The sequence below is a fragment of the Sus scrofa genome, chromosome 3 (genome assembly GCF_000003025.6).
Source record: "Sus scrofa isolate TJ Tabasco breed Duroc chromosome 3, Sscrofa11.1, whole genome shotgun sequence".
Classification (NCBI taxonomy): domain Eukaryota; kingdom Metazoa; phylum Chordata; class Mammalia; order Artiodactyla; family Suidae; genus Sus; species Sus scrofa.
Window position 1 is genome coordinate 102068265 of NC_010445.4, and position 115643 is coordinate 102183907.

The window sequence follows — 115643 nt, forward strand, 5'->3', positions numbered from 1 at the left end:
TGTTGCCGGCTGGCCTCAGAGGGGCCCCGGTTCGTTAAAGACCATGGTTCGCTGGTTTCTTGTGTGTCTTCCGAGGGCCAAGAGGCTGCTCGTCATCACGATGAGGTCTGGCAAACAAAAGCCGGGGGCCCAGGAGCCTGTGCGGAAGGATGGTGTGACCTTTGACCTCCACCAGCAAGGCCCGGAGGGAAAGAGGCAAAGTCAGGCTCCAGTAACGTTTAATGACAGATCTTGTTAGGGTTAAGAAAACAGCTCTGGCATCCAGCTGGGATTTCATATGGGGAGGTGCTCTGAGGCCCCTCAGCCACGACCACGGGGCCGCGTGCACAGCTGCGCCAGGTGCCCGCTAAGCAGCCTTTCTGAGCCGCTCCGGACGAGGACGCCCCCCCACCCCCCACCAAGCCAGTCTGAGTCAGTAGGAGGAGTCTTTCATTTTTCCCTGTTGCCACCAGCACGTTCCAGCCCTCTGGATGCTGTGGTGAGGTTCTAGCAAGGCATTGATCCTGGTTTTTCTTTCATAAAAAATCATCATTAAGAAAGCCTTGGAGGAGTTCCCGTCGTGGAGCAGTGGTTAACGAATCCGACCAGGAACCACGAGGTTGCAGATTCGGTCCCTGGCCTTGCTCAGTTAGGGATCCGGCGTTGCCTTGAGCTATGGTATAGGTTGCAGACGCTGCTCGGATCCTGTGTTGCTGTGGCTGTTTCATAGGCTGGTGGCTACAGCTGGGATTCAACTCCTAGCCTGGGAACCTCCATATGCCACGGGAGTGGCCCAAGAAATGGCAAAAAGACAAAAAAAAAAAAAAAAAAAAAGAAAAAAAGAAAAAAAGAAAGACTTGGAGATTAATGCCCTTAGGAAAGAGATCCCAGAGAGCCCTCTGGCCCTTTCTACCACCATGATGTTTGAATGAGAGGACTGCTGTTTATGACCCAAGAAATGGGCTCTCACCAGAACCAAGTCGTGCAGGCACCATAATCTTGGAATTCCAGTTTCTAGAACTGTGAGAAATAAATTTCTCTTGTGGCTAAGCCACCCAGTCTATGGTATTTTTGTTCTAGCAGCTGGAGCTAAGACAACACCTTATATAAATATAAGGTGCTTTCACTGGGGTGTGATTAGTGTTTAACTTACAGGTTGAATGGAGTGCAATGAAGGCTGAGGATGCAGCTCTACACCGAAATACTCACACTGCAGATTGAGAGCATCATGCCAGGAACATAAGGCCTTAATTACCTGCACTTTTGAATAATTCCTACCTGGCCTCATATGTGTTTTTGGCACATCTGAATAGATATCAATGACCCCCCTCCTTTTTTTTTTTTTTTGGCTGTGCCTGAAGCATGTGAAACTTCCTGGGCTGGGAATTGAACCCATGTCACAGCAGTGACTCAAGCCACTGCAGTGACAACGTGGATCCTTAATGTCTAGGCCATCAGGGAACCCCTCAATGACCCTTTTTATTCATGAAAAAAAAAAAAAGAATGAAAGAAAAAAGAAAGCAACATAGCATGCCTAGACATCTTTGGATTGGGCACCATGATTCTCACTAATGTTTGCAGCAATTTGGCAAATTATTGCCAAGATTTGAGCAGCCCAGGACCTGGCATCTGCTGCCCCCGAAGCAGCTCTGTGGCTCTTGATTTGTCCTTGGGTGCAGTGATTCTGCAGAAATAAGAATGGCTCTGTGGAAATGAACATAAAGAGAGAGGTCAAACTCCAGCAAAAGGGAGTCCCTGTCGTGGCGCAGTGGTTAACGAATCCAACTAGGAACCATGAGGTTGCGGGTTCAGTCCCTCCCCTTGCTCAGTGGGTTAATGATCTGGCGTTGCCGTGAGCTGTGGTGTAGGTTGCAGACGCGGCTCGGATCCCATGTTGCTGTGGCTCTGGCGTAGGCTGGTGGTTACAGCTCCGATTGGACCCCTAGCATGGGAACCTCCATATGCCGCTGGAGCGGCCCAAGAAATAGCAAAAAAAGACAAAAAAAAACAAAAACAAACAAACAAACAAAAAAACTCCAGCAAAAGTTAAAAATGCAGTGGGGTACACTGAGACTGTTCCAGTGTGACTCCAGATAGAGTGATGTGGGAGAAAGCCTGTAGGAGCACATCCTTTTTCTGATATTTGGGGATTCCTGAAGGTTTGAACATATTAATCTCAATATCAAGGATTTATTACAAAAAGGAGTATGACATAAAAAACACTCATTTTTAAATCTTTTTTTTTATGTCCGCACCCATGGCATATGGAGGTTCCCAGGGTAGGGAATGAATTTGAGCCACAGCTGCAACCTATGCCATAGCTACAGCAATGCCAGATCCTTTAACTCATTATGGTGCAGCCATGGATTGAACCTGCACTTCCTCAGTGACCCAAGCCGCTGCAATGGGGTTCTTAACCCACTTAGCCGCAGCAGGAAGTCCGAAACACTTTTAAGATAATTATTGAGGGGTTCCCGTCATGGCTCAGCAGTTAATGAATCCGACTAGGAACCATGAGGTTTCGGGTTCGATCCCTGGCCTCGTTCATTGGGTTAAGGATCTGGCGTTGCCGTGAGCTGTAGTGTAGGCTGCAGATGCGGCTCAGATCCAGCGTTGCTGTGGTGTAGGCCAGTGGCTACAGCTCTGATTAGACCCCTAGCCCGGGAACCTCCATATGCCTTGGGTGTGGCCCTACAAAAAAAAAAAAAAAAAAGACGAAAAACCCCCCAAAAAACAAAAATTATTGATTCACAGGCACTTGTAAGAAATAATACAGAGAGAGCCCATGTGCCCTTTCCTTGGTTTCTCCCAAAGGTAACATCTGAAAACTATAATACAATCCTATTACCAAGACATTGATACAGTCAAGATACAGAACATTTCTATCACCACGAGGATTCCTCATGTTGCCCCTTTAAAGCCACTCACTTCCTTCTCACTTTCACTCCCTCCTTAATCCCAGGCAACCACTAATTTGTTCACCATTCCTATGATTTTGTCATTTCAGAATGGTATACAAATGGAATCACACAGCATGTAACTTTTGGGGATTGGCTTTTTCTGGTCAGCATAATTTTCTGGAGATTCGTCCAGGTTGTTGTGGGTATCAACAGTTTATTCTTTTTTTAATTACTGAGTATTATTCTATCATATGGATATACCACAGGTTTTGTTTTAATTGATAATGATTGGCTTTATTGTATTATTGCTTTTGTTCTTTTTTAATGTTTTCAAAATTCAAGACTGTGTTCCAGAAACTAACACAACATTGTAAGCCAAATGTATTTCCATAAATTTACGATTTTAAAAAATGGCAAAAAAAATATTTAAGCGTGTGGTTGACTTACAGCCTTGTATTAGTTTCAGGTGTACAGCAAAACGATTCACAGGTGTTTTTTTTTAAGCAGTCATCCATTGAAGGATATCTGAGTTGTTTCCAGTTTTGGACTGTTATAAATAAAGCTACTATAAACATTTGTATACAGGCCTTTGTATGAACATAAGTCTTCATTTCTTTGGGATAAATGCCCAAGAGTGCAAATGCTGCATTTTATGATAGATTAATTTTCTAAGAAAACTAAGTGTTTAGATTCTTAAAGGTTGTCCAATTGTTTTCCAGAGTGGCTGTACATTTTTATGTTCCCACCACAACGTCTGAGTGATTTTGTTTCCCCACGTGCTTGCCAGCATTTGGCATCACTGCATCTTTTTATTTTAGCCGTTCTGGTAGATGTGAGGTGACATTCATCTGTGGTTTATTTTCAACCTGCCTGAATGATGTATGAATTGAGTTTCTGGTAGACAGAATATAGTTGGGTCATGATTTTTAAACTACTCTGCCAAACTCTTTTAGTTGGTATGTTTAAACCATTTACATTTCACGTAATTATTGATGTTTTACAGCTTAAATGTGCCATTTTGTTTTTTGTTTGTTCTGTTTTTCATTTGTTTTCATTTTCCTATCTTATTGTGAGTTACTTGAATATTTTAAAGAATGCCATATTGATTTATCTATAGTGTTTATAAGTCTATCTCTTTGTAGACCTTCTTAAATGGCTTACTCTAAGCATCACATTGTGTATACATAGCTTATCACAGGCTACTGGCATCATCTTACCAGTTTGAGTGAAATATTGAAATTTGACTTATGTCCTTTTTTCTGCTTATAATTGTCTTAAATATTTTATATATGCACATTTAGAACTGCGTCAGACAGTGTTATAATTTTTCTTCAAATATTGAATAACTTAGAAAACTTTAAAGAAGGAAAACCTATTATATTTACTGACATTTTTGCTTAATGAGTTCTTTCTGCACCTGATGGCTCAAGTTTCCTTTCTTTCTATTTCCCTTCTGTTTAGAAAACTTCCTTTATCTCTTCATTAAGATAGATCTTCCAGGAGTTCCTGTTGTGGCTCGGTGGGTTAAGAACCCAACTAGTATCCATGAGGACATCTCGGTCAGTGGGTTAAGGATCCAGCATTGCTGTGAGCTGTGGTGTAGGTCACACACATGGCTTGGACCTGGTGTTGCTGTGGCTGTGGCGTAGGCCAGCAGTGGCAGCTCTGACTGGAAACTTCCGAGTGTCCCAGGTATGACCCTAAAAAGAAAAAAAGTAAGAAAAAAAAAAAAAGATCTTCCAGCAATAAATTCTGTTTCCCTTCCTCTGAGGATGTCTTTTTTCCATTCATTCCTGAAAGACATCTTCAGTGGGTATGATTCTGGGCTGACAATTCTTTTGCACTGAAACATATTGTAACACTTTCTTCTGGCCTCCACAGTTTCTGAAGAGAGAAAAGTGCTGTCATTCTAATTATTTTCTCCCTACAGGTTTTTTTTCCCTAAAGAGAGCCATTTCTCTGGCTGCTTTTAAGCATTTTTTTTTTTTTTTTTGGTCTTTATTTTTCAGAGGTAGATTTGTGTCCTTTACCGAATCATATGCATTTCACCCCGTAAGCTGCCAATTTATGGCCCATTGGAAAGGAAACTTTTTATTTATTTATTTTTATTTATTTATTTATTTATTTTAGGGCCTCACTCACAGCATAGGAAGTTCCCAGGCTAGGGGTCAAAGTAGAGCTGCAGCTGTCAGCCTAGGCCACAGCCATAGCAACAAGGATCTGAAAGCTGAGCTGTATCTGTGGCCTACACCACAGCTCAGGGCAATGCCGGATCCTTAACCCACTGAGCAAGGCCAGGGATCGAATTTTATCCTCATGGATACTTGTCAATTGTTACCACTGAGTCACAACGGGAACTCCAGGAAGGCTTCTTAGTCTGAGAAACAGGAACTCCTTCCAGGCATCATTTCTATGGGATAGTTATGGCTGCTTTCAAACTTCTCAGACAAATGAGAAAACTAATGATTCTTTCTGGGCCACGTGCCTGAAGGTCTCTGTCTAATGGGGATCCTGGCCAGCCTGTAGCCTCCACCCTCCTGGCTGGAGTGTGAGGGAATTAATTCTCGGGAATTAGAGAGGTTGACGGCATTGTCACGCTAGAAAGCTGGAGGATCCGCTTGTGGCCTTTTGGACACTGGTTGCTCATCATCAGTTCATTCTTTTTGTATCTACTTTCTCACTATACTTTGGAATCTGGCTTCAGCCCTCTCCCCCTATTATTTTCCCAACATCTCAAATCCTAACTACTAAATCCAGCAGCCTTTCCCTACCCTTTTCTCATCCTCCTGGAGCTCTCTAGGTCACTGTGTATTAGCCACTGTTCAGATCAGTTAATCTAATAAGGTAATGTCCATTCGTGGTCTTACTTTATAGATGAGGAAATGGAGGATTTGAACCCAGAAACTCTGACTTCAAAGTCCATGATCTTAACCGTTGTGCTGCATTTGTAGCTGCTGATCAGCTGCCCCTCTCTTCCCTATGAAGCATTCTAGGGTTGGCTTCTTGATCATTTTCTATCTCTTTGTTTTCTTCTTCCAACACCTATGGGTAAACATTCCCCAAGATTTTTTCTTTAGATTTCTCCCTCCTTTCTCTTTATCATTATCTATGACTATTGTAATGAATGACAAATATATTTATTTCCAGTAACTGTTGAGAACTAACAAAGACCCACATTTCCTGCTTGTTTAACATCTGTATTTTCATAAAAATCATCATTTCTAATCAAACCCCCAAATTTGCTTTTTTTTTAGGAATATATTTTTTATCAATATATAACAGAAATGTGTTCACATTCAAGGAACTTTCACAAAGGAAATACACTCTTGTAACCAGCACCCCAAATAGAATATTACCAGCACCTCCAAATGCACCCTCCCACCCTCTTTTAGTCATTACCTCAAATAACTACCCCCAAATAATCATTATCCTGATTTTTAACACAATAGATTCGTTTTTTTCTGTTTCTGAATTTAAATGGAATCATGTTTATGTATTTTGTGACTGTCTTTTTTTTTCCTTCAGAATCATGTTTATAATATCATTCCAAGTTGTTACATGTAGAGAGAGTGTGTTCATTCTCATTAATAAATAATATTCCATTATGCAAATACACCGTATTTCTTACAATCCGTTCTGTGGTTAATAAACATTTGGGTAGTTTCCAGTTTCAGGCTGTTATTAATAATGTTGCTTTAAACATTCTAAGTTTTTTGGTGGACATATGCTTTTCTCTTGTGTTCATGCTTAGGAATGGAATTGCTAGGGCTGTGGATATGTGCTCATTTTTAGTGGATATTGCTGAACAGTTTCCCATAGTGGCCATATCACCTGACCTTTCTACCAGCAAGGTATGAAAATCCAGTTGCTCCACATTTTCCCCCAATATTCAGTATTGCTTTTTAAAATTTTTTTAGTTATTTCTAGTGGATGTGCAGTGTTATCTCAGTGTGGTTTTAATTTACATTTCCCCCGTGCTGATGAAGTTGTATAACTTTTCATATGTTTATCATCCATTTGCAAATTATCCTGTGCTCATGACTTTCTGTGCATTTTTCTCTTGGGTTGTTTGTTTTTTCCTATTAATGTGTCGTAGTTCTTCACATATATACTGGAGATGAGCGCTTTGTTAGATATTTTCAACCACTCTGTAGTTTGCTTTCCCTTCTCTTAACAGTGTTTTTTTTTTATGAAGAGAGCTGTTAATTTTAATGTAATTCAAATATTTATTTTTCTCCCTTCATTGTTAGCACTCCTTTTATCCTGCTCAAATATGTTTTTATTATTTTTTATATAAATTTTTTACTTCCCCAATAAAAATAAGGAATGCTTCACGAATTTGCATGTCATCCTTGTGCAGAGGCCATAATAATCTTCTCTGTATTGTTCCAATTTTAGTATATTTGCTGCTGAAGTGAGCACTGTTTTTATTCTTGACCTCTGTATTTTTTTTTTTTTTTTTTGCTTTTTGCTTTTTTTTTAGGGCTGCACCTGTGGCATATGGAAGTTCCCAGGCTAGAGGTCCAATCAGAGCTGCAACTGCTGGCCTACACCACAGCTCACAGCAATGCTGGATCCTTAACCCACTGAGCCAGGCCAGGAATCGAACCTACGTCCCCAGGGATATTAGTCAGGTTCGTTACTGTTGAGCCATGATGGGAACTTCTTGCCTTCTGTATTTCTCATAATGGTTTTCCCATCTTTTCAGTCAAGAAAGTTTGACGCTTTGGAGTCCCTTTGACTTGTTTCTCTCCTCTGGATCAATTTAATTAATCACTATATCCATTTGGTGCTACCTTAGAATCCATTCCTACATACCTTTCATTTTTTCAGCCACCATCCCTGTTCAGGCTCCACTTCGCTCATCACAAAAGCTTCTAATTCACTCTTCCCACCTCTCATCTCTCCTTTGGCCATATCCTTGCTGTAGTAATCCTGCTAAAACGTAACACGATATCACTTCTTGGCTCAAAACATCAAAAACTACCCCAATGTGTTCAGAATGAAGCCCAAACTCCTCATCTCCTATCCGAAACCTTCCAGGATCTGACCCCCCCCCACTGCTCACACGTGCTTTCACACAAACTGTGCTTCATAAAAGCTGCACAGTTTGCTGTTGTTCTCAGGGCTGCTGCTTTCTTTCTCCTCCCTGGTATGTCTAGAGTTTCTCTGTCCCCAGCAGCTTTTCCTGGTGAGATGCCACTGTCCTCCTAGGCTCTGCTTAAGCATTGTTTTCTCCATGAGATTTTTCTAGGATCCTCTCTCATAACAACATATTTGCTTCTCTTTAAGTCTGTCTCGTGCCTTAGTTATCCATGTTCTGTTTTGTTTGTTTGTTTGTTTTTTGGTCCTTTTAGGGCCACACCCGCAGCATATGGAGGTTCCCAGGCTAGGGGTTGAATTGGAGCTGTTGCTGCCGGCCTATACCAGAGCCACAGCAACGCCAGATCTGAGCCGCGTCTGCCACCTCATGGCAATGCTGGATCCTTAACCCACTGAGCAAGGCCAGGATCAAACCCACAACCTCATGGTTCCTATTCAGATATGTTTCTGCTGCGCCACAATGGGAACTCCCCATGTTCTGTTTTGTTTCCAATTCTAGATTGTAAGATTCTGGACCATAGGGACTCCATCTTATTCATCTTTGTATCTCTCTACAGGGCAGTCCACTGGGCCTTCCATATAATTGGATCTCAACATATAGTGAGTCTTTTATTTGTTATGAATAAGAAATCTGTAAGGAAGAAATAACCATATCTACAATTTATTGAGTATAATGGTAAGTGCTCAACATACATTATCTCAAATATAATGGAATTTTGAGGATTAAATAGGATATTGAAAGTAAAGACCCTGAGACATAGCAAGGACAAAGTAAGTGGTAGCAATTATTATTGTTACTATTATTCCTATTGAACAAGTGAGAAAACTAAAGCACTTATTCTATATTGTATACATAGGTGGAGTTTGGACTTGAGCCCAGGTGTCTATTTTTGCCTCCTTTCTTTTGTTTTGCATAGTGATTTTGAGATGCAGCCCTATTCTTGTATATATTGACAATTCATTCCTTTAATTGATTAGTACTCCACTGTATGGAGAGATTATAATTTATTAATCCATTCATCTCTTGATAGATATTTGGATATTTTTAATTTTTGGCTTTTCTAAATAAAGCTGTATACACAGTCTTTGTGTGAATACACTCCTTTATTTTGGTTCAATACTTAGGAGTGAAATAGCTATGTTGCATGATAGAAACTTCTAAGAAACTGCCCAGTTGTTTTGGCAGTGTTTCTACCATTTTATATACCAATCACCAGGGTATAAGAGTTTCAATCCCTCCACATATTCACAAACATTTAGTGTGTTCAGTCTTTTTCGGCTGTGCCCAGGGCATGTGGAAGTTTTGGGGTTAGAGATCAAACCCACACCACAGCAGTGACCTGACCCATAGTGGTAGCAACACCAGGTCCTTAACCTGATGAGCTACCTGGGACTCCTATTTAGTCTTTTTAATTTCAGTCTAACTAATGGGTGTGTAGTGGTATCTTACTGTGGTTTGAACTTACATTGTTATATATATGTCACAACTGATGACTAATGATGTTGAACATCTTTTCATATATTTATTGGCCATTTAGAGCAATTCTTTAGTGAGGTGTCTATTCATGTTATTTTGAGTTTCTTAAGAGTTCTTTATATTTTGGATGCAAGTCTTTCATCAGATAAATGTGCTGTGAATATTTTGTACAGTATTTTATTTGCCTTTTTGTTTTCTTATTGGCACCTTTCAAAGAGCAAAAGTTTTAAATTTTGATAAAGTTCAATTATTAATATCTTTTCTTTTGTGGATAGTGCTTGTGGAGTCCTATCTAGGAAATCTTTGCCTGCCCTAAGGTCTCAGATATTTTTCCTTTCTTTTTCCTACAAGTTTCATAGTTTCAGGTTTCATGTTAAGCTATGGGATACATTTTTTTTGTATGTGTTTTTGTTTGTATTTTGCTTTTATGTATTTTGTTTTTATGTATTGTATTTTTGTTTGTATGTATTTTGTTTGTATTTTCTATTTGTATTTTTGTATTTTTTTGGTATGATTTTTGTATATGATAGTAAGGATTGAAGTTTATTTTTTTATATGGATAATTAGTGGAATGAACAACATTGATTAAAGACTTTCATCTCCCCATTGAATTACCTTAGCATCTTTGTCAAATATCACTTGGACTATTTCTTGACTCCGTTCTGTTCCATTGATCTATATGTCCATCCCTAAACAATACTACAGTCTGAATTACTACAGCTTTACAGTAAGTATTGAAATTGAGTAGGATAAGTCCTTCAACTCTGTTCTTTGTTCTTTGATCTGGCTATTCTAGGTTCTTTGAATTTCCATGTAAATCTTAGAACTGGTTTGTCAGTTTCTGCAGACATTTCTGTAGGGATTTTGACAGGGATTGTGTTGAATCTTAGGGAGAATTTGGACAGTGTTGCTGTTTTAGCACTATATGGTTTTCTAATCTATGAACATGCTATATTTCTCCATTTATTTAAGTCAGAGAAATTGGAGTAAGAGAAAAAAAACATTTTGCCATTAATGTTAAACCATCATGAGTCTCACAATTATTGTTTAGTTATTGGTGTCAAAAGTTGGAAAAATTCTCCTCTTCTTTCTTTCTCCTCCTCCTTCCTTTTCTTCTACATCTTTTCCACCGAAAGCAAAGTTATCACATGCTCAGGTTTTTAATGCATATGCTATCTTTGTCTTGTACAATTGTTCAAATTTTTTACTTTGTTTTGGTTTGAAAGTATCTATTACCTTTAAAAGATGTGTTGACAAATGAAGCAGGATAACACATTTTCCAATAAAGGATCATAAAACTGTAACTAGCATAGCAGACAATAGCCATTTGGGGGGTTTGATATAACATCTTTTTCATTGGCTTGACATGAGAACCAAATGAGCTAAATAAAATAATGAGAAGCCATTCTAAAACTGCAAAGTGCATTATGAATATTTTTATTTAAGAGATGCTTTTGTTTAATGCTGCAAACCCTTCTTTCAGGTGAAAAGCAAATGAAAAATCAAACAAACTGTGGCAGAGACATCCAGCTGATAACAATTCATGCATCTTTTCCACAGACTACTGACAGGATGTAGCTGCCTAGACAGAAATGACATTTATCAGTCCCCATGCATCCAGGTGAGGCTGTGCAAATAGATTTGGTCACTAGAATGTGGGCTTCCGGGCTGAGGTGGCTGAGTATCTCGCATGCCTTCCCCATGCTTTGTTACTCTTTTTTTTTTTTTTTTTTTTGTCTTTTTGTCTTTTTGTTGTTGTTGTTGTTGCTATTTCTTGGGCCGCTCCCGCGGCATATGGAGGTTCCCAGGCTAGGGATTGAATCGCAGCTGTAGCCACCGGCATACGCCAGAGCCACAGCAAAGTGGGATCCAAGCCGCGTCTGCAACCTACACCACAGCCCACGGCAACGCCAGATCGTTAACCCACTGAGCAAGGGCAGGGACCGAACCCGCAACCTCATGGTTCCTAGTCAGATTCGTTAACCACTGCGCCACGACGGGAACTCCTGCTTTGTTACTCTTCATGGTGACCTTGAGAGTCTCATGTCAAAGAGGTGGAAAGAGCTTGGATCTCCAAGTCAACACTTGGAGAAGAGCTGAGCTTCTAGACCAGGGAAAATCACACTGAACTTTATGTGAGGCAGAATCAAAGTTTAATATGTAAATCACTGAGATTTTGGAGCTGTTATAGCAAGTAGTATATTTTCAAAAGTAATCATTTTTGTTTCTTAGGATAAGGCCTTAGAGCCAAAGAAATAGTACTAGCTTAGGGTTGTTTACCTCATAAGAGAAGAGAGATAGACTAAAATTAAATGCTTGGCCTCTAACCTTGAAAGTGACTCAATCCAGGGAGCCATACCAACTTTCTTGGATGTTATTCCAAAGAGTGAAAAAATGTACACTTTGGTATTTAATAGACCTGGGCTCGGATTTTGGCTCTTCAGAATTCTTGCTGGATCTTAATCTCTTTTTTGCATTTACCAGTGACTTTATTTTAGTCCTTCTGCTATCTTCCCTCCAAGCATATAATTAGTTCCATTCTCAGCCCATCAGCTGAGCTAGTCCTGGGTCCATACTGATACCTTCTTTTTTTTTCATTTTTAAAAGTATTATTGAGCTATAGTTGATGTATAAGGTCATGATAATTTCTGCTGTACAAACAAAATGATTCAGTTATACATATACACATATCCGTGCTCTTTCAGATTCTTTTCCCACATAGACTATCACAGAATATTGGGTAGAGTTCCCTGTGCCATATGGCAGGTCCCCAGTGGCCTATCATTCCATATACGGCAGTTGCGTATGCCAATCCCAAACCTTCAGTCCATCCCTGCCTATCTCCCTTTGGTAACCACAAGTTTTTCAAAGTCTGGGAGTCTGTTTCTGTTCTGCAAATAAGTTCATTTGTATCTTTTTATTTTAGATTCCACATATAAGTGATATCATATGATGTTTTTCACTCATATATTGACACCTTCTTATTGGACTTCTCTACCTTTTCATTTACAAGTACCTCAAGCCTACATGACCAATACTAATCTTATTACCTTACCCAGATGTGCCTTTTTCTTAACTTCCTGATTTCCATTCATTGTGCTGAGAACATTCGATTACTATTACATGACTAGTTAGATAATCTTGACTTCAAATATTTTCAATGAACGGAGAGACTAATATGTGTTAATGGTTGCTTGGACCCAGGTTTTAGCTCTGTGTGATATATACGGATCAATTAAATGAACAATTTTGATAGTGTTTAAACTGTTACTCGTATATAAATAGCTCTTGCTTTACTACTTTTAATTAGAGTGTATACAATAGACTGTAGACTCTTGCTATGTGTGAATTTAACATTTGTGACTTTGATTCTTCGAATATGATCCTGAGGACACACAACATAGAGTAATCTTCCAGGAATTTGAGTTTGAGTCCTATAAAGTTATGGGTGAGCCCAGCTGACCACCTAGAATTCATCTATTAAATCTGCCTTAGCATGCATTTAGTAACTCTTATGAGGTAATGAAAATTCTATGTTTTTTTGATGAAAAATAGCCTACAAAAGAAAACCAACTTCTAGTTTTGATGACAGAAGTGAAATGAAACAAAAATGGTCTGAGAAAATTTTAGTTCTTACTCGGAATATAGAAATTAAATATAAATGAAAGAATGGAACATCTAATTTTGTGATAATACCAGACTAGGTTAAGGAGTCTACCACATATTTTACAGAGAATTAAGAAAAGTTGATTCATTAAACTGGCTCATCAAGTGTTTAAATAAAGATTTCTTTTATGAAATAAAATATCAATAAATTTTATAAATGATCTTAGTTCTAATATCTATAGAACATATATAAACCTCGGCCACATTCATATTTACAGGGACTCAATTTTCCTAAATAGGTTTATTGAGTTCATTTCTCTAAAGAGGTGGCTCTCTCTGGAGTTCCCATCATGGCTCAGCAGTTAATGAATCCAACTAGGAACATGAGGTTGCGGTTCGATCCCTGGCCTCACTCAGTGGGTTAAGGATCCGGTGTTGCCGTGAGCTGTGGTGTAGGTCACAGATGCAGCTCGGATCTGGTGTTGCTGTGGCTGTGGTATAGACTGGCGGCTACAGCTCCGATTACACCCCTAGCTTGGGAACCTCCATATGCCGCAGGAGCCGCCCTAAAATGACAAAAAGCCAAAAAAAAAAGAGGTGGTTTTCTCTCTAAAATGAATTCTAGAATTAGCCAATTTAGATTTTCTCCACCTTGTTACTCTCGAATTCTCCATACCCAGCTCATTTGTGAATGATTATAGACTAATCCATAGGTATGTATCGCAAAAGGGCAAATCTGAAATATTCTAGATGCCCTAGGTCAGAAATCCTGCTCTCAAGTCAAAAGATAATACATCGTTTGACAAAACAGCTTAAAAAAAAAAAAAAACTGCCAAGATCAACTTCTCTTGAATAATCTCTTTTTCCTTTTCTTTCTTTCTTTTTTTTGGGGGGTGGGCGGGGGGGAGTGTGCCCACAGCACGTGGAAGATCCTGGGCCAGGGATCGGAACATGCACCACATCTGTGACCCAAGCTGCTGCAGTGATGATGCCAGAGCCTTAACCCACTTTTTTTGCAAGGAGAGAACTCCCTTGAACAATGCCTTAATTCATCTCTTCATTTTGGCCTTACAGGTAGAATATAGATTTGTTAGTATAAGAAGAGAAATTTTTAGTCAAACGGAGTATGTTTTCTTCAGAAAATTTACTGTGGTAGAGTTCTCAGTTTTTGTCTCTTTTATAGAATTCTGGTTGACTGGATCAATGACCATATTCTTCCTATCTTTTAAGCAGGCTGGTATACTTTGAATATTTTAAAAATCGAGGCAAGATGGTAGCCAGAGATTCTTGCCCCTTGATAGTCTGACCCACAAATAGTCCCCTTCCACGTTGGACAGGGCTGACCTGTGTAACCACTAGGATATTATGGATTTGATGGTGCATGACTTCTGAGGCTAAGTCATGAAGGAAGTGTGGCTTCCCTCTTTCTCCCTCTTGGATTGCTGCTCTGGGGGAAGCTAGCTACAGTCCTAGGGACACTCAATCAGCGCTATGGAGAGGCTGAGTGGCAAGGAACTGAGGCCTCTGTAGTACAGCTAGCACTAACTTGCCAGACATGTGAGTGAGCCAGCGTGGAAGTGAATCCTCAGCCCCGGACAAGCTTTCACATGACGTGGCAGCTCTGGGCATCATCTTGATTGCACCTTTATGATGCTGCCCAGAGAAACTATGTGAGATAAGAAAAGTTAATTGTTGTTTGAGCCACTACGTTTTGTGATAATTTGCTATGAACAATCGATAATTAGTGCAGCTAGTTAGGAAAGCTGTAGAACATTTGTCCTAAATCGTATTATAAAACCCTCGTATAATCTTATTTAATACAGCGATAAACTCTTTTTATGAGGTGATGTGACTAGTTTTGCAAGACCTGAGTGTTCATTTTAAATGAGGTGGCAAATGGGCAGATATCACTTCCAGTTTTGCTGGAGAAGGAGTTTCGAGGAACAGTAGGAGATGCGTTCTCATCCTCATCTCTAACACGAGAGAGGGGCAGGACTACATAAAGGTGATCTCTTTCTAAGCCCCAGGCATTAAATGAAGATCCAGAGAGTTTCAGGGTTTCTTTTGTGAAATGTCTCTGTCTCAGCAAAGGTTGGATAAAGAAAACAAAAACCTGGTTCCATTTCTCCATTGTTTCTTGGCTGCATTTTGATGTGGCAAAAATCCGGCCTTTGTGCCACATATCGGCCTCGAGAATGATTAAGGTGTAGACTCTTGTGAGACTTTCATTTAATTACACACGAAGCTCCATAGAATTTCGCCCGCAGAACAGGGGGGTTGTTTTGTCGAGTGTTCAAGACCTAAATTTGCCGTTGGCTCACCCCCAGCGCAGTCATGCGATTAGTCACGCAAGGAGTCACAAGCCCCCTTTGCCATAAAGAAATCATAGCTGACGGGCCCGACCAGTGCTCTTTTCCCAAAACACGTCTCTGGAAACTAAATTCAAACATGCATGTCAGTTTGGACTTATTTTTCATGTTTGTTTTGCCCAAAGCATGGACCATGTCAGAGAAGATGGAGACACCTTCACGGCCTGTTAGTCACATCTCACCAAAGCTTCTCAATGGGCTGTCAGACAAGAAAGGAGCCTCCTGTAGCCACCTTAATCAGCATCCCCCATCTGTGAGGTCATTGGGATGTTTCAAACAATTTTCAGCTCTCATTAGTTGAGCGCGTTCCACAGGCAAGTCCTTATCTTTTGTAACTTTTGCTGCCACATCCTGAGAAAGCCTCTCTGCTGAATGACACTTTCCCTATGGGTCAACCCCCAGTAATGAGTCACCAATTGATGTGCCCTTTGCACTCACTAGCAGTATATGTTGATATTAACCTTTCGTGTTGTGAGATGTCGCTTTTACCCTTGGCTTCTGCCATGTACGTCTCATTATTTCTAATAGGCTGTGGCAATTAGGGTCTTGGGGCTGTTGATCGCAGCCATTCGGAGCGGGGAAGGGGCACTCGGGGAGAACAGTCGCTTTTTCTTTACATGAACAATGCGATCGTAGCTCAGCCCGAATTTGCAAACAGCGAGGCAGTGGTGGACCTCCGGCCATGGATGGGAAACTCCTCCTAGGGTCCTTTCACATGTTCTTCCCTTGAACTAGCTCCTGGCTGTTTTCAAACTCCTTTTGTGCAGAATGACATGCTTGGCAGATATTTCAGCACATTGGATTTGGCCTAATAGGGAATTCATTAAACAGAATTATTTGGGGGAAAAATGGGTATGTTCCAAGAGGTTTTTTTTGTTTTTGTTTTTGTTTTTCCTTTCAAACGTAGTTGGCTGGAAATGGAAAAGGGTGACACTGACAACCAGCCACCTTGGTGGTTCGTGGGACCTTTGAGGAGGCTGCATTGAACCCAAAGGACCCAGGAAGACCCCTGGGACTGGTGACTGGGAAATCCTAACTCTTGATGGAACTCCATGGTTGTGGGAGTCTGGTGAGCCTCTCACGGCTGGAGGTAGGTTAAGAAGCTGTCCCTTCAAGGTTAGAACAATCCCTGGGGGCAAAGAGGATGAATCGGGAAAAAGTCCACAGTAGAGTGAGAATGGAAAAAAATAAAAAATAACTGAAAGCATAATATAGAGTCAGCCTTCCCATTCTCTCTGGTTCTTTGACATTAAGTACTTTCTATAATTCAAGGAAAACAGAACAAAATGAAGGCTGCTTTTTGTGTTTCAGACAGGATGAGCTTGAAGTCTCAGGGACAATGACTCAGAAGAAAGATTTTAGCTTATTTGTAGGCAGTGGGGCTTGAATATTCCACATCAGGACAAGATTTTTCCAAATGGATGCAAGAAAAAGCCCCTATATTAATCTGACTGTTTGTGAACATAACACTTGGGAAAGCCCCTCCAATAAATTAAGGACACGCAGTGTCAAAGACCCTGGTGTCTGCCGCTGAGGTAATCACTCATGGTGATGTAGCAGCATGGTCTGTTTCTGAGAGCCCCTTGCCGATTCATTCTTTGCTCTGAAAAACGACACGTTTAAAATGTAAGTTCATTTCAATTGGATTGATCCACAGTATAATACGTATGGCAGTTGTGAGGTGAAGAGTTCAAAACATATGACCAACAATCACTGAGACTTAATTCTTCCTTGCATCAGTAAGACATCTCCAGAAGAAAGCCAGAAGGAGCTTTCCTCTTCTTTTTTTCTTTCCTTCCCTCTTTCCTTCCACATTTAACCTGCTTGTACTGTGAGTAGGTGTTGGGCTGGGAGCTATTGACAATCTGCTAAGTGACTGAAGCATAACCTTATTCCCAGGGGACTTCAAATGGGGAAGAGATACAGAGGGCAGCAGCCTAAGGCTACACGAAAAGAATGATACAAAGAATGGACCATTAAAGTCCAAAAAGAGGTAAGAGAATGAATCATTGCCAGGTTCTGAGGTCCTATATCTTTTAAAAAAAATTATTATTAAAGTATAGTTGATTTAAAATGTTTTCGTCAAGTTCTGTTGTACAACAAAGTGACCCAATCACACACATTTCCCTGTGCTGTGCAGTAGGATCTCACTGCCCATCCTATATCTTACTATCAAGCTCCCTACCAGAGCTAGAATGTGAACTCCAACAGAAGGAGCACATAGAACAGTACTGGGCAGAGAGGCTCCCAATATTTGTTAATAAAAAAGCATTGACATCTTGGTACAGAAGCTGATGATTTGTTTGGGTGCTTTTTCCAGGCTACCACCTTTGTTCCCCATCCCCCACCCCAACTCCATTGTTGGGAAAGTGGACTGTGACCCACATCCAGGGAGAGGATACTCTGGGGGAGGCTTGGAGGGAGTTTAAAGGCGGTTACATATTTACGGTGTTGATGCTTTGGTTTTCCTTTCTTGGATGGATTTCCTCCCATTTGGATTCCTACTCCCCAGGCCTCTGGAGCAGTGCAAAGGGCATGGGCCTGCCTCACACGGGGAACATCTGATTCTGGGGCAGCCAGGCAGGAACAGGTCAGGGCACAGGGCCCGATGACTTGGAGCAGCTGTTGTCAGCCTCAGGGAAAAGAGCTCTTGCTCCTCCGGTTTCCTGAGTTCATCCTTCCTTCCTTTTCCAAGTTGTTAAGACCTTGCCCCCCGCCCCCAGGTGAGAGTGTGGGTCATACCGAAGAGGCCAAATTGGCTCCTCTATTGCTCTTGGTCGGTTGTTCAAGTCTTCTGGGCAACAGAAGTTTATATGGCTAGCCCACATCAGCAGGCCTAGGGCTCAGACCCAAGGTCCAGGTGGCAATAAGGAATTTACGTCATTGGGAGCCTCTTGTTTTCTTAATTCCCTCCTGAACCTTTGAAAACAGTGGATGGCTTGAAAAAATGGGGATTGGGAGTTCTCATTGGACTGTCTAGCCCTTTACATTTTGAAAATGCAACCCAAATCTTTGTAATATATGACATATCCTCACAGAGACTCTTAACTCTGCCAGGACAGCATTACAAAAAGGTACATAGTATTCTTTTTTGTTTGTTTTGTTTTTTGTTTTTTGGCCGTACCTGCGGCATGTGGAAATTGCCAGGCCAGGAATGGAACTTGTGCCACAGCTGCAGCCAGAGGCACAGCAGTGACAACACTGGATCCTTAATTGGCTGAGCCACGAGGGAACTCCACATTACAAAAAGGGATGCTCCTTCCTTGGGTTTGCCTACTTTGAACATTGGAATCTATGGAAATAATAGATAGATTGATAGCTCTGTCTAACTATCTATCTATCTATCTATCTATCTATCTATCTATCTATCACCATCATCAATCTATTATTTATCCTAGTTAGCTAGGGCTTCCATAGCAAATCACCATACACTGAGTGGCTTAAACAACAGAAATTTATTTTCTCACAGTGATGGAGGCCAGAAGTCTATGATCAAGGTTAATTTCTTCTTAGGACTCTTTCCTTGGCTTGGAAATGGCCACTTTCTCTCTGTGTGGATCTGCATCCAACGTCTTATGAGGACACTAGTCATTTTAGATTAAGGCCCATTCAAGTGACCTCACTGAAGCCTAATTACCTCTTTAAGACCACATTCAGTCACCTTTTAAGACTTCATGAATTTTTGAGGGGACACAATTCAGCACATAATGCTTTCTATCCCTCTGTCTACCTGCCCATCTCTTCTTTCTATCTATCTATCCATCTCTCTATCACAGTACCTAAAGGAGACTTTAGAAGATAATAAAAATTATTGCAGATGACTGAACCCACTGAACAATTTACAGATGAGAAGACTGAAGCTCAAAGAAGGCAGGCAACTTTCCTGGGGAGACACACCCTGTATCTTGTGGAAGCTAAATTTTCAGTCTTTAAATCCAACATTTGTTTCTTACAATGTTGTCAGTCCTGGAAAAGCTATTAAATTGTTTCCCTCTTACATCTCCAATTAGGATCCCATAAGTGACACTTAATGAGGAAAGTTTTCTAAGCTCGAGAAGAGAGGATGCGTGAGGGAGAAGGTGAATTATGGAGCTGGAGCTGGAAAGAATTCAGTGGCGTGACTGTGCTGTTCATGCTGTTGTCAGCTCTAATTCAGCAAGAGCTCTTACAGAGAGATCTGTTAATTTATGAGAAAGAGAATTTAAAGCCCCCCACCCCAGGTACTGTGCCCATAAATGGCCAGATTATAAGGGACTTTTTTCTTTGGTATGTTCATCATTAGCTTCTGTCAATATACAGGGTTGAAGCACTTTTTTCAGAAAATAAAATTACGTATGTGATGATAAACTGCTGTTTGGAGGTAAACTCGGTGGTGAAAGAGCATGTCTCAGCCACGAGGGGACCATGTAGGGCAGCAAAGAGGTGTTGGCCCTCTGCCCTTGGACTAACTCTAAGAACACTGGCACCTTCTAGGAGGATGGCCTTTGCCCCATAGCTCTTCCCACAATTAACATCTGTTCCTTAGAGACCACGAGATGTTTTTCAGTTTTATTTCAAACTACTTCTGACAACTGAGAGAATTTCACAGATTTACAAGCTGATCAGTGGTCTGGGCTTCCAATTCTTTGATGACTAGAGTGATGCATGAAGAAGCATTTTAATTTTATTTTTGTCTTTGTAGGGCCGCACCCAGGCATATGGAAGTTCCCAAGCTAGGGGAAGAATTGGAGCTACAGCTGCCAGCCAATGCCACAGCCATAGCAATGCCAGATCCGAGCTGCATCTGCAACCTACACCATTCATTGCTTACATCATGGCAATGCCAGATCCTTAACCCACTGAGTGAGGCCAGGGGTCAAACCCATGTCCTCACGGATACTAGTTGGATTCGTCACTGCTGAGCCATGATGGGAAGTCTGTGAAGAAATATTTTTAGACAGAAGGTTCATATCCACTTCAATGGGATGGTTGCATAGCAAAATTCAGTGGTGCAACATACCACAGTGAATGGGTCAATGTGATGGTGGGTAAAATTTTACTCCCTGGGTATCAGGTCTTAAAATTTCAAAGTGAAAAATAAGCCTTGTGTTGAAATGACTGATTATGGAATCTAAAGGAACTGAGCATACAAAGTTAGAGAAATGAGGGTGTTTGGGCAAGGAGGGAGGGTATTTGGAGGTAAAGAAGCTAACTTCTAAGGGTGGGCGAGGGAATGCAGGACACTAAGTGGCCACATTTCATCCCCGGTTGGCCCCTGTTGGCTTCATCTGAGTTCAAGGGATAAGGGTGCAGTTCATAGACCTGAAATCGTGGTTCTGCAAAATCTCTGAGCCTTTGGGAGACCTTGACTGATGTATTTGCTAAAGTCAAGGCTGTGCTGCTGATTAGCAAGAATTCAGCTGAAATTATTGGAATATTATTGGAGCCCAGTGGAATTATCCCAGCGATTTCACAATTCTCTTCCTTCATAAAATGTGCTCTTCAGAGATTAGGAGTGCAGGAGAGCAGCTGACTCTCAGTATGCAAACTCTCTTTGGTTTCTTTTGGAATTCTCTGATGGACGAGACATGCACTTGGAACAGCAGGAAGGCAAGGGGATTTCTTTAGTGGAAAGTGTCAGGATACTTGGGTTCCAAATACCAGTTTTAGCAGTATCCAGCTATGTCTTTTGGGTAGGTCTCTTGACCTCTCTAGGCTTTAGTTTACTCATCTGTTAGGGGTAGTTGGACCAGATTATCCCTGGGGAGGGAGAGAGTGGGGCTCTTCCAACTCAAGCTCCCTGTGCTTCAGGCAGGGCCTCAGGACCTGCTGAGTTAATTAACACACTCAGGCCAAGGCCAAGGTTCTTAGTGCAGAGTTGTTAGTAAAACCAACCTCACGAGGGTACGGCGAATATACCTTCACTTACACTGTTGACCTCTGATGTGGGGCCCAATTTCAGAGAGTGGACTTACAAAGTCTTTACTCTCTATACCCCCCCCACCTCAGGTAGGAATCTGCTCTGTCCCATTGGTTTTTCACACCTACCTTCTATAAGGCCCTCTGAAATAGGGAAGGAAAACCAGGCTTTGCAGTCAGAAGACCAGCGCTTTTTGAATGAGAAAATTGTTCACAGCTGTGTGTTTACTAGCTTAGCTCAGCTTCTTCCAGCTTTGCATGTAATTATCTTGGCTGTTTGTGCTGGAGAATTTGTACTGCAGTCTGAATTAAATTCACATGAATATTGCCTTCCATGTAAATCCTAAACATATTTTGATTTCATCCTTCAAGATTCTACTGAGCAGAGTTCAAAGCATCTCCTTCTCGCTCTGTGCAGAAGTGATCTTCTCGCTCTGTGCAGAAGTGATGAGCTCCTTTGTCCACTGGTGAGGAAAAGACCGTCTCATCCTGCTTGGCCCTGGACTGTCCTGGTTTGAAAACTGGAAGTCCTGGTTTGAGAACTGAAGCCCTTTCAGTTCTGAGCAGACCAGGCAGTTGGCACCCAACAGTGGTGCGCCAGGGCTGCTTGGAGTAAAAGAAGAACTTGGAGGAATAAGGAAGCAAATTGAAGATGAAGCATGAATCCTGATGGAAAGAAATGCAGCTCTGGGAAGAAACCAGTGTCCAGGCAGTGCTATCAAGGCAGCTGTGAGCCCTTCGGCTTCCTCTCCTGGGACAAAGCTGTATAACTCCGTCCTAAGGGGCCAGTGTTTCCTGGGCCCTCCGCCTCAGTGCCCGGCTGGAAAACTACCTACCTTTAGACTTTCTAGGAATACTCTATTTTTCTAGAACAAGGAATAGCGATATAATACATTATATAAGGAAAATCAGTAGGAATTCCTACCCTAAAAACATCTTTTTTGGCTCTGTCACAAAATAGGCCCCAAGTGGCAGTGGCCAAAGGCCTAGCCTTTCTCCTTGCAATGCACACACGAGAAGATTAGATTGTCATTTCTAACACTATTCTTTTCTCAAAGCAGTAAGAGTGTCCTGGAAGTTAGTTGATTCCAGTCTTGGGATGGAAAAAGTGGTCGGGCTGGCTTCAAACATCTCTCTGCTGTGGCCGAAAAACAAGGATCTTTGAAGATTATCAAAGCAATGCTTGAAGGAGTTTCTATTAGCCCAGATGTGAAAATGTGAACACCAAATAATAAAAATAGTTATGGTGAGGGAGTTCCTGCTATGGCTCAGCAGTTAGCAAACCTGACTAGCATCCATGAGGATGTGGGTTAGATCCCTGGCTTTGCTCAGTGGGTTAAGGATCTGACATTGCCATGAGCTGTGGTATAGGTCACAGACGCTGCTTGGATTCAGCATTGCTGTGGCTCTGGCCTAGACTGGTGGCTACAGTTCTGATCGGACCCCTAGCCTGGGAACCTCCATATGCTGTGGGTGCGGCTCTAAAAGACAAAAAGACCAAAAAACAAAAAACCAGAACAGTTATGGTGAGTCAGTGCAAGGTGAGTCTGTGAAAGGCTATGTTTGTAATGATACTCTAAAGCAATAAATGCATAAAAATATAGTTATAAGAGACAGCTGAATATGAGTATATTTGAATATTAAGTATTACTTAAAAACATTAAATATATATCTGTTTTAATGTATTGACTTATATTTCTTACTCTCTGCCCAAGCAGGAGAGAATAAACACAGGGACTTGGGAGTCAGCAATGGTGTCCCTGAAAAAGTAGAACCTGTTCCAAGAACAGAATAGATTCATCAGCCTCTGTGATCTTGTTTAATGATGATGTAGGAAGGTGTTAGTAAACAGAAGGAAGGCTCCAGGGTGTATGTGTTCCACACTGATGAATTATCCAATATCCTAGAGAGGGGAGGTAATCTGTCATTTCCTCAGAGATGGAATCTCAAGATGGCCCCACCAATGAGACTAAACTACTAACAAAGAAGACCTTCATCTTTTAATAAAGCTAACAGACCAGGCGGATATATCAAAGTCATAGAGCAACACACTAATGCATCTAGTCAGGCACATTTAATGACCACCTTAGTCCCGGGAAACAAATCACACAAAAATGAAAATCTATCTGAAAGTCAGTGATGTAACAGTACCACATTGTGATAAGGAGTGTATCAGTTATCTATAAGTACCCTGTTTTATCGCACTTTGCTGTGCACTTGCAGATAGTGCCTTTTTTTTTTTATTTTTAAACAAATTGAAGATCTGTGGCAACCTGGTGTTGAGCAAGTCTATGGGTACCATTTTCCCAACAGCATTTCCTCATTTTGTGTCTCCGTGTCACATTGTAGTAATTCTCACACAATTCACATCCTTCACTAGCTAAAAGCTTATGACTCATTGAAGACTCAGAGGTGGTTAGCATTTTTTTAGCAATAAATTAAGGCAGGTACATTGTTGTTTTAGATATAAAGCTGTTGCACATTTAATAGACTACAGTATAGTGTGAACATAACTTTTATACACACTGGGAAACCAAAAACCTTGTGAGAGTCATTTCATGGTAATTGTATGGAACCGACCCAGCAATGTCTCTAAGGTATGCTTTTATTGCTGTGTAACAAATTTCCCCAAAACTGAGTGGAAGAAGAAGCCAGATGTCTGGTCTGGAGGCAGTGCTGATGCCAGGAATATTACCCAAGATCAAAACAAGAAATAAGGACGTCGAACACTCAGGATATTTAAAAGTGGGAGCAGACAGTGGCTCCCAGACACAGCACATTTTTTTTTTCTTTTTACAACTGCGCCTGTGGCATATGGAAATTACTTAGCCAGGGGTCGAATCCAAGATGCATCTGTGACCTATGTCTCAGCAACACCAGATCCTTAACCCACTGAGCGAGGTCAAGGATCGAACCCCTATCCTTGCAGAGACAATATCCTTAAACCACTGAGCCACAAAGGGTACTCCAGACACACGTACTTTTAAAGTTCCCCAGTTAATTGTGTTGTGCACCAGAGGTTGAGAAGCACCAGGGTAGACAGTGACTTGCCAATCTGAATCTAGTCACAGTAAACTTAGTTGGTGGCGGGAGGGGTGTCAGTAACATTCATTGAGCCCTAGTTACAACTCCGTTTCAGAGTGAGGAATTTCACATATAATTTCTCTTATGCCTCACAACAGCTCCAGGAAGCAGACAGTGAATCAGTATCATCACCATTTCACAGGGGAGGAAACAGAGACCAGAAAGATTTGGTAAATCAGACTGTCATAAACAAGGCTCATTTCTTACACTGCCTCACACAGTGTTCATGGAGCCCCCAAAGAGAACAGGATCTTAAAGCAGCGAAAAGATAAAAGAGCTAGTCTGGTAGCTTTAAACTTGAACTGGAAGTGGAATAAAGAAGACAAAGCGCTACTGCTGATATTTCTAAACCTCCTGCGGTCTGTGTTGTGAATCTTGGCCAGACAGAGAAACAGCACGTGCTGGGCTGCAGAGAGCAGGGTGTGTGAAGGGGTTCAGCCGGAGCCGGCAAGGTTGCTGTGAGGTAGGGGAAGCGGGACCATGTGGTTTCCGAGGCTGGAGATGTCAGCGTGGAGCCGTTCCCCCTCCTTGGCCCTGTGCTGGCGTGGCACGCACAGGGACCTAGGCCACAAAGGCCATGGCAAGGTGGGAGCCGTGGGAACATGGTGGCAACAGTTCCTCCTGGGCCCTGAGTACCTTTATGTGACAGGAGCAGAGAGGCTGGGAAGCCAGGCCAGGGAGGACAGGCGTGATCCTATGTAACACCTCAACTGCTGCTCCAAACTGGCAAACAGGCCCTTTCCCGGAGGGGCGGAGGGAGGGGCGGGGGGAAACTGGGGAATGGGTTCTTGGGGTTGCTTCCGTAAGCAGTTACTAGAAAATATTTTGATTTAATATTAATAATTTATTTTAATTTAAAATAATTTGATATTGCTAATTTAAATATTTAGTATGTTAAAATATGTTAAAGCAAATAACAATCTTATGGTTACCGAAGTAGGGGGAGGGAGAAATTCAGAGTTTGTGATTAGCAAATATAAACTACTATATATAAAATAGATGAACAACAAGGTCCTACTAAACAGCACAGGGAACTACAGTCAATATCCCATAATAAACCACAATGGAAAAGAATAAGGAAAATAATATATATATGAAAGAATATATATATACATGCACATATATATGTGTGTGTATACATGTATAACTGAGTCACTTTGAGTGTGTGTGTATAAATAAACATATATAAATAACTGAATCACTTTGCTTGTATACCAGATGCTAACACAATATTAAAAATCAACTACTGTTCAATAAAAAGTAAAGCAAATATGCACATGCCCACACATGCATGCACGCATGTTCATTCCTAATTACACCTTGGACTTTTTTCCTGCAAGGGCGAAATACCTACAGAAGGGTCTCTGGACTTTTGTTCACTTTGAGAGTAACGTGTTAACGTTCCATGATCACCTTGGAATACAAGGCAGTTAGTCATGCTAGACCCATGTGAGATTTCCCTTTTCGGAACCTATGGCCTTCTTCAAGCTTCCCTTGCAGGGAACCATGTGGCTGTGTCTCTCCTCATGTGGCTTCAAGACCAAGACCTTTGGGGCCATTTCTTTGCAGTTTGAACCAACAGATGACATGAGAAAGACTCCAGAAACCAGCTTGTGCCCCAAGAATGGTTGGAATCAGGAGCCAAGACAAACTTGGAATGATGGCCATGGTGCCAGGTACCAGATCAAAATAAAGGAAAGCAAATCAACCACAATATCAACCTCCCATTCCTGAATGGTACCTCAGAGGCCATGGAATAGTGGCTCTAACTTCCTGAAACAGAAACCCACCACCCAGCAAGAACTGCCTGTATCAGAGTCTGCAAGATCTTCCCAACCACAAAACAAGAAACTGATGGGTCATTAGTCGAAGTCTGAGCCTGGGGCCAGAGCACTTCCTGTCTCTATGATATTGGGCTTGGAACCAACCATGCCCCAAGCCCTGAAGAGCTCTGCTTGGCTAGACCTTGTGCCCTCCTACCACTGAAGCTCTTCCCAAGCACCATATGCCCTTTGGGGAAATTAGTGGAGGTTAGAGAGGAACCTAGCTCTGCAGTCAAGCTGGGGATGTTCTAGGAGCCAAAGGTGAGGAAACATCGGAGGGTGTGAATTAAAAAGACAGAAGATTCGTTTGGTTTCTGGTGTCTGGAGTGGTATTTGGCCCCAGATCTAAACTCTGTGGAACTCTATTACCTGTACTAATGGAGAATTCTTATCCAATCTCAAAGCTTTAACAATTAGTACTAAATGTTGTTCTGAATCAGCCTTCTGGTGCTTCTCTCCTGTGTATATGGTTATAGTACCCATTTGGGAGAGAGAGCCCAAAGGAGTGCCCTACAGGTCAGTCTCTCCTTCCATAAAACAGGTAATGATACTCTTGTTTAAGATGACCATTAATGAAAAGCCCTTCCTAAGTACCTGCCTTTGCCCGTGATGGGCCTGGGCTGTACTGGGAACAACCACCTATTCACTGACTTCATCTAGCTCAGGATGAACTATTCCCACTCTCCCTCAGTCTGTGGCCTCTCCACTGGGGAGCAGATGGCCAAACAAGCAGCTGGTAGATTGAACCATAGGAAAGTGCCATTTTATAGGCTAAAAGTTATAAAAAGCCATTGAAAATGGCTGCTCTTCTGACCATTTGGGAACCTGTAAAATGACTCTTCCAGGTGGTTCTAATATTTTCCAGTATCGAGTGCCTATGCATGCTAGGTGCTGAAAAGGTACCAGAAACATCAGAAACACCCTTATCTGCAGGGTGGTTTGCCTTATACCAGGAGTGAACTGACCATGACCCAGGGACCAAATCCAGCCCACCACTTGCTTTTGTAAAGATCTATTGGAACAGGCCATGTCTATTTGTTTACTTACTGTCTAGGACTGCTTTCATGCTCCCAGAGTCAAGCAGTTGAACGAAGACTTTACCACCCACAGAGCTGAAATATTTACTAAATGGTCCTTTACAGAAAAGTTTGCTGAGCCCTGTGTCACATGGTGCATCACCCAACAATCCCTCATTAGCTCTGCCATTTTTCTTGCTGCTGTCTAACCTCTCCTTTTTCTGCCTTACCTTTCCTTACTACTCTTTTTCTTCCTCTACTTGTTTGAATTCCAAAGCCTCTCCTTTTTTCAGTCTCCACTCTTCTTGCTTGTTCCTGGTCTGCTATTACATGTCCTCACTCCCCTCTCTTCTCCTCTGTTCATTTTTCTTTCCTCTCTTCACCTGCATCTGCCCTTCCATCCTTGCCCATCTGCTCCAACCTCTCACTTGTTCTTCTTCCCTGTCTCTCCTTTCTTCTTGTCATCTGTGCCTCCTCCTTGGGACTGGTGGTCTCTGTCAACTTAGGATGGGTTGGCTGACTTCCCTTCTCACCATTCACAGCAGCCTTTCTCTGGCTCCAACACTGTCTTATGCTTATGCTGATTTCCCTCCTCAGATGCAGTCCATGTGGCAGGGCTGATATTTCACTGGTAAGGAAAGGTAGCATAAGGATCACTGTATACTTGGGTTGGCTGGCCAGCTGCCCTGATTGGTCAGTGTCCAATATTTTGAGAATCTTTCCTACCATGAGATCATCTGCCTCATCAACCAGACAGCTCAAAATTTAGAAATGCTGTCCAGACACCTCTCTCTTAGGAACCCCATTAGTCCCTGTTTGTGGGCTTAGCCTTGAGAGTTTTAACAAGGCTCTTACTATTTTAGAAAGCATTATGAGACACTGTCTAGAATTCAGAAATTAAGTCCATTCAAAATTAGGATGGTTATGTGTACTGGGTGGTGCCTTTCTTCCCACATAGTAATATGTTTTGAATCTAAGGCACTTGCGGTCAAATGTTTCTCAGAAGCATGTACCAGCAGTTGCTAAAGACTTCCTCAGGCAATGATGTGGAGAAAAAAAGAAACAACTGGATAGTTTAGAGTCATTTTAAAGTAATTATGAAAAACATACCAAACCTTGTCACAGCACTCATCATTTATGTCAGAGTGACAAGAAGTTTCACAGTGTAGGGTTACCAATTACCAAATCAGTCCACAGCTGAAGTGAGGGGAAAAGGCCCGGCATACAGTAGCCTACTTCAGGGGAAAAGACTTGTTTGCATTTGCCTAGAATTTGAACCTATTCATTCTAATTACTTTTCTTTCCCTTTAAAACATTTTTGTTAAACCCCTGTTCCCCTTTCTCAATACTATGGTCAAAACAGACATTCTGCTTTCTGCATAACATATTTTTGAAACTTTTGCACAAACAATTTAATCACTGTATCTAACACAAAAACTGTAAACTTGATATGGAAAAAAAAAGAGAAAGGAATTTAGCCAAACAATGTGTAATAGACATTTTTGGTTGGTCCTATCGCTTCTATTGTTTTCTTCCTAAACCCTCATTTCAATTTGGGATTCATTTGACTCTATGAAATCTGATTGCAGGGGTGAAGTAGGTGACCCAGATCAGCATATTTGACTCCCTGGTCTTTGTGATTGGTTCTGACTGGACATGGCAGTAAGCAGATTCAATCAGAGTAAATCTTAAGACTTTTGTTTGAAATTCCAGGACAAATACCCTCTCTCCCTCCTGATAGATATGAATGAGTAAGCACACAACCCCAGGACCTGTTTGCACCCATCTTGAAACCACCAAGGATGTTGAGCAGACACTAGACAAAAAGAAACTAGGTACTCAGTGACATTGTTGAGCTGCTGGACCAAGCCTCACCTGAAGCCTTTGGACTTTAAGGCTATATGACCCAATGGATTTCTCTATTTGTTCAAGTCAAATTGAGCTGCGTTTTCCATCACTTGCAACCAAAAAATGTTTAGCTTTTGCACAGGACAATTGAACAACAATCACAGGACAGAGCAAACCAAGAGACCAAAGAGTGGGTGGGTACTAGTGGGTGTGCTTCATGCTACCTAGCTGTGAGACCTTCAATGAGTCTTTATGCCCTATGCTCTGGGCCTCAGATTTGTCTCTGAAATACATAGAGGAAGTAGAGAGTTGAGCTTGGTGTCTTCTTTAAGATCTGTTCCAGCTTAAAATGCCTTGAGTTAAACCCTCTGATTCATTGCAAATTGGCTCCTAGTCCTGGTTTGCTATTTCTGTCAATGGCCCCATCACAATCGCAGCTCTCAGTGTAGAAATCTTGATGTCATTCCTGCATCCCATCCACCTCTCTTCCTTATCATCTATATCTGCTCTGTTATTAGGGCTTGTCAATTCTTCTAAGTATCCCTTCTCCCTTGATCTGCTCCTTACATCTCTCCAGGGTGCCTACTCCCTTGAATCCATCTTCCTACTATTGCTGGGTTAATATCCTCAAATAGACTTTTAAAACTTTACTGGATGCCCCCTTAATGGAAAAATAAAGTCTATATTGTTCACCATGGCTTTCTGTGTGGCCCATTAACTGAAGCCATTCTGGCTTTTTAACTTGGATTACCTACAGGTTCAACGGAAACACAGGAACAGTATGTCTTTTTGAGGGTGAAAACTTCATGCATGAACTGTGTCAATAGTCCCTTCCAAGGACTTTTTCAATAAGTGTTGAAATTGGAGAGTAAATCTGTGGCTGGACCCTAAGCTGTGGGGCATATATGCTGGCAAATATCAGACCTATCAGCCTTAGAGCTAACAACCCAGGTCCTTTATAAACTCACTCAGAATGCTGTGTCCTAGGAAAGTGTGAATCCCTTTCAGATGTTAAATGTGTTTATTAGAGAGATATGTATCTTGCATGGGATCAGCCCTGAAATGGTGGCTGTTTTAAACACTGGTGACTTCAGCATAACCCAAACAGATATTGGTAAATGTCTAACTGCTCTGCTCTTTAAAACACACATTAATATACTGAGTAAATACTTTATTGGGACATTCTGTCATAGGACGCAATGGGAAAATTGACTGTTGACTTATTGGAACCTTGGAATTCATGTGAGATTGAGAGGAGAGAGTCCCTATTTGCCTTTTTTTTTTTTTTTTTTTAAGTAACAGAAACCCTAGCCCACGAAGGCCCATGTACTCTGAGGGAATGTGCTGAGGCGGCCTTGTTTTTCTCCTGTTCCCCGTGACAGAGCACTCCTCCCCACAAGTCCTTGCCAAGGCCTTATGCATGTTGAGTAAAAACATTTTGAATATGAGCTCATCACATGTGAAAAGGGTTTAAACAACAGCTCAACATGTAAATGTGCTATGGGCTTTTTCAGTCCATTTCAGTTCAAATATCCTGAAGCTTGGAAAACTGCATGTAGTTCATACAATATCTCAGCCTCTCCCTCTAGACTGAAGTGAGGCCCTTGGCTTTCTGCTATAGACTAAACAAATGAAGAAAGATTCATTTGAAGGAGTCATGTAGACAGCGTATCTACAGCTCTAGGCGTTGTCTATTTAACAGACTGACTTGTGTGTGTGTGGGGGGGCATATATATACTGTGGCCCCTGTGCTGATTTGAAGGTCAAAATAAGAATTAACCTTTCAGGAGTTTCCGTCATGGCTCAGTGGTTAACGAACCCGAGTGTCCATGAGGACGTGGGTTCAATCCCTGGGCCTTGCTCAGTGGGTTGCCATGAATTGTGGCCATGAGTTGTGGCATAGGTCACAGACACTGTTTGGATCCTGAGTTGCTGTGGCTGTGACATAGGCCGGCAGCTGTAGCTCCAATTGGACCTCTAGCTGGGAGACGTCATATGCTGCGGGTGCGACCCTAAAAAGATAAAAGACAAAAAGAAAAAAGAAAAAAGAAAAAGAAAAGAATTAACCTTTCATTAAAACCACCTCATCTGACCAATTTTATTTTTTTTATTTTTTGTCTTTTTGTCTTTTTAGGGCTGCACCTGTGGCATATGGAGGTTGCCAGGCTAGGGGTCAAACCAATTTTAATCTCAGTAATCAAGTCAATTTGAACACCTAGAGGAATAACTAGATACAGTTATTGTCTTTATTTTTATTGTCTTTAAGGGGAATGTGGGAGTGAATTAGGCTTCTTTTAGGAAAATCAGGCGAGAATGTATGAAGAAGTCAGGAATGGCTTGGAAGGGAGAAAGGGGACGGAATTTTGAGTGGGTGAAAATGGAACTCAACTGCTTTACCATGTCATGGACTGGACATCAGCCCCTACTTGACCTTCTCTTTGATTATCCTCTCCGAGGGGTGTTTGGCCCAGAACCTAATGACCACCCCAGTCAGAAGGTCATCTTGTACTTATGTATTTGGTGCTCACATAACTGAATTTGATTTTTCTGAGCTGCCCTAACTGCAGTCCCTGAGCTTTTTATGGTGAGATCGTGGAGAAGTAACCCTGGAGGTGATCTTTACTCCAGGAGTATCAGAAAGGAAAGGAAGAGGTTGGAGCTGGTGATTCAATGACCAAGGACTATGAACCACATTAATTTTTTTTCTACTAAATTCAATTTAATTTGGTGACGGTTTATGCAACATATATCTGCGATAAAGCATCTCAATCACTTAGCACATTTGCTGGCACATAGTACATACACAGGAAATATTTGTTATCATTAGCTTCCTAGCATAGACAATTAAAAGAGAGAAAGGAATGTGAGATTTAGAGAGAGGAAAAAAAAAATTCAGGCCTTAGAAAAACTTTTAAAATATTGGGGGAAAATGAGAGCATACGTAATGAAATGAAGGTTATTATGTGATCTAGGATTAAAGGGGGCATTATAGTAATTAGTGATACCAAGAAAGAGAAAAGGGAGAGAAACTTGTGGGCTTTAAATGAGAAACAGGGTGGAAATTCCAGGCCAAGAAATGAGCATGAGCAAAGGCGCAGGGATAAGAAGGAGCATAAATTAGTAGAGTAAGTTCACTCTTGAATCCTCTCCACCTCCCAAGAGCCAAGAACAGGCTGACACACTCAACACAGCCTGGAGTCTATGGCATGTCTTATTCAATCACATGGATTTTAATAGTAGACAGTACACAGAGGAAAATGTGCTCCTTGGAACCATGCATGCTTATCAGTTTTATGGAGAGATTGATTGCCTTTGCTGTATTTAAATGTTATGCTTTTATAAAAATGACTTTTCTTAAAAATGTCTCTTGGTCAAAGTTGAACAAGTTACTGAGTTGAATTTGGGACAAAGGGTGATGAGCCTTTCAGAAGGCAGGCATGACCTCAGTGGAATGTAGGTTCACAGGTGAAGAGGCTCTGAAAAATGTGAGACTTTTGGAATATACTATATGCTTTTCTCTTCATCTTTGCCTTCTATTTCACTTGTCCAAGTATCAAAGAGGAAAAAAAAAAATGTATCCTTTTTTTTTTTTTTGTGCTTTTCGGGCATTTGGAAGTTCCCAGGCTAGAGGTCGAATGGGAGCTACAGCGGCCAGCCTATGCTATAGCCACAGCAACACCAGATCCAAGCCTCGTCTGTGACCTACACCACAGCTCATGGCAAGGCTGGATCCTTAACCCACTGAGCAAGGTCAGGGATCGAACCCACAACCTCGTGGATCCTAGTCGGGTTTGTGAACCGCTGAGCCACGAAGGGAACACCTTAAAGAGTATCTTCTTTTGATGGCTCTGAAACAATGCTTACCACCAAGGGTAGAGGCAAGAGGTCTATCTTTCCTTGATAACTTGGGGGTTCTCCCCCCCCGGAAACTGATATGGCTGGTGCCTTTCCAAATGCATGCTGATAGGTGGAATTTCTGCCCAGGGCATGGGGAATGCTTGGCCCAAAAGGGACTTTAAGTTCCCTGATGATTATGCCCAACTTGGTATGACAGAATTGGAATCCATGTTCTACTATGACACTTTCTCCACTGAGCTGGGCTCTTTGACTTCTTGGATGGCTTCTCTTTTTCCAAATCACATTTGCAATCCTCACGAGATGTCAGAGACACTTGTATTTTCATCCAGCTCTAGTCATCTTGCTGGACAGAACTTTGCTTTTTATTTTTCTTCTTTTCATTTTTTTAATTTTTATTTATTTATTTATTTATTTATTTTTAAATTTTTTTTTATTTTCCCACTGTACAGCAAGGGGGTCAGGTTATCCTTACATGTATACATTGCAATTACAGTTTTTCCCCCACCCTTTCTTCTGTTGCAACATTAAACAAGGTGAAAGAAATAGTTAATACTAGATGAACACACTTCTTGTCTTGTGATGTAGTTTTGTAAATCCTAGTAAAAATCTTACTTAGACCTTTTTTTCATTTTTTAAAAATATAGTTGACTTACAAAATTGTGCCAATTTCTGCTGTACAGAAATCTCACTCATTCAGTCTTAAAAGGATTGCAGGGAAGACTAGGTTAGCGAGAGAGCTGAAATATTGAAAATTATGAAATTCTGAAAATTAGGAATTGTTATAACTAATATGTATATATAATGACATGAATTAGTGGCTGAGAAAGTGTCCTCAGGAGTCCCAGGTTTAGGCCTTTGCTGATTTGCTTTAATGTATTGAGAAATTCCATTTGAATTTAGTGTGTTTCCTGTTGGCATCAAATGTTTACCGCTAACCTATCTGAAAACAGCTTTCCCTCCTAAGGAATTTAGAATTCCTCTTATTTACATCATTGCTGACACTAAAGAACATGTCATAAAATCTTTTGGTGGATTAAACTCTAGACCCTTTTATATCTAGCTAATGATTATCACATTACTAAGGACAGGATTAATTAGACCTCAGCATGGATTTTGTGTTGGGAAGTTGCTAAGACTCTGCTGAGGAATATTTAAGAGAAGGAACAGGAGTTCCTGTAGTGGCTCAGTGGTTAATGAATCTGACTAGGAACCATGAGGTTTCGGTTCGATCCCTGGCCTTGTTCAGTGGGTTAAGGATCTGGCATTGCCGTGAGCTGTGGTGTAAGTTGCATATGGGGCTTGGATCTCGCGTTGCTGTGGCTCTGGTGTAGGCCAGCAGCTACAGCTCTGATTAGACCCCTAGCCTGGGAACCTCCATATGCCGCGGGGACGGCCTTAGCAATGGCAAAAAGACAAAAAGACAAAAAGACAAAAAAAAAAAAAAAAAAAAAGAGTGAAGGAACAAAGCAGAATCAAGGCATTCACAAAAGTTTGTTGAGTCTTTCTCTTTCCTGCCCAAACAGGACTTGATGTGGTAAATTGGGGTAATATGAGTATAGTAGCTAAAAACAAAAATAAACAACACCCACACATTCTACAAACCACAGTTTAGCCACAAGCACCTCTTCGACCCTCATATCTTTTAGTCAAAAGGCCAACAAAGGGTAAAATACAGTTATTTGAATTTTACTTCCTCTCCCTTATTCAGCCCCAATTCTGGGAATCAGGAGTACACAGTAGGAGGTAGAAAGAACAGAAACAAAATCTGAATAACCACAAAAGCAAGTGGCTTTGGGGTGAATTCTAAAGTAGACCACAGGAAAAGGAAATCATTAAAATATTTTTTTGTGTTTTATCTGCATGTGTGTGTGTGTGTGTGTGTGTGTGTGTGTGTGTGTGTGTGTGTATTTGTGTTCCAAATACCATCTAGTTTCTTTTTGCAAGTATTTCTCTCCTCATAATTCCTCCACATCTTGAATGGGCCCGTGTTCATCTCTAAACATTATTTTCTCTTGAAGTTCAGTGCTTTTCCCTCAAGTTAGCTAAAATAGTGGCCACTTAGGAATTTCTTTACATTCTCTACTCCAGCTTCAATTTTTTTTGGCCAGTTTTGAGATGTCCAGTCATGATAAAAATTCTGAACTGCATCTCCCCCTACCTCCTCAACTTCTCTTTCTTATAGTTCCAATTTTGGTTTACTGCTCTGACCCATTCTCTCTGTGTACACAGAGGCTTTATTTTTGATTATTCCTTTCTAATAAGTCCTATGACCCAAAGGCTAGGCTACACTCATCTCAAACCATTGAAGAGAGCAGGCAGAGGGCAAAGCACTGTTCAACAAGGTGACATTTTTGGGTGAGGACAAGATCCTGACTCATGCACAGAACGTAAACATTATACCTGTGGATGACAATTCTTCGCTCGCCATCTGCCTCTACAAGGATGAAGTCACTGGTCACTGCAGTCGCTGACCTTCAACACACCCTAAAAGAAGTTCAGGATGAAGATCAGGAGTGAGGCACTCTGTGCTCTGGGAAAAACTGGCAGAACGGGCCTTCAGAGAGTTGGATATTTTCAGGAGAAGATTTTATGAGCCCCATTTCTCGCATATTCTCATATCTAGAAAAGCACTAAAATCATTAACAGAGACATCTACCTCTTGTGATTAGGAGTAACATTCTGCCAAAATGTGTGCTTGACTGCACGTATCCCCCTTCACCAAACCACATAAGTACTGACCTCTCTTTGAAGCAGTTCCTCAAAGCTGTTTGAGAGGCTGTCTCTCGGGCTATTACCCTCATTTGGCCCCAAATGAAACCTAACACACCACTCTCACGCTGTGCATTTTTTTTTTAGTCTACATACCTAACCCAAATTCAGAGAATGTGGCTGGCACACACAGCTTTCAGCATAAAGGACTCGTGAATAGGGAACATCAAAGAGGGGAGATCTTCCCGTCATGCCTCCCTGGACCTCCTCATGCCTCCCCTTCCCACTTTTCAGGGTCTCTAAGGACTCTGAGGGGTATATCTGTCATTTCTGTTGAGAATGCAACACAAGCAGCAGATTCCCTTGGATCAAGAATATTGCATTGGGTTCCTGTTTTCCTAAGAAGTATCTCTCTGAAACGGAGTTGTGGTGGTGTCAGTGGATGACTTGGTGGGGTGGGTGCTGGGGCCACAATCTTTAACAGCTTTTTCAAAACCCCTCACAACAACCATGGAGCAAAGCATGTGGTCAAAATTATCATATGAACAAATACATAAAATAGTTGGCAAAGCATGCAAATGAAATGCATTGCACCATAATTTGTAGAAGAGAGACACTAAGAAAGTGCTGTATTTAGCTGCTGGAAAAATGGATGGTTTGTTTAAAAGGGGGAACTATCCTAGATGTTGATTCTATTTAGTCCATTTAAGAAACACTTTAGGTGGATTTGCAGCTGGTGGTACTGGCTGGCTGGTGGGCCAGCTAGTGATTGTATCCATCAGGTATACTCAGCTGAATTTTGATTCTCCTAGCAGTTGATTACCTCTGCACCCCCATCTCATTGCCTTCCCAAGTGTCAACCAAAAAAATAATGCAGGAGGCTACACAAAGTATGAAAATAATTTATATGGGCTCCTTAAGAGTTGCAATTTGGGTGACACAGATTTGAGTAACCCCGATTGGGTGTTCCAGGGAAGAGAAAGAGTGAGGGACTTAAAAAAAGATAAAAACCCACAAGGTTTTTAAACCTTGCCTAGTGAGGATTGTGATCGACTCTGACGCAAGTCAGAAAATATTTGTCCATAAGGAATCACAAGTTTTTTTAGGGTAAGGGTCCAATAAAGAGATAGGCTGTTGTGAGTTATTTTAGGCTAAGGTCTGCTAAGTAGATAGGCTGCCATGAGTTTCTGGCAGATATTCTGGATAACTTCATCAGGTCCAAAGGTCAGATTCCACCCAGGCTGAGACGTGCATAAGTCACATTTCCTAAATGGCCTCCCAGTTCTACTGTAGAATGCTCTCTTAGCAATACTACTCCATTTTGCTTTTCCTGTCACACAAGCTCCTCTTAGTCAACAATCCTAGAGCCTCCACTAGCTGTGGGTGAGGAACACAGGTGTGTGGACCGGGACTGTGGGACACTGTGATGGGTGGAGTTTGAGAACTTGGGAGCCAGCTTTCATTTCTCCTCCTGCTGCTGCTACTACTGACTGACATTTGTTTGATGTTTCCTATGTGCCAGGAACTTCATATACTTCATCTGTAGTCCTTACAACAACCTTGAACAGGAGATCTTTTTTTCCCCTCCATTTTCTTGAGCTAAACTCATGGGACAGACAAGTTAAAGCACATTTAATATTGCACAGCCAGTAAGAGGCTAAAGATCCCACGAAGACATCTGATCACAAACCTGACCCGTTTACCCTGTACTCATGTCTCTCTGAGGATCATGGATTGACTAGCAGAATATAGAGACCCTTGCAATCTATGGCTTATGTCAAAATCTTGTCAGATGGCTTATGACAAAATTTAGCCTGATTTTATGTACAATTCCATCTGATTATTCAGAGGTAAACCCTCATTTCCTTTTGCAGGCACAAAAGGCCATCTGTGCAGCCCAAAACAACATTGTAAGCTCCTATCCAATTTCCTGTCCATATATCTTTTGGAGTAATTATGGCTCATTTCTCTAGGTTTTCTATCAATATCTATGTTTTGTTGATTTTTCTCCAGATGCATTGGGGGAACATGTCCAAATTAAATATCATTTATTTCCTGCCTCTTATTTTTACGTTCCCTTTATCCTTTACTCTCTATGGGTTTTATGTTATATTCCAATTAGTATCTTACACATCTGGGCTGCAGGCTCTTAACTACACATCCATATTACTAGAGAATAAAATGAAAGGATTCAATTCTACCTGTTATTTAATCTTGGACTCCTCAAGATTAGACTCTGACCAAAGGTAATGTTTGGACTCAACCATCAAAGACCACATCTGACCTTTAACTTGAACACCCAGTTCATCCCCCTCATCCTCACCAGCACACCGCCCTCCAGCCACTAGGCAGGGCATAATTGTCTCTAGCTCATAAATAAAAGTCAAGGCCAGCAAGTTTGCAAGGCTTGTCCAGGCTCATGCAATGATATAACCATGAGTAGGACTAAAAGCTTTTGTGTCATGACTATAAAAGATCAAAACCATTCATCTTCACATGCATTTTGTATAAAAATGATTGACAATTATTTATTGACCTGCACTTTGTTGGCATTAAAAATAGCTTTCAGGTTTTGATTCTTAAGTGAGTTATGCCCAACTTGGAGTGACTCCAAGTAGGCAAAGTTCTGACATCGGTGAAACATGTTTTCAACTTCTGCAGAATCTGTGTTTAGTTCCTTATCTCATGTTCGGTTCTCACCACCTCATTCATCCAGTGGGTTTATCCTCCCACTGCCAACTCCACTTTCTGGGTCCCAACTTTGAAGCTCTGGTCTCTTGATGCTTCTCAAATCACTGATTATGGGTGTTCTTTGCCTCTCAAGTCAGAGGTCCAGCTTTTGGTAGATTCTCAGTCTGGGACTTTTAAGCTCTAAGTTCTTTTAACAGAGAACAAAGCTTTTCATTGCTAAATCCTAGCTGGGATGCAGGCATGTGCTTGAGGTGAGTGACTGATGTCATATCTGCTCCTTTGTCAGTTTTAATGAGCATGGAGAAGGGAGGGCAAGGTCAGGAGTATCTGAGAGGTCGGCGTCAAAGCTATGTCCCTGGGAGAGTGGAGCCTGGGAATGTCTGTTTCAGAACGAGTGGCAATGAGTGAGTTTAAAAATGTTGCTGACTTCACCTTGGCTCTGAGAGTGGGTCCTATGGTGAGCCATCACTTTTCACATTGATCACGCTTCCTAAGAATTCTTGATGTTGACCAAAAAAAAAAAAAATCAAGTTAATTATTTATCTCTGGAGAGGGTAGGAAAATTATAGAAATTAGTGCATCCCTTTGGGGAAAAAAATACCTGTACTTTTGGCCAAGGGTCATAAAAATGTTCATGCCCTTGAATCAGTAATTCCTTTCCTGGGAATCTAGCCTAAGAAAGGATCCCAGATCTGACCTGTAAATCTGCTCCATAGTGTGGGGGTACAACTATGCAGTTCTTATTGTTGCTTGAACTTCTGATGCTCTGTTGGCAATAAGTTGAGTGTTGCCTTTTTGAGGCTTCTTCTACCCCTGTCTTTATTGGTCAAGAACACTAGTCCATAGCTGGATCCTCCAAGGTCAGCTGCTGTAGCTTCCATCACTAACCATCTGCTTCACATTGGAAACAGACTAGGGCATCCTTGTCCAGGGTTGTACTGGGGTCCCTGTTAGCCCCAGCACAGACTTGGGAGTTCTTTGAAGCAGACAATCCCATGCCTCAGGGTTGAGCTTATTAACAGTCTCTACAGTTTGGCTCCCAAGGTTCCAGCTCAGAAGCCCACGTTGCCAAATTCAGTCATCCTTCCCAGAACAAGACATTGCGCCAGGGTGATTGGGTCCAGAGGGGCTTCCAGCCTCAAGCTGAATCCAAGCATCCACATGTGCCAGCTGAATGTCTAGCCTGATTCTCCCTTTCCTTATGAGCGTTTGCCTCTGGGGCTCCATTACCTTTCCAGACACAGGAACTTGGGGGATCACAGGAGTTCACCTGTCTGGGCTTCTCTAATTTTAATTATAGGTAGTAGGTTTTAGGTTAGTTTCCTATCTGTTATAGGCCCTTCTCCTTTTGACAAATTAACCCCCTCCTCTTCAATGATCAGCTTTGTTTTATTTTTTTAATTTTTTTTATAGAATGATTTTTATTTTTTTCCCCATTATAGTTGGTTTACAGTGTTCTGTCAATTTTCTACTATACAGCATGGTAACCCAGTTACATACACATGTATACATTCTTTTTTCTCACATTATCATGCTTCATCATAAGTGACCAGATGTAGTTCCCAGTGTTACACAGCAGGATCTCATTGCTAATCCATTCCAAAGGCAATAGTCTGCATCTGTTAACCCCAAGCACCCCACCCATCCCACTCCCTCCCCCTCCCCCTTGGTAACCACAAGTCTATTCTCCAAGTCCATGATTTTCTTTTCTGTGGAAAGGTTCATTTGTGCCTTATATTAGATTCCAGATCTAAGTGATATCATATGGTATTTGTCTTTCTCTTTCTGACTTACTGCACTCAGTATGAGAGTCTCCAGTACCATCCATGTTGCTGCAAATGGCATTATTTTGTTCTTTTTTTATGGCTGAGTAGTACTCCATTGTGTATATATACCACATCTTCCGAATCCAATCATCTGTTGATGGACATTTGAGTTGTTTCCATGTCTTGGCTATTGTGAATAGTGCTGCAATAAACATGCGGATGCATGTATCTTTTTCAAGGAAAGTTTTGCCCAGTAGTGGGATTGCTGGATCATATGGTAGCTCTGTGTATAGTTTTCTAAGGTACCTCCACACTATTCTCCATAGTGGTTGTAGCAGCTTACATTCCCACCAACAGTGCAGGAGGGTTCCCTTTTCTCCACACCCCCTCCAGCATTTGTTATTTATGGACTTACTAATGATGGCGATTCTGACTGGTGTGAGGTGGTATCTCATGGTAGTTCTGATTTGCATTTCTCTAATAATCAGGTATGTTGAACACCTTTTCATGTGCTTGTTGGCTATCTGTATATCTTTCTTGGAAAAGTGTCTGTTTTATGATAGCTCTCAGAGAGTGACCATTTTAAAAGAGTTCTATGACACCTGAACACCAGAATAATGGGTACCTAGTTCCCCATTATTGCACAACTAAGGAAACCACTCAGTGCTCTTTTATTCAACAACAGCAAAAAAAAAGTCAGCTTCTCTAAAAATGAAAACACTGGGAGTTCCCGTCGTGGTTAACGAATCCGACTAGGAACCATGAGGTTGCGGGTTTGGTCCCTGCCCTTGCTCAGTGGGTTAACGATCTGGCCTTGCCGTGAGCTGTGGTGTAGGTTGCAGACGCGGCTCGGATCCCGCGTTGCTGTGGCTCTGGTGTAGGCCAGTGGCTACAGCTCCGATTCGACCCCTAGCCTGGGAACCTCCATATGCCGTGGGAGCAGCCCAAAGAAATAGCAAAAAGACAAAAAAACAAAAACAAAAACAAAACAAAACAACAACAACAACAAAAAACTGCTAAAAATGAAAACACTTATATGTGTGTGCAGATGTTCATTACAAAATTGTTTATAGAAGTCAAAGAGGAGAAAGAAGAATCTGAAGACACAGCATCAGGTGGCTTGTAAAGTAAATTAGGATATGTCTACTCAGTAAGACAAGGTGCAGCTATAAAAGGGGTAATTATGAAGATTATGCAAAAATATGGATGTTTTCCCTCTGATTTTCCAACCTTTTAATTAGTCAAGTTAAATAGAATTAAAGACTCTTGGATTTCCTGTCGTGGATCATTGGTTAATGAATCTGACTAATATCCATGAGGATGCAGATTCAATCCCTGGCCTTGCTCAGGGGGTTAAGGATCCAGCGTTGCTGTGGCTCTGGCGTAGGCCGGTGGCTACAGCTCCAATACGACCCCTAGCCTGGCAACCTCCATATGCCATGGGAGCAGCCCTAAAAAGCAAAAAACAATAAAAATAAAAATAAAAAGAATTAAAGACCCTCATAATTAACTATTGACTTGCAGCTGTTACCAACATGACTTGTCAATGATTCGTTGGGTAAAGTGAGGGACACAGGACGTAAAGATGTCTTCTAAATGATGGCCTTCAACAAGAGGGTGAATATTGGTGCTATTTATTGAGCTGGTGGAGGCAAAGTTGGGGACTGGAAAACCAAGAGCTTTGTCTGTCTACATAATTTGAGATGGTTCTTAGACATCCATGTGGTGCTGCAAGATGGACAGCGGCCTACAGGGACTTGAGCTTAGGGGAGAGCCCACAGTATCAAGACTAGAAATTTTGTTTTATTTTTATTAAAATTTTTTTGCCAGAGGCTTTTTCAATAAGCTTATTTGTTGAAGTGAAACATGCATACAGATATATGTACACAAATCATAAGTGTACAGAAATCCTTACTATTAAGACAGATACATTGTTCAAATTCTCAGGGAAAACATTCACGAAATTTCATGAACAAACATTCACTGAACCTGAAAGTAGAAATTTTAAATTTGAGAATCATCAGTATGAAGATGGTATTTTAAAAACATGAGATTAGGCATAGGGTATATAGATGGACGATAGTATAAGAAGATCTAAGACAGAGCCTCCAGTCGTTGCAACATTTAGAGATCAGACAGAGAAGGGGAAACCAGCAAAAAATCCTTGAGGCAATGCAGCCAGTTAGGTAGGAGGAAAAGAGAAGAAAGTGGCATCCGAGACTGGGAGAGAAGATTTTTAAGAAGGAGGGAGTGGTCACTTGTGTCAAATGTTACTGGGAAGTTGAGTAAGATGAAGACACGGCTGCGACTTTTGGATTGGCAAAGGAGGTTGTTCATGACCTTGACATGGGCAGATTCAGTGGCCTGGAGAGGAGGAAGGCCTGATTGGAGTTGTTCGAGCCAAGACTCGGAGATGAGAAACGAAGCAGTGACTACAGACAACTTTTTAGGAAGTTGTGCTATAAAAGACTAAGAAATGGAATTGTGCCTGGAGGCTAATATGAGACCAAGGGATTTTTCTTTTTTAAGGGAGGCACTAGAACATGTCTGGCTGCTCATGGAAATGATCCAAGAGGGAGGGAGAAATTAATCATGTAGGGGAGAGAGAGGTTAACTGCAGGAGGAAAGTCCTTGGGAAGAATGAGGAGATGGTATCTAGGGCACAAGAGGAGAGGATTGGTCTTTAATGAAGTGGGCATGCACACAGAGTCCTTGGCACAGTACCTGGCACGTGTGGCAAAAGCTCAGTAAATTTTTGCCGCTGTTGTTACAAGTGTCTGTCTTCTCCATGAATAACCAAGGGGAACAGCAGTTGGTCCAACTAATTGCTCAAAAGTTAGGCTGCAAATAATCACATCAGCAGTTGACACAGCCTGGGCAAAGAGGACAAAGATGAAAAGATGAAGTGGTCCATTCTTCTCTTCTACAGCCCTGCTCAGACAGGCTAGATTCCCATAGGAGGGGCATTCATGTATGCTTGCAAAACGGAAAGATCCTAGGAATGGACCAGTAGCTCATAGGATGGTCTTTTGATTGAGTCTGTCATATTTTTTCCCACTGGATGATGTTTGCCTAGTGATAATACTCTTCAGAGTTCCTGAGAGTGACAACTAGGGCAATGTGGAATGCAGAGAAAACCGCAGCCTCAAAACCTCTGCTCTTGTGCAATTGGGACATAAACCACCCTAACTGCCGAGACACATACCCAGGAGCAGTCATCTCATGGGCTCCTGCAGAGAAAACCTGCTGACCAACTTCTGTAGCAACCCAAAAGACCCCAAGTTATAGCTGTTATTCCAGAAATTATTGTATTTAAGTCAGGAATTCAGAGCCTTATCTACGCGGACTGTTGTTTTTGACCATTTGGCCTCCCTGTTGACACAGAGCGAGTTGATGTTCCTTGCTAAAGAGCTGATGGAGAAAATGTCCATGCCATCCAAAGCACTGTTTAAAAGGAAGAATTTCTACAAAAGAACACCACTCTCTGGTCATTTTCTCACTCAATAAAAATTTAGAATGGAAACAAAAGGATGTTAGGTAGGATTCATCCGAAACTAGCTCTGATTAAGCAGAAAATAATTTATCAAAACATCAGTAGAAATTACTCTGATGCCCGTCTTTAAAAGTTAACTTTATTGCTGATGCCCATTTAAATAGAATAGATAAATGAATTATGATATAGTCATACAATGAAATATGCCGTGAAAAAAAGAACTGACAATCAGACTGTATCTCACAGGCATAATATTGAGTCAAGAAAGCCAGACATTACATATTGAGTATATACCATATATTTCCACTTATATAAAGTCCAGAAACAGGCAAAATAAATCTATAGTACGAGTGCCATTATAGTGTTAAACTTTGGTGGTATTGTAACCAAGCAGGACCCTATGGAACCTTCCTGGGAGAGACTCCCCTCATGTCCTCTGCCTGCTTCTTGTTTGTAGAAAAACTTGAGCCTCCTAGGCCTTCCCTGAGTTCCAAAGAGCAAATTTAATCAGAGATGTGAGACTGCAGAAACAGGAAAACAGTGAAGCAAGACAAAATAATAAGAGTTTAAGCATTAAACAAAGTCAAGGACTTTCAGTACCTCATCAAGGGCTATAGAAAATATTCTGAGCCATATCCTTGAGCTGTTCTGCAGAGTCTGAAACCCACACCAGGTGGAAGAAGTTAACGGGATGCTGCCCACAAGCACGTAGACCCCAGACGTTTTGGAACCAGAAGGTTGATGATGTTGACTCTCCATTACCTCACCACCAACCAATCAGAGGACTGTCCATGAGCTGACAACAGCCTCAACCCTCTGCCTTATCCTGTCTTTAAAAACCCTTCCCTAAAAGCCATTGGAAGTTCATTCTTCTGAACATTAGCTACTGGTACTCCTTATTTGGCATCTAGCAATAAACGTTGCACCATAACCCTGTGTCAGTAGACTGGCTTTACCACATGCAAGTGAGCAGACCCAGTTTGGTTTGGTAACAGTAGAGGAACTGGACAGGGACATGAGGAGGGGTTCAGAGTGCTGGTCACACAGGTGTGCTTGGTTTAGAAAACTCATTGAGCTGGACACTTTTGATGTGTACTCTTTATTTATTTATTTATTTTTGCTTTTTAGGGCCGCACCCACGGCATAGGGAAGTTCCCAGGCTAGGGTTCGAATCAGAGCTACAGCTGCTGGCCTATACCACAGCTACACAGCCACAGCAACGCAGGATCTGAGTCTGCAACCTACACCACAGCTTACGGCGACACTGGATCCTTAACCCATCAAGTGAAGCCAGCGATTGAACCCTCGTCCTCATGGATCCTACTCGGGTTCATTAACTGCTGAGCCACGAAGGGAGCCCCAATATGTACTCTTTAGGTACATCTTCATGAAAGTTGCACAGGAAGAAATCAAAAGAGAGGCTATCAGCAGGTTAAAATATCATTAGTAAATGCTGGAGATGCAGATCTGGGTCTGTAAGTGGGAGCACACTTCCTAAACCTGGCACAGAACTTGAAGTGCTGTGCTTTGCTCCAAGGATCCTGTCTATGGGGCACACACATATCTCTCCCTGACATCTGATTGTATATGCCTTTATTTTCTGTCTCCCCAACTGAAATGTAAGCTCATTGCAGGTCTATAGCAGATTCTCAGCAAATATTTATTGAGTGCTGTTGTCTTGCTGATAAATGAATAGAAGTCCCCTTCTCAAGGATGCATTTTTTTTCCTTTAAATGCATTAATCTGATCCGTCGGGGTCCAGTCAAGTCTTGCTGTCCCAGGACCCATTTGCTCTTTAAAGTGGTTTCCCATATTTCTTCTCTGACTCATCAGCACTGAGTTGAAAGTTTTAGTCTCATCAGGCAATCTTATTTCCCGTAGCTCCAAGTTCGTCGCAGGGGAGTCATCCCACTGACCCCTATGTACCCCCAGCAGAAACACGCACTATCCTTCTGAACATGCAATTTGACCACAAAACTGATGAGGCAAGTTGTGAGGAAGATGGTAAGCTAAGAGATGAGAAGCTATGCATCAACAGGAGGGTGATAAGGTGACGTCCTTGACCCGCGTGGGATTGCACAAACTACTTTTATGTTTATGGTTCACTTTCACCCCACTGACACAGAGTCATTTGTTCGTTGGGGCTGCTGGGGAATTCACCAGTGGGATCTTGCCCTTCCACTGTACTTTCTGTTGTTTAGGAGATCTTAGGAAAGAACTGGATCCTTAGATGGAGACTCTCAGGGGATACAGTGCATATCCTACCAGCTTTAAGCCTCATCTCCCCGCCCCCCTCCCCGGAACAAGGCACCTGCGCTCTCTGATCTGTGTTAGTCCATCTAAGCCTGCCTTGCACAGCAATGCACAGGGGCTCCCTGGGACACTGACTGGGACTTTAGGTCTGAAGATGGATAGATCCTGGTGGAAGACAAAGTAAAGAGAAAGTGGATCGCCCTTTATTTACTTATTTATTTTGAGGGCAGTACCTGCATCTGGGCTGGGAATCGAACATGAACCACAGCAGTAACCTGTGCCACAGCAGTGACAATGCTGGATCCTCAACCAGGGAACTCCATGGATTGCCCCTTAGAATCTTATTTAGAATCCTCACACCTCTACTATAAGTGCCTCTAGTTTTCCCAACAATGGAAGTTCAGAGAATTATTTCCATATGACTACTTTGTAAAATTTGGTCCTACATGTCTCCATTTCATTCCTGAATGAGGGTGGTGGTGATGGGTAGATAGTTTGGGAGGGGAAAACTGACAGAACTCAAAAGGCATCTCTGGTTTCACCTAAGAGAGTAGGAAACCCAAAACCAACCCCGAATCCTGGGATGATCCTCCCACCAACCTGCTTTACCTCTGAAGCCCTCCACTTCTTGCTCATGGAGTCCCAAGTTCCAGCTGCGTCTTCTCCCTTTAGCTACCAAACTATGTTTCCAACTGACTCATAGGCATTTTCCCTGGCATTTACTAATGGCACCTCAAACTCAACATAGCTAAAAGCATGCTAGTCATCTTTCATCCCATGGCAGGTTTTCCTTCCAGTTTCTTTATTTAGGTTAATGACATTACTGCCCCCACCTTCACCCAGGTTCTGAATCAAGGTGATTGTTTACTGATAGGAGATTGTTTACTAAGTCTTGTTGACTCTCTTCTTGAGATCTGATCCCTCTTCTCAATTACTATCACCACTTTCTTCATTCATCTCCTCATTACTTCCCATCCATTCTACCCTCCTTAAGAAACAGCCAAGCAGAGTGAGTAAGAGTAGATAAGAATACTGCCTCTACTGCTTAGTAGCTGCATGACTTGGGTAAGTCACTTAAACACTCCAGGCCTTGATGTGTGCATCTGTAAAGTGGGATAATAACACGTCATTGAGTTGAGTACTCAGTTGGAGTATATACCTATATAAAGAGGCACCACCAAAGTACTCAGTAACAGTAGTAATTATTGCCCTCTGTCCTCTCATTACTCCAGTTCATCTTACTTGCCACTGCTAGCTTTATCCTCAACAAGGCAGCTATGATCATATTTTTAAAACTGGGAATTCCCATTGTGGCTCAGCAGGTTGAGAACCTGATGTTGTCTCTGTGAGGATGCAGGTTCAATCCCTGGCCTTGCTCAGTGAGTTGAGGATCTGGAGTGGCTGCAGGCTGTTGTATAGGTTGCAGATGCAGCCCAGATCCATTGCTGTGGCTGCAGCTCCGATTTGACCCCTAGCCCGGGAGCTTCCAAATGCTGCAGGTGTGGCCATAACAAAACAAGAAACAAAATGAAACAAAACCCAACCACCATAAAACAAAACCACCACCACCCCGCCAATGCCCACGGTCAGTATCTACCTAACATTCCCACCCTGGCATTCCAGGTTTTCCATAAAGTATTTGCTCCATCTTCTGACCTCTTACTCTGTTCTACTTTCCCTGTGCTCTAGTCAAATGGACCTCCTCACCCTTCCCCACACCATCTCTTCCTTACAGCCTGTGCGCATCTGCTTGCACTATATCTTCTGTGTGATTCCATCCCTATCCTTCAAGGTCTAACCCCCGATAGCTTCCTTCTTTTTTTTTTTTTTTGTCTTTTTTGTCTTTTGTTGTTATTGTTGTTGCTATTTCTTGGGCCGCTCCCTCGGCATATGGAGGTTCCCAGGCTAGGGGTTGAATCGGAGCTGTAGCCACCGGCCTACGCCAGAGCCACAGCAACGCAGGATCGGAGCCGCGTCTGCAACCTACACCACAGCTCACGGCAACGCCAGATCGTTAACCCACTGAGCAAGGGCAGGGACCGAACCGCAACCTCATGGTTCCTAGTCGGATTCGTTAACCACTGCGCCACGACGGGAACTCCCAGCTTCCTTCTTATGTTTGAGTGTCTTTTTCTCTCTTTTCAAAGTCTCAGCATATAATCACACCTTTCTTCAGCATGGCTCACTTTCCTCCTGGTCCTGACGTTGCCTGTGTGCTCATTTTAATTTCTCCAGCTGGAGAGGCCTCCATTCCCCTTAACCTCAGGTCTCTACATGTCAGGGTGAAAACTTGAACACTCAAGCATTCATTTTCCCCTTCTGCCAACAAGAGGCAAAGTAACAAATTTGAACAAATTCTCCCCTACATCGGTTGGCTAGATCAGTGTTTGATGGACAAGGTCTTGCTTAAGTAAGAGCCAAAGCTGGAAAAATAATTGTGACGATGAGAAAGGGAACAGATATAATTGTTCCAGCTTAAGTCAAGTTCTGCTCACTCCATCTCATTCCCTGTTATTCCCCCTGCTTCTAAGCACTCTGTTTTAGTGATTAGGAAAGCAAGATTCTATGTGGGAGGGGAAGGTCAATTCCAATTTCTTGAATGTTTTTTAAATGAAATTTGTACTTTCGGCAACAATTGGATAGGAATGTCAGTTCTCTTTTAAACAGTTTCAGGACTTGCAGAAAGTTTTTTGTTTTTCCAGTGGCTGCTTCTTTCAGAATCCATGCTGGTTTCTTAAAATCCCTTAAATTTGAAATAAAATCCTTAAAATTATGAGTAGCAATACTTTCTTCCAGACACTGGCCACAGACCGGAGGGTGTGGGAGGAAAACCATGAATCTTGCCAGAAAGCAATTCTTTCAAAATATGAGGTTAAATTCCATTTTGAAAAGTTTTAACATAACTTCCTTTCCCCCAAGATTGCTACCTCACTTCAGACTATTTTTTACTAGAGTGTCTTTTTAAGAAAATGTTTAAAAAATTTAAATAAAGAAATCAATAGGATATTGCCAGTTTTAAGAGGAATGTAAAATAAGAAATATTTAACAAATGAGGCTAGGCCATTCAGGCTTAAAAGAATTATAAAAGCTTAAGATGTTTGTGTGTATGATCTTGCATTTATAATTATAGTATTTTGCATTAAAATATACTACACTGCACTGTTGATCCATGATTCCACAAATGGCACTCCAACATGTCAGGTTTGTTTAATGGGCTCATCTGTCTACAAAATACTTCATTTATTATTGTTTTAAAACACATTTCTCTGATTTACCTTTGCCTTTGCTTATGATGTTCTGAATATATTTGTATCGGCTTTCCTCTCTCTCTCTAAAAAACAATTCTCTTAGGAAAAATTTCAAGCATTTATAAAAGTAGAGAAAATATAATAATGAACTTCAAATATCAATCCCTCAAATTCTAGAATTATCAGTATTTCCCCACTTTTGCTTTATCTATACCTTCAACTGTCTTCTCCCTTTCTTCTGGCTGAGGAATGTTAAAGCTGATCCCTGAATCATGCCATTTCACCCTTAGTTATTTAAGTATGCATTGCAAAAATATGAGTGTTTTTTTAACAAGTTTTTTTTAATCACTATTACACTTATGAAAATCAACAACAGTTATTGGTATTGTCTTGTACACAGTCCAAAATGAAATTCCCTATTGTCTTTAAATTCCCTATTGTCTTTATTACAGTTGGTTTGCTCATATTAAGGTCTAAGCAAGGTCCCTGTATTTTATTGAGTTTTGGGGGGGCTGGAGAAGAGTTTTAGGGTTTGGTAAGGGAGGGCATCTGAAGCAGAAGAGTGGGAGAGTACTGTGAGCTAGAGGGAAGGCTTTCGAATTATGATTTTTAAGAGGAACAAGGTCAAAACTACTCAGCTTCTAGAGAGTATTTTAACTGTAACTCCCCAAAAAGAGTGAAATTTGAGAGAATTTAGGATTTGTTCTGTTTATGGGCATGACCTCCAGAAGAACTAGTTTCCCTCCTCCGTTCCTCCTCACTGCAGTCACCATCACAACATATCCTTCCAGACAGAAAAAATATTTAAAGACTTCCAGAATAGCTATTGTCACAGCTTTTGCTAGCCATCCACTACAAAATTAGTTGTTCCTATTTCTGAGCTGTATTATGTGTAATCTCAATCTCTTTATCTACTGCTCCATTCTTGGTAAAACAGACATTCTGTTTGATAGTTCTGAAATTGTTCTGTATTAATGTTAATGGCTTCTGGGTCTGCTGCCCATACCAGGATATATGTTAGCACCTCTACTTAACAATTTAGCCTATAAAAATCAATTCTAGGGCATTTCCATCATGGTTCAGTGGTTAACGAATCTGACTAGTATCCATGGGGATGCAGGTTTGATCCCTGGTCTTACTCAGTGGGTTGAGGATCTGGCGTAGGTCACAGACATGGCTCGGCTCTGGCATTGCTGTGGCTGTGGTGTAGGCCAGCAGCTACAGGTCCTATTCAACCCCCAGCCTGGGAACCTCCATATGCCTCTGTACGTGGCTGCAGCCCTAAAAAGACAAAAAAAAAAAAAAAATCAATTCTAATGCAATCTTGGAGTATTGTGAAACCCACCTGTTCATTAATATTTCACCATCTGTGGATCCTAGTGAAAAATGGGTCTAAATCAAAGGGTTCACTTCAAATATATTTTCTTTGGCTCTGGAGACAAAAGTAATTGGCAAAAAATAGTGGTAGGGGCAGTTTTTGTCAATGCATAGTGGGAGCCAGAGAAGAACTTTCAACTCCCTCCTACAGCACTTCCCAGCACACTTCAAACATATTTTTCATCCAACGGGGAGCCCTCCAGGCCCCTAATCACCAACTCAGTGGGATCCCAAGTTGCTGGGAATTTCATAAAGCAAAATTCCCCAGGGAGTTTCAACAGAGGTGCTCAGGAAGCCAAAACGCCATTAGTTCTTTGGCCTAATTCAAAAGCCCAGCTGCAAGATAGCCTCCCACACTCTAGGCTTGCAGTCACTCTAGTTCAGCAGCCGTATTGTTCTCAGTGTCAACTGCTGTCCATCGCAGAGTAACTCTTGAATGTGAGGGTGGTCTAGATGGGGGCAGGGTTGGGGAGAAAATACCATCATACTCATTACCATCATCATGCCATACACATCAATAGTACTCTAGGGTTGCAAACTATGTTCATGAACATGGTACTCTTCTTCCTCATGGTGACCCTGTAAGGTAGAGAAGGTTTTGTTTCATGCTTAAGCAGACTGAGGCTCATGGAGGTTAAGGGTCTTGTCCAAAGTCCTACACTTGGCAGAGCTAGAACCAACGTGTTGGTCTTTGGCTTCCACTCCAGGGCTTCTTTCTCCTCCCCAGGTGGTCTCGGCATGGGCTTGGCCCAGTCTTTGACTGAACTTCCTGCCTGGTGGATCCAGCTAACTTGTGTGAAAAAGAGGTCTTCCTCAATCTTTGCAAACTTGGGTGGACCTGGGGTGACACAGGTCAGGTCAGCAACCTCTGCCTCAAATGACCTAATTCTTTTACCTTAGTGCCCTAAAATCATTGTCATTTTCTGTGTGCACAATGACATGAAAAATGTGGAAAACCACTATCTTAAAGGTAAATTTAAATGTTTCCCCTTTCCACTGAACTTTATATATCTGACAGCCAATTTGTATGCCTGGCCCTGAAGAGTCAGGTTCATCAATTGGAAGTAGAAAATAAAATTTAACTTCCTATTTATCTGTAAGTTTAAAGAATACACAATATTCTTCCCAATGAACCTCTTGAAATATACACTGTGGGTTGAAGTGCTATTTGAAGGCTTCTTTTTGAAAACTTTTTGGTGAGTTGCTGTAGAAAAACTTCTTGTTCCTTTTCTCTTTCTCCTCCAATGGAATAAATAGTCTTCAACTCCCCCTCCTCTGGTGTATTTAGGCCAGGTTCCCTGACCTACCTTCTACTTTGTGGTATTTAGTCCTGAAACAAAATGAGTTGCATGGAGTAATTTCTTTGTTTATATTTCAAACTGGATTAGCTCATGTCATTATTTTCACTTGGGCTATTATGAAAATTTTTCTTTTCTCCATGGGTTTGTTTTTATTAGGTTTTTAAATCCTGCTAACACTTGATTTGGGTCCAAAAGCCAATTAATGGATACATGGTCTCAGACAAAATGACGATGTTCATTTTTTAATTAAAATAAAAAAATTAAAGTTTATTTTTGTTTTTTATACAATTTGAAAGGTTACTTTCCATTTACAGTTATTAAAAAATATTGGCTATATTCCCCATATTGTACACTACATCTTTGAGCCTTACACCCAATAGTTTGTATCAACTACTCTCCTACCCCTATATTGTCCTTCCCATTCCACTAGTAACTACTAGTTTCTTCTCTATGTCTGTGAGCCTGCTTTTTTTTGGGTCATATTCACTAGTTTGTTATATTTTTTTAGATTTCACATATAAGATATCATATAGTGTTTTTCTTTTTCTGTCTGACTTATTTCACTTGGCACAATGCCATCCACGTTGCTGCAAATGGCAAAATTTTATTCTTTTCTATGGCTGATTAGTATTGCATCTTCTTTATCCATTCATCTGTTGATGGATACTTAGGTTGCTTCCATGTCTTGGCAATTATAAATAATGCTTCTAGGAACATAGGGATGCATGTATCTTTTTGAATTAATGTTTTTGGCTTTTTGGACATATAATCAGAAGTGGAATTGCTGGGTCATATGATAGTTTTAATTTCTGTTTCTTGAGAAGCTTCCGTACTCTTTTCCACAGTGGCTGCACCAATTTACATTCCCACCAACAGTGTAGAAGGGTTCCCTTTTCTCCACGTCCTCACTAACATTTATTATTTGTGTTCTTTTTAATGATGGCCATTCTGACAGGTGTGAGGTGACACCTCATTGTGGTTTTGACTTACATTTCTCTGTTGATTAGCAATGTTGAGCATCTTTTCATATGCCTGTTGGCCACGATGTTCATCAGTCCCTCTATCTTCTCCTAGTCCAGTCTTTTCCCTTAATCATTCGAGTATACCTCAGAAGCCTGTACCCAGAGCCTTATACATTTTCTATCCTCTCACAGTTAACTCCCATATTTAGAAGATCAACTCACCCTAAAGAATATGAGTATTACCTCATAATGGTGCTCAGATTACTATTTACAAAGTATTTTCTCACAAGATCCTATGTGCAAGGGTGATTACTAGTGGAGAGGTGTTTTTGTGTCAATCTGCCCAGAAAAGCATCTGGGATATCCTTTTGCATGAGGCACCTTCCAATGGTCTGCGGGAAGAATGTTGTATTGGTCGTGAACCTTTTCATTCAAGTGACAGAAATTCAACTCAACTGGCTTAAACAAAAAAAATAATAATAATTATTTCCTCATGTAACTGAAAAGTCCATGGCTATGTTTGAGTCAGGGCTAAATCCACAGTCTCAGACAACATCATAAGGGTCCAATCTCTCTCCAAATCTTGGCTCTGTTTTCTCCTCTGTAGACTCTCTTTTCATATAGATTCTCCCTTCCTTATGGACAGGTGGCCACTAGCCATTTCACAATTACATCCTCATGGCTATTCCAAGAGCAAAAAGTTGGAATCGTATCCAGTTGCTTAAAGACAAGTCTAGAATTAATACTGACTGGCCCTAATTGGTTCCTTTCTATGTCTTTGAGCCAATCCTTTGGCCCAGGAGAGGGAACATTGTGAGTGGTGAGGTCTGGGTAACACATCCACCCATGGAGTCATAGATTGGTTGCATACGGATTAAAAGTGAAGTGAGAACGGCCTCCTAAAGCACCATGAGGGTGCTTGGAAGGCACGAAACAACTGCCTACTTCAATTGGGAATGAAAACATTTAGATGGTCCATTCAGAAGAGTGTGGACAAACAAGTAACTCACAATGAGGTGGGAGAAAATCCAGGGGTTTGGCAGACCTATTACTTTTTAATCTTCTTGGTACCAAACAAATGCTTCTGACCCAACCTCCAGAGAACTTGTTCTAATTTTGTGGTTGGAGAAACAAGGTTAGAGAAGCAGCAGGAGGAGAAAACAGGGCCCTGTGAGAGATCTGGTAGTTTAGCCTCTTCATGTGTATAATACCAGGGAACTGTAAAAAGTTGAGAGCACAAGACACCATGTTTGGAACCTAGTTAGAGAAACCATGAGGTTGGTTGGCAAAGCCCCCTCCCATTTCAGAAAGAGCTGAACAAAGGCTGTGTGATAAAGTCAACAAATGTGAGGATAGAATCTGATGAGAGCACAGAAAAATGGTAAGTGCTCCAGTGTCACAGAAAGGTCAGCCAATACAGCAGCAGCCACAGCCAATGTGCAAAGCACAGCAGTTAATGCTAAGCGGTTCTGGATCCACGCTCACCTTGACTCATATCCTCACATTTCCTGAATGTGTAAACCTGGGAATGTTTCCTCCTCTGTTCAGTGGGGGTAACAATATTACGCCCCCTCTTTGGGTTGTGTGGGAACTGAGTGATATCTCAGATGTTGAGAGCTTGGCACAATACTCAGTAAATGGCAGCTGATGGGACCTAGATGTTAATATTTTTGAAGCCATCATTTTAAATTCTAAGACGCCATCTTGGGTGAATAATGTCTGAAATTCTGGGAAGAATTACTTGAGTGCTCCCTTTGGGGTTTGAAATTTTAAGGGAATTATCCGCCTCTTGGAGGACATTTTTAATTTGTGGTTTAGATGCCTGTCATAGGCAGTCAGGCTGTGCTGTTTCCTCTCCACCCTCATGTTTATTTGCTGACATAAGTTTAAAGAAGGAGAAGCCATGCTTCGCAGGAAGAAGGATTAGCAGTTCAGATTTATTAAACTATTGGATGATCAGAGCTGGACCTAGGGAGGCCATACGGCAAGGAAAGACTACGGATCAAGAGGGGAGGGGAGTAATGGACTCGTGACTCCTAACTAACACCAGGGGCCAGCAACCCAATGCAAACGATGCATCTTAAAGAAAGCGGGTGTGTGTGTCTGTACTGAAAGAGCCTAATTCTTGGAGTTAAAGCACTCCAGACTTCCACAGAAAGAACCACCTTCTCTTCCCACAGGATCAGGCTGGAGCCGTTGGGAGTAGGGGGCACAGGCAGCCCCTGCTTTGATATGACTGTACAACATGTCAAAGGGGAAGGAAGCAGCCTAGTCATCAATTTCATCTTTCTCTTCTGCCTTCAGCAGATGACGTCAAATTTAACATTTCTTTAACAAGGATGGCACATTAGACCTCTAATCCATCCGAAGGCAAAATTGGAGGTTATTACCCAATGATATTGAATAGGACAAAAATCTTTTATGAGTCTACTTTCAGTGATGATGTATTAACAATCTTTATCAGTTATGAAATCAGTTATGATATGAGGACCAATATCAATAATTAACATTCCTGGTGCTGTGCTGGCACCATTACTGGTAAATAATTTTGACCACTGATATGTCTGCTAATTAGAAGAAGATAGCTTCCAACTTTCCATTGCTTCTTTGATTCTGCATGTCACATAAATGAAATATCAGAAGGGAATAAAAGTTGAAATCCCTATCCTGAAATAATATTTAGAGACCTCAGGGAAGATCAAGATAAAAAAGTAACCCAGATGCTGGTCCAAGAATCTTTTTTGGAAATATATAACAATAGGTCTAGAGGTTTCTCCATTGCCTCCCAGAGTGCTGAATGAGTGATGGCCAGGAATTCAGTGGCAGAGAGAACCAGCTTGAATCTTGCCCTTAATCCCCTCTCCAGTCTCACCCTAACCATCACCCCATAAGCATTTTTGAACAAGAGGTTGGAGGAGAAGTAAAAGTCAAGAGTGGATAACTATGGGAGAAGACAGGCCAACATTCTGAATCAGTGCTTCTTAGAGTTGGCTGCACAGGAGAGTCATCTAGGGAGCATTAAAAATACTGAGGCCTGAGTCCTAGCCCAAAAGATTCTGATTTTAATGGTACAGGGTATGGCCTGGGATCAGGATTTTTTATAAAACTCCATGAGGGGATGTAGTTAAGGTTAAAAAAAAAAACCCCAACTATTGTTTTAATGTAACTCAGAAGAGAAAGGGGGGAAATTAATTTGTGGTCATCTCTTACCTGGCAAAACTCCTTAATGGCAGTGTTTCTTAACCCTAGCTGAATATAAGAATCATCTAGGCAGATTTTAAAACATCCAGTGTCAGGACCCCACTGCAGTCAAATTGACTGAGGATCTGAGAGTGGAATATGAGCAGTGGTGTTTTTAAATATTGACTCTCCTCTGAGCCAGGATCAAGAGCTCTTACCAAGTCATGGTTCTCAAACTTTCAGCATACTGAAGAATCACCTGGTGAAAATATTAAAATATATATATTCTTGCATCCTATCCGCAGAGGGTGGGCCTGAGAATCTTATTTTTAACAGACTCCACACGTCGTCTGGGGGAAGGTGATCATTAAGACCACTCTTGTCCATTGGTCTGATTGCTTTCTTGTCCTGACCAAGATGTGCTTTGCTCAACAAAAATGCACCTTTGCCACCAGGTCTTTGGTGGTTCTCGATTGAAGGGGTAGGAAGGGAAGCAGTCCCGCCTTCCTGGGCACATTTGGAAGTATCTAAGTTTGCCTTCTAATGGTCATGACTGCAGCTGCAGCAGATATTTAGTGAATGAAGGCAACAGATGCCAAACAGCTAGTCCTGCAAAGAGAACTGTCCTGCCCCAAATTTCAATAGTGCTTCTTATGAGAGACACTGGAAGATGGAAAAGTTTGGATTATGCGTGATCTGAAGTGCCAAGGTAGAGATTTTAGCACCAGACAGGCATCAAGTTCAGTGGTCATGAGATTTGAGGAAAGGTCCCAAAGTTCAGGAAATCAAGATATGAAAAAGAGCTTCTTTCCCAAATTTCTGTATTTCTCTCTTCTCTTTATCTCTCCAAGGAGACAAATCTAACTCCTTCACCCTTACCCTGGCCCCAGTCTCTACCTATCCCAGACTCAGAGATGGACCCAGCAGTCCTCTGTTCATTTTTGCTGAAGTCACAACACAGGCCATACTTCCACTGGCCCCCAGACCCTGTTGTTCCTAGTCAGGTGACCTTGCGTGATTCACTTAATCAAGCAGGACTTACAGTCTCTATCTGTAAAACCAGTAGGTTGGGCTGGGTGGTTTCTACAGCTTTGCTTATTTCCAACATTCTGTGGTTCTACTCCAGGTTAGGAATTCTTGGTCTCAGTAGAGAACTGTCCTAAAATATCATCCTATTTGTCCAGCAGATAAATATCCTTATAGGAGCCAAACTGGAGTCCACCCTGAGTGACCAGGCTTAAAATAAATTGTCCTGAAATAAGGGAAATGAACTCCTCTTTTAGGACCTAGTAACTATCACATGGACCTTACTTGAGAGCAGAGTTTGAGTCAGTGACACATATTCACCTTTCTGTTCCTACTGCGCAGCATTGATTATAGACTCTTTGTTCTAGATCAAGGTTTCTATTGACATTTGGGGGCCTAGTAACTTTTTGTCAGAGGAGGCTATCCTGTGCATTGTAGGATGTTTATCAGCATCCCTGGCCTTCATCCACTGGGTGTTTGCAGCACATGTTTCTGAGCAATAGCTCAAAGGTGTGTCTCTTAGAAGCACCGAGAAGAGACAGAGTCCCAAGCTTAAGCAGAGCAGAGAGATCAAGAGAAACATGCTCAGGAAAGAGCATTACACAACGTTATGCTTTACCACTGAGTCCTCTACTCCTGCTCCCAACTTCAAGGGGTCTTCCTCTACAGCGTTTTCCTGATATGAGCAGCCTATTGGCATTTCCAGTTTACATAGCTGGATGTATCATTCGGTGGCTCATGGGAAAAGCTGAGTAATAGGCCATCCATATTAAATCATCACATGAAGTCCTCAACAGAAATCCACAAAATTGTTATTTCTTTTGTTAGCACAGAAGAGAAATTGCCCCCAAATGTAAAAGTCATTCTTCATCTTGGTTCTTCAATTTATCAACTTCATCAATGGTGGGGTATTCCCACCCACATCCCTAACATCCATAGCCCTCTTCTAAGTACCACTCAAGACCACCTCAACTGTTCCAAGATGAGCCCCCAGAAGCCCCATTGAATCTCTCATCAAATGTGTCTTCAGACAGTTTATTCTGGCATGTTATTCTACTTTAAAATTCTGTGCCTTGATTTGAAACAAAAGGGAAAGTTGTCAGTGAATGCTTTCAATGCCATCATACCCACTTTGTATCCACAAGAGATTACTTTGGGTTCAAAATGAGGTACCAACATGGGATCCAATTTACCTTACACCTCGTCCCCAAGGCCAATTCATCTTTAGCATAAATAGCTTAGAGGTGACGGCCTGTGCCAAGTCATGTTTAGGGAGTGAGCACTTTCTGCCCAGAGATCATCTCCGCCCAAAGCAGGGCATTAAATCCTATACTTTCTGCTCTAGTTTGTTCCATTTTCTGCTTCTCTCTGAATTGTGAGACCACCTGCCTTGGCCAAAGTCAGAGCTAGGGTTTCTTTTTTATAGTGTTCTTTAGAGACAGACCACTTAGCAAAACACAGGATATTTTTATAACAAGGGTCACTCCTAAGAAAGGGCTAGTCTTCATAACAAATATTTGACTTGCTTTGCTGCCAATAAAATGCAGTTGGAGTGAGCAGCATTTGGCAGTCTCTTCTTGGTTCCATTAGCTTATTGAAAGAGGCCTTCTTAATTTTCAGCCTTATTGCATCTTTATTTGTTCGGCTTCCCCCCAGAATGATTTTTCCCAGCCTGCCCACCTTCCTCTGAGAAAAGTAACCAAGAGCAAACAAAGGTGGAGTGACCCCCTCAACTCCAATTCCTGTTCTCAGCCTCTATTTCCTACACTAGACCTACCCGGAGTTCTGCCCTTCAAAGATGAACCTTCAGTGTCCTGATGGGCATGTTCGCGTTGGGGCCTTTGAACCCCTTGCTGGAGTTAATACAATATAAAGCATCTCTGGATTTATAGTTTGCATTTGGCTTAGTCAGTGCAGTCATTCTCTGCCAAGGGAAATATCAGCAGGAGACAGAGACTAGTAAGAGAACCACACAAACATAAGTTTACTCCTTCCTAAACCAGAAAGCAAACCTGCCATCTGTGTCCACATATCCTTTTCCAGGAGGCTTGGAAAACAAGTTCTCTTGACTTCAAGTTGGCAATTCCACAGATTTGGCAGAGGTTCCTATAGTTTCCTTTGGGTAAGAAGCGCTTAGAAATCTTGCAGAATTAGAAGTGACCCTCTGAATAACCTATGCATTCTCTCCAACTCTCAGTGTTTTAGGAGGAATTCATTATAATTAATTCCCCATCCGTCTTCTTTCTTCCTGCATAACTTCGCTGTGTTGCTGGCTCACCTCCACTCACTAACATCCTCTTCAGCACAGGCTCTTCTGCTTGAAGTTCTCTTTGTCAGATGCTGTTTCCTGGGCCAGCTGTGGTTGCTGAAGCATTTATGTTGAGTTTTCTCTCACTCCTGAACTTTGCTTCACTTGGCTTCATTTTCTTAAAACATTTTTGTCCGAGATGGAATGAGAGGACTGGGAGGGGAAAAACTGCTCTTCCAAAGCTGTGCCCACTCTTGAAAAACTGACCAATTAGCTAAGTTCCTTAGGCCTCTAAGCAGCTTTTATCCTCAAATAACGAAAAATATATGACTCCAAAGGACTGTCTCCCTTTGCCCTTTTCTTCAAAGAAAGTTTCCTCCAGTAGGTTCTCCATTTGAACTTTTTTACACACAACTCTTGTTCAGAATATGAGGTAAGGCCAAGGGGAGGCCAGAGGCACCCCTACAGCAAAGTCTGAGAGGATTTAGGAAGACACTAAGAGTTTTTCTTCCTGACAGGGATCCTGTAAGATCTGGCCACATAAACCAGAAGATTTCACCAATCCTCTGTCCATCAAGCTTATACCATTTTTCTGAGAGACAGAAGCTTCCTTCCCCAGGAAATGGTAAAGAACCCATGCAGGTGTGTCCTGGTCTTTGTAAGGTGACATGCTTTTCCTTCTTTGGCAAATACCTGACCTGTGTTTGGATCTCTGAGCTGCCAGCTTCCTGTGACTCTTCTTTAGTCTGTTATTAGTGTCCATGACTTCCTTCTGGTAGAACTTCATGGAGGTCTCCTTGTTAAAAACCCTGCTGCCCTCTTGGGAACATCATTTCCAAGAAGCTGAGGGATACAGTCTCCTTTTTCTTCCCTCTACTGTCTCTCACAACAAATAGGCTCCCTTCCTCCACGGAGAGTTAGCCTTCTTCCCTGATGGGCAAATGCATCCATTCATTCTTGTAGCTTTAGTACCCACCTCATAGGGTGCATTGTCCTCAGTAGCTCCTTAATAAGTGGCTCTACAGAATTCAGGAACTAGCCACCTTTCGTCCCTCAACAGCCAACACAAAAAGAAATAGTCATAAGCATGATTTATTCTCATTCTCATCAATTCCACTTTAGTCCTCTTCTCAATTCCTTGCTAACATTTCCAAGGGCCCAGGACAGCCAAATAGTTTCCTTTTGGGTCTTGCCTTGGCTAGAATTTTCTCTCCTTTCTCACTCTACATTTCATCACCAGAGAGGCACTTTCCTCAGAGTTGATGTGTTAATGGCTGATGATGGTTTAATTCTACCAAAGCAGTTGCATTTTATCTGATATAAAGACAGAACTAATGGGAAAGTTTAGGCACCTCCAGGGGCCACTTAGGAGGTTACTTTTGACCAATGGTAGTCATCACCAAAAATATCAGTATTATTCCCAGAAGCTTATCTCTTTCACTTGCGTGTGACTGAATGAGTCAATACCCTCTGATAGTTGAGGACAAGTATTCCAGGAACTCCATCTACATAGATCAAACTTGTCCAAACAGTCACTCCCATTGATAAAATCTCCCATCAATAAAAATCGGTCAAATCTGGAAGCTGAAGGAACTGATCAGATGTTGGCAGCTCTGAGGCAAACTGCATAGTGGATGATGAGCCAGTCAGGGTCAAACAAAGACCTAGGAGCTCAGGACTTGTTACAGGCAGCAGAGCACTTCAGCCCCTCTTCCTGGGAATGCCATCGTCATTCAGCTCCGGGGACCATCCTTCTGAATCTTCTTTTCTTTTCATCACCTCCTTCCCTCATGTCTCTGTGAAAAGTGCTCCTCTATGTACCATCTATACTAGTCTCCTAGCGCTGCCATAGCAAATTACTACCACCCAATAGCTTAAATCAACAAAAATTAATTTCCTCACAGTTCTGGAGACTTAGAAGTTCAAAATCCAGGTGCCATCAGGATGGGTTCCCTTCAGAGGATCTGAGGAAGAATCAGTTTCATTGAGGAAGAATCAGTTTCATATCTGTCTCCTAGCTTCTGGAGGGGCTGTTGGCAATTCTTGGTGTTCCTTAGCTTAGGGCAGCATTAATTCCAATCTGCACTTTTTGTGCACATAAGGTATGCGCCTTTTGCTTCTTCATCATTGGAATGTACTCTCTTTAAAAGTTAGTATGAATCTGAGCTGCAGAGACACCCTCCTCTGGTCCCAGGTGCCTCCAGCAAGGGCTGCCCCCAATAATGTTGGTTGGTAAGATAAATCTTGGTTGGCTCTGTCTAGGTGATGAGTGATTTAGTCTTGTCAGGTTTAGTTTACACTTGACCAGGTATCTCCATCTTGGAAGCCTGGTGAGGCAATGGATACCATTCACATTCAAGAGTGTGCTGGGGTCAGCTTGCATGGCCTCTTCAAAGCCAACTGTGTGTGATTCTGCATTCAGTGACATCACATTAATAGCTTGAAATCAGCCACGTCAGGAGAGTTTTCAACATGGAAATTGACAACTCTACAAATCAGGGCTCCACCCCACTCCCATGACTCCAGAGAGACCATTGTTAAATATTTACCAGCACATCACTGTTATCTTACTAGATTTGGTGGTCAATTCTCAGTCGTTATGCTACTTGACTTCTGGGAATCATGGAAGAGTTGATCACTCTCTCTTTTGGGGACCACTGCCTTTTTTTTTTTTTTTCCCCTTTTCGGCTGCTCCAAAGGCATAGGGAGTTCCCAGGCCAGGGATCAGATCTGAGTCGCAGTTTCAACCTATGCCACAGTTGTGGCAACACTGAATCCTTAACCCTCTGTTCAGAGATTGAACCTGTGTCCCAAAACTCCAGAGATGCTGCCAATCACATTTCACCACAGCAGGAACTCCAAGGGAGCACTGTCTTAACTCAGCTTCTCAATCTGCCTTGCTCATTCCTTCTCTTTTCTCTGAACTCTTAACACTGAGTGACATAGAATTGTCAATCTTGGACCTCTTCTCTTCCCTTCCCTACCTACACTCATTCTTTGATGGTCTCATTCAGTTTCTCTCTCTCTCTCTTTTTTTGAATTTCCCAGGCTAGGGGTCGAATCAGAGCTACAGCTGCCAGCCTACACCACAGCCACAGCAATGCTGGATCTGAGCCGCGTCTGCAACCTACACCACAGCTCACAGCAACGCTGGATCCTTAACCCACTGAGTGAGGCCAGGGACTTAACCCTTGTCTTCGTGGATACTAGTTGGGTTTGTTACCACTGAGCCACGATGGGAACTCACTCATTTAGTTTCATGTCTCTAAACTCCATCTGTGGGATGAGGACTTCAGAATGTATATGATTACATTTTGGGCTTCTGTGAATTTCAGTCCTGCATACGCTTTATCTTCACTTGGATATCTAATAGCCATCTCAATTCAAAATGGTAGAATTGAAACCCTGAGATTCTCTCCAAAACCTGCTCCATCTACAGCTTTTTTCTACAGCTTTTTTTTTTTTCAATCTCAGTTAATGGCAGCTTCATCCATGTAGCTGCTCAGGCCAAAGACCTTGAAGTCATGTGTGACTTCACTGTGTCTTTCACAACCTCACATCCAAGTCACCAGCAAATCCTAATGGCTCTGCTGACACCCAGAATCTGACCACTGCTCATAACCGAGCATAACCACTATCCAAGTGTAGATTTTTTTTTTTTTTTTTTTTTTTTTGTCTTTCTGCCATTTCTTGGGCCGCTCCTGCGGCATATGGAGGTTCCCAGGCTAGGGGTCTAATTGGAGCTGTAGCCGCCAGCCTGCACCAGAGCCACAGCAACGCAGGGTCCGAGCCGCGTCTTCAACCTACACCACAGCTTACGGCAACGCCGGATCGTTAACCCACTGAGCAAGGGCAGAGATCGAACCCGCAACCTCATGGTTCCTAGTCGGACCCACTAACCACTGCGCCACAACGGGAACTCCCCAAGTCTAGATTTTTGCAGCATTCTTCTAATCACTCTCCTGTTTCCTCCTTGCCTGCTTATAGTTTCTCAGGCAGACTGAAAGCTCCAGTCAACACAATGAGCTTCAAGGACTTCCTGAGCTGACCCATCCAACCTTTCTGACCTCATTTCCTGTGGACTCTACTGCAGGCACAGAACCCCCTTCTGGTTTCTACAACAGGTCACGGATGCTTCCACTGCAAGCCTGGGCACTGCTGTTCTTTCTGCTCTCCCCATGAAATTGCTAAGTTTGCTCCCTCACCTCTTTCATGAACGTTCTCAAATGTCATCTGATTCTAAGTTAGGTCTAACTTGATCATTCTATTTAGAAAAAAAAAAAAAAATCCCAGAAAAGCAACAGTAACAACAAAAAGCAAATCTACCCTGACTCTCTCTACCTCCGCTCCCCTGCTTTATTTTTTCCATTGCGCTTATCATCTTCTAACATACAGTATCACTGACCTATTTATGTTGTTTCTGTCTTTTCTCTGTTCTAGAATGCAAACTCCATGACAGCAGGGATTTTTGTCCATTTTATTCACTGTTGCATCTCCAGGGCTTACAACAGTCCTGGTACCTGGTACAACTGATTGTCATTATTCATTATAGTTTTGTACTACAAAGTTGCCACAAACTCTGAATTAGCAAATCCTAAATGATTGCTTCTAAAAGGTCAGGTTCCTATGATCTCTGATTAACATATTGATTGGTCTAAGAGATCAGTAGATAAACTTGTCTTGAGTGTGCCTGTTAAAAGACATCTTATGTAACACATGTCATTGATTCATTAGCACTGCACTCTAGTCAATAGCACTGTAATTCATGCCTGAACAAAGCTTACCTAACACATGTATTTTCTCTGTAAGAGACATCCAGCCTCATTGAGCTTAGGAACACTAGACAGCACTTCAGCCATACATTTGGGGGCCATTTTAAAGAGTGAAGTCATCAACAAAAGTACAAAGATGTGAAAAACATGGCACTAAATGGACCGTGAAAAGACAGTTGTTTACAGTGTAAGAGAATGCCAAAAAAAAAAAAAAAAAAAAGGGAAGGAAAAGGCTTGCTTTGTTCAACCTCAGCTGTTAATGTGCAAATCAAGTGGCTCAAATTTTTTGCTGGTCTGTGCATGTCTACAGATGACCGTGAAAGCAATATGAACATTGATTTGGGGGTTACAACTAAATTTTAGTGAGTAGGCAAATTTGCAAATACAGAAATCATGAATAATGAGGTTTGGCCATATATGCTCCATGTGTATTTTTTGAGATCTTCTGAGACATGTGGCCTCTGGAAACTGTGAGGCTGAAGATCTGTAGAGTGTTTACCTGGTGTCATTTGGATAATTAGAGCTGTACATCTTAAAGTCTATTCCCCCCCCCCTTTTCTTTTAGTCTGGTTTGAAAAGCCCACCACAGGATTCACCTCCTTGGGGTTCAAAACATCCTTGGCATATTGAACATGTGTTATAAATGATTAGGACAGGGAACACAGGAAGGCAGGGTGAGCCAAGGAGGGGAGGGGGCAAATGGCACTTCCTCATTTACACATTAGCAGGTGACAGGCGGCAGATTGTATTTCCCAAAGATGGCCAATGTCTCCCATCCCAATGTTCCAATGTGACCTTGCCCCTCTTTCATCAAAAGAGAGACTTTTCCGTTTCCTTGAATCTGAGTGGGTGCGTGATTAATTAAACCCCGGAGTCGGTGAAAAGGACACTGGTTGACTGCTGTGGCCGGATTATGAAAAGTGATGCACTTTCCTTTTTATTTGTTGGAATATTACTGCTTGGGGCTTTGAGTCTGGACCCCCCCCCCCCCCGAGGCCACCATACTGTAAGAAAGCCACCCCATGTGAAGAGGCCATGGGAAAGGGCTCAGTCACCAGTCCTAGTCTTGGAGTCATAGTAGCTTAGGAACTAGACATATGAAGGAGGTAGACAAGAGATTTTAACTCCCACCATGGAGTAACTCCCAGCCTTTGAATCTTTCCAGATGAAGTTAACGACATTGTAGAGCAGAGACAAGCCACTGCTACTATGTTCTAGTTGAATATACTTAACGCACAAGATCTCTGAGTATGATAAAATGATTGTTTTAAGTCACTATAGGTTTTGGGGGAGGGTAGTTTGTTTTAGAGTAAGTGACTTGAACAGATTAAATTCACTGGTATTGCTAAGCCAGACCTTGAAATAAGGGAACACAGGACATGCATGTTGTGATGGAGGGCATAGTTTCGCATACTACAATCAATTATTAGAATGGTTCTAGTTGCTGCAAGATTGCCACTTCTCTCTAGCTTACAGCATTCATCAACACGTGTTCAATAAGTTTTTATTGAGCACGTATTGCAGTACAATAAGACTTACAGTAATAAACAAGAAAGACAAGGAGGGAAGAAAGATAAGATAAAATGCAAGCCTTGTCATGTTTAAGGTCATAGAATCTGGTGAAAGGGAATATGAGCATGAGATGGGGCTGAAAAGATGAGCAGAAACAAGATTACAAAGAGTCTTTAGGCCATGGGAAGAAGATGGGACTCCCCTGAGTTCTGCGGGAATCCACTGAAAGGATCACATGATCACTCACCTTTCGATGAAGTACTTTGAAGGAACTGGATGGAGCAAGAGTGAATATTAGAATTCCCGACTCATCCAGGAAAAGATGATGGTGACCTGGAATAGGGAAGTGCCAGATGTGATAGAAAAAAATGGCCAGTTGTTTCTTTTTTGGCTTTGCCCCTGGCATATGGAAGTTTTGGGGCCAGGGATGGAACATACACTATAGCAGTGAAAATGCTGGATCCTTAACCCATTAAGCCACCATGAAACTCTGAAGTGACTAGTTTTGAGACCTATTTTGGAAGCAGAATTGACTAAACGTGGGTTGAATGTCTGAACTGAGAAATGGGCATGCCATTTATTGAGCTGGGGAAGACAGGAAGGAGACAAATATATTTAGAAGGAAGCAAGAGAAAAACTTGTGCGTCTCATGTTGATAATGCCCATGAGCTTTCAAGTGGAAAAGGACAGTAGTCAATATGACAAATGAGCTCACACTTGAATCCTGAGATTTGAGATGCTATTAAAACCATAGGAATGATCAAGGAGGAAGGACAGAAAGAGAAGAGGGAGAACAGAAGCAAAACCCAAGAGCTCCAAAATTTAGGAGGAGGAGTCTGCCAAGGACACTACACAGGGAAGCCCTGCCAAGACTCATCTATACTCCAGAGTGTACAGAGGCAGGGTAGAGGGAGCTAGCATTCATTCTTGGACCAGATTCTGCCATACCATCAGTTCAGACCTGCCAATCTGTGCAAGAATGTCATTCATGCCTTTGATCTGATAGCCGCTGCCCCTGTTCTTTTCTGGTTTATTGGTTCTTCTGACTCCAAAGACAGTCTATTTGTTTAGAATTTCCTGATGATCAAGTTTTGCTTGATTCTTTGGAACCCAACTGTTAAGAAGGCATCCTTCCTGCCAGGCCATATATTTGTCCCCAGAGTAATATTTTTTGAACCCCATCTTTTTGTTTGTACTATGCCTTGAGAGCTCCTGACCAGTTCAGCTCCTAAGCCTCTGCTAGGTGGGCTTTAGAAAAGGAAAGTAAGAAATTGAGGGAAACCTTTTGTTCATCTTAAGCCTTTCTTGCAAGTAAGACTAGTTATCTACAAAGTAGACAACTTCTGTCATATTTAATAATGACTCAGGAAACTACTAAAATATGGCCACTCTTATTCAACCTGCAAATCCAGTTTTTAATGATTCAGATAGTTTTTTTCCACTTGCTTTGCATACTGAAATGTTAGAGAATCCCATATCAGGAGTAAGAATGGAAGATGAAACTGAAATTCACTCAGCAACTGTTCATTGTTCAGTTTGTCTACTTTGTACCTTAAAAGTCAATTTTTGTTGCTGCTATTGCTCTTGAACAAGAAGGCCTAATTCAGGGACTTTTGGATGACTGGACTTTCATTAATCAATTTCATTACTAATAAGGATGACAAACTGTCTGTTTCCCACTTTCTTTCCTGAATTTCAGTCTGCATGATTATAGTACTGTGTGATTAGCCTTCAAGAAAAACAGCCTGACTGTAGCTTGTGACATTACCCTTCATCGATCAACTTTTCTTCATAAACAATCTCACTGGACTGGGGGAGGGCTGTGGAGGACAAAGAGTTTCTCAGGCAAAGACTTTCTGGGAAATTCCCAGAGTCATCAGTCTAGCTGACAAAAACTCCAGGCCAGAGCCACCTGGTGCTGGTTCTAGGTCAATGTTGGGAGTCTGTGTCTGGGACAAGGGCCCGTATGGACCCGGGAGGCCTTGCTAGTCATGCCGGGGCTCTAAGAGGCTAAAACAGGCCATGGCTCGCTAAGAGGTGTGTTCAAGGGAGCTCAGGTCCTTTCCTGGCACCTTAGAACTACCTTTTGTTGGCTCAGCTTAGACATACATACGAGACCATTGGGTCAGCTCTGGAACTCATAGGCTTGGAGGGTGGAGGAGGACTTTTGGAAGCATGGAGTGACCAGGACCCTGGCCAGGCCAGCTGAGTCCACTTTAGTAAGTGGAAAAATTTTGGGTTTTATGGTTATTTGCCTTGATGTGACACATAATTAGGCTAAAGATCTTCTGAAGTATATATGTGCCAGGTTATTTTATTTTACCTTATTTATTTATTTGCTTTTTAAGGCCACACCTGAGACCCATGGAAGTTCCTGGGCTAAGGGTCAAACTGGAACCACAGCTGTCGAGCTGTCGGCCTACGCCACAGCCATAGCAACCTGGGATGGTATCTGAGCCGTGTCTGTGACCTGCACCACAGCTCACGGCAACACTGGATCCTTAACCCACTGAGCAAGGCTGGGGATCAAACCTGCATCCTTATGTATACTAGTTAGGTTCATGACCCACTGAGCTACAACAGGAACCCCCTGTGCCAGATCATTTTAAAGTTCTCTTTTGTATAACTTTTAATCCATGACTTGGGTGCAAAGCAAGATGGTTCACTCTGCAGTAGCAAAGGTGAGCAAGAGAAGCAGCTGGAATCCAGCAGGAGATAGTGGGGTGAATCTAAGAGTCATTGTGGTGACTGACTCCAGAAGGGTAGATGGCATTAGCTCTGAAGGGAAAAACCATTCTGTGTGTGCAGCAGACAGGAGTCCATGGGTTCCCATCAACTGATATTGCAAAAGGGTTTTGAAGGCAGCATGGGCTGCTGCTGGGCTGGGATAGGGGACAAGGGAGGAGTCCTGACCGGCAAGGCAGAGGGTCTCTAGACACTAGACTGAGGATCCCAGCAGGGCTACCATCCTGAAGGGGCTGGGGAGTAGTTAGGGTCAATAGTTAAGGTTGATGGGTCAGAGCAAAAGAATAGGCACCCAGACAGAGGTCACTATGGGTCTGGGGAATGGGAGAGAAAAACATCACCAAGAGTTCATTTAACATGGGAATAACACAAAATCAAGGTATTTCTTTACCATCCAGAGGAAATTATCCCAGGTACAGGGGATGTTTCTTCTGGTGCCTCCCATGTCTGCTTTTTAGACTACATTTAGCTCCCAGTTCACCCCTCATCTCATCCCCTCTTCTTTCTCCTTCTCTCCCAGCGCCCCCCACCCTCCCTCACTCCCTTCCTTTCCCCCCTTCCCTTCCTCATTCCCTTCCTTCCTTCCTGCCTTCCTCCCTCAAATGTCTATTGAACACCCAGTCGGTGCCAAGGGGGGAGCAGAATAATCTCTCATGGATCTTTTACTCTAGCCAGGTGAGCCATACTGCAAACAATACATAACTGTTAAGATATCAAGTGGAAAACAAACAAACAAACAAACAAAACAAAAAAACAATGCTATGAAGATAACCAAAGTAGGAAAAGTGTATGAGCAAGATGGCCAGGAAAGACCTGCATGCCAAGACGACATTTGAGCAGAGCCCCGGATGAAGTAAGGGAACAAGCCATGCAGATACGTGGGCAAGACCAAACTGGGCAAAGGCTGTGGGGTGGGACCACGTTTATCTGTTCTAGAATCAGTAAGGAGGCCTGTATGGCCGCAGCCAAGTCAGGCAGAGAGGGGAGTGGTAAGAGGTGAAGTCAGAGGTAGCTCAAAGCCAGTTTATGCGGTAATAGCCAGCTGTATGCATTCAGCTTCAGGAATTTGTCTTTCCAGGGTAAATTCTCTTAGTGGCTTCTTAAATGCTGAAGAAATATCAAAGCTAAGATGAGTGAATCTAGTTTGGTGGCAAGTGCTTCAAAGCCCACTATGGCTATCTGCCCTTCACAGCCTCACTTCCTTTCTCTCTAAAAGTCATTTCCAGGCTGAGGATGTCGGGGTGGTACAGGACGGGGACTTCCTGCCGCAGGAACAGAAAACATCAGGCTGTGTTCTCTGGCAAAGGGCCTCCTCCCACCCAGCGCATGTCTCCGGTTGGGGGCAGGGGACCCGGGCAGCCAGGAGGTAGGGGACCGGCCAGATGTGGCTTGGGCACAACTGCCCCTGCCCCCACCCCCGTCGTGGTGGGCCTCATCTTTCAGTGGCTCAAAACCTCTCCGGTGTCAACTGGTTATTCTTCCTAAAAAAAAGGCTAAACCTTGGGATTCTGTGAGCTTTAAAGAAAGTCACAGACTTGGTAAACTCAGGGCTCCCACTTGCTCTCTGGAACTCCACCTTCCATCTGTGGGGTTGAATCACCCACAGGCTTTTCAGCTTAGTTAGAATGTTGAAATGAATTATTGACCATTTTTTTGTTTTTCTACTGAGAACAAGGGAACCAAGGGGCCAAATGGCATTTTAAAAAATATGTATTTAACATGTGGAAAGAGAGGAAGTTTCTAGTTCCAAACAGCGTCAGTTGGCAATATTTAGTCAAAAAAGGGATAAGTTCATGCTTTCCTTTCTCCTTTTTTTTTTTTTCTTTTAAAGGACCAAATACTTGACTGAAAGTTCTGTATCAGTGAAGATGAAGGTCTTTGTGGAAGGAAAGATCAATTTCTTCCAGTTCTCTGCTTCTTTACCAATAAGCTATTCAAGAACTCCTCTTTCCTACTTAAATGTGTCTAAGATGACAAAAATCACATAAGAATCAGGGAAATAGGAGTTCCCGTTGTGGCACAGTGGAAATGAATCTGACTAGTAACCATGAGGTTGTGGGTTCGATCCCCAGTGGATTAAGGATCTTGTGTTGCCGTGAGCTGTAGTGTAGGTCGCAGACATGGCTTGGATCTGGTGTTGCTGTGGCTGTGGTGTAGACTGGCAGCTGTAGCTCCCATTAGACCTCTAGCCTGGAACCTCCATATGCCACAAGTGTGGCCCTAAAAAGACAAAATAATAATAATAATAACAATAACAATAATAATAATAATCAGGGAAATAACGTCACATGAGAAGCAATCATAGATTAAAATACCTCAGTCTATCTGGTTTAATGTTCAAGAAAACCAATTTATCAACATCTTGTGTCCAGACTGTCACATCTCAGCCTTACTTGCCCCATGATACCTTCCTGCTCCCAACATCCACCTGGTCTATTCCATCTAATTCTGGACCAGCCCTTGCATCTTACCTTCACCTTTATTTATTTATACCCAGAGCATGTAGTGGGATTTCCACTTTTAGAAGTAACACCATGTCTGTATTAATTGTTGACATAAACTCATTTCTGGTCATCATTGTTTCCTACTTGGTCTTAATATAAATCACCTTCACTTCCCCAGGATTACCCTCTTCAATATAATCTTCCTCTTGGAAACACTGACCCTGTTCCACCAAGATAACTACAGTCCAGCCTAGCCAGAGGTTTGGTGATATGGTAGGGAATCCCTTGAAAAGGAAGCTTCTCATGCTTTAAGTAAGGCATTAAAGAGCAGGTAAAGACCCGGAGCTTGTCATCTCCTTGATGATGGAACTGTTTTGATGGCTTCTCTTGGCTTAGAGGTAGGAAGGTCAAAGTGAGCCACCAGCTCCCAAAAGAGACAACCAAAAATGATGATGGTTTGCAGTTTATCTTCTTGGGACCAAAATATCTATTTTAATATTCCAGTTTCATCTGCAAGGAAGAAGCAAGTAATTCTTCTTAAAAGCTTAATTGCAATAAACAAGTTTACTTTGTTTTCATGTTACCTGATCTTCCTGTAGATTCTCCTCTGCTTAGATAATTTGTGAGAAAGATAGAGATAGATTTAAGAATAATTATAAAAGAGAAGCGTGGAAGAGTAGTTTTTATTCATTTATTAATTTGCTTTTAAAAAATATTTATTGAACACTTATACCATGTTTGATGCTGGAGATATAAGACTGAGTTAAAACAGACACTTTTTTTTTTAAATTTCATGGAGTTTAAAATTCAGCAGAGGTATCATATATGAAGGAAACAATCGTGGAAATTGGTATAAAACTGCAACTGTTATAAGCAGTACGAATGAGAGATACATTGTGCCAATGTGAATACAGAAGAGTGATAGTTGACTTGGTCAAGGGGTTCAGGGAAGGTTTTCTTCAGAAAAGAACAATTGATATCAGAGCTGGAGGAGGAGAAAGAATTTCCATCTGTATGAAAACAGCATGTCATACAGATGGAAGAGCACAGGCAGGAAGCTGAGACAGGACCAGGATGACAGAAAAGTATAGGGCAAGGAGCCATGATAAGATAAGTCAAACAAGGGCCAGTACATTGATAATTTTTGTTTATATCCTAAAGACAATGGGAAATAATTGAAGTCTTCTTTTAAATCTTGTGTGTGTGTGAGAGAGAGACAGACAGACAGAGGGAGAGAGAGACAGAGGTATTTGAATTTGCCTTTTTAAGTTTGCAGATTTGCATTGCAAAAACATCACCTGGTCTTGGTGTGAAGAATGGAGTCTAGCCGGGACAGATTAGATATATACAGGTGGATGTTGAGCTATTTTAGTTATGCAGCTAAGAGGGAGCTAAAAACTGGCTGTAGTGGCAGGAACGGCAATGGAGGGAAGTGGGAGGAAAATTCCAACAAAATTTGGAGATGGATTGTATATAGGAAGTGAGGAGCAGAGAGATGATGAGGGGCTGATATTCCAGATATGCATAATCAATGGTGTATCAGTCCTCAAAATTTATATGAGGTTGGTTCTGAATATACCGAGTTTAATGTGCCCTTGAAAGAGGTAGCAATTACTCTGGAGCTCAGAGGAGAGGTCTCAACTAAAGTTGCATGGATGTGTATCACCAGTGTATAGCTGGTAATTGAAACAGAGAGTGTGGTGGGATTGACTAGGGAGAAAATATAATGTGATAAAAGACAAGGCATAGGATTTAGCTACGACAATTTCTAACACTTAAGGGTCAGGTAGAGGATAATGAATGTTAAAGGAGTACCAGAGAGATAGGAGAGAACCCCAAGAATTATTGTATTACAGAGGCCAAGAGAAGAAAGATTTTTTTTCTTCCAATTTTATTGAGATATAACCAACATATAGCACTGTATAAGTTTAAAGTGTACAGTATAGTGATTGACTTACATCCACCATGAAATGATTATGCCAGAAAGTTGAGTGAACATCCATCATCCCATATAGATACAAAATTAAAGAAATAGGAGAAAAATATTTTCCTTGTGAGGAAAACTCCTAGGATTTACTCTTTTAACACCTTTTATATTAACATACAGCAGTGTTCATTATATTTACCATGTTGTACATTACATCCCTAGTACTTAGTTATTTTATAACTGTGAAGTTGTACCTCTGACTGCCTCCATCCAATTCTCCCCCCAACCCCTGCCTCTGGTAACCACAATCTAGTCTCTTTTTCTACAAGTTCATTTGTTTTGAAGTATAGTTGACCTACAACACCATGTTAGTTCCTGCTGCACAACATAGTGATTCAATATTTCTATACATTTCAAAATGGTCACAATTAGTCTAGTTACCCTCTGTCACCAAAGATATTACACAATTATTGACTATATTCCCCACACTGAGTACTTCATACCTGTGACTCGTTTATTTTTTAACTGAAAGTTTATACCTCAATCTCCCTCCCTTATTTCTCTCTTCCCCCAACCTCCCTCTCCTTTGGCAACTACCTGTTTGTTCCCTGTATCTATGACTCTGTTTCTATTCTTTTTTATGTTTGTACATTTATTTTGTTCTCTAGATTCCACATATACATCATATAGTTTTTATCTTTCTCTGACTTATTTCACTTAGCATAATATTCTTGAGGTCCATCCATGTTGTCAAAAGTGGCAAGATTTCATTCTTTTTATGGCTGAGTAATATATGTATATATACCACATTTTCTTTATCCATTTATGTATTAGTAGACAGGTTGCTTCTTTGTCTTGGCTATTGTACATAATGCTGCAATGAACATTGCATATATCTTTTTGAATTACTGTTTTCATATTCCTTGGATAAACACCCAGGAGTGAAATTGCTTGATTCATATGATAGCTCTATTTTTAATTTATTGAGGAGCCTCTATACTGTTTTCTATAGGGGCTGCACCAATTTACATTCCCAACAGTGCACAAGGGTTCCCTTTTCTCCACAACTTGCCTCCACTTGTTTTGTTGTCTTTTTGATAATAGTCATTCTGATAGGTTTCACACTGTATTTATCTCATTGTAGTTTGATTTGCATCTTCTTGATGATAATGAGCATCTTTTCCTGTGTCTGTGGGTCATCTCTATGTCTTCTTTGGAAAATGTTTGCTCAGGTCCTCTGCCCATTTTTTAATCAGGTTGGGTTTGGGGTTTTTGTTTTTTTTTTAATGTTGACTTGTACGAGTTCTTTGTGTATTTTGGATATTAACCTCTTATTGGATTTATCATTTGCAAATGTACTTTCCCATTCAATAGGCGGTCTTCTTGTTTTGATGATAGTTTCTCTCACTATGCAAAAGCTTTTTAATTTGATGTAGTCCCACTTTTTTTTTTTAATTTTTGCTTTTGTTTCATTTGCCTGAGAAGACATATCCAAAAAAATATTGCTAAGACCAATGTCAAGGAACACATTGCCTGTATTTTCTTCTGGAAGTTTTATGGTTTCAGGTCTTACATTTAAGGCTTCAATCCATTTTGAGTTTATTTTTGTATATAGTGTAAGAAAATAGTCTTTGCTCCCTTTGCATGTAGCCATCCAGTTTTCCCAATACCATTTATTAAAGAGGTATACTCTTGCCTCCTTTGTCATAGATTAATTGACCATATAAATGTAGGTTTGTTTCTTGGCTCTCTGTTCTATTCCATTGATCTACATGTCTGTTTTTGTCCCAATACCATACTGTGGGTTGTTCATTTCTTTGTTTGTTTGTTTGGCTGCAGGTATATGTATGGAAGTTTTCAGGCTAGGGGTTGAATCGGAGCTGCGGCTGCCATCTTACACCACAGCCACAGCAATGCCAGATCCAAGCCAAGTCTGCAAACTACACCACAGCTCATGGCAACGCCAGACCCTTAATCCACTGAGTGAGGCCAAGGATCAAGCCTGCGTCCTCATGGATACTAGTTGGGTTTCAAAAATTTCTGATGAGCCATGAGAGGAACTCTCATTACCACACTGTTTTGATTACTGTCTTTGTAGTGTAGTTTGAAATCCATAAATGTAATACCTCCAGTTTTGTTCTTTCTCAATACTGCTTTGGCTCGTCAGGGTCTTTTGTGTTTCCATTCAAATTTTAGAATTATTTTTTCTAGTTCTGTAAAAAATGCCATAGGTGTTTAGATAAGGATTGTGTTGAATCTGTAGATTGCCTTGGGTAGTATGGTCATTTTAACAATATTAATTCTTCCAATCCATAAGCATGTTATACTCTCCGTTTGTGTCATCTTCAATTTCTTTCATCAATGTCTTATAGTTTATTGGGTACAGATCTTTTACTTCCTTAGTTAGATTTATTCCAAAATTTATTCTTTTTGATGTGATTTTAAATGGGATTATTTCCTTAATTTCTCTTTCCGGTGGTTTGTTCTTAGTGCACAAAAATGCAACAGATTACTGTATATTAATTTTGTATACTGCAACTCTACGAAATTAATTGATTAGCTGGCAGTTATTTGGTGGCATCTTTCTATATATAGTATCATGTTATTGTAGACAATGACAGTTTTCCTCCCCCCTTTCCAGTTTGGATTCCTTTTGTTTCCTTTCTTGTCTGATTGCCGTGGCTAGGACTTCCAATACTATGTTGAATAAAAGTGGCGAGAGTAGGCATCCTTATCTTTCAAGCATCTACAATGACTAGCATACAATAATAATTTGCTAGAAGTATGGAGTAGTAGGAAAATGTGATCTATATCTATGAAAAAATAACAGAAATAGAAATAGATTCAAAGATGACAAAATTAACAAAGAATTAAACAGCCATTGTGAATATGTTTACAGGTCTAAAAAAATAAAGATCAATATAATGAGCATACAGGTGGGTACTCTCAGTGGAGAAATGGAAATGGTGAAAAAAATAAAAGGGAAATTCTACAACTAAAAATAAAATATTTGAAATTGAAGTTTCACTAAGTGGGCTTGATAGCAGAGTCAATCCTTTAAAAAAAATCAGTGAACTTAAAGACAGAGCATTAGAAAGCATCCAAACTGAATCTCAGAGAGAAAAAGGCTAAGAAAAAGAGAAAGAAAAGAGCCTCTGTCATCTGTGAAACACAATTAAGTGCCCAACCACAAATGTAATTGGAGCCTCAAAAAGAGGAAAGAGAGAGGGAGATAAAAAATACTGACATGGTACAACCACTATGGAAAACAGTATGGAGGTACCTTAGAAAACTATACATATGACCCAGCAATCCCACTCTTGGGCATATATCCAGACAAAACTTTCCTTGAAAAAGACACATGCACCTGTATGTTCATTGCAGCACTATTCACAATAGCCAAGACATGGAAACAACCTAAATACCCATCGATGCATGGATTAAGAAGATGTGGTATATATACACAATGGAATACTACTCAGCCATAAAAAAGAACAAGATAATGCCATTTTCAGCAACATGGATGGAACTAGAGACTCTCATACTAAGTGAAGTAAGTCAGAAAGAGAAAGACAAATACCATATGTTATCACTTATATCTGGAATCTAAGATATGGCACAAGTGACCCCTTCCACAGAAAAGAAAATAATGGACATGGAGAATAGACTTGTAGGTTGCCAAGGGGGAGGGGGAGGAAGTGGGAGAATTTGGGGTTAATAGATGCAAACTATTGCCTTTGGAATGGGTAAGCAATGAGATCCTGCTATATAGCACTGGGAACTATATCTAGTCGTTTATGATGGAGCATGATAATGTGAGAAAAAGAAATGTATATATGTGACTGGGTCACCCTGCTGTATAGTAGAAAATTGACAGAACACTGTAAACCAGCCATAATGGAAAAAAATCATTAAATAAAAAAAGGGAAAAAACCTGACAAAATAATGGTCAGATTTTTTCCCCAAACTTGATGAAAATTATCAACACAGAGATTCAAGAAGTTCAATGAACACCAAATGGGAAAAACAAACAAACTGGCAAAGAAAACCACATCTAGGAATATCATAATCAAATTGCTAAAAAGTAAAGACAAAAAGTAACCAGAGAATAAAACACAAATTAAGTGCAGGGAAACAAAGATAAGAATAGCTCCAGAATTCTCAACAGAAGATGCAAGGTGAAGACTGGTACAGCACCCACCCCACCCCCCTTTTTTTGGCCTTGCCCATGTCTAGGCCACCAGGGAATTCCTGGTAATAACAGCTTTAAGGTGCTAAAAGAAATCTCTCAACTCAGAATTCTATATCCATGAAAAATATCTTTCAAAAATGAAGGCAATGAGTTCCCTTATGCGATAGTGGGCTAAGGATACAGCATTGTCACTGCAGCGGCTCAGGTTGTTGTTGTGGCCCAGGTTCGAATTCTGGCCTGGGAGCTTCTGCATGCCATGGGTGCAGCCAAAAAAAAAAAAAAAAAAAAAAAAAAAGGCAAAATAAAGAATTTTTTTAGACAAACCGAAAGTAAGAGACTGTTTTGCCCATACATATATACTAAAAGAAATGTTTAAACAAAAAGTTCTTGAAGCTGAAGAAAATTTCTGCCAAATGGAAACTCATATACAAAGGAATAAAGAGCACTTGAAATGAAAATATATGTGTAGATATAAAAGGCATTTATTTCTTGTTTTTTAACTTATAATTTACTAACTTCTATGTATGGAAAACAATGGCTGTTTCTTGGCTTTGAGTCTTCCTGTACAACCTCAAAACAAAACAAACACCAAACCCCCAAACCCATAAAATAAATATAGAGAGAAAATAGAACTTAATACCATGCTTTAAGCATTACTAAAAATCAGAGAATATTACTAGCTTCAATTATCAGCAAGTAGAAAAATGAACCAAAGTCCAAAAGAGTTACCTTTTGCCCACACCTTTAAGCCTATAAGTGTGTAAAGTGGAAAAGGAGGGTTAAGGGACTAGAACAAAAGAAGAAGGGCATTAGGATTTACATGAAGCATAGACAATTTCAACCCAAGAAAGTGAAAACCCAAATTAATTTAAAAATTCTGAACATGATTTGGAATTTGGTAGTTCACAACACCAGCTACAGGGAAAGGAGATGGAAATTAGGGAGACCGGAAGTGGCAGCCATGGAGAAGCACTGCTTCTTGGGGAGAATAAAAGAGAGAAGTGGTGGCATACTTTGAAGACATAGCAGTGAAAGGAAAGAAAGAAATAAAAGGATAAAATTAATGATCCTTTAAAAAAAAGACATACTTAAGCCTTTTCCTTTTTCCCACTCTATCAACATCTTCCATGAAAAGAAGCAGCATCAAAAAAGGCAGAATGAACAGAAGATGCTGCCTTCACAATTGAAACCCTCTCCACAAAATGAATAAAAGTGATCATATCCAAACAAAACTGGGAATCATATCCAAAAAAAACCCTGTTGTTTAAAAAATGTGAGTCAAAGTAATTCAAGTGAAGAAAATACCCCACCAAAAGAACCCATGAAACTGAGGAAAACTGAAGCAAAATATCCCAATAATAGTTAATTACCTTTAAAGAAGAATTTGGAGATATATTTTTTATTTTTTATTTATTTATTTATTTTTTGTCTTTTTGCTATTTCTTTGGGCCGCTCCTGCGGCATATGGAGGTTCCCAGGCTAGGGGTCGAATCGGAGCTGTAGCTGCTGGCCTACACCAGAGCCATAGCAACACAGGATCCGAGCCCGTCTGCAACCTACACCACAGCTCACGGCAATGCCGGATCCTTAACCCACTGAGTAAGGGCAGGGACTGAACCCGCAACCCCATGGTTCCTAGTCGGATTCGTTAACCACTGCACCACGATGGGAACTCCTGGAGGTATATTTTTTTTAAAATCTTGGATCAGAAACATAAAACCTAACAATACAAATGAACCAAAAAAGAAAATAGAAAGAAGTAAAATCATAGTTGTTGAACTTAGAAAATAAAAGACAAAGACAAAATCAAACTAGAAATGAAAGCTAAATTACAAAGTCCAGGGAAGAATAAAATTAAATAGAAATTTTGAAAAAATACCAGAAGAAAAGAAGGAAAACAACAAAGAGAGGAAAAATGAGATAAAGAAAGAAGAAAAAAGGGTCAGAGGAAAATAACTGAAATGGAAGATAAGCAAAGCATGTCTAATTGGAGTTACTGAACAAGGATATCAAAACTATGGAACAGAACTAATATTTAAGATTATAATCCAAGAAAACTTTCCAGAAACAAATCACGAACAGAATCTACATGGTGAAAAGATCCACTTGGTAAAACTGACCTGGAATGATCTTCTCAGAGACATATCCTAGTAAAACTGCTTGGCAGGAAAGGGAGAGAAGCAAACCCATAGGGCCTCTGATGAAAAGATGAATTAGCTTGAAAAAAGGAGATAATTAGATTGGCATCAGATTTCTCAAAAACAACATATAAAGCAAGACAAGAATGGAGAAGTGTTTTCAAGAAACAAGAAAATATAAACCAAGAAATTTATATGCAGCCAAGCTATTCTTCGAGTATCAAGAATATAGAAAAACTCGTTTTGAATAATGCAAGGATTCCAGGAATACTATGCACACATGCCCTTCCTGAGGAATTCAAGAGAATTTGCACTTCATTCAACCAAGAGATGATTGGGGACATTTCAGCAAAAAGACTGAGGGTGAGCATTTCATATGTTTAATTGAAGAGCTAGGACTAATATAAGGTTGGAGACATGGGTAAGAATGGTATGTAAACATTGTGTATTCTGGCAGAGTAGAAAGGATGCAATTTTTTTAAATGGGAGAAAAGGGTCAGAAAGGAGAGAATAGAATAAGAGCATTGTTTAGAATGGATAAGCAATGAAGTCCTACTGTATAGTACAGGGAACTATATCTAGTCTCTTGGGATAGACCATGATGGAAAATAATATAAGAAAGGGAATATATATGAATGACTGGGTCACTTTGCTGTATAGCATAAATTGGCACATTATAAATCAACTATACTTTAATTTAAAAAAGGAAAAAAGAATAAGATCATTGACTTTATACCTATAAGTAATAGGAAGGGTGTCAAAAGATACCATTTAGGGAGTTCCTGCTGTGGCTCAGTGGTTAACAAATCCAACTAGGAACCATGAGGTTGTGGGTTCGATCCCTGGCCTTGCTCAGTGGGTTAAGGATCCGGCATTGATGTGAGTTGTGGTGTGGGCCAGCAGCTACAGCTCCGATTCGACCCCTAGCCTGAGAACCTCCATATGCCTAATGCCAAGGGAGCGGCCCTAGAAAAGGCAAAAAGACAAACAAACAAACAAAAAGATACCATTTAAAACTGACAGACAGAAGTAAAAAATTTAAAAAAAAAAGATTAAAAGCACAACAAAGATAATCACTAGAGAAAAAAAATTTTAATTTCCTGAATATCAAAAGAATTTTTTCCCAAAAACTAAAGCAGATATATCAAATAGAAAAAGGAGATCAGTAAATAAGACATAGATGCTCTCATCAATGTAGTAAGATAATAAACCAAAACTTGGTCCCAAAATATCAGTCACATCAATAAATATGAAAGGGCTTAATTCATTTATTAAAAGTAGAAAGGAAGGAAGGGAGGAAGGAAGGAAGAAGGTGGGGAGGGAGGAAGAAAGGAGAATAGAGACTTCCACTTTCAGTCGTGATAGAGTAAGAGAGACTGGATTGACTCTTCTGCCTTTAGCTATTATAACACTGGATAAAAAAATATAAAACAAGGGCTTTCAAACATTGGAGAACAGACATAATTTACACAACTGCAGCACAGGAGTGCAATGAACTAAGCCCTGCTTGTGTCTGCTTATGCCTGGGCGCAATTCGCAGTTTGCACTTTGTAGCAAAGAGAAGGAAAACTCAAACAGCTCTGTCATCTTACTGAGATCAGCAAACAGAGACTGAAATTTGGTGAAGCCAAGGAGTATTACCAGATATTTTTTTAAAGGGGTATTTTACAATGATAAAAGAGTCAACTAATCAGGAGCTACACAGCACTAAAGTTACATGCTTCTAATAACAGAGCTTCAAAATACATGGAGCAAATATGACAGAAATTAAAAGAGAAACAGATATCTTGCTTATACATCATAAGGGAAAAGACCAAGCAGCCTGGAAGGAGGGAGAAACAGGAGTGTGGGAGATTTATGGGTGTGTAGGCACCAGAGCCCAGGCCACAATTTGCCTTATAGTGGCAGGTGTCCCAGCTCTGCATCTCTAATGGACCACCCAGCTGTGTAGATGGTGAGTATGGCTACGGCCTAGTCAGTGGAGTAAATGCGGGAAACTTTAAATGAATGTCATCACCTTCTGTAACCGTAAACAGAGGGAGTCCAAAGGCATGTCATCTGGAAAAGCATGTCCTAAGGTACAGGGGTTTTTGCTGAAGTTAACGCTGATAGGCCTCTTGGGCAAGGACCAGGCTTTCCCTGAAACCCTCAAAGCCCCACATAGGAGGAGAGGAATTAAAGATGGAAATTACAGAGGAGTGTTACAGACTGAATTATTTTTGCCCCCCCCATTTGTATGTTGAAGCTCTATCTGCCACCCATGTGATGGTATTAGGAAGTGGAGCCTTTGGAGGTTAGAGTTAAATGAGGTTGTGACAGTGGAGCCTCATGGGATTAGTACATTTATGAGTCGTGAGAGAGCTTGTTTCTTCTCTCTGCCTTCTGCCATATGAGGATACAATGAGAAGACAGCCATCTGCAGCCTGTAAGAGGGCTCTCACCAGAACCCAGCTGTGCAGGTACCCTGATCTCAGACTTCCAGTCCCTAGAACTATAAGAAATAATTTTCCGTTTTTAATAAGCCATCCAGTTTATGGTATTTTGTTACAGCAGCCCAAGGTAAGACAAGGAGTTTTGCTGTAAAGAGTGGTAGAGATACGTGGCAAAAGCTAAATACATGTTCTCATAATGTATGTTTAGTGTGCAAGAAAGGGGTGGATGAGCTGACATCTGTGATCACAGATTTGTTTTTTAAATCTATGGTCATAGATAGATAGATAGATAGATAGATAGATAGATAGATAGATAGAAAGAAAGAAAGAAAGAAAGAAAGAAAGAAGAAGGAAGGAAGGAAGGAAGGAAGGAAGGAAGGAAGGAAGAAAGGAAGGAAGGAAGGAAGGAAGGAAGGAAGAAAGAAAGAAAGAAAGAAAGAAAGAAAGAAAGAAAGAAAGAAAGAAAGAAAGAAAGAAAGAAAGAAAGAAAGAAAAAAGAAAGAAAGAAAAGGAGGGAGAAAGAAAGAGAAAATACAGAAAAACAATTTAGGATGGTCCCTCTGTGTGAATCACAAAAGGAATGAGAAAAGTTGGCGTGACACTGACATGCTAAGGCCCTCTCCCAGGGACCCACCATGCATGGGACAAATAGATTTTCACTGTGCCCTTCCTTCCCTCTCTTTCCCTTCACCCCAAATCCACATTTCTGAAGAGTTACTTATATACACAAAATTTCCAAAATGATTGGCCTCCAACCAAAAAGGAAAACAAGGCAAATGCATTTGGCCATTTTCATGTTACAGAGAGCATTTTAAAAACACTTTTAAAGATGAAATTCTGTCACAAACAAAAGAGATTATTTTAGTTTTATACAAAACAGGAAACTTAAACATAAGTGGTAGATTCCCACACACCAAGTGTTTAATTTAGAAAATTAAAATACTCCTGGGAAACAATGTATCTTTTGCTCACAGAACTGCTGTGTAGTTCCAATAGCACATCCCTTCTAGATAAGGGTTTAAAGTGAATTAAAACCTAAGAAAACTGATAGCTACATTTCACCACTTAGTATGTCTGGCTGTCTGCTGGCTACTTTATGGTAAGACTTCTTGTCAACTCAGAGCAGATTACTAATTTTATGGATGCGCAAACTGAGATTCAGAGACCTTAACAGTTAACACCAGGTCACTCCAATGAAAGCGGCAGAACCAAGCTTTAAATACAAGTGTATCTGCCCTCAACCCAGTGTCTCCTTGCTCCTCTCTGGGACACCACTTTCCTTCACCCTCTTTCCTTCAGCAGCCTACAGCCCAGATAGTGCCTATTTGGGGGCTACTCAACTCCACAGGTATTCACAACTTTGAGTGAGATTCTGAATTTGCCTGTATCTAACTTTCTGCAAGAGTTTAATCAGTCAGTGCCTAGGAAACCAAAATTCCCAGAAGAGCTAAAGCTCTCTTGCCTCCCACTTCCCCAGATACCCATCAAATAAGAGACATCACTGTTGCATCAGAAAGCACAGCAGTAGGGCTCTCTGTAATCCCCATCAGTACCTCCAGGTGTCAACATCTGCAGCCAATAAGAGACAGCAGAGGATACCTGGGCCTCTGACTGCCCCACTGATGCATCATCCCACTGTAGTCAGTTTCAATTAATTTTGGATGGGGGTCTCTCAAAAGGGGCTCTTCTGCCACAACTTGGGGACTTGGACTTGTGGTAGGAAGAATATACAGTCTGATCTGCAGAATCCAGCTCCATCCTGCCTTCCAAATGTTCCTGGGGTGTCAGATCTATGGCAGCATTAAGGGCATATTCTTGAAACCATTTGTCCTCCCAGTAATCTCTGATTTCTTCTCCCTTCTTGCTGATATTATACTAAGAGAACAGGAACATCTCCTTAGAGCAAATGCTACACTTTTTAAAAAGTTCACCTATAAACCCATGTTCCCTTGAAAACCAAGAGAAGAGGATTAGGAGAAGGCATTAGAAGGCAGGTCTTCAAAAGAGGTTAGACAATTGCACCACTTAAAGGACCTCAGGGAAGTCTCATGCCACCTTTGGTCCTGGAACAAGGCATATGAGCCCCTCTGCCTGAAATCTTGAGCTCATGAGTCTAGGGTAACCTGTTGAATTCTATAGGAAGAATGGCATTCTTGGCCCTCCTCTGCTGACATCACCCCACTTTTAGAGGACTCCAGGACCTCAGCTGGAGAGGACTCAGCGGCGGATATGCACGGCTCTGCGTGCAGCGCTCTGCTGAATGAGCTTTGAAGCCCCTATGGAGTTTTGCCTTGTTTGCCCCAACCCCAGGCCACTGAACCCAGCCCCGGTGGAGGTCCCAACACGTGTGGCCCAGACCAGACAGGCCCCCAGAGTTTGGCAGAGCCTCCCTCACTCGCTGACTTCTGCGTCAGCGGCGCCCGCCCACGCCGTCCACGCCCAGCATCTGCAATGTCTAGGAGCTTACTAATGAGCTAATGTATCTTGCATATTCATGATCACGGTGAATGCGAGGTCTCAAGGAAGCTTATTTTTTGTCTTTTCCAACTTGTGCATCCACCAGGCGGTTTACCAGTACCCTAGGCGTTTACATTTACCGTCATCAGGAGGGCAGCCGGCCAGAGGAAGGATGGGTCAGGACGTTCCTGGCCTTGGGTTCTGCACAAACAGTACTTTAAAAGTAAATAATGAGCTTTGAAAAATGAACTTAGAGGGTAATTTCCACCCTCTCTCATTTCTGCTCTGATACTGCAGAGGTTCACTGTGTTTTTTGCATCTCTGGGCCTGTTCCTTAGCTACCTGCCTGGACTCTGTTTCTTCAACCTGTTTGGGAAAGGAAACAGGTTAAAGGAGGCCTATGTCTGAGTTCCTTTGTAACCGCAGCATTAGTTTCAGGGCCTTCCCTGTAGCAATTGTTAAAACAATTCAATGAAAATTTGCTGAAAATGTTTGAATCCTGGAAGCTTCTTGGACATTCTTAAAAGGATATATGCCAAACTGGCCTATATACTAGCTTTTGTTGCTTTTCTGAACTGAGTGGGAATGTGAGCTGCTGGAAGAGCGGTACCAAAAAGGGGGTGCTTCCCCAGCCTAGGTAGGAGGCAGGGTAGCCTGGGTGCAGATCCTGGGTGGAGTCAAGTGGACAGGTCACAGGTCTCCTAGAGGTAAGTGGTCAGGAGAGCACAGGTCACGACTGGGCAGGGCCAAGGTCAGGAAGGCTGAAGGAGAGATTCCAAATCAGGACAGCTGCTAGCATGTGACAATGCCAGGATCACACTTCTGAAGGCTTCTGTCTTCCTATGTCAGAAAGAGGCTCATATTGTTTCTCTTTAAGAGAGGTTGAGAGTAGGCATTCCCATCATGGCACAGCAGAAACGACTCCAACTAGGAACCATGAGGTTGTAGGTTCGATCCCTGGGTTAAGGATCTGGCGTTGCCATGAGCTGTGGTGTAGATCTCAGATGCAGCTCGGATCTGGCATTGCTGTGGCTGTGGTACAGGCCGGCAGCTGTAGCTCCAATTCAACACCTAACCTGGGAACCTCCATATGCTGCGGGTGCAGCCCTAAAGAGGGAAAAAAAAAAAAAAAAAGAGAGAGAGAGAGAGAGAGAGAGGATAATAATACACATCTGGTGACACAATTAAGAGACACAGTATTTGCAAGTTGCTAACTGAGTGCCACCTAATACTCTTTCTCCTGTGCTAGACTAAGTTTGCATTCACAGCACACACCTATCGCTCCCTGCCGTGGCTGCCCCACTCCAGAGCCAGGGGTTGCAGCCTCCAGAGTAGCCGTGGTTCCCATGCTTCAAGCCAGAGAACTTCAGAGACTATGATCTGTTGTGCCAGCCTGGAGGGTGAGGGCTCTGGAGGGCTAAGTACTCATCCTTTGACTGTTACTGCAATAGCCCTTTTATTCTTGGACTAACATGTAGCTTATGTCCAAAACCTACCTGAGGATACACTGATCCATATAATTTAGGAGGTAGTCTTTTTTTTTTTTTTTTTTTTTTTTTTCTTTTTGCCATTTCTAGGGCCGCTCCCGTGGCATATGGAGGTTCCCAGGCTAGGGGTATAATTGAAGCTGTAGCTGCCAGCCTGCACCAGAGCCACAGCAACTTGGGATCCGAGCCGTGTTTGCAACCTACACCACAGCTCATGGCACGCCGGGTCCTTAACCCACTGAGCAAGGGCAGGGATCGAACCCGCAACCTCATGGTTCCTAGTCAGATTTGTTAACCGCTGAGCCACGACGGGAACTCCAGGAGACAGTCAATTTTAGCTGTGTGGTGTTAGCCCTTCCTTACTTTCTGGTCCGATTTTCGAGCATAGAACTCTCTAGTTCATAAAGAGCTTGACTCTTGCAGGGACCAGTGGGTTGCAGATCAAGTGTGACTACACCCATTCATATAAATATATTGTCTGATGACTGTTTGCCAAATAGCACAATGAGTAACAGGGAATGACAGACTCACAAAGGCAAAAATATTTAGTATCTGACCCTTTCCAGAAATGATTTGCCCGCCTCAGAGAAAGACCAGTTTCTCTGGAGGTAAAGAGTTGTCCTTTCTCTTGGCCAATGTCCTTAGCAGGGTTTTTGTTTTTGTTTTTTAATAGGGGTGGTAGAGGGAGTCCCTTTTCTCCAGTTGATTCTGATGAGGAAACTAGGGTGGTCCAACTGGGATGTCATAAGCCTTTAATGTTTGTGCGGCTGTCTCCATCCTGCCTACCCAGTCATGTCATAGAGCTGGAAGAGACTGTCCTCACAATGAGAACCTTAACTCTTTGGGGACCAAACTCAAACAAAAATTAAAAGAACAAGGGATTCATGTTTGTGCTTCATGTAAAATGATTCCAGTTACCAATACTACTAAGTGATTTTTAGTCCCTTTGAGATGCATATAACTGCCATCACACTTGTGCAAATACGATTTAGAGTTTCCATAAAACAGGCCTGTGCCTTCAAACAGAGGTGGCCCAAATGACAAAAGTGTTTCCTGGCTTGGAAGATAGCAAATGGCTGGAACCCTGTTAAGCCTCTGTCTCTTGCCCATGCCTGCACCTTGAGGCAAAAAATCTAAATCCAAATCATCACAGGTAATTGCCATTGTTTTATCATATTTTCTCAGAAGAATCATGTGTTAGGAGAGGATGACTGGTTTCTCAAAAGCCATCAGTGCTGATTCCTGTTACTGACCCAACAGTAGTCTTGGTCAAAGCTTAAAACTGGTGTGGGAAGATGCTTTGAAACCCAACTCTGTGCCTTCGTAGTGGTTTTATACCAGCGTCCATCCATATGGAGAATCACTATAAAAGTATGCATTTCTCTCATGCTGGGATGCCCTTTTATACTCTGGGGGATTATTCTGGAGAAAAGGTGGTTGGTTAAAGACAGGCACAGTGGAGAAGAGGGATGTTTTAACAATATCTTAATATTTATTTGGTTTCAACATGTAGCCTTCGTATTTGTTGTTGTTGTTTTTGTTGTTCACAGAGCATTTTAGCAATGATTTTTTTTTTGTCTTTTGTTTTTTTAGGGCCGCATCTGAGGCATATGGAGGGTCCCAGGCTAGGGATTGAATTGGAGTTGTAGCTGCTGACCTACACCACAGCCACAGCAACACGGGATCTGAGCCACATCTGCCACCTACACCACAGCTCACGGCAACGCCGGATCCTTAACCCACTGAGTACGGCCAGGGATTGAACCCGCATCCTCATGGATACTAGTTGGGTTTGTTAACTGCTGAGCCACGATGAGAACTGCCAGCAATGGATATTTTTGAGTGTGCTAAAAGTGGTGTGCTGATTAAATTATTTGTATGTCATAAATCGCTGTAACATAACATTATTTCGAAGTTTAGTGGGATCTCAAAAGATCCTCTATTACCAGGCAGACGGTTCCCTCATTTACAGATAAAGACATAGAGCACCTCAGAGGCTGTGTAATCAATCAAAGCCCCTCCACATCTGCTCCTTCCATCTACCAACAAATCCTTCATCTGGTTACAGAAAATGAAAAAGATTGATTTTTTTAGGAGTCCACTTCTTTAAACTATATCAACTCTCTGAAGAGAATTCCAGAAGCAACTCTGCATATTGCCACCACCATACTCCACAAGCCATGTGACAAGAGTACCGTGCAGTCGGAAGAAATATCAGAAACGGACCACAACAGCCTTTCTACACCTTCTCCCTTCCCTCCCCAGTGGTGCCTGCATGGTGGTGAGTGGCCACATGAAACAGTTCCCTGTGGCCAGGGCTGCTGGAATTCCTTATCCTGCTCCATCTGCAGCTCAGGCTTTATCCCTCTCCCTAACTTCCTCGAGAATGCAGTGGTAGATCAGAACTTCCCCTAGTGAACAGGACCACATCCATCCCGAAAAGATCCTGGATCTGGTATAAATCCTGCCATGGGCAAAAGCAAAATCTGCTCAGAGACAATCAAGGGGCACATACTGAAGGGGCTCAGAAGTCACAGAGCAACATGGGGATGGGAACTGGATGAGTCTCACCAGTTGTCTCCTCCCTGCCACACTCCCTTACCTTGTCCACTGTCTCTTAAGGGGTGACCACATGACCAGCACCCCAGCCATCAGTAATTGAACAAGGAGTGGACATCTGGCCCACTTGGAGCCAATCAGATCTTTTTAGAGAGAGCTTGGAGTTGGGGCACTGAGAGCCTGAGGCCCTCAGTTTTCTGTGTGTGCTGGGTCCATATGATCCTGTGACAGAAAACTGTGAGGCATGCAGCCGTCTTAAGTTAGATGTAAAGAAGGATGCTGGATTAGAAGGAGGAGGTGGAGAGATGCTCAGAGACAAGGAAAATCGAGAGAAAGGGAGGAGGAAGTGTACACCTGGCTCTCCAGCTCTTCAGTGACTGGGAGCAATTCTCACAATTGGATTTCATAATAGTCCCTTAAAATGTGCATGCAATCCCCATTTCCCTAAGTTAGTCTGAGTGGGTTTCTGGTTCTAGCAACCAAATGCTCTGCATCCCACAAGATGAAATGGCTGGAGTATATAGGTGGGGGTAACAGAAGGAGCCAGGAGGAAAGATAACTCTAGGCATTTTTCTGGGGAGAATGAATCTTAGCATCCAAGCATATACATAATATCTACATCTTCCAAATTTTATGAGGCAGCCCTAGTTCCAATGTGTCAGCTTTCCCAAATTTCTTTTTAGAGAAATATGATGTATCTGTTTAAATATATAACCTTAGCATACGGAAGGCCTTCCTATGTAAGACACAAACCTGGAGACCATAAGAAGAGATTGATATGAGTTCCTGTTGTGGTGCAGTGGAAATGAATTTGACTAGTATCCATGAGAATGCGGTTCGATCCCTGGCCTTGCTCAGTGAGTCGGGGATCCAGCGTTGCTGTGAGCTGTAGTGTAGGTCGCAGGCACAGCTCGGATCCGGTGTTGCTGTGGCTGTGGTGTAGGCCAGCAGCTATAGCTTAGATTTGACCCTTAACCTGGGAGCTTCCATATGCCATGGTGAAGCCCTAAAAAAGCAAAAAAAAAAAAAGAAAGAAAAGAAAAGAAAAAAAGATTTAAACTACCTTTCCTCCAATTTTAAGTGGCCTTTGACAAAAGACATGAGGAACGAAGTTAAAAGTGACAGGTCTGGAGTTCCCATTGTGGCGCAACAGAAACAAATCCAACTAGGAACCATGACATTGCGGGTTTGATCCCTGGCCTCATTCAATGGGTTAAGGATCTGGCATTGCTGTGAGCTGTGGTGTAGGTCGTAGACACAGCTCTGATCTGGCATTGCTGTGGCTGTGGCATAGGCTGGCGGCTACAGCTCCAATTGGACCCCTAGTCTGGAAACCTCCATATGCTGTGGGTGTGGCCCTAAAAAGCAAGAAAAACAAAACAAAACAAAAACAAGTGACGGGTCTATGTGAGAATGAGAGACCTCTTGTGCTGTTCCAGACTCCCTCCAGCTGAAGGCAGAGACTGCTTCAAGGCGGCTAGATGGGGTCCAACCTTGGCTTCACAGTTGCCATGATTACCAAGAGTGTTGCAACCACTGGCAGCAAGACCATGACCTCTCACTGTCCCAAAATGAGGAAATGAAAGGGGAAAAAGAGGAAATGGGATGGAATGAAAAATGGATGACAACAACAGAGGGAGCAAGTAACACTGAGATCGATAAAAGGAATAAGCTGTTTATCTCTCCTCTGCTTCTGAGCCCTCTCCCCAGAGGTGCATTAACTCATGGAATAGTTGTTATATCAGTCACGGGCTCACTGCAGACAGGGAGCTGTGGGAACCAGCGCTAACCATGTGGTCACAATGGTGGCTTAGGAATTCAGCCTCCAGCCCGTTGGTTGGATAAATTAAATCCATGGATTACCCAAAAGGCTTCTGAATAAAAGCTTCAGGTCTAACATTTCCTCCCCATTCTTATCATTTCCTCTTCCCCTACACTAAATTCCCTTTATTCTTACCACCCACCAGAATGGAGAATTGAAATTAGGTTCCTTTACTTAATAGCTTGCCAAACTATAAACAACTCTCTCAAACTAAACCTCATCTCATCTAGGGAGAGGGCAATAAAAATAATGATCTATGCGGTCAAGAGTCCAGTGAGACATTTTTATAGCATCACAGATGGTTTTCCAAATTGCAGAATGGCTTTGTTTCTGTGTATCTCAGTTTCTCAGTCCATAAATTGAAAATTATAGCTGCCTGCTGCCTATGTTTTGGGTGAATTGGTTAGATTGGGAGTGTCTCTATACAAAAGCACTTTGAATTTAGAGAGAAGGGGGGAAAACCCTACGGGAACCTCACATGATGAGAAAGTTAGCCGTGTTACAGTGTTTGGGAGAAATGACATGGCCCAAAAAACACTCAACTCCATGCAGTATCAAGCTCTGTATGAAGACGCAAGTCTAATCAGTGCACTGTTATCTCAGATACATCTTTGATAACTCTAAAGCCATCAAAGCTACTGAAGTGCCTGTGGGGCGGGATGGTAGAGAAATGAGATTTGCACGTACACCCTACTCCTCCTATCAATTTAAAAAACAAAACTACTTGACTTTGGTTTTGTCATGGTCCCTGTATGGCTTTGGCCTTACCCTTGGCTCTGCACACGCCTTGTTCCAACTTCAGGCCTAGGTGTGCCTTAGATTTTTTTCTTGGCACACCACCTGTCCCTTCTACCCAAATGAGAGGGGCTGGGTCCCCGAGATCTGATGACCCAGGACCAGTGTTCTCATCACTGTTATCTCAGTCACAGGCTCACTGCAGAAAGGGAGCCACGGGAACCAACACTAACCATGTGGTTACAATGGTGGCTTAGGAATTCAAGGCTGGAGCAAGGCTGATTAGGAGGGCATCCCATTGCCCCTCCCTGACCCAGGCCACCTCCTCATTTGTACTATGGGCACAACATTAACATACCTACTCATAGTGCTACCGAGATAATGAAAAGACAGGGCTCAAAGGTCACTTAGCACACTGCTTGGTGTGGTAAATGGCGACTCTACTTTTTATAGGCATATTGTGAAAAACAAGGTTGGGGTAGGCAGAATAAAAGCAATTGGATTGGCCACTTTAGAAAACAGTATGGTGGTTCCTCAGAAAGTTAAATATAGAATTGTAAACGATCCAGCAATTCCCCTTCTGTGTACATACTCAAAAGAGCTGAAAGCCAGGGGCTCAAGTAGATATTTGTATATCCATGTTCATGGCAGCATGATTCATGACAGCTTAGAAGCAACCCATTCATCAGTGGATGAATGAGTAAGCAAAATGTGGTATATAAATACAATGGGATATTATTCAGCCTTAAAAAGGGAGGAAATTCTGACACATGCTATAACATGGATGAACCTTGAGGTCATTATATTAAGTGAAATAAACCAATCACCCAAACACAAATACTGTTGATTCCACTTATATGAGGTACTTAGAGTGGTTAAAATCATAGACACAGAAAGCAGAATGATAGTTGCCCAAGGGCTTGGGGAGTGGGGGGAGAGAGTTATTGGTTAATGAATGCAAAGTTTAGTTTTGTGAGATGAAAAGAATTCTGGAGCTGGATGGTGGTAATGGTTGCATAATGATATGAAGGTATTAAATAACACTGAACACATATACACACAAAATGGTTAAGATGGTAAATTTTAGGTTATGTGTGTTTTACCACAATAAGAAATTTTTGAAAAAATTCTGAATTGCTGATTCTTCTACAGAAGACATTCAATATTTTTCTTTGCTTTTATTTATTTTTTCTTGCAGGAAATTTGCTTTTGTATTTTCTTATGTTATTTATTTATTCATTTATTTATTTACTGACCATGCCCACAGCATGAGGAAGTTCTTTGGGATCGAACCTGTGCCACAGCAGCGAACCAAGACACTGCAGTGACAACACCAGATTCTTAACCCACTGAGTCATAAGCGAACTCTGAAATCTACTTTTTTAAATTGAGGCCAAACAAATAGAACTATTAGTTATGTTTTTATAATTTGCATGTCAAAAGGAAGGTAATTTTGATGTTTCATGTTTCTGATGGCTACAAAAAATTCTTTTTTTTGTCTTCTGGAATTCAGTGCATTACCCTGGAAACTAGATATTAAATTGATAAGGGGCAGGCCCCTGACTAGATCTCTAAAACCCACTGTTACATTATATTCACATTAATCCATATCCTTGAACTTGGAATGAATCATAAGCTCCTACATCCCATGTATCCTAGAGAAAGAACATGAGAATTAAATATGTATTGACTATTGCCTACAGGCCAATGTATGTTGAGCTAAGTGTTTTCTATGCCCTATCTCATTCAACCCTCAACTCTTTGTGGCAAGTGTTATCATTCCTCATTTCACAGATGTTGAAACTGAGCCTTTGAGAAGTAAGTAATTGCCATAGATCACACATCGAGGAACTAATGGAATCAAAACCTGAACCAAGAGCATTTGGCTTATGTTTAGCAACCTGCTGCGGCTTTAATGCACGGAATGTGGCCACTGCAAGCCTGCATAGACTAGCCTTGGACTTGGAGTTGCTCTGCCATCCCACAGTGGTTAATGGGTTCATGTGAGGCCACTGGCAGCAGGTACTAAACTACCAGGTGCAGTATCTGCTCTGAGTCTGAGGCTGGTAAGAAAATCAACAACACATGGGAAAGATGAAAGATTATATCCGATGGAATGTGCAAGTCCAAATATATCTATACATTTAAAAACATGCGATGCCTGATTTTTAAACATGCTCTACATACATGCAGAAAAACGCACATTCATTTCTCTGAAAGGAAATGTAAATTAGCTACTTCATTCCTTCTACTTGCTTAGAAATGATCAGCATTAACTTTCTCACTTACTACCTACTGTTTCTTCTCTTGCTCCTTAAATTCTTCCCCATCAGATTTTTTTCCCCCATCTTATCTCATTCTACTCTGTCATAAGAATCGAAGCAACTTATTTAAATTGTGTTGAGTTAGATAGTCTTCCAAGACAGGCTGGGCCTGTTAGCTCTGGGTAACAATTCTGCTAGAGGTGTTGGAGAAAAGAGGGATGGCATTTCTTCTTAGACATTTACCATCTCATGATGGATTGAGAAGCCCATGCTGTCCCTTCAGAATAGAGGCCTACACAGTTAACCTTTCACTCACTGGGTGCTCACTGGGTACCGGGTATGGTGAATTTGCTTGCTCAGAGTCACTGGTATGTGGCACATTTAGGGTTCAACCCAGATCTGTCTCCGGAGCCTATACTCTTAACCTCTACACTATGATGCCTTGTCAAGGCCAGGTGTAATATGTTCCTCCAAGGTAACTTTCCCTATAGCAGTGTAGACAGTCATGGTAGAGTCACGAGGTGTCACCTGCAATAGCTAGCTCTTGGAAGTGGCACCGGACTGTGGCTGGGCTTTCTGTTCTAGGGCAGTGAGAAATGATGGTGTCAGGGAAGGTTCCACTTGTTTGGCCTGGAGAAGACAGAAATACCTAAGGTTCAGGGAGAGGAATGTGGTAAAGTATGACATCTGATCACAGTATTTTAGAGCTGAGCTGGATTTTAAAGATGATCTCCTCTAACTCCCTATTTGTAGTGAAGTCCTCGAAGATCGGAGAGGTTAAGTGAATTATCTAAGAATACACAGCCAGTTAGGTAGATGCAGTGCCAAGACCTAATTTTTTTGATTTGGGATAAATTACTTTTTCCATTCCGCCTTCACTCTGCTTGGGGTTAATTGTTATTAAGAAGCTGCAAAGATCAGGAGATTAAATTGTTTTTAGCAATATAATTTCACATTATACAGTTCTGCTGAAAGTAATTGGAACAATAATGTAAACAGATCTCCCAAATCCGGGAGTTCCCAAATGTTTCTGCTGTTGGCTAAGCTGATATATAGAATTTCGAGGCCACATTTATACCACATGAAATTTCCAAAGAACTGGGCAACTTCCTATAAAAACTCAGCTGTGTACTGATTGCCAAGTTGGAAAACTCAGGGTTTCCTGGCAACTCCTCCTTTCCTAGTGGTCTATGAAATGCGGGCTGCTTAGCAAACAGCCTCCCCTGACTTGCCTCCACAGCGGCCGTGACCCAGATCCAACCCACCACCCTTTCTGACATTCCTGCCTTCAGTGCTTGCCTTTCGCAAGAGTCTACAGTCTTGCCTCAAATACTCATAAGCTGAATAAACTTAGATGGGGAAGTCCTGCAATGGAGGCCCCACATTTCTCTCACATTAGAAGGAGTATCAGACTAGAACTCTGGTGAGTTCACTTCCAGTCTTGGTTTAAAACATTCAAAGGCCCTTTAAATTCCCTGGTCCTTAATTCCTTAACTTCTTTTCTTTTCTTTCTGTCTTTTTTTTTTTTTTTTTTTTTTTTTTTTTTTTTTGGCTTTTTAGGGCCACACCTGTGGCATATGGAAGTTCCCAGGCTAGGAGTCGAATTGGAACTACAGGCGCTGGCCTATGCCACAGCCACACCAAGTGGGATCCAAGCCGCATCTTCGACCTACACCTCAGCTCACAGCAACGCCAGATCCTTAACCCCAGATCCTTAACCCACTGAGAAAGGCCAGGGATCGAACTCGAAGCCTCATGGCTCCTAGTCGTGTTCCTTAACTGCTGAGCCATGAAGGGAACTCCCTCAATTTCTGTATAGGTAAAATATGGACAGTCACCTGTCCCTACTTATTTTTAAGGTTTGTTCTGAAGATTGTGAAAGTTAGAAATGCACAGAATCATAGAGACACATGGGCCTATTGCATCTAACCCTCCATATTAGAGTTGAGAAAACAAAGACTCAGAGGTTCTATGACCTGCCTGCCCCCCTCACCCCTGAGGTCACAGAGGTTTTGGTTAGTGGCAAAATCAGGCTCAAGCTTTAGGTCTTCCCAGATGTTCTTTCCCTATTCAGTGCTGCCTATGAAGATAAATATGAAAGTATGCTTAAAATTATAAATCAAAAAACTGGCAACATATAATTATTTAGGTATTAATTAATAGCCTGTGTATGGAGTCAGCACTAATCACGTCTTTTCATGCCTTAACAGGGCCGTCGATTGTTAGGAATTGCTAAGATGGCAAAGATATTCTGTCTAAAGACAAATCCTTCCCCTTCCAGTGAATACAAGGAAAGCAGGAATTTAACCAGAGATACTTAAGCTCAACCCCAGAAGTCATCTCTTGTTGCTTAAAAAAAATTGAGCTACAAGTCACATATCATAAAGGGTACCATTTTAAGGTGTATGCAAAAGTCACTGGGTTTTGGTACATTCACAAGGCTGTGTAACCTTCACCACTATCCAATTCCAAAATATTTTCATCATCCTGCTGCTCTTCGAGTGTCATTATGGACAGGTGGAGTGTAGCATCTCAGAGGCTGGGCTGTTGGCTCTCAGAGGCAGGCACACTGTGTCTGGCCCTCGTTAGTGCCTCTGTTGGCTGAGATGAGCAGCGAGCCTAAGTTCACCTTCTATTTGGAGAGCCCCATGTCCACTAAAGATGGGCCAGGAGGAGGAATGAGGTAGGCACCGAGCCTCAGAATGAGCCTGAGCAAGGAAAGTCAGAAACTGAAAAGCCAAACTCAGCCACCAAGGCCAAAATAGGAGGAAGAAATTTCCCAGGCCAAGAGTGAGTAGATGGACAAGTGGGAAGTGTGGCTGGTTGAGAGAAGTAGGGCTCAGGTGGCAGAGGACTCTCCCAAGTGTCTTTTTCTCATGCCTTAGACCTTTATGCATATTGAATCCCCCCAACCCCTTCACTATCACTTGATCTAAGCCTCCTGGGGTCCCTGAGCACCCAATGCTGTGGGTGCCTGAACTTTCCCTACAGTAGCCTTTCTCACCTTAGGGGTACTGTGATGGCCTGCCTACTTGCCTGCATCCCTGCATAGACCATAAGCTTCAAAAGAGATAAAGTCTTGTCTTAAACCTACCCACCTTCCTTCATCATCATCTGGCACCATGAACAATAAAGATTTCATGACTGAATCATTAAGTTGGCTGCCAAGCTCAAATTTCTCTTTCTAGATCCCTACAATGTTCAAATTAAAATAGAGTACCAGGAATGCAGCCAAGCATCCCACAGTTCTTCAAGGCAGATACACAAATCAACAATGATACTGAGTCAAATCTGCTTTCCTATAGCCCTCTTTCTGATCCAAAGAGCAAGAGAGAGAGAAAATCTCTGCCCTCTTCTCTAGGATGACCCTTCAAGGATTTGAAAGGAACTGTGTCACATCTTTATGGCTTGAATTTTCCAGGCTAAGCATATGTACTGCCTTCAAAAATTAAGCATGAAATATGGATTCATTTACTCATTGATTCAACAAGTACTTTTGAGCATGTTCTACATATAAGACATTGTGCCAGGGACAGTGGGTATAAGAGGAAATGATACAGACTCTGTGGTCAAGAAGTCTAAAGACTCTGCTGGTTGTGCCACTCCCACTCCCTGGAGTTTCTCTCTTAGGTCAATAGCCCTTTCCAGAACTTAACACAATATTCCCAAGTGGTCTGACCAGCACAGAGCTCAGAAGAACTATTACTTCATGATATGGACCCTATGCTTCCCATAACTTTTGATTGTTCGTATTATTCTTAGGAACTGCTCAGGGCATGCTAATGTAGTGTGTGTGTGTGTGTGTGTGTGTGTGTTGTGTGTGCTCATGTATGTGTTATATGAAGACATTTGGTTAAAAATTTTGTAAGGCTGCCTGGGCTTTGTGATTAAACCAAATATGTGGCAGTATTTCTGGCATAAAAGTTCAAGTCAAAGACATCCTTATGCTTAGGAATAAGCAAATTGCAATCTTCATATCAGATTGAACTCATAAGGTTGGACAGATTTAAAAAAAATTTTTACGTTGTCACTAATGGTTCTTTATGATGTTTCTGAAAATAATTGGGAGAGAAGCACAGACATCTGGCATGTGAATAAAGCTGTTTCTAATTATGGGGGGGTGTTTGTCTTCAAAGCAGAGTGGACAGTGGGGTACCCTTGGACAGGCCCTTCTGTAATGATACTTCCTCTGGACCTGGCAGCCTCCAGCCTCCACCTAGTTGAAGAATGAGGAGTGGGCCATCTCATTTTTAGCTTCTGACCTGAATAACTTTGGTCCTTAAAATCCATCCAGCTTTGGGGCTTTTTTTTTTTTTTCCCTTTGGGGTTTGGCCTTGAGACTGAAAATATGAATTTTTTGGTCATGCTGTTGCTGTTTCCTGGGTACTTTCCGTATGTGCAGGACTCACCAGAGGCTGGAAGGTCAACAGAAGAGAAAGTGCATCTCCTCCGTGACAACCGGGATAAGTGTGGGAGAGCGCCACAAGACCTGGGTGGTCAGGAGACCCAGGAATGTGTCCAGAAAAAGCAGAGTGTGTGAGAGTCATTCTGTCCTCCAGGGTAAAATAATCTGTAGAAGGCATTGTGCTGAGTATTCATAAGTTGGTCACTTCAGTGTTTAACAGTTTCCAATAATTCTTCTTGGCCCTACATCTCTTCACTTACCCAATATTTATTAGGCACTGAATATGTGCCAGGAACTTGAAACTTCAGAAATAGCTATTATCAGCAGTGTTGTTTTAAGAAGAATCTATAGCATTTCATTCTCCCTCATGATCCCCCAAACCCATGATTTGCTCATTGGCCATGGACACAGTGACCAGTCTGTGAAGCAACTGAGGGGCACATTTTAGAATCCTCCCCAGCGATGCTTCTTGTCCTAAGATTTATCCACATCGAGGACACGTCTGAGAAGGCTGTTGCAAGGGCCACTGTGATGGCTGTTGCCATTACTCCCTGACTCTCCTTTCCTTGTGGAACCCTCTGATTCCTGGCATCTATATCTGAAGACCAGGGCTCTGGTGAAAAAAAAAAAGTACTTAATTCAATGAAAATATTTTAACAACAGACATTTTTGCTGACTATAATGTTCTCACCAAAGAAATCCTTTGTTATATAGACTCACCAAAGAATTTGGCAAATAGAGATAAGCACAAAATAGGTAATGAAAACCATCCTTTTTCCACTATGCAAAGATAAGCACTGATAAAATGTTGGTGTACGTATCTCTTCATTTTTCCAGATCTGGTTTTCTTTTACAACAGTTTTAGAGCCTGCTCTTTAATGTAACAATATATTGTGAACATATCTGCAAGCCATTGCTTTTTCTTCTACCATATAATTGTTAAGAGCTGCTTGATATTCCATTGTATTTATGCACCAAAATTGATCTAACTAGTTGGCTATTATTGGGCTCTCTGATCATTTCTGTTTTTTTCACACACACATTTTTGTCTCTAACTCTTTTTTCCTATTTTTCATTTATTATTTTCTTAAAATAATCCCCAGCAAAATACTATTTGGGTAAAAGGATAAGCCCCAAATTTAAACCTTTCATATATACATAGAGAAGCCTTGGATTCTAATTAGTAAGGTCTTTGTTCCCAGCTCTAAGCCAACTGTGTGACCCTGAGTTTAATTACTCCATCTGTAAAATGGGGAACCTGGTCACGTACCCCAATGAATTTCAAAATGTGATTCTGAAAAGAATGTGGTCAGACTTTTGAAATACAGCCAGAGGGAGACACTGATGGTTGTCTGCTAAGCAGCCATTCTTTATCCTTCCAACAGATCATAATTTGTACCAGGTAGTCACCCCTTCCCCACTGCGGTCCTTGCACCTTTCAGGTCCGCTTAATTGTCCAAGCATAATCCCATCACCCCGCCATAAGTTCTGGGATGGTCATGTGAACCAATTCAGTTTCATGAGATTCAAGGGGAAGTTTGCTGGGGCTTCTGGAAAATTCTGCATCCTTAGGAGAGCCACAAGGAAGAAGAGTGACGTCTCTCTGAACATTGCCATGTGCAAACATCAAGCCTGGCTGTATTGCTGCAGTAGCTGAGAATTAAAATGAACACAGATGAGGCAAAGCTGCAAATGATAGGGAAGAGGGGCTGCAGCTTCCGAATGAGTCAACCTTGCAGCCACCCTTATGTTTTCTGCTGAGACCCAGTTTTGTTGGTGTGTACTCATGGAATCAGTCAATCCAAATTATAACCCCAATCCTCACTGTCGTTTTTTTCATTTTCTTTCTTAAATATAGGAAATGATTTTTATAGTCTCTTTAGGTTCCCTTCCAGCTTCTTGTATCCTCTCTTTCCCAATTTTCCAAAACATTATATCTCAAGGAAATATTTGACTTAAGAGGGTAGTGCTTAGACCAGCGATTCAAAAATGACTCACTTGAATCTGCTGAGCTGAAAGAGCCCAACCCTGGCCTTCCAGTTTGGTCACACAGAATCAGATTTTTTTTTCAGGTTAGAAAGAAACTTAGTGCTCAATATGTCTTCATCCCCTGATCCCATTTTGTAGATGAAAAAACTGAAGTTCAGAAAGATGTATAATGACTTGCTGCAAAGTTCAGGACAGTTGAGGGCTCCCCAGGCAGCAGCTCAAGAGCCTTACCGGGAGTGTCACTTTGACCCCCACCATGTTCACTGGGGAACCGAAGCCAAAGCAGAGCCTAATTCTTCACACCCTTGGTGTCCTGGCAAAGCAGCCATCGCATTTGCAGCAAGAACCCAAAGAGCAAAGCTCCTACCCCACCACCTTGGAAGTCCAGTCTTCTTTTAGTGTCCCCTAATGATGTTTCTAGAAGTCTCTGGGACAGGATCTCACAAATAATCCAGACCTCTTCCTGCAGGCTCTTGGTCTACACCTCTTTGTGCCTCCCTGCTACTTTGACTACTATTTCTCTGTATTTCTGGGTGAGCATCCCTCCTGTTGCCAATCCTTCCCCCGTCACCAATCCTCTCCATTCAGCCCAGGGGTCATGTCCATGCCCTTCTGACTGCCCCTGGATTGCCAACTACTCACATTCTTCCCCTCCCCTCCAGCCAATAAGATAACTCTTGTTTCTCATGGCTGCTGATTCCAACTGGGTTCCCTTAACAGAACCGGAGCCTCCAAAGGGCAACTCTTTGCTCTTTTACTCAGCCTGATCCATCACAGAGAACATGAATGTGTACTCCAGGAATGGGTTTTACCAGGGCTGATTCTAACATAGCATCACATTCTGTGTGGGACCACATCTTCCTCTAGCATCCAGCTTGGCTAGGCTTCTTCTTCATGTGTGGTGTTTCTCAGAAACCTCATTTCCAAATTATGGGGTGGGACCAGAGCAGGGATTCCCAATGTATAATGAACTTTGGGGTGGAGGTTGGGCATCCATGAACCCTTTAAAATTATATTCAAGGCTTTGTGTAAAATAACATTTTATGGGATCAAAACCATCTAACTTTTATTGGAGTGTCAAGGAGGTCTGTGATCCTATAATGGTTGAGAACCAATGGTCTTTAGATGGTCTCTAAACCAACTGATCCCTAAATCTGTTTAAGTTCTAGTGTTCTCTGACCCTGTGATTTACTAAAAGCAAAATCATTCAGTGACTGCCACAGCCTCCTCTATTACATTCCTAAGTAGGTGCATGAGTTTATGCAAGAATTTTTTGCCATAACTGCATTGGAGATGTTATATTGTTTTAAGAGAATAACAAAGGATTAGTGGTTGAAGTTTTATTAGCAAGATAGTGCTCTATCCCACAAAAAGATTTTTATTCTAACCTCAAGTACTGTAACTACTGGGAGATCTTTCTCTTCATTGCAACAAGGTCTTGGAAACTATACTGACTGGAAGAGTGATAGGAAAAGGATGGAGCTTAGAACTGCCTCCCTTTCCAGGTGCTCTTCCAAGAGTGGGAGGCCTGGCAGAGAGGTCTTCCTCCTCCTGAGTATAGCCTGTCATTCCACAATTGACCTCTAGATGGTGTTCTCATCAATAAGGGGTGTGGTCACCACTTGGGGAACTTGTGGTGATTGATGGCTGAAATTATCAATTTGTCAAATGATAAGATGTGACATATAGACTTTTTCTTTTTAACCACAACTGGAAGACAGAATTGGAAAAGTCACCCCCAAATATTCCTATACTACTTAATAGTAAAAATTGGAAACATTTAACATTAGCCCAGCTGTTGAAAACACGATTTAAGTGTGACATTTAGAGGAACCTGTCAATTTTTCTTCAGATGTGGTAAAATACATCTAACATAAAAATCTACCATCTTAACAGTTTTCAAGTGAATAGTTCAGGAGTATTGAGTACATCCTCATTGTTGTGCAACCAACCTCCAGAATTTTTCCCATCTTGCAAAACTGAAACCGTACATCACATCCCCGTGACTTGTTTATTTTATAACTGGAAGTTTGTACCTTTTGATCCCCTTTACCCATATGACTGGACAATGGACTCGAGCAGACAGCTTCATAGGCAAATGCTCTTGTTCACCGAAAGTCAAAACCTCATCTGCAACGCTCACCAGGAGGTTTTCTCCTAAAGCTCTTCTAAACATGCCGACTCACAAGACTGCCATGCTACACTGGGCACCACTGGGCTCAGAAGGAGGCATAGGCCAGGATGCAGAGTAGCCAGCAGGACACATTGAGCCTTCTTCTTCTGCAGGGACTTGCACCCAACCACAGAGCCATCCACACTATACCCACAAGCTATTCTCTTGGGCCCCAGGTGATGACTTGGGTGTGAAGAAATGAGACTCACATCAGGAGGGTATGGAAGCCACCCTGGGATGGGAAGTCCCATACTTCACAGCAGCTAATATTTTTGGAAGAACTCCATGGCCATAGCTTCTATGGAGCCCACACGGTCATGTCAGTTACAAGAATCACTGCACTCAGGGAAACCCAAAGATATAGCTTATATATAGCTTCTGCTCCAGTCCAGATAGAGTCTAACAATCAGGGCCATTTTTACTTTCTTTTATTAGGTCTCCAGGGAAACAGAGCCAGGGAATTTACCAAAAGTCAAGTGTTCAGGCTAAAGGGGAAAGGGTTTTGTTAATGCCTTTATTCACACTCCCACATATGGTTAAGTTATAATTTCTGGCAAACATCTGATTAACTAGAAAGGAGTCAGAATGACACACTGAAATGAAGATCTAAATTACACAATGAAATTTGTCATCTCTTATTGGTTACACTTCTGTTCTCCAGCTCACACAGATTGATAGCGATGGAGCTATAACTAGAAGCTCAGATGCCTGACAACATGCCCATTAAATATCACATTCTTTCCTAAGAGAAGGAAGAGGAAGTATGTGGAAAGGGAAGAAAGGAGTGCTGATCTAGGAAGAAGAAAATAGAGAAAGGGGAAGGCAAGAGGCATATTTTCCTGGCAATGGCTGCTCCCGTGGTAGCAGAATAGTAGCTCTTTGACATGTAGGATGGGGACCCACTTGTGTAGGAAAGGGAATTAGGGCGTAATTTGTGAATTATCTGATTTGTCTTCAAAAGAAGAAAGTAATTTACTATACCAGTCATTCTTTAGGGGCTTTGAGTCACAAATAGAAAAATCATGAACCTGGGAGTTCCATTGTGGCTCAGTGGAAACGAACCCCTGACTAGTATCCATGAAGATGTGGATTTGATCCTGTGGGTTAGGGATTCAGTGTTGCTGTAAGCTGTGGTGTAGGTCACAGACACAGCTTGCATCCCACATTGCTATGGCATAGGCCTGCAGCTATAGCTCTGATTTGACCCCTAGCCTGGGAACTTCCATATGACACACCTGCAGACCTTTGGAAAAAAAAAAAACAAAAAACAAAAAACAAAACCATGAACCTCTGAAGAGGTAGCTGTTCTGGACTAGGACCTGCACCACCTGTCCTTACACCTTGGTCTTTTGGAAAGTCAGCATCTGTGGGCAAAGTGGACTAGATAACATTGTCCCTATTCCTCTTTGTCTTTCATTGAAGACAGGAATTTCTCTATATATATCATGTATTTAATATGCATAATGATTATATCCATTTCTGAATCATCATTTATGATAAGGTCACGATGGGGAGAAACTTGAAAGATAGTTATAAAGCTACCGTCACCCCGGAACAATGAGTAGATGAAGAAGGGGCTAGAGGCTCTTGAGAAGCAGCCAGTCCACAATTGGAGGAAAAGCAAGTTGGAGGGATGGAAGAGGGAGGTCTGGCCTGACTTGAGGAAGGTCCTATGTGAACAGCAAAGCCAGAAGAGGTTTCTCACTGGACTGAACTCAAGAGTAGAGTCTAGAGAAGGCAAGCAAAAGGACCTCCTTCTCTGGCCCAAGGAACTCAGAGCAAGAACACCAGTCCCTTGTGAGATAAGAGCTAGGAAAAAGAAAGAAGAAGAGATGTCTGTGCTGGGAAGGGATTGAATTGGAGGTGGGGGAGGAGGCATCAGCTGTGACAGTAGCTAAGGCGGTCAAACACCTACTTGTAATGAATACATGCCAGAATGGGAGTTCCCATCCAGAGCACCCTGGCACAGCAGCAAAGATCCCCCAGGATGGAGTTTTCTTCTTTGTAAGTCCAAACTCTGGAAGTGCTTAGCATTGAATCATTCAATGTGGCTGAGCAAATACAGCCAGTAGGGAACGTTGCTAATACCTCACTATTGAGAAACCCATTTCCCACCTTTCCCAAAGCATACATAACATCTGACTCACAGCCGACCAATGAACAGGGATTTTCAGTTCAGAATACGTGCTCGTTCTAGGCACAGGAAGAGCCATAATCTATGTGATGAACCCACAGGATCGTGGGAGGTAACAAGAGACATCACAATAAAAAGCACAGGAATCTCTTGCTGCGGGTGTGTGTGTGTGTGTGTGTGTGTGTGTGTGTGTGTGTGTGTCCAAGTGTGTGCATTCTCCAGGAGTCTCTCTGAGGACCCAGATACATTTGTTTTTTATTTTTTTAGTGACATCTGGCAGCATTCAGTCTCTCCTCCAAGCTAACGCTCAAAAAAACTGAGGTGACCCTGTGTCACCAAATTGTCACCAGCTGTGTCTTGCTTGGAAAAAAAGAAAAAAAAAAAAACCCTGTTGTTAATATCAGGGCTGAATGTTATTTATTAACCAAATGCTGCTTATTAATCATTTACAGGTATGTGGTGATGCATAGAGTTAAGCCCCCAAAGACACAACCTGGCAGCTCAGAATTTATGGGCTTTTACAAAAAGAATAACAGCAAAATGGGAGCAGTGCCACCAGGACACAGAAGGAAACGGGCACAGGAGAACACAAACATACAAGCCCTGGTCTGGGGTACGGTTCTGTATAAACTGCCTTTTAAAATGCTTAGAGAAAAGGGATGGCACTAACCTTTGAGGAAAGGAAGCAGTCCATGTCAGAAGAAATCCAGACCTCGGGAAGTGGGGATGAAACCTAAGTCTGCAGGATTAGGCAGTGAGCTGGAAACCAACAGCCCGAGAAGGCTCGGCTGTCGCTGGCAAAGTCTCTCCTCTCTGTATCCCTGGCACTCCTCAGTGTTAGGGTCAGCACTACAGGTCAGCAAGTCATCGTGCTCCTCCTCTTCCCCCCACCCTCTCTGTCCCTAGAGTGATGGTGGAGACCAAGGGCAGGGTCCCTGGTGGCCTTATTTGAGGGATCAGAACCGGGAGTGGCCACCTGCCAGAAATGTTGGTGGAGGATACAAGTTACCTTGGTAGCAGTCCTAGGAGACCATCTTTCCAGAAATGCCATCTGAGGTTACATAGGATTCAAGAATTCGCCAGAGACAAAAGGAATCCTAACTGAAATGGAAGGAGGAGCCCAGAGCTTTGGAACACATGCCTGCACACTCACAGGCACACATACACATATTCATACCAAGTAATTGTGTGTGAATGTACATTTGTGGACAAGTGCTTCCAATCATGGGAAGAGCTCATCTCACCAAACGATTCTTGGGTTGTGTTTCTCAAATTGCAGTAGAAACATATGATCGGTGTAGGAAAAAAAAAAATCCGAAAACACAGAAAAGTAGGAAGAAGAAGATAATCCCATTCCCAAGAGAAACTGTGACCCTTTTGTATCTGGCACTCTGGTTTTTTCCACTTCCACAGATTGAGAGTTCCTTCTTTATGTTGGTTTTTCAAAATTGGGGTCCTACTCAATACACAGTTTTCTTTATGCTAATCAGGTACTGTGAACCTATTTAAGCTAAAGATGTTTTGTGAACGGGCCCCCATGTTCCCATGACTTTCAGTGCTGGTGGAGCCTTCCACGTCTGCATGGACCCAGCCAGACACTGTAGTTACAAGCAGCGTAAATGCATTTACTCACAACCTCGGCTCAAGGCGTAAATCAAAATGATTAGCTCTTGGCTTGGGCCCTCTAACCTCCAAGTCCCATGACACTCGTATTTTACCAAGCGCTGGGGGCACGGGAGAGGGCTGCTTGTGTCCTAGCTTTCTTGACTGTTTCTGGAAGGAGAGACTATTTTTCTTCTTTCCTGTGACTGAATTTCTTTCCTCTCTCTCTGCTAATTTGTGTGGTTTTAGCATTTCTCAGTGGTTCAGGCCCCTAACAGGGAGGGTGGGGGAGGACAGAGTTGCTTCAGCATTTAGGGAAACTACAGACCTCTCCCTCTGGTGCCTGTTGGTCAACCTGAAAGCGTTTCCTGGGTCTGAAAAGCCACCCTCACTCTTCCAGAATTAGTGACAGAGGAAGCACAGCCGTGTGATTGCCAGGCTGTGGGGAGGCTGTGGGGTGGGTGGTGAGTCTTGCCTTGCTCTTCCTTCTGTCTGCTACCATTTAAAACCATCTGGGAGCAGGGACACAATTTGCTCAGCCCTTTAACTTTGTGACCACACACATTCTTTAAAGAAACGTCTAGAGCTGCATGCGGGGGGGGGGGGGGGGGACGGACATCTCCTTAGAAAGTTATAAAGATAGTTCCAGTTTTCTCTGCTTTCCCTTGTCTGATTCTCCACAGGAAGGTATTTGCAGCCTCTGTAATTCATGCCTCAGATTTTCCCTTGGGCTTCAACTTTTTCCTTACAGCCTCCTCTTGCTACTGGGGAATGCAGTTGCCTGAGGTGGCTTTTCTTTCTTCTCTGGTCTATTTTTCCCAAATAGACCATGGGCCCATGTCTCAGTTGGGGAAGAAGGGAGGAAGAGATGGTTCAAGTCCTTCATGAGGTCATTCTTATCTCCCGGACAGTCCAGCCTACATAGCCCTGGCCCAGGGGAGAAACCCACCTCCAGGTGGGGGGAGGCCCAGGCTCCTGGCTGGACCCACTGAGGACAGTATGTACACTAGACAGAAAATTCTGTCTTTTCTTTTTCAGAATTTTACACCATTTTAAAAAAAATCACCCACCCCACCCACCCCAGGGTCAATAAACCTAAAGAGAAGGGAAAATGTGATTAAGTTGAGGGAAGATGAGGAAAAGTAGGATGGGAACAAATGACAGAGAATGGTGACTAATGACATATTATAGTGGATAGGCCTTTACAGTTTACAAAGCAATTTCATATTTTTATCTCAGCTCCTCACAATAGCCTGAAGAGGAAAAGTGAGCAGGTATTATGGTTATCTTTGTAACCACACACTAGGACTTGTGGGCCTGTAGTGGATGCTGTGGTCTGCCACCCAGATGCACCCTTGGGAGATTTGTTCTTTTAGCTGGGAGGGCTAGCTGCGGATGGCCACAACTGAGTCCCTCACTGGGAATTGTCCTCTCTGGAAGAATCTGCCTGAGCGAAGCTTTCATTCCCTTCCTGGGCCTTTGTTCTGATTCTGGACAACTTTAAAGGGCCACCCCAGCTCCAAGAACATCCTCTAGGAACATTCTCAGCTGCATCAGAGTTCAACCAATGGGGTTTTATTTTTTGCACTGCTTTGAAAACTGCATTTTCTTCACTCAATAACTCATCATGGTTATTTATCTATATCAATGAATATAGATATATAGTCTTTAACAGCTGCAAAAAATCCCATCATTTGGCTAACTCATTATTTATTTATCTAACTTCCTCTTGTTGAACATTTAGATATTTTCCAAGTATTTGCTATTGATTATAAACACTTTGTTGAACATCTTCTCAAAAGATGTCCAACTCTCTTTAGGATGAATTCCTAGAATGTCTAAGTCAAAGGATACTGCCCTCCAGAAAGGTGGTAATAGTTAATGTTCCCACTGTAAGTTTTGGGAAAATCCCCAAATCCAGTCATTTCAAATTCCTGATGGTAAAAATCAAATGAACACTCAGCACTACATTCCTTCTCCATATCCCTACATAGTTTGCTTTTCTACTTTTTAAGATCATTCTTTCAAATCTTTTCATTTCTCCTTAACCCTTCCAAATCCCTTTCCTCTCTTACACGCCCAGCTGATGCCCTGGTTTCATACCCGAAGAAATAGAAGCATTGAGGGCAACACTCTTATCTGTACCCCCAAATCAATACAAGCACACACACATATCCCACCATATGTTGGAACCTGCTTTCTCTGCCTTCTCCCTTCATCATGGCAAAGAGTCCCATGACCAGCAATGGTCAATACATTCCTTGGACCACATTGGCCCAACTACTCAAGGACTTCTCTCCTGCAATATCCTTTTTCTCTCCTACATTCTCCTCCTCATCTCTTTCTTTCTCTCTCCTGGGTCATTCTCTAGAGCATTAAAAAAAAAAAAAATCTGTCATCTCCCATCTTAAAATACAAACAAATCAAAAATAACAAAGTGTCAGGGTTCCCGTTGTGGCACAGTGGAAACGAATCCAACAAGGAACTTAACGTTGTGTGTTAAGGATCCAGCATTGCCGTGAGCTGTGGTGTAGGTTGCAGACACAGCTCGGATCCTGTGTTGCTGTGGTGTAGGTCAGCAGCTGTAGTTCCGATTTGACCCCTAGCCTGGGAACCTCCATATGCTGCAAGTGTGGCCCTAAAAAGCAAAACAAACAAACAAACAAAAATGAAAAAAGGGGAAAAAAAAGCTATTTCCTGAGCCCTTGTGTCCTCTAGCCTTCACTCCATTCCCTGAGGTTCCCGTCCCAGCAAAACTTCTTCAGCAAGACGTCTGTATTCTCTGCCTCCCATTCTTTTTTTTTTTTTCTTTTTTTTTGTCTTTTTGTCTCTTTTGTTGTTGTTGCTATTTCTTGGGCCGCTCCCACGGCATATGGAGGTTCCCAGGCTAGGGGTTGAATCGGAGCTGTAGCCACCGGCCTACGCCAGAGCCACAGCAACTCGGGATCCGAGCCGCGTCTGCAACCTACACCACAGCTCACGGCAACGCCGGATCATTAACCCACTGAGCAAGGGCAGGGACCGAACCCGCAACCTCATGGTTCCTAGTCGGATTCGTTAACCACTGTGCCACGACGGGAACTCCTGCCTCCCATTCTTCACTGCTCATTGACTCTCCACCCACTTCCAATGAGTCTCCCCACCACTAACCCCAATATTCTTGTCTAGATCACTGATTTCTTTCATGTTGCCAAATCTCATGGACACATCTTGATCCTCATCTTAATTGATTCTCAGTGGCAGCAGCATTGTCTACAGCTGACCACTCCTTCCTGGAACACTCCCCCTCTTTCCCTTCTAACTTATAGGCTTCTCCCCTTCAGAATCATTTGCTGGCTCCTCGCACTCCCTGTGAACCCTGGATATTGGGGTCCTCCAGGGCTCAATCCTTGACATTCTAAGCCCATCCCCTCTTCTTCTCAGTAATCAGCACATAAAATCAGTACCAAAACTTGACAAAGAGAATCCAGAAAGAACAACAGATATGGTTCACTAGCGTATCACTCATCCACTCAGTCAATACATATTTACTAAACACCTACCACTAGACACTGAGAGAAGAAAATGGTGAGTGAGATAGACAAGATCTCTATTTTTGAGAGACTTAAAGTCCAGTGGCAGAAGCAGATGTCACCGAGAAAGAAGACAGATTGTGATGACTGCCAGCTAGAATGGAGAGAGGGTGACAAGGTTGAGGACAGGGGAGCATGGATGGGACACTGCTCTAGAGAGGAGGGTCAAGGAATGATGATCTGAGATGGCATATTTGATGAAGCCAGCTGTGCAAAGATCAGGGAAGAACTTTCCAGGCAAAAAAAGAACTCTTAGCCTAGAAACTCTGAGGCAGGAAAGTACTCTGACATTTGGGGCACTGCAAGGGGACCAGTGTAGCTGGAGAGCAGTACATTAAAGGTAGTAAGGGGTCTGGACGGCGTAGGCCACAGCAAGGGGCTGTGAATGTATTGTAAGTACACTGGGAACACATAAAAGAGTTCCAAACAACATGCTTAGAATTTAATTTTTAAAAATTCTCTTGAGCTAACCTGCGGAAATTGAGTTTTATGGGAATTCAAATAACTAGTTGGAAAATTATCTCTCTTTTAATATTGAGTCATATGTAACTCCAATAATACAATGATGTATTCACTTAAAAAAAAAAATCCATCCCAAAGGTGCATACCAGAAAGTGCAAAAATCCCACGCTCAAGGCAGAGATGAATTAATTGTCAAGATCCTTGAGTGGGTTAATGCATGCAAAGACCTCTTTTTTTTTTTTTAACATTTAGCTCTGTTAGAGTTTTGTTTTCCTTTTTTTTTTTTTTCTTAAGGGAAAGCCAGGTTTGTGCCTCTGGGGGGAAAAAAATTGGCATAGATTCTAAACAAACACCCGAAAGAGTCTCTAATCTTCTTAGATGCATAAATGAGCTATTTCCTTACCTAAGTGCAATTAGGAATGGCTTATTTTCTCAATTTTAAGTGAGTTTCTGAAATATATCACGTGACCCAGAGGATAAGTGGAAATTAGAAGCTGTTGCTGCTCTTTCTAGGTCATGCATCATACCATCCTGCCTTTCCTCCACAATTTGCTGCAACTAATGTCTGAAGTCTAAGACCACCGCTGTGAATTAACTTACAATTCCAGGTTCAAAGGACATTACCCAGCTCAGCCCTGTAAGTGGTTATTTACATTGTGCGTGTGGTGAGGAATTGGGAAACCCTCTGTGCATTTAAGATCTCCTCCTTTCAGAGCTTTTGGAAATCCATGTAACACGGCCTTCAGGAAAAAAATCAGACGGGGGGTTAAGGATTGGTCTGGAGTGGTTTTCAGATATCTTAATACACATTTGGACTAAATATCTAGAATGATATCATAAATGCAGCATATATTATTGAATCCCCAGCCACAGGTGAGGAACATGTTTGCACGTACCACACTTATTCCACTGGCTTTCTGGCTTCATCTTTCCCTCCCTGTCAGACTTTGTGGGGCCATTTTGACTCATGATTCTTTTAGGCTCATTATTCCAGCAGATTTAAGCCTGTTGGGCACTGAGGCTGTGGTTGGTGCTGTTACCCTAAGATAAATGTTCTCTCTCATTTCACGATTGCTCAAGACTTCCAAGGAAAGGCTTTAAACCCAAAGAAGTGGCTCTGGAGCCCTGGGGACTCAGGGAAGGTCCTGCTTGCCCCTGTGTCACAGACACCCTCACAGCCTCCGGTTACTGCCAAGTTGCTGTGTGGAATTCTGCAGCCGAAGCCAACTTCGCCTGGTGTTGACAATTAGTTAACTCATGGCATTTTTACAGCAGAAGTGAAGGGACACCTCTGTGCGTGATGTCACAATCATCACAGAAATCGTTGGGGGAGATAACAGGGCCTGATATTACCTAGCTTCCTGGGGTTCCCGACTCTTTCCTCTCCCAGGCTTGAAATTTCCCTTTCAGATTCAGAAAGGAAAGCCACCCAGCTGCCTTCTCCCCAAAGTTGTTCTTGTCACATTTTCATGCCTCTGCTCTGGTGGATTGACCTAAACGCTGGTGACACTCTTCCCCACCCACCAGCTTACAGCTGCCACTGCTTGCCTCACCCCCCACCCTCTGGCTTATCTTTGAGAGTCAGCTTTGCCATGTTCCTGATCATTTCTGAGACGTCTTATTAAAAAGAAGAAATCCCCTCAACCCTTCCTTTTGCTTTGAGCCGGCATTCCAGCCGGGCTGGGAGGGGAAAGGTCAATGTTTAGCTGCTTCTCCCCTCTGGGACCTGAGAGTTTATGCATGTCCCCTCCGTTTCAGGAATGCTGCTCCCCCGTCGCACGCACTTGTGGCGGCAAACAGGTTTCATCTGCTTCGTTTCTCAAGCGTTTATTTAACTTGTCACAGCCTTCTCTCCCTTCTCACTCTGAGAATGTTTTCTCAAGTGGCCTTGGTCATGCTTATCCCAATTATTAAAGAAAAAGGACACTAAGTACCATCCATTGAATTCCCAACCTATCGCCCTGCTGGTCACCAGAAATGACCTCTCCTCTGGTTCTTAGTGAGTCAGGGGATAATGACCATATGTGACAACCATGCAGATTCTTCCTCAAATATCTTTGGTGAGTTAATTCACATTATTTTAAGAAACAGGCACCTTCAAGGACACAGTTATCTAAACTCTTGGTTCTTTAAATAGTTAAAACGGTTTTACCAAGACGGTCAGCTTTTCAATGAACTGGATCCTATTCTGAAGAAATTGTTCAAAATGGGCAGCACTCCCAAGGCCATCTTTCATAAGGAGGTAACAATCAACGGTGGATGTCACAACCTGTTTGTTTGTTTGTTTGTTTTTTCTCTCTCTCTCTCTCTCTGTCTCTCTCTCTCTCGGCTAAGGCCACTGAATGTGGAAATTCCTGGGCCAGAAATCAAACCCACGCCACAGCTATAAACAGAGCCACAGCAGTGACAAGGCTGGATTCTTAATCCGCTGAGCTACAAGGGAACTCCACGACCCGCTTTTTGTGGGTTTTCTGCAGCTGCTCTTCATGACAAAACTTTCCTGTTTGTTCATTTTCATCATAAATGCTTTTGCTGAATCTAAAAATCACTTTCCAATAACACAGCTCTTCCTCATTTCTCTACCACTGTGTTTAAAAGCACTGCATCTGAGCTCTTCTTTAGTAGGCTAACTTTTCTAATCTTTCATTTTAAAATGAAAACACAGACTTTCTGCAAAATGTCTACCTAATGGAAACCAAGGAATTTGCTTTAAATTCGAACCGACATTCAATGAGAAAAGACAAACCCACACAGAACTTGATGGGTCCATTCAGGACTTTACGCCAAAGGCAATAGAGGCCTCCATGCCTTCCAGGGTCCACCTTAGAAAGAGCAGGACAAACGGAGATGTTCACAAGGAAATTACCATAGACTAGAACAAAGAGGAGCCTGGACAAATATAACTGACTGGATAGCAATTTTTAAAGGTTTCACAAAAGCTCCCAAGTAATCTGAGTTGGGTGCTATTGACAAAACAAGGCCAACGGGGGGATCACCCAGCCGGTTCTAAGCCTGGTTAGGGAGAAGGGAGGAGGATGTGACACATCAACTGAGGCTGGACCACCATTGCCCACCCCAAAAAGCTAGCTTTCTTCTGGGACCCGGCCATCACCTCCAGCCCACAGCCTCCCCTCTGAGCCCCATCCTAAGTGGGCTTCTTTGGGGGATGGGCATCTGCACTGCTCAGCCCCGGTGGCTTGAACTTCTAACCCAAGGAGCATTTGTATCCCATTATGACGACGTCCACAGGGTTCAACACTTTAATTCTTCTACGAACACTGAATGTATACCAGGTGCTGGGGAAGGAGGGAGGAGGGCAAGGAGGTTGGGCTGCACACATGGCCAGTGTCCGCTTCCCAGCGAGTCCTGAGGGTCTAGTGAGCAGATACGCCCAGAGAGGAAACCAAAAATAACACCAGAGAGAATAAAGTCAATGGAGTAATAGGGCCATTGCTCAAAGGATCCAGAGGGGAAAACAATTCCTTCCGTGACGGGGGAGGGGAGGAAAAGGGGATGAGAGTTTTCACAGCAGAGCAAGGGAGAGGGACTTTCTGGCTGCAGGAACAGCCTTGAAATGGAGTCTACACTTTGAGATAGCTTTTAGTCGTCAGGCATGGCTGTGGGGGAAATTTGATAATTCGCTGGGGAATGAGCAGAACTTCCACATCAAATCCTACGAGGAGGTGGGGAAGGGGGCCAGTATGGCGAGTATCCTCCATGTGAGTTAGGCCCCCCAAAAAATACTTTAAAATTTTTTTAAAAGAATATTTGCCTGGCTAGTGAAATCTTTGGAATTATAGAAGGGAATCATAGAAAATATTATTATTATGGTTATTATTTCGTCAAACTGGAAGTGATTTAGGACACACATAGTTGTTTTTTTTTTAAGAGCTGAAGGGACTTTTAAAGCCTGTCTCATCCAAATCACTTATTTTAAAAACAGTTGAAGAAATTGAGGCCCAGAGGAAAGCCCTTGTCTCAAATCCACAGCCAGTTAGGGGCACAGCAGGGTTGGAGCTCAGATCTCTTTCTTCCTAAACCAGATCGCTTTCCACTAAAATGTGTCAATCTGCACCCTCCCAGCTATTTTTCAGAGAAGAAGAAGAAAAAAAAAAAAAAAAAAAAGCAAAATAAAACAGTGAACCAGTGGTTGCAATTTAAGAGGTTTGCCTGAAGTCTCATAGCCATCGGCGGCTCAGATGGAACTCAAACCAAGGATATCAGCAACATCAAGCTAACACGCTCCTTTAAACATTCTTGCTAAAATAAACCCATTCACAAGGGATGAAGCACGAGACAGAAGAGTGAGTGTGGCGATTAAAGCCCAAGAATGCACGTTTCTCCAATCATGACCTGGGTAAGCCAGGCAGGGGCTGCAGGAGTCTGCTTGGCCTCAGCTGCCATCCAGCCCAACCACGCACAAGCTGAGCTGCAGGGAGCTCTCTTTCTCCACCAAAGGCTTAGCTGCAATCTGGTTTAAATTAGACATTTCTTGCCTGAGTAGAACAAATCACTTAGGTTATATGCTGACAAAAAAGGAACAGTCTGCATGCTTGGAAAGCTTAGGGGGAATTAAATTATGTGCTGTCACTTCAGAGTTGTTCCTCTGTCCTCTCCACTACCACCTCTCAATTGCCTACAGGAGTCCTGGAGCCTTGCGTGCAAGCCGAGCCATAACCCAGGGCTTAACATAAACTTGGGGCTCTCAGGTCATTGGGAAATAACAGGTATATCCGGTTGGGTCTTTTGTGCTTGTCTGCACGCAAATTAAAAGCTCGTGCAAAGCTGAACTCCTTGGAGCCTCTGGTTCAGGAGAAGGTATGATGCCTTGGAAGAGAATTCTCACACAATCTCCCTGTTTACTTTGGCAGGGAATGGGGGTGGAGGGCTGAGCTTGCACATGGAAAGTTCACACCTCGGGGAAGCCGAGCTCAGAAGGGGTGCTATGTGGAGGTAGGCTTATGCCAGATGGTCTGCTGGGAGCAGGCTCTGAAGGACCCTCACCTGAGAAATGGTGTAGTTCTTACATACCTTCAGGGAAGGGAGGAGAGGTGGGCAGGCCAATGCCACAGGACGGTCCTGAATCCAAGGGGTCATGCACCAAGAGTGATCGCCTCAGCTCCCTCACTCTTTTGAAGACCCCACTGCAATTCAGCTTGGAAGGCCAGTTGGAGTGGGAAAGAGTGTCCACTCTGTCCATGCTTCAGTCTACAGTCATACCACCCTGTTCTCATGTGTCCATGCTTCAACGAGGGGGAAGCAGTAATGTTCAGGGCTCAAACATTAAGATTTTCTGTCAAGTTTGCTTACCTGGTCGGGCTGGCAGGCAGGAGAGCGTTTTGGGGGTCTGGTAGAACTGATTTCAAATTCTGGCTCAGCTACCACAGGAGCTGTGTGACTTTGATTGACAATGCCAACTCCTGTCTTGCTTTATTTGCCTGCAGAAAAGTGATTATGGTAGTAGTTACCTTAAGGGTTGGTTGCGAGGGATTATTGAAATGATTCTTGTCAGGTGCTCAACGCACTGTCTCGCTCAAAGTGCTCAATAAATGGTAGTTCTTCCATTATTAGTGATACATCATTACTGTTCCCATTGTTGTTATTGGCACAACTGCTAATGAAGGAGCCGCTGCAATTCCAGACACCTTCCTGGCCCCACCTCTTCCTCTGAACCATGCTCTCCCAGCCATGACTCAGATGTCACCAGGGCTCCAGACAGGATAGACGTGGGTACCCCTCTGCCTCTTCTTCCTGGCCCTGTTTGGGGGTTAAGGGGCATTGTCCCTTCCAGGCATCTGAGGAAGGTACCTCTGTGATAGCCCAGCAGGGTTGCGGTGCTGTTTGAATGTGTCCACAGTGTCTCAGGGGCTTTGTTCCTCAAATCAGTTGCTGGGGCCATGGCTCCCTCTGAAATCGATGCTCACTCCCATCAACCTCCTACATCAAGACCACAGCTCTTTCGATATTTCTTAGGTGGATTTTTCTCACAAGAAAAATCAAACGTTTAAGCTGAGAGGGTGATTCTCAAAGTGTGGCCCAGGGCCTCCTTGGGAGGGTGGGTGGTCCCTAGACCCTTTCAGGAAATCCTCAAGGTTAAAATGACAGTCATAAGATATTCTTTGCCTTTCGCCCTGTCCTTCTCTCCTAAGTTTACTGGGGTCTTTCAGGGGCTATGTGACATTAGATATCACTACAGATTGGATGCAGCATCAGATCGGAGTATTCATCTGTCTTCTGTTAAATCAGAAATTCAAGGGATTTGTAAAAATGTAAACAATGCCACCCCTACTATTTTTTGTTTTGGAAAATAGAGTTATTTTCCAATACGCTATTTCTATTAATATGTGTTTGGTTCATTGTTTTTTAATGCATAAATATTTTAAAGCTTTGTTCCATTTTCATTTCTAAAATTTTGAATATTGATAGATATAACTTAGATTAAACAATAGCTCTTTGGGTTCTGCAATAATTTTTAAGAGTATAAAGAGGTCCTGAAAACAAAACATTGGAGAAGCAGTGAGCTAAGATTTTTGGCATCCAGGCCTATGAAGTCATCACTTTGCTCACTTACTTCTAAATAAAACTATCATTTCTGGGAGTTTGAA

The 115643-nt window shown here is 42.1% G+C and overlaps 1 long non-coding RNA gene across 1 annotated transcript; it reads right to left on the minus strand.

The window, feature by feature from the left end:
* LOC102160052 lies at nucleotides 784–114474 on the minus strand. Its single transcript, XR_002342767.1, has 5 exons — nucleotides 114349–114474; nucleotides 35362–35445; nucleotides 7698–7814; nucleotides 5747–5921; nucleotides 784–1683 (listed from the first exon to the last, which is right to left on the minus strand). It is a non-coding gene; the product is annotated as an uncharacterized LOC102160052 (long non-coding RNA).